Source organism: Crinia signifera, chromosome 12 (genome assembly GCF_055691185.1).
Source record: "Crinia signifera chromosome 12, ASM5569118v1, whole genome shotgun sequence".
Taxonomy (NCBI): domain Eukaryota; kingdom Metazoa; phylum Chordata; class Amphibia; order Anura; family Myobatrachidae; genus Crinia; species Crinia signifera.
In genome coordinates, this window is record NC_139228.1 from 19,890,772 (window position 1) to 20,034,950 (window position 144,179).

General features: G+C 46.2%; 3 protein-coding genes and 1 pseudogene across 11 annotated transcripts; 2 read left to right on the forward strand and 2 right to left on the reverse strand.

Moving 5' to 3' along the window:
• Window positions 1-32,480: 32,480 nt before the first annotated feature.
• On the reverse strand, window positions 32,481-91,617 carry RPAP1 (RNA polymerase II associated protein 1). 2 transcript variants are annotated; one of them, XM_083167516.1, is made up of 25 exons: window positions 91,057-91,617; window positions 80,999-81,209; window positions 78,116-78,264; window positions 76,376-76,468; window positions 73,210-73,378; window positions 71,641-71,805; window positions 64,036-64,218; window positions 62,140-62,255; window positions 60,763-60,861; window positions 60,090-60,191; window positions 59,007-59,174; window positions 57,428-57,619; window positions 55,334-55,468; window positions 53,450-53,629; window positions 52,036-52,193; window positions 49,197-49,379; window positions 47,204-47,405; window positions 45,611-45,720; window positions 44,634-44,829; window positions 41,715-41,864; window positions 39,346-39,488; window positions 35,870-36,674; window positions 34,795-34,971; window positions 33,657-33,713; window positions 32,481-33,242 (listed from the first exon to the last, which is right to left on the reverse strand). In XM_083167516.1, exons 2-25 carry the CDS (start codon window positions 81,186-81,188, stop codon window positions 33,096-33,098), a joined length of 4,269 nt encoding a protein of 1,422 aa, XP_083023642.1. In that variant the 5' UTR covers window positions 81,189-81,209; window positions 91,057-91,617; the 3' UTR covers window positions 32,481-33,095. The 2 variants fall into 2 exon arrangements, with proteins under 2 accessions (XP_083023642.1, XP_083023643.1); XM_083167517.1 differs by lacking the exon at window positions 91,057-91,617 and adding an exon at window positions 90,831-90,849.
• On the reverse strand, window positions 67,824-67,942 carry LOC146051476 (5S ribosomal RNA; annotated as a pseudogene).
• On the forward strand, window positions 91,381-103,336 carry SPC25 (SPC25 component of NDC80 kinetochore complex). 4 transcript variants are annotated; one of them, XM_083167525.1, is made up of 7 exons: window positions 91,381-91,531; window positions 94,409-94,585; window positions 96,745-96,810; window positions 99,235-99,381; window positions 99,458-99,562; window positions 100,253-100,351; window positions 103,128-103,336. In XM_083167525.1, the coding sequence occupies exons 2-7, from the start codon at window positions 94,438-94,440 to the stop codon at window positions 103,256-103,258; spliced, it is 696 nt and encodes a 231-aa protein (XP_083023651.1). In that variant the 5' UTR covers window positions 91,381-91,531; window positions 94,409-94,437; the 3' UTR covers window positions 103,259-103,336. The 4 variants fall into 4 exon arrangements, with proteins under 4 accessions (XP_083023651.1, XP_083023652.1, XP_083023650.1 ...); XM_083167526.1 differs by having other exon boundaries at window positions 91,388-91,531; window positions 94,414-94,585; XM_083167524.1 differs by having other exon boundaries at window positions 91,521-91,619; window positions 94,414-94,585.
• A 4,978-nt stretch (window positions 103,337-108,314) lies between these two features.
• LOC146050483 (transmembrane protein 151B) lies at window positions 108,315-125,842 on the forward strand. Of its 5 annotated transcripts, none has more exons than XM_083167519.1 (3): window positions 108,315-108,939; window positions 109,386-109,522; window positions 123,199-125,842. In XM_083167519.1, the coding sequence occupies exons 2-3, from the start codon at window positions 109,427-109,429 to the stop codon at window positions 124,630-124,632; spliced, it is 1,530 nt and encodes a 509-aa protein (XP_083023645.1). In that variant the 5' UTR covers window positions 108,315-108,939; window positions 109,386-109,426; the 3' UTR covers window positions 124,633-125,842. The 5 variants fall into 5 exon arrangements, with proteins under 5 accessions (XP_083023645.1, XP_083023649.1, XP_083023646.1 ...); XM_083167523.1 differs by having other exon boundaries at window positions 109,386-109,481; XM_083167520.1 differs by lacking the exon at window positions 108,315-108,939 and having other exon boundaries at window positions 109,006-109,522.
• Window positions 125,843-144,179: the final 18,337 nt, after the last annotated feature.

Here is a 144,179-nt window from a genome sequence, read left to right on the forward strand (position 1 = left end):
TTTGTCAATAAATGTGTAAAAATTGCTAACTAAACATTTATATCATAACGACCTGTAATGGTTACCGTATATAGCAAATATCTTTTTTTACACAATTTTTTATTTGAATTTATATAACAAATGTGAGCACCTTTGAATTTATATAACAAATGTGAGCACCGCTGGCATTTTTAGCGGACATTTTAAACATCTATCACAGAGATGTTGGCACTCAAAGGGTTAAAGAAAACCCTATTTGCCGTAATATTTGCCTTATTTTACCTACACAAAATCTATATAAAACAATTGCACAATAATGACCGATACAATAAAAGAGACTTTTTCAAAAACTCGGGAAAAAAAGGGTTGTGTTACTGCTGTATAAACCCTATGCTTGTTCTGTATGACTTTTTGACCACTGGTTTGCAGGAAACTATACCATGTCTGACACCACACTGAATTCAAATTGGAATGGGCACTTTCGCTCCCAAATTTCTCAAATCTGCCTTAGGCAAATGTCTTGAACTCAGACGTTGTATTTCACCCTAATTATACAAGCTCAATATTCCTCTTGTTTTTTTAATGCACCAAATAACGGCACGAGACAGTGATAAACCCTTTGGCAAAGAATTAGCTATATCTCCTCCTAATTAAGTGGCCATACAACTGTCTATTCTTCTTTCAAGACAAAATTTTAAAGTATTTTTTTTCTGCAATAATCAGTCAACAAGGCCTAAGTTATTGATAGCCTGGGGACAGTGTTTGTAATACATCCATTGATTCGAGGATAAAGAGTTTTGGGCAAATTGGTTAACTGAAGCAGAAATTTGAAAAAAGGGGCATCGCTATTAAGCGTGTTTGCAGGAATCTGCTTAAAAAATTGTTCTGGTCAGATGTGAAAGCTATAACGGTTGTCATTCTGCACCTTACTGATTACAGAATGATAAACTGTTTTCAACATATAAACTATAGATACAAGAAACAAGAATTCATTAGCGTTCATTATTTCATCTTAAAGGCTACTGTATTTATGCAAGATAATCAAATTTTCAAAATAATCAAAAACATTTAACAACATTTTTAAGGCAAATTTTTTCTCACTTCCAAATAGTGGTTTTAAAAGTGGTGGAAATGGGTAAAACTATTAAATTCCATCGTGCATGCCAGTATTTTTAAAGCGGCAATCATTTGCAAAGCAAAACCAGTATAAGTTTTACCTTGTAAGTGATTGCTGCTTAAAAATAAATAAAAATAATGCCTAAGCCCTATGTGTAAGTTCTATCTGAGCTGGGTACTAAAAATATTACGCAAGCTTGTTAGAGGGGCGCAGGTTAGCTGGTAAGGGGTTTCATTATGCCAGTTGGGGAACATATATTTAATTTAAAAATAATTTGATGGAGTGCTGAAACGCCTCCCCGAATTTGGCCACACCTCCCAGTACCCGGGCCCATGGCTGTTCCTCTTAGTAGTCCTATCTTACGTAACAAAATTTTAACTCCTCCTACTTTTCATAGGTGTGATCAGATATTGCATACATGATATATGTAAAAGGAAACTCACACAGTATATAGTTTATGATCGCTATAAAACATCGCAGCAGCGAGTATGGGCTTACCACGCTGCGGGACAGTCGCGCTTGTTACCACTCATCTGTGTTCCAGCATCGCAAGTGTTTCAGAAGCTTTCATCGAGGTGACCATTTGTACTACATACTGTAGTTAATCCTGTTATGGAAAAGACATTTGTTACAGGACAACAGTTAAAAAATAAGTATATAGAAAAGTTATGAAAACTAATTAAAAAAAATGACCAAAAAAAAAAAAAAGCACAAGATATTGTACTGGAAGTTGAAAAACGTGTTTTTTCCACATATATATTATCCAAGTTTCATTTCACACTTTCTTCATTATAATCAAAAAAGTTTGGCATGTTCCAAAAAAGTCGCCTAAAGGTGGTAAAAGGTCAAAACTCGGATGCATAATGGCAAATTACAAACCATGGAGGTCTGCCATGTAGGGGATTACATTCTATGTTCTCATTAAAAATTCAGTGGTAGATTTGGAAATTATGGAATCATACAGAAGAGCATCTTGGATTTATGTCATTGAAACAAACAATTAAGGTGACCACACACTAGAAAGATCTGCGATGGTAAGATGTGGGCATAAATTAGCCTTGAACTCTTTTGTCTGTCCTGGACAAAAGATTTCAGGCAAGCGCACATCTTTACCAAAGATTTATCTTAAGATCCCATGTGCGTTCCTGTGGATTTTTTGCTGTATCTTTTGATCGTTCATGCAGCATGTAATATCAGAAGATTGAGCAAAAGAACCGCGGGAGTGCGCATCGATATCGGCCGATTTGCGGTCGGAAATCGGTCAATCGGCAAAGAATCGTTCTAGTGTGTGGGCACCTTTTACAGTACCAGTGTTCAGAGATAGCCTCTGGTTCTGTAGAGGCATTCAGGGATGTTGCTTTATTGTTTGGGTTAATAAAGCTTTAGTGAAGGGAAACATATGCACAGAGGCAAAGGTAAACTATGTTGAAAACATTATGTGGTCCCTGTGAAAATGCCCAATTTACAAAGTACAGAAAATCCTAGCCAAAATCATCTCTACTCATGTCACATCATATCCCAGGGTATAAAAAACCTGTGTTGATACAAATACGAGCTCTATAACGAATCAATAATGGATACATAAACTGTACATCAAATCAAATGAATAAAGGATGAGCTGGAACAGTAGGAAGTCTCCCTGCCGCAACCATTAACAATGCTGCATGCGTGCCTATACATGCAAATCCCTTATTCATGGGAACCTTAGAAGCACGGATCGAGGGACTCAAACCTAAAAGGTTAATAAAAATAAAAAGTGATATAACTTTTTGTCCATTACATAAATATAAGTGATGGTGTCAAAGCCAGGGGTTAATCTCATCCAAGTCTGGGAACACATGTAGAGCGTATTACAATTCATTAATCCACAGAACAGACACATCAAATTGGGTTTAATTGATTCCATCGCTTTGTTGTGTTTGGATATGATGGAAAGCTCTCATGGCGATTTCCTGCGATACGTTTGCAGATGTTTTCTGGCTTGTGTAGAAGTAGTTTGTTCAGCGGTTACAAGACAATACATCACACACCGTGCAGCACAAATGGATAGTAAGACTGAATTCAGGAATTCACCAACAGATATGGCCCCGCTCGTACATTTATTGGCAATTGAAAGCTGATCTAGATTTCTTATTTTTCTAGCATTTGTTTTACTCAACGGATATTATGTGGATTTGGTTGTTGCTCTAGTCATGTAGGCAGGGGTAAATATACTAAAACGACATTGTACTTATTTATTTAGCACCTTCTAGAAGATAATAGATAGAAACTTATGGGTTGCTATAGGCATTATCCCATCTTCAATAGAACTCCAATCTGAGTAAATTTACCCAGTAGCCTGTTTGAGTGTATTCTGCCTCCTCTCCACTTCTCTAATTGCCACGTCTCTCCCGTCTTCAGAAGTTTTCCCTTGCTACTTCCAACCTCTGTGATGCCCCCACACTCACACATTTGCCTAACCTCCCAGCCTTTACCCTTGCAATTAGCACACCTTTTCACTAAACAGTCTTCCTAACTGTCCTACTGTATCTCTGCTCCTCATTGCTCCGTTCCCCTCTCCTTCTTTGCATCCACCTATATACCTTTTAGAATTTAAGGTCTCTGAGATGGACCTTCACTTCTGTGTTCCCTTCTCCTTCCTTGCGTCCACCCATATACCTTTTAGAATTTAAGGTCTCATGTTATGTACCTTTGCTTCTCCATTCCCCTCTCCTTCTTTATGTCCACCCATATCCCTTTTAGAATTTAAGGTCTCATGTTATGTACCTTCAATTCTCCGTTGCCCTCTCCTTCCTTGCATCCACCCATATACATTTTAGAATTTAAGGTCTCGGAGATGGATCTTTACTTCTCTGTTCCCCTCTCCTTCTTTGCATTCACCAACTCAACGGAACCCTTGTTGCACCATGTCCTAAAATAATAATCTCTTGTATATCATCTAGTTATGAACCTGCTCCTCACCTACAGGATTGTTCTTGCACACCAAATGGCTAGGGCCAGATTAAACCTTGGAGGAAGGGAGCCGGTAAAGAGGGGTGTGCATTAGATTGTGCGCGCCTCCCAACATGATCCATTCCAGGAGGGACAAAATGCTCCGTATCTGGACATCCCTCTTAACTAATAGTTTAACAATTCCTGAGTACTGTTTATAGTCCCATCTATTTGAATGACAATCATTTTATCAAGTTTCGTTGTAGTGGAACAAAGACAACGTAAACAACCTTAAAATACACATAGAAAAATAAAATCTACTGTATCATCTACAGTATCTTTTCACATTCATGAATAGCAGCAGCCTCTGTATTACTTAGTGGGACAGGAATCAGGAGAGCTAGTGATGTCACTGTGCTCTGGACGGGGGCCCTTGAAAAAAAAGAGGGCCAGGAGTATGGAATCCCCAAGCCCCCACCACCACCTTAATCTGTCACAAGATTCCCGGGGAGACTGGTCCGCTTCATACGTTTACCATCTCTATATTTGCATTTTGTTTATTATTTGCAAACACCACACAGATTATACTAGAGATGCTGGGCTGGGATTTTGCCCGCACAGAAATTTGTTTTAGACAAAGTATCAGAACTTGTCACAGCACTTGCACCGATTTAGGCTCTGTTGACAAAAAAGTTATATTTAAAAAAAAAAAAAATGTAATCTATTTTTCAAAAATTATTGATAGAAGATCTTACAGTAAACAAAAAAAAGTTGTCAATTTTTGTGGTGTCAGTTTCTGTGTCTCATTAGTTATTTTTAATTTTTGCAGGTGGATACCTTCACGGACTTGCTGCACTATGCCACAGGTTACTATTCCCAAAAGTAATCCACGTGAAAGGTCAATTCAAACAATAGTCGAAAATATTTTTAAAAACTCCACCCCAAAAAAACATGTCAACCATATGTGCGTCAGCCACTGTCATATCAACCCTTTATACCTGTCGGCCTTAAGCACGGTCTACCTTTTTACCTGTCAAAATTTTAACCAGGTCATCCATGTGGAGTCGACCAACTGACTGCCCACTATAAGGGGACAATTTGAATAATTTCAATCATTTGAATGCATCCTGCTGGGCATCTCTATGAATAGGCTATGAATTCAATTGCTGCTCTGTCTGGGTGCCCATTAGCATCGGCACGTGCCCAAAAGTATCCGGTTTAGCCATCTAATTCAGTGGCCAGAGCACCCAAACCAGGGAATGTGCACACTTATCTTCTTACACCTCAGGGGGCTACAAATATAAATGTGGCTAACAGGCATCTAAACAGAGCAACAATTGAATTGCTCCGTTTAGCACCCTCTAGTGGCAGCCACGGGAGAAAACAATTGGCCCATGAAAATAAGAGTCAGCATTCTGTTTTCCAATTTTAACGAGCAGCGTAAGGCATTCTCTCATGATTAATTCAATTATTTTACAAATGCAATTCTTGGTGTGGTTCAGTTTTTGGCGGAAACTTTTCCGAAAGCTTCAAATATTCAGGACAACCTTGAAATATGGTTTCGATGCATCACAAATTATAATCCAAAGCAAACGCTTCTCACCACGTTCTACATCTCTCAGGTCAATGGGAAATGTCTACAGGGAACCTGGCCCCAAGGAAATCCGTTCCGGCTCATTTGTTAAAGGAAACTGCTCACAAATTTCAGCCAAAATACGGCGGCTCCTCCTGTGAATGGCATAAGGGGGGCAGTATTGAAGCTGGAGGAGACTGGTCTTAGACCAGCAGTAAACAAAAGTCCAGATTTTATTATGTGAGGCTCAACTGACATAGCCTATTTTTATCTGGCGTGGAACAGTAAGTCTTTTGATGCACATGGAGAATACACCACGAGTACTGAAATCTAATCAGCTGTACCAGCACGCAAAGCATTTTCTAAGAACATCTTCTTGTTCATATAAAATAAGTAGCTCCTGATTCTAATTTCACCTCTTCCGTTAGCAGAATGCAGATATCCCAATCATCTAATTAGCTCGTTAGGACCATTTTGACTTTGATATGTAGGACAAAACAGACCCGCCATGCAAGACAGTCTTTTTTAACCCATTGTGGATGAGTTAGAGCATCGATCGTGTATGGAAAACCGAGGATTGCATATATTTAGTCTAAATAAAAACCTATACTGTATACTGAAAGGGATTTTCCACCTTCGGACAACTTTAACTGCCATGGATATTCCGCCCCGCAACTTTTCACTTCTTTCTGTTTTTTTTTTCTTTCCAGAAACACTTGTATACAGTATATAGGGGTTATTCTGGTTCACTCGCAAAGGCACAATTACTCTCTAATGGACAAAACCATATGCACTGCAGGTGGGGCTGATGTAACATGTGCAGAGAGAGTTAGTGTTTTATTGTTTGTGTGCAGGGTAAATACTGGCGGCTTTATTTTTACCCTGCAATATAGATCTCAGTTTGAAGTACAATCCCCACCCAAATCTAACTCTCTCTGCACAGGTTACATCAGTTTCACCTGCAGTGCGCATGGTTTTGTCCATTAGAGAGTGATTGTGCCTTTGCGAGTGAACCAGAATAATCCCCATAATGCAGTAGCTAAGCTTTTTTGGAGTGGGTAATAATTACCTGGGCTTATTTCAGAGGGCCAGCTGTTAAGGGGATAAATGTCCCTGCCACCACTATCTTCTTCTTGGCACATTCTAATAGTTCTAATTCAAATTTGTTTTTTTATCAGGTGGGAGTGCCAGTTCCCCTAGGCCACCAACACCCAGACCCGTCATAACTTCTGCGGCCCTGATTCATTTGGTTTCCATAAAGCAATTTCTAAAGCATTCAAATACATAAAAAAAGCACCATAGAATAACCTGGAATATAAGGAATTTCTATGGATTTTAAAACAATCTTCTCATGCAATCTGTCAGTGGCTAGTTTTATCACGCAGAACATAAAACAAAGCATAAATGTAAGTACTAGCACATCTGATCAATAACTAAACTAAATAAATAAACTAAATAAATGACACGCACTCTTTCAGGGTGGTAAAACCTAATGCCCCTACCACAAACACGGGCATGTGTATACTACTTGCAGTAAGTAAATCAGAGTGTCTTAATGCTGCCCATACACTTGTGAGATATTGCATGCAATCATTCGATTTCGACCACATCTGGCCGATAAATCGAATTATTGTATGCATTTTTAAAGGGGACATTGGACGCGATGCGCGGGTACGGCGGTCGAATGTCGGGTCTCAAGATCTTATGTGTTGCACATAATATTTATCATATTGCAGGAGCAAAAACCACATGCGGTGCTCGAATGTAATCCCCAGGTGGGGGTGGAGGGAACGCTTTTTCATCGGTGTGGGGATGGGGAGATAGCTCAGCCAATCAGAGGGATTCGGCATGAAAATCCGGCGGTCGGGATCCCGGGATCCCGGTGTTCAAAATCCCGACGCCGAAATCCCGACAAGGGGGGGGGGGGGGGGGGAGTGGATCGCCCCCCCTTGCGGGCTCGCTGCGCTTGCCACGCAGCGGGCCCGGTGCCTCGCTACGCTCGGCACACTAATTCATTCTCTCTCCGAGGGTGTCATGGACACCCACGGGGGGGGGGGGGGGGGGAGAAAGTGTCGGGATTTCGGCGTTCGGGATTCCGGCGTCGGGATTTTGAACTCCGAGAGGGCTACCCAGTGTTTAAACACTTCTGCCGCCACCGCTGACCTCCGCCGCCTGCTAGCGCTACTGTGGTGGCAAAATTGTTTAAACACTAGGCAGCCCTCTGATTGGCTGAGCTATCTCAGCCAATCAGAGGGTTGCTCAGTGTTTAAACAATTCTGCCACCACCGCTGACTGACCCCTGCCGCCTGTTTGCGCTAGCGCTTCTTGCGCTACATAACGCCGCCGTCTTCCAGCACCCAATGTGCCATCTCAAGATGGCATGCGACATTGGGTGCTGCAAAGGGGGCACTTTAGCACCAGAAGATGCGATCGGGTTCATTGGACATCGCACTGCAATGTCGCATCGAATCCGATCGCACAAGTGTATGGGCTGCCCGTTACCCCAGGTATTGAGACGAGACCCTGAGCCAAGTCAGTACATGGCTTTTATTGTCCTCTTACGGGTGCAAGCATTAATTCTCCTGCTTAGAGACTGAAATGGGAGGATGGGGCCCTTCCTTCTGTCTTACATCCACACCCCATGAACTCTTATCCGGCTTTTACAAGAATCCCAAAAGTTCTCAGCAGAGTAATCACAAACATCTTCCTGGGGGTATTTAAAACGCATAGGATAAACATCTCTGCACGTTACATCAGCCCCACCTGCAGTGCATAGGGTTGTGTCCATTAGAGAGAGAGATTGTGCCTTTCCGAGTGAATCAGAATAACCCCCAAATCCCTTCACTATCTAATAGAGATTGATTGCCTGAACATGTAAAATCCGTGCTAAGGTTCATTGCTGCCCAAGGCAGATGCACGCAGTTCCCATTGGCTCCTTTCAGGGATATTGGGAGGAGGTCATGCATGTGGTTATGTCCTGGCTAGAAGCTGTTGATTGCATAGGAAAAAGCACACAGGCAGCGCAGAGCCTTTCTCCGGTGTAAAATCACAGGTGGACTGCCGCTGCTTTTCTTAGTATCAGGGAGAAGGTTGTGAAGCTCTGAAATTATTAAAGTTTGATATAAGATGTGTAACCTACAGAACCCTACTGTTATGGCCAGAGTAAAGGTGTACAGCGAAGCCATGTGTTTTATTAAGATCCAGTAGAGTGCGAGATTGCTACAACACGGTAACCGTATTGTGACCAACTGGCCATCGATTGGTCTTTTATCTATACATACTGCAATAGTGCAGGGCAGGTACAGCGATTTCAAAATATCTGCGCCAAGGCTGCATGGTATTGTGTGCTTAAAAAGTTAATGCATTTAATACTTAAGGGTTAGGGATGGCCATCGATTATTCAAAATCATCAATGGTTTATAATGTTGAATACTTTTGCCAGATGGTTTCTCGCCATCGATGGCACAGCAGAACAGATTTTTTTTTTCCAAGGTGCCGGGACACAGCGTAGCTTCACCCCTCCCGACAACCCTTAAGCCCCGCCCCCATGTTCTATTTGGTCCAAGGGTTAAGTCAGTCAGAGAAAATGGATGCCCATTGACAGCTAAAACTATTGTCTGTCATCCATCACATAGTTTATTACCATCAATGGCTGGTTGTAGTATCAACATCGATGGCAACCATCGATGCTGACTGAACTGATGGCCATCCCTATTAACAGTTCCTCCAATAAGGCACAGAGCAGGTATAAGATTCCAAAAGGGACCAGAGCAGTGGAGCTGTGATTTGTGATTTGTGAATCTGCGGCTACAAGTGCCTGAACATTCCCTTCTACTGCGGCAGCTTTAAGGTATGTTGTATGCACCACTGTGAGTGTCCTGGGACGCCAGCCTCCGGTGACATCTTCATACCATATTGCATTGTGGACAGTTATCGGGACTGTTTTTTCTCCTCCTCCCCCTGTTTTTTCACCCACCGCAGGACAGAGACATTCCTTTCCTGCGCCCCCCCTCCCCCACACCTGGCCGTCAGCGGACACCACTCCAACGGAGTGGAAGCTACACGGCTCATCACCCCATCCCCACTTGTCATTTCTATCCATAAGTTTATTAATAAATATTTTATCACCCATATTCATTGTCCTCACAATCAGTTCATACCTCACCTAGGGTTGTATTTAAGGTCATACTTAGAAGTGCTCCCAGTCCACATCGGCTGTGCGAGCACCTCAGAAGGTGAGCGCAGCACCCCCCTGCCTGCATACTTCATTTCTAGAGTTTGGACCACTCTGGGTCTGCAGCCCCTTCGAACAGCAGTACTTGAGCGCTATACCTACCTTCTGTACGCATTTGCTCATCTGGTCTATCTGGTTAGCAGCTTGGTACTACACACATATGGGTCTTTTGGACATAAGAAACAATAGGTTGCAGAGGGCGGAGGTGGAGGGTCAGAACATCTTAAACTTCAACCAGTCACTACCTCCATCAGAATTCTTCAGCAATTACAGACACTTAGAAAAACTTATTCAGAAAGAAACAAAAACTTGGTGGGATACCCATTTTCTCAGATGGTACCTCCAACACAACATAATCCCAAAAGGTCTAAAAATTAAAAAACAGTCTACACATTATTTAGATGACTTAGATTTCCAACAGAAGTGGGACGCAGTACTACACAACTGCTCGACAGATCTAATCAAATTACTTGTACAGAGAAATGATTCCCACCTACAAGACTTATCCACACAAATCAACGACACATACGCCCTCATAGAACCATTCACCAAAGAACCTGGCTATGACAAGATAGAGACTATCTCCAAACAGAGACTGCCAAAGCAGAAAATGACATCATTAGTATCAAAATAAACAAAGTTCGCCGTGACACTAGACCCAAACTGCAAAAAACTCCAAAACATATGACTAAACAAAAACAAAGCAATAAACATACATATGGTCCACGAAAAACACTACTGCAACATTCACATAACAATCACAAACCCGCACTGTACAAAAACACAGGACTCACCTATCAACAATACATGTCAAAATTTCACGAGACAGTTGACACACAGGCAGCGAACATCACAATCGACGAGTCAGAACAGAACGACACTCTAGACACAATCAAACATCCTTTTCTGTGCATGAAATTGATGACGAAACTGAGTATGATAACCTAGCAAGACTCTCATTCGACCAGGGGTGGGTCACCACACAAAGACAATACCACACAGGACTGATCGACCATACGGTAGAGACCAACCCTTTACCCACAGCTCAAGACACACAAACCCCCGAAACACCGGCTATCTCATGGGGGGAGAATTTTTTAGATACGGAGGCAGGCCGCAAAGCCTGCCTACTGACCACATCAAAAGACCAGACACAGAACATCAGCAAAAAAAAGACATATAGAACTAGGAGAGGTTGCAGAGGAGGCGACTCCCAAAAAAACAAAAAAACACAACCACCAACAGACAACAAGACATAGGATCACCTGAAAAACCCACACAGGTCTTCAACCTTAGTGACACAACCCTCACAAAAGAACAGGAAGATGTACTATCTAAAGGTCTGAAATTCGCACCACATAACAAACCAGACAAGTTCCAGACAGATTGCGACTTACAATCCTTTACACGTAAACTATGCCTCAAAAAATACTTCATGTCAAACCCCATAGTGCGAAACAACAGTGAATCACCACCCATGTACCAGCATACGGGTCTGAGACCCAAATCCACGTTTAACCCAACACACGTCAAGAGTCACCACATAAAAACATTTGAGACATCAGTAATTGCAGATCTAGACCAACTCACCATGAAGCAAAATTCACACCACAAACAGAACAATATGACAAACAAAGAAACACAGGCCCTACGTTCACTGGAGAACAATAGCAACATAATCATCAAACCAGCAGATAAAGGGGGGGGGGGGGTATTGTCATTCAAAACAAATCAGACTACATCAATGAATCACTAAGGTTACTTAGGCCCTTATTCTGATCGGTGCGGCCGGATCCGAATATGCGGCCAGCACCGTGCGTCCTAAACCCCGCCTTCCATACGGATCGCCAACTCCGTCCGTACGCGGTAAGAAGTTGTCCGAACGGACCGCACGTGTATTTCTCATGAATACACCCCCTCCATCTCAGGGAACCTCCCCCATCATTCGATGGTCGCAGAACATCGAATGCAGGGCCGAGTGGTCCGCCAGCTCCCGCAACCTCAGACCACACGGGCATTTCTCCGTGCAAAAGCAGGGATCTGGGCGGGCAGCTGACATCCGGCAATGTCATATGTCCGCCCCCTACACGTGCGTCACGGCCGCATTACCATACATACGCCCAGCGTTTTCATGGGAACGCCCATGAAACGCGGGGTGTAAACATATGGTAATGTGCCCAAACAGCCCTTCACACCCCTCTCCACCCCCTGTTCGTAGTGTACACATTTCATGCGGAATGTTGCCGTGCGTCCGGCTCGCACATGCGCAGAGACGCCTCTGCACATGCGCAGACACAAAACATCGGCGGCACGAACGCACGCGGATATTACCGCACCAACCAGAATAAGGGCCTTAGTGACCACACCACTTACAAAATACTACCAGGAGACCCAACAGTAGACTACAAAAAACAGCTAGATGCACTACTACACACAGGCTACAACCAAGGCATACTAGATAAATCCGAACACACTTTTCTCAAACAACAACACCCAGTCATACCGGTCTTCTATTACCTCCCAAAAATCCACAAAAACATACAAAATCCTCCAGGCAGACCTATCATATCAGGTATCAATTCTATCTCATCTAATCTTGCACAATACACAGACACTTTTCTGCAAAACTTAGTCAAAGATCTACCCTCATATATCAGAGACACCACGGACATCATAAACACCCTAAAAACAATAGACTGGCAGGAAGACTACTGGATCGCAACTAGCGATGTCACATCTCTTTATACAGTAATTGATCACAACCAAGGTTTAAACAGTACCAGACATTTTCTAGAAAAAGCACAACTACTCAAACAGGAACAAATACAATTCATTATAGACTCCATAGACTTTATCCTACACCATAACTATACTTGGTTTAACGTCACTTTCTACCTGCAGACCACCGGGACCGCCATGGGATCGAAGGTGGCGCCCAGCTACGCTAACCTGTTCATGGGCAAATGGGAGGAGGATTACATTTGGGGTGAGCGTAGCTGGTCGCCTAATTTGATCCTATGGCGGCGTTACATTGACGACTGTATCTTCATCTGGAAGGGCTCCCACAATTCACTTACACTATTCATGGACTGTCTTAATGACAATGACAGAAACTTACAGTTTACCACTCAGATTAGTCGACTATCAGTACAATTCCTAGACCTTGAGGTATTCATTGAGGACAACACCATACAGACAAAAACATTTAGAAAGGACGTAGACGTTAACAGTTATATTCTCTATACCAGTGGTCACTACAAACCCTGGCTGGACGGGGTACTAAAAGGACAGTTTCGCCGTTTAAAACGCAACTGTTCCAGAACACAAGATTTTGAGACACAAGCAGGGGACATGAAGTTGCAATTTCTAGCGAAACAATGCGACGAAAATCTGGTGAACAATGCATACCAAGAAATAACCACACTAGATAGAGACAAAACACTCATCAAGACCAACACTGACACCAAACTAGGTCCACAGAATGTATTATTCATCACACAATTCAATCAATCTTCGCAACAACTCCGACATATACTCCAAAAACACTGGTATATACTAAGACAAGATCACGAATTACAGAAACACATTTCAGACAAACCCACACTGATATTTAAGAAAGCACCGGACTTGAGACAGCGACTAGTAAAAAACCACATCAAACCAAAACAGATCATACAGACCAGACTTACCGACACAAAGGGCTTCTTCCATTGTGGAAGATGCGCAGGTTGCAAGAACCTCACCACCAAATCAACAAAATGCCATACCACCTGGACATCAGTGACCATCAATAGCACGTTTCAATTCAAACAACACATTTCCTGTGAGTCCAAAGGGGTAATCTACCTTCTAAAATGCCCCTGCGGACTAGAATATGTGGGCAGGACAATCAGGACTTTGAAAGTGAGAATCTACGAACACATACGTAACATAAAAATAGGTTATGAGAAACACAGTGTATCCATGCACTTCAAGCAGGTACATGGATCCAGTCCTACGGGCCTCACATTTACAGCCATTGAATCCCCCATTCAGAATTGGAGAGGAGGTGATCACACTGAGGTCCTCAACAGAAGAGAACTCTTTTGGATTTTTACTCTAAAAACCCTACACCCTGGGGGCTTAAACATAGACTTCCACAATGGGCATCTATGATTCACCATATGGCACCCTTTACTGCAGGGCCACAATGTGGTCCTTTCTACATAGTAGACACCCAGTTCTATAACTAGCACAGTACCCTATTATAATGACCTTGCCTTACTTGGTCTGCTTGTATAATAGTCGACACCATCATCATTAGGTCGTCACCTTACATAGTATACGTCTATCCCCGAGTGCAAGCATCATATGGGCATTGATGTAACACCCCTTTTTCATTTTTTCATTTTCCAACATTGATATTGCCCGACCAGCTGACCAATCGACATCAGCTAGGTTTCTACATATAAGTCGACACCAACTTGTCAGTTTCTGACACACTGTACTATCGCAACCCCACAGGAAGCTCTAACATCTCTTGACCAATCAGAGGAGAGGGGTGGAGCTAACCACCTCTTAAATCCGAGACAAAACCACTGACTGACACCCTTGAAAAAGGCCGAACCCCGGCTGAAATGCGTTGGGACACACATCAACTACCTCCAGACAGCACATCAAAGTCTCCTCCACAGCGAGTCGAGCGCACGCCACTCCAGTGCGCCGTGCAGGAACACGTCAGCCCGCATCATCCGGCATTCGCCGGCACACTGTTGAAGCAGCGTGGAACAACGACCGGCGTCCCCACCTGCACCCAGCAGGACGCCTGGGGAATCTGCGGCTACAAGTGCCTGAACACTCCCTTCTACTGCGGCAGCTTTAAGGTATGTTGTATGCACCACTGTGAGTGTCCTGGGACGCCAGCCTCCGGTGACATCTTCATACCATATTGCATTGTGGACAGTTATCGGGACTGTTTTTTCTCCTCCTCCCCCTGTTTTTTCACCCACCGCAGGACAGAGACATTCCTTACCTGCGCCTCCCCCCCCTCCCCCACACCTGGCCGTCAGCGGACACCACTCCAACAGAGTGGAAGCTACACGGCTCATCACCCCATCCCCACTTGTCATTTCTATCCATAAGTTTATTAATAAATATTTTATCACCCATATTCATTGTCCTCACAATCAGTTCATACCTCACCTAGGGTTGTATTTAAGGTCATACTTAGAAGTGCTCCCAGTCCACATCGGCTGTGCGAGCACCTCAGAAGGTGAGCACAGCACCCCCCTGCCTGCATACTTCATTTCTAGAGTTTGGACCACTCTGGGTCTGCAGCCCCTTCGAACAGCAGTACTTGAGCGCTATACCTACCTTCTGTACGCAAGGGTTAAGTCAGTCAGAGAAAATGGATGCCCATTGACAGCTAAAACTATTGTCTGTCATCCATCACATAGTTTATTACCATCAATGGCTGGTTGTAGTATCACCATCGATGGCAACTATCGATGCTGACTGAACTGATGGCCATCCCTATTAACAGTTCCTCCAATAAGGCACAGAGCAGGTATAAGATTCCAAAAGGGACCAGAGCAGTGGAGCTATGATTTGGGCGTGGATTATGGTGCGGGTTATCACTTGCTGGAAATCACCCAGTACATTGGCGTTCTGTCTGATTGCTCTGTAAACGCACTTGTTCAAGTGGCCACAAATTGGGTCAAGCTTGCCAGATCGTTTGTGTGTTAGGATTGTGGCTGATGGGCAACTTGTGTGCAGGCCAACTAAATAATATAATAGTATATACCTTTAAAGGTATAATCAGGAGCACATTTTTTGTATAATTACATTTAATTTATTAAGTATCAACCACAGCTTTAATGCTGCTCCCAAAAAAACAGAAAAATCTGAACCTTAGAAAATATTTTTTTTTAGCTTACCTACTATAAAAGGTACTGAGACAAAAAATAGATATATATTTATTAATAATCAAATCTAAGGTGGCAAAGGAAGGATGGGTGGTTATCAGAGCAAGCCTTAACAACCAACAAGTGCCCTGAGGACAGAGACCACCATGGGTGCTTTTATAAACAAATATGGGTATCCAACTCTACCCATCCTCTGTGCTGTCCTCTGTAAGGTGACACAGCCTCTAGGTCCCATGATTGGATCCCCAATGACCAGTTTGTGGGGATCCCTACTGCAATGCATGGTCCATGGTCCAATCTGCAACAGGGGTCCCATATGCGGCGAGGGTCTGTGGTCCCATTTGTGGTGGAGGTCAGGGACCCTATTTATTTATTACATTTCAAAATGGCCGCCCCCAGTTGAAGATTTCAAATAAAGATGCCGGAGGAAGGAGCAACACTAAATAACTTAAAGTCCACCGTCTCCAGGTGAAGATCACAGATGGAGATGCTGAAGGTCACCCTGGGGAGGAAGCGGCCATACTAAAGACATACCTCCCAACAGTCCCGATTTTATCAGGACAGTCCCGATTGTCAGGGCCTGTCCTGCTGTCCCACCTGCGGGCGGCAGTGTCCCACGGTGTGGGGGGGCTGTTGGGAGTCTCCCCTGTCAGCTGCTAAGCAGCGGGGAATGAACGCTGTGCGCATGCGCACAGCGTCTATTCCCGCAGCCAGGGGGCTGGGGGCATGGCTAGAGGCTCACAGATCCTCTGGGTCATGCCCCCATAGCGGCAAAATGGGGGCGTGGCCTCACGGGAGAGCCGCGAGTATAGGCCACGCCCCAAATTAGGCCACACCCCCCATCCCGCCTGCTGAACTACAAAAGTTGGGAGGTATGTAAAGAGCTTAAAAAGCGCTGCTCCCAGGTGAAGGTTCAGAAAACGTAAATATTTAAACAATAGGGTGTTGTGTGGTTATTTTAATATTGCCTTTGCAAGGGGGACTATAAGTACCTGTTGGCCCTTAATGCACCACATGCTGATGTTTGTGGTTCTCTAAGTATGAGCGGTACTACTATACTATAATATGTAATGGCATGCGATGCGATTTTACCGGGTTTTTAATGCATTTGTGAAAAAAATCGCATGCGATGCCATTTTTCACAGAAATCATGGACATGTGTTCAAATCATGTAAAATGCACCCCAAATGTCATTTTTCACACTGTATCACCCCCACTATCAACACCAACCCGAAGCGTGGCGAGCGCAGCAAGCCCGCGAGGGTCGGCGGTACGCGTCCTACGACCTGTTCATACCCCCACTATCCACGTCGGCGTGGAGTTGAGAACGGAAAATGTGGCGAGCGCAGCGAGCCACCGAGCCCAAAGCGTGGCGAGCGCAGTGAGCCCCGCGAGGGGACGCGGATACCTTAACAGGTATCCGTGTCCCCTCGCGGGTTTCACAGGTATCCGCGTCCGCTTGCCATGCTTCGGGCTCGGTGGCTCGCTGCGCTCGCCGCACTTTCTATTCTCCACGCCGACGTGGATAGTGGGGGTATGAAAAGGTCGTAGGACGCGTACCGCCGCCGCTCGCCACGCTTCGGGTTGGCATTGATAGTGGGGGTGATAGTGTGAAAAATGACATTTGGGGTGCATTTTACATGATTTGAACACATGTCCATGATTTCTGTGAAAAATGGCATTGGATCGCATCGCATGCGATCACATGCGATGCGATTTTTCCCTGTACGAAGCCCATCGTGGGAGCCGTGATAGTATACAAGTACCGTATGAGCATGCGGGGCAGGCTTGCTGGGACCTGTAGTCCCACTGTAAAGGACAATATTGCTCCCAGCAGTGCGCTCAACCACCAATGTATATTATGGGACCCACAAACAGTGGAGTAGGACCCCAATTTTTTAAAGTGTAGGGTCTCCGGGACCCCCAAATCTTTTCACTCAGCGTGATCACTGGTGAATGTAAACTTGTCATAACTTTTCCAACACTTTCCTTCAGCCAGGTGAGTGCTTGATGACAAGGCATAAAATGAGAACATCTGAGAAGCCAACTCCACACTTCCCCAACTTGAAACCAAGTCAATGGGCGGTATTCAATGAGGCTGATTCGCCATGTTTTTTATGGCGATTTTGTGCTGTAAGGCAAATTTTTGACTAAAACGGTGAATCACCCTATTCAATGACCAGATGGCGAATACATTTCAAGGTTTTTTTTCGCCATGATTCACCGAGTAGCAATCGCTATCTTTTTATGGTGAAGTGGAAGGTGAACTTTTAAAATAAAGTGTTTTGTTTTTTACATTTGGTGTCAAAAAATCAGGAATTTTATTCTGAGGAGGGGCATGCTATTTTTATTCATGTGCTGTAAGCACATGAATATATATTTAATTTAATTTTTTTTATTGGTTTTACACAGACCAGCCAGCAGGGCGCCGGAGCCGAGCCGCTCATTAGATATTCATATATTCACTGCACCCGATCATTACATATGCATGATCGGGTGTAGTGAATATACACGGTCCCCTGCTGGCACCCCCGGGGGGCAGCCTGTGCTGCCTGGCACCCGGGGAGCCCACCTCCCCCCCACAAACGTTCTGGGGCAGGCAGGGAGACTTCCATCTCCCTGCCTGCCGCCGTCCTCAGGCTCCCTGCGGCATTGCCGCAGGAGTTAAAATTTGCCGGTCAGGGGCAGCGAGCCCCTGACTCGTTGAATACTGGAGCCGGCGAGGCTCCGGAACGCGGCGAGCAGTGGCGAATGTGCAGCGAATCGCTAAAATGCTCATTGAATACTGCCCAATGAGTTTTCCCATTGACAGTTGCCCTACTTGTGGCTAATTTAAGATTATTAATCCAAAATTTAGGTATATACTGAAAAAAAGGTTTCTAAAAAAATTGTCTGTGGTAAAAAAACACTGTGGAATCTTGTGTGTGTCATGTTTGATCACTCTCTGTGACAGCAGATAGACATTTTATGGGGTTTAGTTACTAAGACATGAGTGCTATTGAAGATGGGATGTTGTCATGGGCAGCCAATTAGATTATATTTCTTATTTATTTAGCACCTTCTAGAAGATAATTGATCAAATCTGATTGGTTGCCCATAGCAATGTCCCATCTTGGTAAATACATCCCCATGACTGCACCATTATTTCTTATCTGCAGAGCAGAGAACATGCTCACATTGGGTGAGATGTACTAACCCTTGAAAAGTGACAAAATGGAGAGCGATAAGCCACCAGCCTATCAGCTCTTCCCTGTCATTTTTCAAACACAGCCTGTGACATGGCAGGTAGGAGCTGATTGGTTGGTGGTTTATCACTCTCCATTTTGTCACTTTTCATGCTAAGTGCATCTGGCCCATTGTACATGTGGTCCTGGAACATGAAGCAGAGCATGACTGTCCTTCCTCAATATGTGCTACTGTGATGTTCCAAGGAGGGCAATGGCACAGAGACCTGAAAACATTATGGGTGGGATGCTTTAAACCAAAAATGTGGTAAACACCCAGTTATCTGGATTTTTACTGGATTTTTGTATGCACTAAAGCCCCTCCGTCAGGGCACTGCTGCTGAGGGAATTGACACGGATCCCTCCCAGCATGCCCTGGGGCCGGGTCTCAGATGCTGCATCGCAAAGGACAGCTCTTAACACTCTGTATGAAATTCAGCTCTGTATGAAACACAGTTTAGCAATAAACATTCCACACAGAGAATATTTTTTTGGTGTGGAAAAGGCACAGGGGACAAAAACACAAACATTACAGTTCCCTTTTCTTCTTGTCACGCTGTAACCTTTAGGTATCAGGGATTTCTATCTAAGCGCGAGTCTCGCCACCTGTACACAGCGACGCTACCCGTACACTGCAAAGGTTTAGCTCTCCTGGGGAAACCTTCCCTGGTCAAACAGCAAACTGGTAAATGTCAAGATTTTGCTGCTCCACTTCAATACACTCTGAAAGTCCTTGATGCAGAAAACGAGCGGTGATTTGCTGGAGTGGGACACGGAGGAGCGAAACTACTAAGTGCTCAGGTTTAGAAGAGAACACTGCGAATGGCATTTTGTGGTGCAGAAACTTTACTTAAAATGTGTACCCAGCAATAGGACCCGGTGCTTGTGCCGGCATCAGCAAGTGCATACACACCTGCCAATGTCAGGCTTGATGAGCGAAGGCATGGGGGTGGCGTTCTGCAGCATGGCTCTTGCAACATCCTCCATCATCCTGCATGTACACAGATGGTGTAATGGTTAGCATTACTGCCTTACACCATGGCTCCAATTGTGTGGAGTTTGTATATTCTCTCAGTGCTTCCGTGGGTTTCCTCCAGGTACTCCGGTTTACTTCCACAAATTAGGTTCATTGGTGCCCAATAAAATTAACACTAGAATGTCTGTGTGCATGTACATATGGGAATATACTGTAGATTGTAAGCTCCGCTGGGGCAGGGACTGATGTGAATGTTCAACTATTCTTTGTGAAGAGGACTTCGTTAATGACCCACAGAAGCGCACATCATTAACGATCTGCTTCGTAAGCTGCGAAGCTGACAGACACAGAAATGTGAAGGAAGGAAGGAAGGAAGGAAGGAAGGAAGGAAGGAAGGAAGGAAGGAAGGAAGGAAGGAAGGAAGGAAGGAAGGAAGGAAGGAAGGAAGGAAGGAAGGAAGGAAGGAAGGAAGGAAGGAAGGAAGGAAGGAAGGAAGGAAGGAAGGAAGGAAGGAAGGAAGGGGATTTCCATCAAATCCAGCATATGGCACCTGGTACACCAAAAAGATGCACACATAGGTGTAATTATACAGGGTGCGCAGTGTACCTAAGTCCGTGGTTCCATAGTACTCAGCGGAACTACCAGGCGAGTGCAAATCATCTGGTTCGTACTTTATTACGCCTCTCCCTGATGTCATCGATGACATCATCATACCTCCGCTTCTTTCTAGGTCGATAAGCTATACAATTTCGAAAACGAGATCCAAATTCCTCCAGCAGTTCTTGCGCGAGGCCGGAACAAAAAAACAAAAATGACATTTCTGTTTCTACTCCATAGTTTCCCCAAACTATGGGGGTGATTCAGGCCCACTCGCTGCTGGCCGAATATGCTACCCCGTCACATTGTTGGGGTTTGCAAATGTGCAAACTCCCGGAGGGAATGCCTTTGGTGAGTTTTTCAGTCGCCCAAGGGGGCGTTCGCTCCAGGATTGATGTGCCAGGGGGGCGGATGCAGGGAACACCAGCACCCGCCTGGAATTCTGCCATCTTCGGCCAGAATAAAAGTCTATACTTACTTTTATTTGCAGGGGGTAAAAAAAATAAAAAAATCATTCGATTGCGAGTGACCATCGAATGATTTCCTCTTCGGTGCGGCCACATGCGAGCGGATGTATATGTGAATGCATCCGCTCGTATGATAGCGAGGGGAGCGGATATTTGCAGCCTAGCGCGCAGGCCCTGTATGTACAGACACAACACTTGCTGTTTTATGATACATATGCTGTAGATCGTGGTAAACCGTGCAGAAAGGAAACTGGCAGGACTTTACAGACAGTAGTAATCGCTCCCTCATGTCCCATAAACTACAGGGGTGGCCAATCGCATTGCATCACTTGTGTTGACAGCATTTTTTGTGCACTCAAACATTGACTTCAGAATATAATGTTACATAGAACATTGTAAAGAATTTCCTTAGCTAGTAATTAATGGGCCAGTTGTGTTTATGTGTAAAGCAGTATACAAACACACACACACACACACACGTACAAATTTTGTAAGTTTACTAAGATGTTGACTAGAGTTCTATTGCAGATGGGATCTTGCCCATAGCAGCCAATCAGATTTGATCTATTATCTTCTAGAAGGTGCTAAATAAATAAGTGGACTCTGATTGGTTGCTAAGGGCAACATCCCATCTTTGATAGAACTGTGCTGCCGCTTCCTCTTGCATCCTTTCGACTGTCGACTTTGCCATTGTCGACCTAATTCTTGTGTCGACCTACCGACCCTGCGGCATATTACCACCCAGGACCGCATCGCAATATGCAATCCTATCGGAGAGATGTAATCCATCCCGCGCAGGGACAGGGCTCCGAAGCGCTCAGCCGAGTGCCTAGGCATGCTTGGTTAGCGCTGACCGTACTGCCCCAGCGACAATACTGTCTGTAGCCAATGGGCTACAATGGGCTACCGTCATCTCAGAATGGCGGTAGCACAGGAACGCAAAGCCATGCTCTCTGATGTTGATACATTGGCCAGCATTGCATCCCCCATAGGATGTGGTTGGCGGCGGTGCAGGAGGGATCGCAGTAGGGACCGGAGAATCCTGTCTTGCTCCTACATACATTACGGTGATACTTATTTTTTTGCACCCATATGTAAGGTGCAGCCGAGGGAATGAACCAGAATAACCCAGTTTAAATGAAAGAAAAGTTATAATACCAGTCATGGTGACCAGTGGCGTAACTATAGTCCCGCAGCCCCCGCGGTGGTGGGGAGGCGCTAGGCAGGTGTGGGCGCCTGGGGGGTCTGCGGGACTATAGTTACCACCTGGTCCCGGCTCCCGACTCCTGCGCTCCCCCTCCTTACCCCATTGCCGCCGGCGCCGCTGCCTCTAACCCGACACGCAGATCTGTGTCGGGTGACGGGCGGTCCCCGGCTCCGGCTGCAGTGCTAATATAATGAGAGACACTCGGAAAATGGCTGCCCCCATAATGCTGTATGGGGGCAGCCATTTTCCGAGTGTCTGTTATTATATTAGCACTGCAGCCGGAGCCGGGGACCGCCCGTCACCAGACACAGATCTGCGTGTCGGGTTAGAGGCAGAAGCGCCGGCGGCAATGGGGACGGGTAAGGAGGGGGTTAATATTTCGGGGGGCGCCCGAAATGTCCGGCGGGGGGGCGCAAAAAAAGTAGTTACGCCTCTGATGGTGACGCTCGGCAACAGCGCCTCTTTGGAGAAGACTTTCCTCATAGGTATCTCAGGGTGGTGCTTCACTAAACTGCAACAAAATATGTAAAAGCAGGAAAGGGGGAAAAAACCTCCTGTGGGGACCCTTATAATAAGATAATTATTGTGCAATTAATAAAACAATAACCTTGGCAAAAACACACAACCATGAACAAACTAAAAACATGAAATTCCTGGTACCCGTATATAATCAAATCATATTGTAGATATAATTAAAAGGGGGGAAAAAATCACTATAAACCGAATAATACTGATGTCTGAATAGTGACAGGCTGGTGGCAGATACAAATCGAAAAGATCATCACAATCTATCTGGTAATGAAAAGGATATTTGAAAAGTTATGTTTAAACATTTTACATACAGAATAGAACGACTATAGCGCCACCTAGTGTTTCTCATTACACCCCCCAAAAAAATGAAAATTTCATAGTAGCAACCTCACTTTGAGGACAGTTATGGTACATACTATTATGGGCTAAAATAAGATCTATGAACTTGCTTGGCTCTGGTGGTCTCAAATACTATATCATTTGAGCGTTTGCAGTTCAATTGGAAAGAACTTTGCGGAAGAGACAGGATTCTGCATTTTACACTTAAACAGGTCGGTTATACCAAAAACAGTTAAAGCCATCTAAACTATTGGGTATGGCAAGGAAAATGTGTAAAATGCTGGACTTTTCACACATTTCTACTAGCTCCCTCGGGAGGGCGAGATCAAAAATAATGGGTGCCCACTGTATTCACCCCTGATCTGGGCAACAACTGAATTGCGTCCCACCCATATACCACCAACTTAAACGCATACGTGCCGGAAAGAAAATATAATTTTTGAAGAGTGGATCAAGCGTCTCATTTATTAGGTTTTGGAACTGATAATTATGTCTTATTGATGCTATTCCGAGCAATAAGAAATTATCTATTTGTTATAGAGCAGGGACAGGGAAAAATATAGCGATCACATTAGCTTTCACTTGACAGGGCCCAAGTGGCAAGTGCCAGGGGTCTGTATCCTAAAGGCCTCAGCTTTCAACAAAATCTTCACATGGCGTCAGCTACCAGGGCCAAGCTTGGTAAATTCAGCAAGAAAACTGCTCCCATAGCAGGTCGGGATACAGTCAAAATGTCAACACAGGAAACGGTGACATAATTAACCCCTGCGGTGCCGCAGCGGGCAGTCCTGGAAAATTTCCAGCCATGCCACAAATCTACAGGTGTGCACCACTGGTGCATCACCTCACCAGCGACCCCACTCGGGATCGCTCGGGTGTTTGGGCATCTGAGTCCTCCCGAGCCGCCCCGAACATCCCAGAGCCTGCTGTCTGCTGCCGGTCAGTGTGCTGCTATGATTGGCAGTGGCCACAGCGGCAGGGGAGCTCCGCTGAAGACCGCTGGAGCGGAGGGACTGGGGGGGGGGTGTCACAGGAGGGGAGCGCTGGGACTCATCTACTGACACATTTTAAAAGATACACAGATGGAGCTAATTAGCTCACTTGTGATTCTGTGAGGAGACCTGCAAAACATGCACTGTTGGTAGCTCTCGAGGACTAGGGTTGGCTACCCCAGATCTAACCAAATGTGCTGAAGCATGGATATCACAAAAAGCTGAAGCAACCATGCTGCAAATATACACTATACCCTCATTGGCTAATTTACACCAGCTCATTAATTCAAATCTCATCAGCCCCTCTGTACATAGAAGCAAGCGTACATGGTGACGAGCTACCCTTGTCTCTGACATCAGATGTGTTCCGAGTTACTTTGACCATACAATGACTGTTGGCACTATAAAGGGGTGATTCAATTAGTTTTCTCCTCAGTTACCACTGGAGGGTGCAAAAAGGAGCAATTTAATTGTTGCTACATTTAAATGCCTGTTCTCTGCGGGAGGAGAGTGGAGACCTCTTCTATCAGTCTCCCATACCTCCCAACGGAATCGGTACATCTGTCAGACCAGACTTAGGTCTACAGGCATTAGGTCGACTGGCCCCAAGGTCGACATGGGTCAAGGTCGACATTAGTTTTTCACTGAATGTCGACACAGTCGACATGGACACCGTTGGAGTTCAACCGCAGCCCCTCGCATAGCTCGCTTCGCTCGCCATGCTTCGGGCACACTATTTTGTTCTCCCACCACACCCTAGTGGATGGTAGGGCATGAAATACTGCCTGTCGGCACATGTCGGCTCAAAAAACAGTGAAAAACTCATGTCGACCTAATGACTGTCAACCTAAACCCATGTCGACATTGGCCCATGTCGACATTTAACCCTGTCGACCTTGGGGCCAGTCGACCTTCCGGGGCCTAATTGTGGTCTGACAGATGACCGTTTCCCCTCCCAACATTACCCTCTCCAAGAGGGACACTGCCTGCACTAGCTGGCCTGTCAGTAACCTTTGGGGCCCGGCCGTTACTGTTCACCATCTGTTTTTTTCTGAGTCTGACTGACTCACTGTGAGCCACTGCCATCTACTGTGTGTGCGCACGGCCTGGGGCTGCAGGCGTACAGCCATACCCCCCGCAGGTGCTGTGGCCTCAGTCTCTGGCTCCTGTACTTTTACTGTGCATGTTCGTCTGTTCCGCACTCTGTGAAAGACCTGCCCTGCCTGCTCGTAGTGCTCAGCATTCTTTTGTGAAAGTGACAGGTCAGCAGGAGCCAGGAGCCAAACCAGCATTACTGAGAATGAGAGAAGTCCGCACCTGAAAACAGGATCTGAAGCAGCGAAAGGTTAAATGAGAATGCAGAATAGCGTTGTGTGGATTTAGGATTAGGTCGGGGGCCCCAGAAATATCATTGTACAGGGCCCCATGATTTCTGTTGCCGGCCCTAGCTATCACCTGTGGTGGAACACCTTTCTCATCAATTATCAATTACTCCCCACAGGTGAATCCTACATTACCAGGGAAGTCCAGGAACAGAGCATTGTGTCCCTCCTGGAGAGGGTCATGTTGGGAGGTATGGTCTGCGGAGGAGCAAGAGGAGATGTGCCCGTGGTTTGGCTCATGTCGACCTTTTGGGGGTTATTCTGATTCACTCGGAAAGGCACAATCACTCTCTAATGAACAAAACCATGTGCACTGCAGGTGGGGCAGATGTAACATGTGCCGAGAGAGTTAGATTTGGGTGTTATATTGTTTCTGTGCAAGGTAAATACTGGCTGCTTTATTTTTACACTGCAATATAGGGTACTTGTTTCCTAGCACAGCGCCCATCACATCGCATACCATAAGGCATACGATGGTATGCGATGCAATGTTAGCCAATGTTATACAATTTTAAATTGTATACCATAGAATTGTATGCCATTGTATGGCATATAGAATGGTATATGATTTTAAATTGTATAAGCACCCTAATGGGTGTTTTCAATGTTAAATGTGCCCCCCTATAAGATAAATAATTGTATAAGCACCGTAATAGGTGCTTACAATGTTAAAAGCACCCCCACTATCAACGCCAACCTGAAGCGTGGCGAGCACAGCGAGCCCGCGAGGGGCAGCGGTACGCGTCCTCCGACCTTTTCATATCCCCACTTTCCACGTCAGCGTGGGGTTGACTTTATATAGTGTGGCGAGCGCAGCGAGGGGACGCGGAATACATGTGAAGTAATGCGCGTCCGCTCGCCACACTATATAAAATCAACTCCACGCCGACCTGGATGCTGCGCTCGCCACGCTTCGGGTTAACGTCAATACTGGGGGTGCATTTAACATTTTAAGCACCCATTAGGGTGCTTATACAATTAAAAATCGTATAGGGGCTTATACAATTTAAAATCGCATCGCATGCCATACGGCCACATGCGATGCGATGCCATACAACTTAATATCGTGTGCACCGTGCTAGGAAACAAGTACCCAATATAGATATGAACTTGAAGTACACCCCCCACCCAAATCTAAAGCTGGCCATACACACAAAGATTTATCTTCAGATCTGGCTGGTTGGAACAAAAACATGGTTATGGATGAGAGCAAATGACAGTTGACCATTTGCTTGGAAATGCTGGAAAACTGACAAACTGTCACTCATCCATAACCATGTTTTTGTTCCAACCAGCCAGATCTGCAGATAAATCTTACTAGTGTATGGGCACCTTAACTCTCTCTGCACATGTTACATCAGCCCCACCTGCAGTGTATATGGTTTTGCCCATTAGAGAGTGATTGCGCCTTTCCGAATGAATCAGAATAACCCCCTTTGTCTGTCAACCAATTGACTTTCTCCCTATACACTGTAGACCAGGTATTGCCAACCACGGTTCTCAGGGCACTGCAACAGTGCAGGTTTTAGTGATATCCAGGTTTCATCACAGATGGTTAAATCAAAAACACTCAGGTACTAATTAAGACACCTCTGCTCAAGCCTGGATATCACTAAAACCTGCTCTGTCAATGTGACTTGAGGACCGAGTTTGGGAATGCCTGCCCCAGACCTTTCAATCCACACCCGATATACAGATGATAGGGACAGACAGTATATAATAATGAAGACATGAATACACAATGCCACCGTAGTGTCAGGGATACAGGCTGGCTGGGGCTGTGATACTGGGGAATGCTGACCCATACCATGTTGCAGCACACGAAAGAGGGACGCCCGTGTGCGCGCGCAAAATGTGGGGGCATGGCATGAGACCCAGGGGGACTGTCCCACAAAAATCAGCAGGACTGTTGGGAGGTAATCTGACTTGGCACCCATCGGATCACAACCATGTAAGCAGTATGCAAATGTCACACAGCAGGTAAGGACATCGCTGCCTGTACACAGATGGTACACTATAAGCAGGCTGTCTGATGTACTAATGTGCCTATTGGCTTGGATAGAATTAGAAACTGATCTAGCTGGGTACACACACAAAGATTTATCTGTCCAATCTGTCTGGTGGGAACAAAGATCTGCCAATGTATGGGAGCAAATGACAATCCGCTATTTACCCCCAATGCTGGAAAGCAGACACTGGTCATTTACATTGGTTAAAACCATTTCATTTTACAAATGTATCCAAACAATCATTTTTATCTATTTTCCAATGTTTGGGATCAAATGCTTGACTGTCATATGCTCCCATACAGGCAGATCTTTGCTCCCACCAGGCAGATTGGACAGATACATCTGTAGTTGTGCCCCCAGCAAGTGCCTTGAGGACCTAGAAACTGTGTTCTACAGGCTACATGTTACAGCTCATGTCACACACAGCAAATCATCACCCCAAGCTGGTGCCCAGAACATCCACCTAACAGCATAGTCATACCTTCCAGTGCCCAGGTGTGTTTCAGGGGCCGCAGGGCTGGCACAGGGGACACTCAGCAGTGCTGCAGGACAGACAGCCTTTGCTGATCACTCCCATGAGGATGCAAGGGGTTAGTGAATCATGTGATCAGCTCTTCCAATCACAGCTCAGCAAAGCTCCTCTGCTGCAGACTCACATGTAATTAACTGTGAGAGCTGCAAACCTGCCACTTGCTGTTATTTCTACACAAGCAGCCCCCAAGCAACGTCCACTGTATGTAACAGCTTGACACACGGGCTAGTATAGTGTGTGTCAGTGCAAATGCAGTGTGACAGCCACATGCTTCTAACATACAGCGGCCTGTTCCTGTCCCCTAAGGGGTGTGGATTGAAAAGACTACTGTATCTAGGTAGACAGTTAATAGGTCGACAACAAAAGGTCGACATGCAATAGATGTTCACAGGCAAAAGGTCAACGTGTAAAAGTTTGACACAAACAAAACATCCACATGCAACAACTCAATAGGGTAAACATGGACCCCCAATAAGTGTAGTGCTGGGGTAGCCAACTCCAGTCCTCGAGAGCTACCAACAGTTAATGTTTTCCAGATCTCCTCACAGAATCACAAGTGAAGTAAAGAGCTACCAACAGTTCACATTTTCCAGACAACCTAGCTGCTGCACAGCTGCACTCATTAATCACTGACACATTTTAAAAGCTACACAGATGGAGCTAATTAGCTCACTTGTGATTCTGTGAGGAGACCTGCAAAACATGCACTGTTGGTAGCTCTCGAGGACTAGGGTTGGCTACCCCAGCTGTAGACCTTCCAACCTCTTCCCCTGCTAAATACTGTCATTGAGATACGGTCATTGTGTCTACAGCAAGTAGGTCAACAAGCATTGGGTCATACTTGCCTACCTGACCCTCTCCATGAGGGAGAAAATGCTCTGTTTCTGGACTTCCCTGGTAATGTAGAATTGCCATCACCTGCAGGGAGCTAGGTAATTAATAAGAAAGGTGTTTCACCACAGGTGATGGCAATCATACATTACCAGGGAAGTCCAGTAACAGAGCATTTTGGGCTGTTTCACACAGTACGGTTCCTGCCGCACGGTGAAATCCCGTACGGTCAGGGAGCCGCGCCGCACTCAGAATTTTATAATGGCAGGGATGGCCACAGCCCGGCAGCCGTCCCTTCCAGTGGGGGGATCCGGCTGCAGCCGTGCGGCCGGGCCGTGGCCGTCCCGTGTGAATGGACACAATAGTGTCCATTCACAACTGCTGAGTGCGGCACGGCTCCCTGGCCGTACGGGATTTCACCGTGCGGCAGGAACCGTACTGTGTGAAACAGCCCTTTCTCCCTCATGGAGAGGGTTAGGTAGGCAAGTATGCATTGGGTAGAAAGGCAGCAAGGTCGACATGGGCAAGGCCAACAGTCAAAATGTCGACATGGGGTTTTTCACAGTTTTTTGAGCCGACAGGCGGTATTTCATGCCCTACCATCCACTAGGGCGTGGTGGGAGAATAAAATCTCTGGTTGGGATGGGACGTGGGCTTCGGTGGAGACTGACAGTGGGATCCTCTGCTGACGGGCAGACGCTTCAACAGCAAGCCGGGTTGGTTGCGGGAGCAACCCTGCTTGCTAGCAGGGTTGAAATCATGGAAAATTTACCCGATAATTTGGCCCGAGAACCTTTCACACCAGCGCTAGTCCCGGGAATTTAGGCTGGTGTAAAAGGGGCATTACTCCACACGGACCTGATCTCAAATGTATCTGTCTGGTGGGAACAAAAACCTGGAAATGTATGGCAGCAAAAGGACAATCAAAAATTTGCTCCCAAACCCTGGAAAAAAAGACAATGGTCGGTCAGTAAGTTTATATCAATCTGCTATAGCAAATTTTTCCAAGTTCCATTGTTTTTGTCTGTTCTTCAGCATTTGGGTACAAATGTTGACTGTAATTTGCTCATACACATTTCCAGATTTTTGCTCCCACCAGACAGATTGGGCAGATTTGTGTGTATACTCAGCGTAAAGGTAGATGAGCGGCTTTCCCGGCGATGTTGCAGGAGTGCGCAGCAGCGCTCACCGCTAATCGCCGGGCCATACACACTGGGCGGCTTTCAGCTAAAACCTTCTGTTTTGAGCGACTTTCAGCTCAAAGTCACCCAGTGTGTATGGGCCTTTACGCCCCACATCTTGTGTCTGCCTATACTAATAAGATGCAGTCAAAGTACAAACATGGTCAAAATGCAGGCCTACATTTTAATGTCAAACACAAATTTTTCCTTGATTTTTTTTACTTTGAACCCGACTTACTTTACGATCCAAGTGCACATAGAGTTAGATTATAATAGTGTGCCGAGTGCAGCTGGGCACTGTGCCCGAAGCATGGCGAGCACAGCAAGCCATGCGAGGTGCCGCAGTACAATGATACAGTGCCCATGTCGACACACATACAAGACTATTACCGTGTCTGCCAATGTTTGTCTGCAATTTGAATGTGGGGAAATCCTGCTGTACAAGATGAGAAGAAAAGCTACAGTATGAACCTCAGGTACAGCTACAGCTGCTGTATAAAGGAGTGTGTAAAGCTCCTTATATGATTAGAGACAAAAAAAAAACAGAGGAATACAGCGCTTGGGTTTGTCCTGAAAAATGATTACCTACAATAGGCTATATAAAAACATTTATTACATTCAAAGCAATACATACAATAACATTTAGAGAATTCTCTAAAAAAAGTATAAGTATAAAAATGAAAAATGGGTAAAAATAGTGGATTAAAAATTGGTCATTATGTGCAAAGTTGCTCCAGTGTGAGAATAAATGGTTCGTGAGTAGTCACGTGGTTGTTATAGTTACCAACGATGATGGTCCACGTGATTAGAGGTAACTATAACAACCACGTGACTACTCACGAACCATTTATTTTCACACTGGAGCAACTTTGCACATAATGACCAATTTTTAATCCACTATTTTTACCCATTTTTCATTTTTATACTCCCTTTTTTTTAGAGAATTCTCTAAATGTTATTGTATGTTTTGCTTTGAATGTAATAAATGTTTTTATATAGCCTATTGTAGGTAATCATTTTTCAGGACAAACCCAAGCGCTGTATTCCTCTGTTTTTTTTTTTAAAATCCTGCTGTACCCATGCTAATAAGGCGAAAAAGTATAGCTGCGTTTATAACAACTGATTAAAAATGTCATATGTAAATATTCAGTTTTAATAATAATAATAAGCAAATTTACATAAATAAAAAGTGTACATACTAAATGAATCAATTAAAATATCTATAATTAGGTGCATTGGATTATTGCACGGATTGACGGGTGACTATATTGCAGTGCACCTAATTATAGACTTTTTAATTGATTCATTTTGTTATCAATACCCTCGCTGACCCATACTAATAGCAGGTAGACAGGGGAATATCTCTGGTATCAGACACTCATGTGTAGATGTATGAAGCAGGGAGGAGAAGTGAACCAGAGGACAAGTGGCCCATGGCAACCAATCAGCTGCTCTGTATAATTTTATATTATGTAAATTATAGATGTTACTTCAGTGCTGATTGGTTGCCATGGGCCACTTCTTCTAGGGCTCACTTCTCCTCCCTCTTGCTTGCCTACCTGACACTCTCCATGAGGGAGAAAATGCCCTGCTCCTGGGCTTCCCTGGTAATGTATGATTGCCATCACCTGTGGTGAAACACCTTTTTATCAATTACCTAGCTCCCGACAGGTGCTGGCAATCATACATTACCAGGGAAGTCCAGGAACAGAGCATTTTCTCCCTGAAGGAGAGGGTCAGGTAGGCAAGTATGCATCCCTTATCACTGCTTCATACATCTACCCCGTGTCTCCAAACGGCTGTTACTAAAGTGACATCACCGTGTCGCTGCCTCCTCGCTCTTCTGCATCCTACAGTATTAATATTTTGTTTGTAACGAGAAGGCGTATTCTTACGGGGTCGGGCTGTGGGAGGTTTAGGCACTGCAAGGAGGGTGTTAGGCTACGGGCAGACTACAGAATAGAAGTAGGCTGCTGTATTGGGGGGGGGGGGGGGGGGTATGGAATCACGACTGTGGATGCCGCCAATACCATGTATGTGCCGGCAACCAAGTGTGCTGCATTATGGGAGGTGTATCTGTATAGTGCGGCGCTTCTGCTGTTCCTTGTAAGCAGCGATGACGCTGTAGTCATGCTATCAGGTGCAAGTACTATAGAGTCATTTATGCAGTTTTTCACCATTTCCTGCACCCTGGGTAGCTCTTTATCCATAGTGGATTTTTCTCCAAAAACCTTAATTATATAAATATGTCTGTTTATTTTTTCCCTCACTATTTTATGATTTCACCCATTGGTCATATGTCTTGTGTTTTGTGGAATCATACCCCCCACCCCCCTTTTTACCAGCATGATAACTTGATGTATACCACAGGAGGAAATGGGTAACATACAGTACAGTACAGAAAGTGCAATAATATGCATTTGGTTTTAGGATGGATTTATCCTGATCCAGGAGAGAAAGAAATGACAAACAACGTAAAAATATATTTTTATTTTACATTAATTTTTGAGGCAAAAATATAGTTGCTGAAAGTACTAAACAAAATCATTCCCTAAAGTTTCCTGTACTCATTGCCAGCGAGCACACAGTGTAGGCATTGGATCTGTGGGCTGAAACATTGAGAGACTGCATCTGACAATAAAGTTATGAACCACTACCCTTACAGGCTGCATACTAGATCCCACAAAATGGCCGCCCCGTGACTAACTGACATAGTTGATTTCAGGTGAATTCTCTTGAATTGGAACTCTGTTTTCTGGGACTGGCCAGGCCAAGGACTGCGCCGTGAGGTACCGTTTCCTTGGCCTTGCAAGCCGCCCTGTGGCAGACAGCCTTAGTAAGGGTTAGACAGAGGAGCATCATGACCATTAAATTGCAATCACATCGCAGTTTAATGCAAACACACATGCAGGCAGGGGGTGGTATGCAGGCGGCGGCACCTAAGAATCCATAAGGATATAAAGATATTGTGGTCAGCGCTTCGGCCGCAGGAGCATCAGCACACAGGACAAAGTTCTCATCTTCTGCTCTACGTGCCTGAAACTAAGCAAGAAGCTGCGATGTCCTAGATCATGGTTCTAGGACATTTTGTTAGGACGCTCCTTCTGTCTGATGTTGCTTCTCCGTTACACTCTTCAGATACTTTAGCCTTAGAGGTGGGAGCACTTCATACAACTCAAAGCCCACCGGACTGTCACTTGATAGTTGTTTAAAGTATAGGAGATGTTTCTTCAAACCCTAAGAAGATAAAATGGAATCAGTATATATGTAAAAGCCTAATGACTCCTCACCTTTTAGAGGTGAAGTACCACCAGTGACCACCAGCAGCCACTCGACGTCCAAATTACTCCTTAACAGAAAGTGAAAGCAAAATGATGTTACAAAATTGCTGTGAAGGAGCTGTGAAGACAGAGCTTGGAGGTGGGAGCAGATAGGGACTAAGCTGTAATTTTGATGGGATTTTAACTAGTAAAAGATTAAATGTGACCAAAAATAATGCTATATCTGTGCTCCAGTAAATATAATCATCGTTACGTTATCGGTATCAAATTCTACAGGGATACAGTACTTGATATTAGCTCTAGGTTGGACCAACAGGTAATAATTGAGCTACAGAACACAGCATTGGGATATGTAGGGTCAGGAACATACCTCATCCACCAGGAAATGAGTCTTCCGGAGCATGCTCTTTCTTGCAGCGTCCACTTCCTACAAGAGAATAAAGTTGTGTCAAGTTAGCAACTGCTGAACCTTTAATAAAAGTCCTGTAAGATTTTAAAAGCAAACTAAAGATCCCATAATTGCACCAGCACTTTAAGACTTGTCAAATCAAAAATAGCATAGATAGTAAATATGGCATGGAAATATCCATATAAAATGCATCCGTCCCCTTGATCCCTGAAGAAAGCTTCACCCCGGAAAGAAATACGTGGAGCATTCTATCCCATCGAACCATACCACATACAGATGTATTCTGATTCATAGAGTGAACAATCCTGGCATCGGGATCCAGGGATTTGACCCCAAAATTGCCGGATTTAAATCCCGGGATTGGAGTTTCCACTCTTGTGATTTCAAGATTAGACCAAACATGCGCTGTCTAATGCCGGGAGGTGGCTGAGCACCGCCCACCTCCTGACCGTACCGCCCATCTCCCAGCCGCACCACCCATGTAAGCAAATATGCGGAGCAGCTCTGGGCGTTTTTTTTATTATTATTATTATTGGGGAATCCAATCCCGGGATCGAGTGGCACGGGGGCGGATGGCGGTGGGCACTGGGAACGCCCAGTATTTTATGGACATTCCCATGAAAACACTGGGTATTCCCATGGGTACACTGGCTGCCCGACGACTGCCGGTGGTGCACAGCTGACATCACATGACGTCATGTCAGTGTTCATTCTAGCACCCGCTATCTTTGAAAATCCATGCAGTTCCTGTTCCCTGCCTGGGGTGTCGCTGTCTGCTGTGGTGTTTCTAGCACAGGTCTGGTTTGCATATCAGTGCTGATATACAGACAACACTGTGCTAGAAGCACTATAGCAGACAGCGACACCTCAGGCAGGGAAGAGGAACTGCGTGGATTTTCTAGCGGGTGCTAGAATGAACACTACATAAGGAGATCAATTTTAAAGCACATTTTCTAAAGCACTCGCTTTTAAGTCTAAATTAATAATGTTTTCTGTATGGTTCCAATACATAACGCTACAAGGTTTCAATTGGCCTGTATAACAAATCATGTGGCGGAGCACTGCATTACAGCCAGTCACTTTATTACTTCTGTCCTACCTGAGCCACGCGGTCTTGGGAAAAGATGAAGCTGTTGACATGTGCCACGGCCACCACATAGAGAACCGGGCACCAGGTCTGACGCAGCGCTCCGGTTACTAACGTGCGGAAATAGAGGCGCAGGAGTTTCACGTTATCTTCAGGAGGGGTTGTGTACAGTGTGAGCGGGACGGGAAACTGGGAGGAGAAAGGAAACTCATGTAAACCAAACCTAACACATGATCACACAAAAACCATCCAGTGCAGATTATAGACATGGACTTGGACTTCAGATCCTCCACAGAGCGGCAGATGTACTAAACCTTGCAGAATAATAGTAAAAGAAGATAAAATACCAACCAATCAGCTCCTGTCGTTGTTCAAACGCAGTTAGCAGCTGATTGGCTGGCGCTTTTATCACTCTCCAAAGCCAAGTTGGTCTCCCACTCTTTATCTAGTTTAACAGGTTGGGGGGTAAGGTGTCTGTATTCTACTGTCCCTGCTTAAGGCCCCCATACACTAGTACGATATTGGCCATTTTCATCCAATTTTGAAGTATCGGGCTGAGAAATCGGGTGTAAAATGTGGTTTATCTCCGATCCGAAGCGCGGTCCTGTGTGCATCAGATCAGAGATCTCAAGGGCTGCACAAAAGATCTGTCGGATCCCACAGCCTTTGCCGCGATCGCATAAAATACTTTGGGGTGTATGCAGTCCCGGATCACGGCTGTCGGTCCCTCGCGACAGACGTGATCCTGGCCCGTTTGCGGATTGCTCAACAGCAAGTCGTCAGCCGATCGGCCAAAATAGAGCGTGTCTGCGTAAACGGCCACGGTTTGCCAATATACTGCCGGGATCACGACAATCCACGGCCGTTAGCGGCAGAACGGGCCCAACAGCTTTTAAAGGCGGGCTCCTTCTGCCTCTACAATGCTGTCGGTAAAGACAACATTGAATAGGGCCCCCGACGCTATTTTCCCCCATCATATAATACCGCATGCAAAAGCATGCGGTATTATAGGTCAACCCCAATATGGAGAGCTAATGTGTGTTGTATATTTGGGAAAAGTTACTGATCAATTCCTTTGAGACATTACCTCTTTCAGGGGCACAGAGAGGGATCTCAGACTGCTAACGTGTTCTCCAAATACAACCAGCCTCAGTTGGACGCTGAAACGTCTCTGTAGTGGGAGAAGAACGAATGTTCCAAATAAGGGATCGCCGAATGAAACAGCCTCAAACTGCTCCATAAGGTCCATGTAGAAGTCATAGAAAGAAGCAAGTCCAGGCAGAGGGACATCTAGATTTAGTGACTCCATGTATTTGGGCCTAGAGTACAGAACCACAAGAGCAGATGTGTATGCATGGACATGACCTTCTAAAAAGAGATCGCAGCCAGTAAGAAACACACAGGCCAAGCGGGTAAGCTTTGCAGCCGTGGGTATCATCTGCAAGGAGTCAGGACGCCAGGTCTCCAAAAGAACGATCCACTGCAGGTTCCGAGCAACCGTGTTCACCATGTCCAGGGGAAGAGAGTTTATGATACTACCCTTTGTCTCGGCATTGGTGACTTTATTGTAGAGGTTGAGGAGTGGAAGGAACGGCCAATCAGAGGGTAGAACTGGGCCTTTGGCTGCAGGTAGCATGGCAGACTGGATAAAACAAGTCCTCTCGTGATATACAAACTTAGACTGATTGAGGGTTTGCAGCATGTAGGCAAAGTGAGCCAAGTAGCAGGCTCGGATGGAAGGTAGATCTTTGAAGGCTTCCTCGAGCAGAGCACCACGGCTGAGGGAAACGGAATTCAGAGCTGCTGAACCAGGGGGTGTTGGTTTGGCTTCAGATGTGATGTTTAACTTGTCAGACAAATCAGCTGCTTGCGGACCACCTGCACTTCCCTCGCTGTGAAAAGGAGAAAGGTGACCAATCAAAACCAGCATGTCACCACTCAAATGCTACTCAAACTGGTACATATGACATCACATATGACATCACAGATTACGTAATGCAATAAGGAACGCTAAGCTTCAATAGCTTTGTTGCAGCTTTGTTAATACTGTTGAGTTACAGCCACTAATAAGACGTTGTGTAAGGTGGAGATAGCCTTTATCTATATGCCTTGGGAATGCAATAAAGTTACCAGCAAGGAATAAGATAAAAAAAATTACTTAAACTAAGTGGGTACACTAAGCAATATTACAAATGATATCGCTCATTTTGGCATTTCTGATTGATATCATTTGTAATATCTTCCAGTGTGTACACTCAATATCGTTAAATAATGCACGCTCCTGCAGGTTGTTAACAATGTCTTCCGTTGTCTGTACAGCCAGCAGGTTCAGTATTCAACCGACCCTCCTGCAACAGCTCACCAGGTTTTTGTAGCGACAGGGAAACAGCGTGTGCGGCTGCTAAAATAGCGAGGCTTGCAGCTAAATGCAGCGGGCTCCCTGCATTAGCCACGAGCCTCACTGTTTGGGGGAATCCTCTGACACCGAGGGTTCCCCCGGAACGTTGAATACGGTGAGCGCCGGTGCGGGGTTAAACAGCGAGGGATGCTTGTTTTCGCCAATCCCCGCCGTTTAACCACCTCACAGGCCGCATTGAATACCAATGCCTGGTGTTATGGTTCTGCTGTACTAGGCAGTAACGGGCGCAGTAGACACCACTTTATTTAAGGAATGTGCCATCTCCAGCCTGCACAGGTATAACTGACATGCACATAGCCAGACAGAGTATATATCAGCTGGGCTCAGAGATCCAGCCAAGATGTCAGAGTAGTGAACTCACTTCTGCGTTGACATTTCACAAACATTCTCTCTAATACGCTAAAAGACGACAGAGGAAACCTGCAGTAACGCAACACAATAACAGAAGACCTGGTGACATAGAATGCACTGAACATTTGCTGAAATGGAGAAAGTACAAGACGACGCTTAACAAAATAAACTGCATTAGAGTAACACTTTAATAGCACTGGACAGGAATCTGACATCATATATGGGATAATTACCCCCTTACTGTTAATTTCAATGTTAAAGGTCCATGATGAGCGTGGTTATTCAGGTGAGGCACACCTGGGAGGATTCCTAACACCATAGTAAGTAACAGTATTGGGGTGTGATTCTTTTTTCAATACTGAAGGATCCCTAAGAAATATAGATGGAACCGCACTCGTTAATTGCTGTTGCCCACGCGCCAATCACCTTGGCCCGCCGGTGACTCTGGCGCGCGTGCATCTCCGACACTTAAGTGCCCCATTCCCGGCAATGGATGCGCGAGTGTGTGAGATGCTCGCACGTCCACGTGCGCCATCCACCGGATAAGAGCGGCAATAAAGAGTGTGGCCTTCATCTGTACGGGGGTGCAGGCATTAGCACTTATGGTTAGTAATGATGACATCAGAAGTAAGGGAGAGATTTATCAAATCTTGGAGAGAGATTAAGGGGGCGATTCAGGTTGGTTTGCAAAGCACATTTATACCCCTTTAACACCAGCCTAAATTCCCGGATTGAGTCCGGGAACAACCCGGTACTAGCGCTGGTGTGAAAGGTTCCCGGGACAAATTACCGGGCTAATTTGCCGGCAATCCAACCCTGCTATGTAGCAGGGTTGTTCCCGGGTTCAACCCGGGGACCTGGCTGGTGTGAATGGGGTAGGGTATATTTACCCGGGTTGGTGGTCCTCGGTGTCCTGTCCTGCCGAGAATCCATGCAGGCGGCGGTGCAAATGACGGGACAGGCGGTGGATGATGATGACGCAGCTCTCTGGCGGCAGTGAGGGCACCGGAGAGCTGCGTCATCTTCATTTGCTGCCTGTCCCGTCATTTGTACCACCGCCTGTGTGGATCCCGGCCTGCACAGAGGACAAGCAACCGGGGTGAGTATTCTCCCCACCTCCGCCGCCATCCCGCCAACTGCCCGACGCCATCCCGCCGACTGCCCCCCTCCTCCCCACCTCTTGCCGGCTTCCTTCCCACCCCCTTAACACACCAGAAAATTCAGGGACTTTTCTGGTGTGAAAGGGTCCCAACCCGGGAATGTCCCTGCTTGTCCCGGGAATGTAATTCCCGGGTTTGTCTCTGCATTTCTGGTGTGAAAGGGGTATAAGTTTGCTAAAGGACAAAAACATTGATGCAATGCAGGTAGGGCAGATGTAACAGGTGCAGAGAGAGTTACATTTGGGTGGGGAGTGTACTTCAAACGGATATCTATATTGCAGTGTAAAAATAAAGCAGCCAGTATTTACCCTGCACAGAAACAAAATAACTCATCCAAATCTACCTCTATCTCTCTGCACAGGTTACATCTGCCCCACCTGCAGTGCAGCATGGTTATGTCCATTAGCAAACCAAATGTGTTTTGCGAATGAACCTGAATCCTAAGTACCAGTCATCTTCTTAGTGTCATTTTTCTATCTTCGCTTCTAAAATGACAGTTATTGGTTTCTCTCTCTCCGTGATTTGATAAATCTCCCCCTGCTTATTTACATGAGCAATTCCATATACTAGCCTCACGAGGTAGTACAACAAGGTAGCAAAAGTATAAACCAACATTACGCAGCAAGGACTTACGGCATAAAAGCAGGATTGAAAGTAAATGTAGAAATCATTTTATGAGCCAGATGCTCGCTGCCTGGGAGGAGTCTGCTCAGTAACGCCAGGGAGACCGCGTGGTAGAGTGATGCATGCTGGGAACGCTCTGGATACATCATTACCTACATGGGGTAAAAACAGTAGGAAAATCATAATAAAAGTTATGTGACTTTAGTTCTCCTTTCCCAAAGCAAAACAGTTATCCTGACACAATAATCATTCTTCATTGCATTTCTTGTGGCGATAACATTAGTGCAGCTAGGAATTAACTACATGGGTGAAATGTAATAGGATGAGAGATTCAGAAAGTGAGAGATTTGGTAAGACATCTCCAGTTTTGTTAAAGCAGCAATCATTTACACTGCAAAACCAGTGTGATTTTGCAGTGTAAATGATTGCCGCTTTTAAAAAACTGGAGATTTCTTAGCAAATCTCTCACTTTCTGAATCTCTCATCCTATTAAATCTCACCCACGCCTTACTATAACCTCAATGTTCCAGGTGTCTATAGGTTTGGGTAAAGTTAAGTCAGGCAAAACAAAATCCCAGCTAAGCCACGGCACGCACCGGTTTACTACGGGCTAATTGGATAGCCCCCTGACAAGCCAAGTACCCGCAGTCAGAAATCATGTGTAAAAGGATAGCTACCAACAAAAAAAGCATCCAAGCAGGTCTGTAAAATTAGTTTCAATCGCTACTCACATCATTTTGGCCTTTCGCATATAAAATACTGTATTTTACTTTTAGCTGATTTATATTCTGTAAACCACAGGTTCTCAAAGTCGGTCCTCAGAACCCCACACAGTGCATGATTTGCATGTCTCCCCACAGATTTAAGTGAAATAAATTAACGCCACTGTGGATCTTTTCAAATGTGTCACCTGTGCACCTGACGGGTGACCCGGAAAACGTGAACTGTGAGGGGCCCTGAGTACTGAGTACTGAGTTTACGAACCACTGCTGTAAACCATATTCGTGTTCATTCTAGCACCCTGCATCTTTTAGAACCTGTTCAATTATTATTCCCTGCTGTGGTGTTTCTGGCACAGTGAGGTCTGTATTTCAGCACTTATATACAGACCACACTGTGCTAGAAACACCGCAGCGTGTGACGCCCCAGGCTATAACGAGATTTGCATTTCCCATGATTCCATATGTGAGGATATCATCCCTATTTTTGGGTTGGAGAAGCAATGCTAGTCTTATAGCAGATTGTTCCTATGGAAAGATTCCTAGCCCACATCATCCTAACCTTATTGGCTGCTTTGTATGAATACTATATTACAGGGAACACACGTGTAATGTTTTCATGTCCACCACTGGAAAAATATAGGGTACTTCTTTACTTTCACGGCGCCACTAGATTAGGACAGATAGAAAATCGCGGTTATCGCGGGCATTGAATGCACTAAAAAATCGGGTGCGACGCGATGCCCGCGATTTCCCATAGGGACCAATGTTAAATTTCTCAATGGACACGATTTTCTGTTCAATGCCTCAATTGACACGATTTTTCCATAGGAAACAATGTTAAATGGCCCACAGAGGCCAAATAGGCACCCTCAAGTTGTTAACGCCACCCCACGATCAACGTCAACCCGAAGCGTGGCGAGCGCAGCGAGCCCGCGAGGGGCGGCGGTACGCGTCCTCCGACCTTTTCATGCCCTACTATCCACTAGGGCGTGGAGTGAGAATAGAATAGTGTGGCGAGCGCAGCGAGCCCGCAGCGTGGCGAGCGCAGCGAGCCCCGCGAGGGGACGCGGTTACCTGTGAAGCCCGCGAAGGGACGCGTTTACCTGTGAAGGTATCCGCGTCCCCTCGCGGGGCTCGCTGCGCTCGCCACACTTCGGGCTCGGTGGCTCGCTGCGCTCGCCACACTATTCTATTCTCACTCCACGCCCTAGTGGATAGTAGGGCATGAAAAGGTCGGAGGACGCGTACCGCCGCCCCTCGCGGGCTCGCTGCGCTCGCCACGCTTCGGGTTGACGTTGATCGTGGGGTGGCGTTAACAATTGTGGGGGCCATTTCACACTTGAGGGTGCCTATTTGGCCTCTGTGGGCCATTTAACATTGTTTCCTATGGAAAAATCGTGTCAATTGAGGCATTGAACAGAAAATCGTGTCCATTGAGAAATTTAACATTGGTCCCTATGGGAAATCGCGGGCATCGCGTCGCACCCGATTTTTTAGTGCATTCAATGCCCGCGATGACCGCGATTTCTAGTGGCGCCGTGAAAGTAAAGAAGTACCAAATATAGCATGCAGAAGAAACTGGGGCAGTAAAAGAAGTCACAGATAATAATTGCGTACAGAAAATCATTTATGAGCGAATGATAGGAAGATATTTACCAGTTTATATACCAGAGATAATACAAAATACTGAAAGTGATACTCGTGGCGCAGGAGCCAGCTGGAAGACGGAGTCGCCGGTGGAGTTGGACATTCACAAACCTTCAGTAAGTAATTCTGAAGACCTTTGTATTCCAGGATAAAGGAGAACTACACAGGAAGCACAAAGGACAGACGTGGTTATTCTAACACTAGAAACTGTCGTTCCCTGCTTCATGATGTAACCATTGCTGCACAGAGACCATGTGACCAGGGATCCGATATGTAATGCCGGCGGTCGGAATCCCGACCGCCGAAATCCCGACATGGGGGGGACGTGGAGCGTCGCCACGCAGCGGGCCCGGTGCCTCGCTACGCTCGGCACGCTATTTTATTCTCCCTCTATGGGTGTCGTGGACACCCACAGAGGGAGAAAGTTTCGGGATTTCGGCGGTCGGGATTCCAGTGTCGGGATTCCGACCGCCGGGATCCCGACCGCCGGCAAATTGACTGCATCCCGTGACCAGTCCCTGTCCTATTGCACCAGGCATTCCCAACAATGGTCCTCGCGGCAAATCAACAGGGCAGGTGTTAGTGATATCCAGGCTTCAGCACAGATAGTTACATCAAAATAAGTCATGTACTAATATAAGTCACCTGTGTTCAAGCCTGGATATCACTCAAATCTGCACTGTTGGTGCGCCTTGAGGGCCGAGGTAGGTCAACACAAGCATTAGGTCCACAATCAAAAGGTCGACATGGGTTTTTCACCTTTTTTGTCCTGAATGTCGACATTTACATCGTATCGGTGCACTGCGTCCACTCGCATGACTCGCTATGCTCGACACACTATTCCAGGGGTGTCCAAACTTTTCGCGACGAGGGCCAGATTTGATGAGGTAAAAATGTGGGGGGCCGACCATTCAGCCTGACATTCTTTGAATCATTAATCACATCAGAATGATCCCCCACTCTGCCCCCATTTACTCTATGTCCCCCAGCCTGCCCCTCCTTCACTGTATGTCCCCCATTCACTGTATGTTCCCCACTCTGCACCCATTCACTCTGTCCCACCGCCTGACCACCTTCTCTTAATGTCCATCAGTGCCGCCATTCATTGTATGTCCCCAAGCCCGACCCTCCTTCACTGTATGACTCCCATTCACTATGTACTCCACTCTGCCCCCATTCACTGTATGTCCCCCAGCCTGCCCCTGCTCCCCCTTCTCTGAATGGCCATCATGGCCCAATTCTCTGAATGGCCATCATGGCCCAATTCACTGTATGTCCCCCAGCCTGACCCTCCTTCACTGTATGTCCCAACCCTGCCCCCTCCCTTCTCTGTATTTTTCCCAGCCCCTTGTGTGAGTCAGAGGACAGAGAGGCAAAGCAGGCACTGCAAGGACAGGAGATGCTTGGGCTTCCGCCGCTGCCCTCCTCCACTCTGCATGTTACGGGAGCAAGCTTCCCCCTTGCTGCACCCCCCCCCCCCCCCAAACACTGCTGTTACTGTTATTGTGGAGTAGGGTGATATACGATTGCAGCAGCAGGGGTAGGACGCCAAACACATCTGACTGTGGCAGCTGGCACCTCCTCACTGCAGCAGACAGCAAGGTAAAGGCGCGCTCGCCAGGGCCCCACCTTTAGTGTCCTGTGCTGTGCTTCCCACATCTAATGCTCTGCCCGCTTCCAGTTGGAGGCTGCGGGCCACTTGAAATGACAGCACGGGCCGCAATTGGCCCCCGGGCCTGACTTTGGGCATGCCTGCACTATTCTATTCACCCTTCATGCCCTAGTGGATGGTAGGGCATGAAATACCGCATGTCGGCTTACGTCAGCTCACACACACAAAAAAAAAAACTTAGACCTTGCCGTTGTCGACCTTCCATCCATTTCGACCTTCAGTGGTCGAACCAATGATCGTATACATTGCACATTACAGTATAAATTCTGCACCAACATACAGCACACACACATCCAGGGCTATTTTTCAGCAGGCTCCAGCAGGAACTGAGGCCCTTATTCTAGTTCACTTTTTCTGACAAAATATTTCTTAGATGGACAAAACCATGTGCACTGCAGGTGAGGCAGGTGTTACTTGTGCAGAGATAATTAGATTTGGGTGGGGTTTTACACCAGGACGATGGTACACACCAGGACGACCCGCTCACGATGCACATCGTGAGCGGGTCGTCAGTGTCTCGTCCGACCCGCTCACGGTGACGCGGGGGGGCACGACCCGCTCACGATGTGCACCGTGAGCGGGTCCGATCCGATGGCGACCCGCACCCGGCTGTATGGTCGTCATTGAGATCCTACCTGCAGCAGGTAGGATCTCACTAACGACCGACCGACCCGCGGGACCACGCATCGGATCGGTATCGGTCCACAGCAGGTCAGAAAAGGGCCCAATCAGCACACAATCTACATCCAATTGATCGGAATTGGATCAAGATTGTGGGGATCAGGCCCTAGTTGTCCTGGTGTGTACCCAGCATTAGACTTGCACTATATGGCTTGTGAGAATTCTATTCTTATGATCTCCTCAGCCACTGTCAGTGTTGGAAAGCATTTCTAAACACGTCAAGACCCCCGGACAACATTGCTGTGTGACCAAGGGTCCTCTTTATGATACAATGCGACCTGGGCGGGATCTTACCACCCAGAATCCCATTGTAATATGCGATCCTATCGGTGGCATGCATGAATCTGCAGACTGTACTGCCAGCTGCCGGGGGAGCTGTACGTGGCTTCCAAGGGAACCCTCTGCCCGGCCAGCAGTGCGATGTGTATGAGTTATCACCATTTTAAGATGGCGGTAGCTGTGGTGACCAATATCTGCAATGCGATGCATTGATGTGAAGTATTTTATCTTCGTGTTCCTGCAGCAGAATCATTATCCCCATGTGTCTCTCGCACCGTAGTGCTGGCAGAACTCACCTTGCTGACCAGCCCCTTGTGGAGGTGACTGATGTTGCAGATAAGGTTCAGCACAGCGGTCAAGAAGGGAAAAGGAGACTGTTTGCCAGCTAGGCTGAGAGCAGGTTTCCCCCCTGCACAGCCCAGAGTCACAATACTGTGGACAGACTCAGGTAGCGGGGAGCAGGAAAGCGGGTTACACACCGCGGAGCAGGATCTGCCGGCACAAGATTCGGACAAGGAGAATCAGATAAGGACAATTCTATTTGATAAAGGCACATTATTACATGACAGATGTGTGACAGCAGGTACAAACACAGGAGGGAAATGCACAAATACAGTGCTAGTGAAACAAGACACTAGAAAATCTGATGCTGTATAAATAGATTTGTATTTGCAACTTACGAAATCCATCTATGACCAGGCCCTGCTTACTTGCTAAACAAGAGTATCTACAGATGTGTCCACATACAGCTATCCTCCATGCGATATGAGTCATCTTACACATGAGCACTGTGAGACTGACACCTGGCGGGTTTGTTTTTTTTAGATTTTTTTCCATTAAAAAAAGCATCTTATTTGCAAAATGGAGTGAATCGGACACACAAGCAGCTTCTGCCGACTCAAATATGTGGCACACCTACACCTGTGGGCAACTGCGACTGCATCGATATAAGAAACGGAATGTTACAGAGTTTTCCTGGAAAACACTGTAACATAGCATTACGTATTCAGATAAAGCCTCAGTCACACGCTGAATATAATTTTAATCAGCAGAAGCTGCGTGTGCGTCCCATTCACTTCGCTTTGCAAATAAGATGCTATGAAAAAAAGAAGCACAGCGCTAACATTTCCCACCATGCTGGGCTTTTTAATATTAAAGATTGGTGTTGTGTATAGAGACGGAGGACACTGATGACACAAGAGTTGATCACCGACCACACCCCGTCTTATCTTACCTTACATATTAATATAAACCAAACACAGGGAAGTTATACCTGAGCAGGTCCCACATGGGCTGTACAGCGGTATGGTGCAAGAACGGCAGGAGAACACTGTCTGTCAGTCTCTCCGCTTCCTCATTACATAGCACAGCATTCAGCGAGGGCTACAGAGAAAGGAACACATGGTTATTGTGCTGGGCAGCTTGTTGAACTGGAGCACTGCGATTGCAGGCGTCCTGCTACATCAAGTCAGGAAAGGTCTCCTAGTAAACGGCAACTCATATGAATTGCAATACACTTTCATCCGCAAAGTGACGGCAGACAAATGGTTATACTCTATTCTGCCATTAAAAAAGTGTATGTTGGTTTCTGCCAAGAAATTGTTAATGCTGCATTTTCATTTATTAAAAAAGATAGAAAAGGATTGTACTGTTGACAGCTACTGTTGACAGCTATCAAACTAAATCGTTACCCATGTGTGCGCTCCTGTGAGTTGCTATTGACCCCCTCTTTTCATCTGTAAAATCATGACTACCTGGGGTATTTAATCCCGGCATCTATTTCCGCCCAACGGAAATAGTGGCACTCGCCTATTCAATGCTGCCGTTACAGACAGTATTGAAGGCAGTTTTCAGACAAAACAGATCCGACTTTAAAACAAGTCGGATCTGTTTGGTCGGAAACGGCTGTGGAGTGTGGTATTCACGGTCGTTTTTCGACAATCCTCTGACATTCCGACACTCGACAGCCAGATCACTGAATTCCGGCTGCCGAGTTACAGTCGAGTGGAATGAAAACGGGGCTTTCACCGCAGAAGTGGTGAAGACAGATGGATTGGCAGCTAGTTCGATGACGCAGCTTGTTTTCCCAAAAAGTCAGCCCTCCAATTGAATTTGAAAAGCGTTGAAAAATACCGAATTGAATGCCCCCTCGGCTTTTACACTGACACTGACACTCTGCTAAGATAATGCTCAGAATTATGGAGGATAACTTTAACTTTACTTTCGATTAAACATTGTTCTACCATATGGGATGGATGTATTCTGCACATTATTTCTATGTGTATTTGCAATTACAAAGCCAGAGAACTAGGAAAGTGTTCCGACATACAGATGCCAAAGTGACAATGGTATCAACCTGTTCAATGTAGATTCCGTTCTTCTGACTGGCAGAACATATTGCTAAAGATGAAAAAAAAAAAGACGGGCGCCGATAGTCGGAAACTGCAGCGGATTCTACAATCCAGTGGCTGTTTCCGACAATACAGATTTTCCTCCATAGGCAGGCAAACCTATTGCAGGCGAGTGCCAACCGAGATTGAATATGGTCGTCCGCTATTTCCGCCCGGGGAAAATAGCGGCCAGGATTGAATACCCCCCCCCCATAATAACAAACATTAACAAAGAGAAACTGGTACGTTAAAACTAGAAAATAATTTTTTCTCCCTGATCGGTCATGCCAAAAACAAGTAGAAAGCAGAACAAGCTTGGACAATGTGAACAATATGCGCCCTGGACTGCAGACATTAGAGCCCATTCTTACAGATCATAAACTAGACCTAAGAAGAACAATTACTTGGGAAATATATGTACTGAAATAAAACAGTCTGAAAGCTAATTTATGATAAAACTAAATCTTTAGGCTCACCTGATGGCCGGCAGCCCGGTAGTAAGATGCCACAAAGTTGATGCATGTAGTGGTGAGCGGTAGTAGAAGGTCCCACGTGCTGGGTTGGGAGACCTCTTGTAGACATGTTCTCAGGGATCCTTCCACTAAAGGCAGCAGTCCCGCGACATTAGCCCAGGAGACTGGAGGTGGGGGCACCTGAGGTTCTGCGTCTACAGGTGTGCTGTAACCCACACAAGAGGTGCGATCATTATCATCAGGCACCTACCATATTGCTACATGGTGTTGTGACAATCAACATTTCTGTTCATTTTACTTGTAGTGAGTTGTTTTGATCATCTTGCAGTTCTCCCTACTTGTAGAAGCCTTTGTGTGTGATCGGCATATAATCTATACACCATCAGCTGCCAGAGGTGGGTGCACACTTGAGGAGGTGTGTAACCAGCAGCTGTAAGTGCATACACACTAGACGATGCCAGCCGTGTGCCACTTTTTGAAATTAACAGCTTGGTGTGTTGTACTATGTTCTTATCCACATCACTACTTCCGTTTCAGCGGATCTGATTTTGGTGTTAGATTTCCAGCCTTTTAAACACTACATTTACTGACTAACAGTCACTAACATACATCCAACCTGATTCAGGCTTGCTTGGAAGTTTCGATGGTGGGAGGGTCTGCGCATGCGCGTATTTGAACACGTGGGACCCCTGTGTGAACGCCTTTGGCGAGTATCACACTCAGCAAGGCATTGCCACAGGTAGGGGAGGTAGGAGGGCGCACAGGGGGCGGTAGCGTTCCCCTGGGTATGCAGGTGGGTCAATGCCTACTGGGGGCGGGCGGCTGACGTCGATCTGCAGAGGAAATAAATGTTAGTTCAGACTTACTTTTATTTCCGAAAGCATGCGCCGGCATGCAAGTGGATGTGTTCTCAGACACATCCCCTGGCATGTTACCAAGGGGATGCAGGTGGCGAGTGGTGGGGGGGTATGGGGGGAGCATCGTCGGGACAGCAGCTTTGTCCTGCCCCCCTGGGGCTGCTGGTCTTGGCTGTTTGCGGTAGCTCAGGAGCGCTCGAGTGTTTGGGCATTCCTGTGTTTGGATGCCTGAACACACAAACAGCCGAGCACGGCCCAACCTCCCCGAATGGCCCTGATACTACCTGAGCGGCTCTGATCCTCCTCCAGCGGCGATGGGGAGGATAGGCAATGGGGGATGTGACAGGGGGAGGATCCAGGGGTTGTGACGGGGGGGGAATCAGCGACAGGGAGTATGGTGGTGCGCCAGTGGTTCACTGCTGGAGGCTGGCGCACCTTTCTTTCTATTTCTCCATTTCGGGAGAGCCCACTCCTGCAAGGTAGTTCAGCCCATTTCTGGCCGTACCATCAAAGGGGTTAAAGGTCTATAAGGGCCATTGGGGCAGATGTATTAAGCTTTAACAAGAGATAAATCCAAGGGTGATAAGGAGAGCTAAACGTCCAGCCAATCACCTGCTAACTGCCATGTTATAGGCTGTGTTTGAAAAAAGTCAGTAAGGAGCTGATTGGCTGGATGTTTATCTCTCCTTATCACCCTTGCATTTATCTCTTGTTAAGGCTTAATACATCTGCCCCATTAAATGTAAAACATTTTCACTTTACAAAACTGTTGAGAATTGCATAAGCATAAACTTTCGCCCGTCCGTCAGACAGGCATTAAGACTAGTGGATAATAAAAGGAAGCAGATTAAACATAAGTTGACAGACTAAGGGGTCAATCCTATTAGATGCAATGAGTTTGGGAGTGCGAATCATGGCGGCAGTTGGAGCACTTTGCAGTGGCTGTAAGTACCACAAAAGCAATTCGCAAATTCGCGAAGGATTCGAGATCAGGCATCAGTGCCGGCCTTTAAATGCCGTGGCAACGGCACATGGAACTCTACACATTTAATAGCACTGACCCTTAGTGTAAGGGATATTTAAACAGTGTACAGAGGTCACATAGCTGTAGATACTGTGTATCATACTTATTACAGTACCTGTGGAGCTGGGCCTCTAGCTCTGCAGTGCAGCCTGCGGTCTGAGTCACATGACTAAGCAGAGTGATCACCGCGGACGCTCGCTGGATGGAGAGAGCTGCAGGGGGACCACTTCCTTCTCCACAGGAGGCAATCAGCGTGGGTAGGGACTGTAGGATTCCCACAAGGACAGGGTACAGATCACTGTGTGTAAAACAAAAACACTAACCACATAAGATCCACATCTTATACATCTGAATAATTGTAACAGAAAATAAAGAATTCATTATATATATATACACTTTATGGGGTTATATTAAAGATGGGATATTGCCCATAGCAACCAATCAGATTCTATCTATTATCTTCTAGAAGGTGCTAAATAAGAAGTAGAATCTAATTGGTTGGTATGGGCAACATCTCATCGTCAGCAGAACTCCCATCTCAGTAAATGTATCCCTATAGGTGGTCTAACATGACGGGAGATTGTTGGGTGATATTCAATTGATCTATTTCTTCTATCACATCGCCCTTACTATGGTCAGATTTAGCCGCGCACTTGGGCATTTCGGCTCACCACCCCAGGGGATAGCGGACTGAATGCTGGTGAAAAACTATTGAATACCGCCCAGAAAATAATAATGCTTAACAATTTTATTCTAGGTTTGGACACAAAGGGTGCAATGTAATGCACCCCTGTGCTTGATGCCAGCCGACCGCAGGCATTTTTTAAAGGGCCAATCACGTACAAGGCAAAACCATGCCTTTTAAGTTATTGCCCCTTTAAAAAAAAAACCTGCACTGCCACCGAACTCCGGCAGCATGCACATAAAATAATTTGTCTTTATGCAGCGCGAGTCAGACCACAACAAGGGATGCTACAGTTTGATGGTGTAGAAAAATAAAACCTCAATCTTTTTGCTTCCGCAAGGGGCTGCCCATGTATTCAGACAGATTTCCATCCAATTATTTCAAGATAAGACAATACTTCAGTATTATAAACAATGTGACTAACAACAGTGTTTTACCCGCACTCACTTTGTGCAAAAATATATATTTTCTTTGTTTTATTTTTTTTCTTATTTATATATCGGTGACGTAAAGTACAACACCTGGTTTCCTTTTGTTCGTTTTTAGAAGATCGTTTAAAGAAACAGCTGTAGTACAATGTTATAGTTTATCACAAAGGTGCTTGATGGGTTGAGGTCAGGGCTCTGTGTGGTCTGGTCAAGTTCTTCCACACTGAATTCACCAAACCATGTTTTTATAGTCCTTGCTTTGTGCACTGGGGCATAGTTTCCACAAAGTTGGAAGCAGATCATTGTCCAAATGTCTTGGTATGCTGAAGCATTAAGACAGTCCTTCATAAGGGGTCTAGCCCAAACCCTGAAAAACAGCCCCATACCATTATCCCTCCTCCACCAAACTACACAGTTGGCATAATGCAGTCAGGCCGGTAATATTCTCCCTGCATCAGTCAAACCCAGACCATCTGGCTGCCAGACAGAGGGCGGTATTCAATGTGAAGACCGGCGAGGTGCAGCGAATCCTGTTTAGGATTCGCTGCACATTCGCCACGTTCCGGAGCCTCGCCGGCTCCGGTATTCAACGAGTCAGGGGCTCGCTTCCCCTGACCGGCGAATATGAGCTCCTGCGGCGAACGCCGCAGGGAGCCTGAGGACGGTGGCAGGCAGGGAGATGGAAGTCTCTCTGCCTGCCCCAGAGCGTATGTGGGGGGAGGTGGGCTCCCCGGGTGCCAGGCAGCACAGGCTGCCCCCCGGGGGTGCCAGCAGGGGACCGGGTATATTCACTACACCTGATCATGCATATGTAACGATCGGGTGCAGTGAATATATGAATATCTAATGAGCGGCTCGGCTCCGGCGCCCCCTGCTGGCTGGTCAGTGTAAAAATAAATAAAAATAAAAATATTTTTTTTAAATTAAATATATATTCATGTGCTTACAGCACATGAATAAAAATAGCATGCCCCTCCTCAGAATAAAATTCCTGATTTTTTTACACCAAATGTAAAAAACCAAACACTTTATTTTAAAAGTTCACATTCCACTTCACCATAAAAAGATAGCGATTGCTACTCGGTGAATCATGGCGAAAAAAACCTTGAAATGTATTCGCCATGTGGTCATTGAATAGGGTGATTCACCGTTTTAGTCAGAAATTCGCCAAACAGCACAAATTCGCCATAAAAACCTGGCGAATCAGCCTCATTGAATACCGCCCATAGAAGCGCGATTCATCACTCCACAGTCCAGTGTCAGTGCTTTCCATCTGACGCCGGGCATTGGACTTGGTGATGTGGGGCTTGCATGCAGCTGCTCAGCCATGGCACCCCATTCCATTAAGCCCCCGCCGAACAGTCTTTGTGCTTCCAATAATACCAGTGGAATTTCAGAACTTGTCAGATATGGAATCAGCAGAGAGTTGGCGATTTTTACACACCATGCGCGTAAGGTAAACAGAAATAACATATTGTGGAGTTTTGCGCTACTAACGAGAACAGTCAGTTTTAAGACACAATGGGGCAGATGTATTAAGCCTTAACAAGAGATAAATGCAAGGGTGATAAGGAGAGATAAACGTCCAGCCAATCACCTGCTAACTGCCATGTTACAGGCTGTGTTTGAAAAAAGTCAGTAAGGAGCTGATTGGCTGGACGTTTATCTCTCTTTATCACCCTTGCATTTATCTCTTGTTAAGGCTTAATACATCTGCTCCATTATTACTGGCAATGACAACTTATAATTCAGGCCCAGATACAAGTCGGTTAGACCTGGAATAAAAGATTTTTGGGACATGGAATAGAAGCCAGTGATCAGTGCAGCCCATAATGACATACCTGTACACATCGCAGGCCTGGCCATAGCCGGCAGCCATCGCCCACAGGCGGAACGTCTCTGTGCTCAGCCTCTCTGCCTCTTCCCTCGACAGAAGAAGATCTTGTGGCTCCTGAACCACAAATCTGCTCAGGCGGCTCTTCATGTCAAACGTGTTCATCTGGGGAGGGGGGGGGAATGTCATTATGTCACTGGGAAACGAAGATGGAATATTATTTCCTTAGTATAAAAGTAGTCACCCTGTAATTAGCAGCTCTTTACTAAGATATGACATGTACATAGGCACGTGCACAATATACAATTTGCTGCTAGTTACAGTGACGCTTGGAGAATGTTTGAGCTGCCTTATTCTGATAGGGACATATCTAGAGATCACATGTTGTTGACCCTCTAGAACCTCTCCTGTGATCACTCCGCACAATGGGGGCTATTCAGACCAGCTCATTGCGGGACAGATTCCCTATACCGGCTGATGTTTGGGGTTTGCGCATGCACAATTATGCATGTGCCACCCTCCGAAGCGAACGCCTTCGGAGAGTTTTACACTCGCTTGGGGCGTTTGCTCAATAGTGAGCGGGCAGGGGGCGGAAGCAGGGGACGCCCAGTGTTTTATGGGCACACCCACAGAAATGCCTGCTTGGGGCAGGTGACTGATGTCACATGACGCTAACGCCCACCCGGAAGTAGTCGGGAAGCGTACGCTTGGTAGTCAGTCCAGGCTGATTTTTCTTTACGAAAAGTGGAAAAAAAATCATTTGATGGTGAGCGACCACATCCGCTCGCATGCAAGTGAGGGGACTCGGCTGGTCCCGGGTGGTGGCGGACATTCGCCGTGGCAGCGTTTACCCACAGGTCTGAATCAGGCCCAATGGGCAGAATATTGTAGAAGCTCAAATGAATACCGCAAACACAAATCAATCTAGTCTACAGCAAAAATAGGACTAATATAATGAACATATTTATTATTATTTATTACCAGGCATATAGCGCACACATATTCCGCAGTGCTGTACAGAGAATACTTGAACATTCACAATTAACCTACCAGTATATTTTTTGGATTGGGGGAGGAAACCCACGCAAGCACGGGGAGATTACACAAACTCTACTCTATTAGAGCCATGGTGGGAATGGAACCCATGACCTCAGTGCTGTGAGGCAGTAACCCTAACCCAGGGGTGGCCAAACCGGTCCTCGAGATCTACCAACGGTCCACGTTTTCCACATCACCTAACTGGTGCACAGCTGTAGTCATTACTAACTGTCACATTTTAAAACCTGCTGCATTCATTCCTACTATAGATCCACAGGTTGGCTGGAAAACATGCACCGTTGGTAGATCTTGAGGACAGGTTTGGCCACCCCTGCCCTAACCATTACACCCTCCGTACTGCCCAGATAATTCAATCTACTTACCAGTCTGGCAGCTGAATGTCGCCCTGCGGACGCCAGCACCCGTAGAAGTTTCATCGCAACTGAACATGGCACGCCATGGAGGCTAGAAGGCCCGGGATCACCAGTTTCCATTGCAATACTCCACTGCATAGGCAGGAACTCACGTACTATGGTTTCCATCAACCGAGGGCAATCTAGGAGCTGCGGAGGACACAGTCAGAGGTGAGAGAAGTATAGGAATGGCCCAAAATGAAATACTGCTCATCTAAATAATGGTGGAACTATACAATATACATTCCAGGAACATGTCAGACTAATCTCAGATGAGCGGATATTATATCACTAGAAACAGGAACTGTCTAGGGCATTGGCACCAGCCAATCAGCTGTGTTTGAAATATGACAGTTGGGAGTTGATTGGCTGGTGCATTATCTCTTTCCAATTGATCTCCACTTTATCTCTTCGTCAGGCTTAATACATCTGCACCATAGTGCCAGGGACAGACCTGGTCACTAGGCTGCGTACAATCGCAACTAGGGTGGCCAATCCCGGGATCGTGAGGATCCCGGGATTTGGTCCCCAAAATGCCGGGATTTCAATCCCGGTATTGGAGTCTCCAATCCCAGGATTTTGGGATTAGACTGCGCAGTCTAATTCCAGGCAGCGTTTGCGCATAGCTCAGACGCTGCCCGGCTTCTCCCATACCCGGCGTGCGGCCTGCGCAGCGTGACGAGGTCAGAGGTCACGCTGCGCAGGGCACAGCCCGCCTCAGCCGTCCGCCCGCCAAACCAGCCTTCCCGAGTCCCCAGCCAGCAGCCCTCCCTCCCGCCCATTCAGCATACCTGGCTCCCGGCTGCCGGCCACCCAATCAGCCCGGCCGCCCACTCAGCAACCTCCGCAAATGTAAGTAAATAGTGGGCGGCCAGGGCGTTTTTCAGACGTTTTTCAGGGCGGGATCCCGGGATTGAGCATTTTTCAATCCAGAATCCCGGGATTGAAAAAATGCCCCGGGATTGGCATCCTTACTCGCAACATGACTGTGCATCGGATCGCAAAGGTTCACAAATCGCAAACAGTTTGCAGGAAAATCAGCCAATCGGTCCAAAAATCACTGCACCTTCACTAATTGTGCTTTCTAGAGACAAGCCCTGTGCCTGTGAATACGAGTTCTCCAGTGTTGTTAAGAAAGCTCTGCACCTTCTTATATTGGTTGTTGTACTGTGCTTAAGTATTACTAGACAGGTGCGGTTACCTGCGCACTGAGGATTTCGTACAGTGTGCCGGGCATGCTGCTAGTCGACATGGTTGTCCTATATTGCAACACTAGTGTGACTGCATGTACGTGAAGACTGCACAAACCCCCTACGTGTGCGCGATGGTGGGATGTTTGGAGTTTCGTAAGACTGAGTACAGTATACTGACTTTCCACCGTGCACAAAACATTTCTATACAAGGGGTAATCTGTTTGCAGATGCATTTATTCTGCTATGGGGAGTATAAACTAATACACATATCAAAGTAATGGTATGGACAACAGGTAGATATATCAACGACTGGTTATTGTAATCATAACCTTGCAGAACATATACACAGATGACATTAACTGTGTGATAAAGGTGCAAATATGGATAACAATGTGTTAATGGTGGAAAAAAATTGCAATAATATATTGCACCTCAATGTAATAGTTAATATATTGTCCGTGCAGAGTGAGGCGTCCCGGTAATCTGCACAGGTAGCAAGGTGGATATAAGTGTATATGAGATCAGTATATACACAGTAAAGTATGTATGTGTGTGTGTATTATATATATATATATATACACACATACACACACGGTCAGTGCTTCTTTATCATGTGATTACTAAGTGCAGGATGCAGTGATCTATTATAAGTGACTCTCACCTGGCCGCAGGCTGCCGCCGAGTGTCGGGCCACCCTTATCAGAATATCAAAAATGTTCAGAACCACAGAGGGCGGCGGCCTCACGATCTCCAAGATATACCGCAGCCTGTGCAGAAGCTTGGTCTTCAGAAGACCCTGCAGGATACAAAATGAGTGGGTGACGGACACATTCCATATGCAATAAAAACGTATGGGCCCTACACACAGGGCGACATTCAGGCAATTACTGAGCAATTTTACTAAATCACCCAGAAAATGCCTGAAAATCGCTGTGTGGACTTTACCTGTGCAGCCCCGCCGGTCTGAATACGGCGGTGATTAATTACCTGCACGCAGGTTATTAATCAGCTGGGGCCGGTGTTCTCAATGGAGAACCATGACTCCCGACACCTCGCTCAGCACACAATGCGCTGTATTGCTGTGTGCTGAGAGAGACGAGCGTTCTGTGTGAAGGAGCGTCGCTCAGACCGCTCGGCGGCCCCTGTGTAGGGCCCTTTAGAAATAGACGGTACTTGTTTCCTATCTGGGCACCCACGATTTTGATCGTGGGCATCGCAAGCAAAAAAATTGCGTCGGTCGCGTCGCGTGCTGACAAAAAAACGCATACGATGCGACCGACGCGATTACCGCGATTTTACATAGGGAACAATGTTAAATGTCCCAATTGACCCGATTTCACATAGGGAACAATGTTAAATGTCCCAATTGACCCGATTTCACATAGGGAACAATGTTAAATGGCCCCCCCCCCCCAATTGTTAACGCCACTCCACGATCAACGTCAACCCGAAGCGTGGCGAGCGCAGCGAGCCCGCGAGGGGCGGCGGTACGCGTCCTCCGACCTTTTCATACCCCTACTATCCACTAGGGCGTGGAGTGAGAATAGAATAGTGTGGCGAGCGCAGCGAGCCACCGAGCCCGAAGCGCAGCGAGCCCCGCGAGGGGACGCGGACACCTGTGAAGCCCGCAAGGGGATGTGGATACCTGTGAAGGTATCCGTGTCCCCTCGCTGCGCTCGCCACGCTTCGGGCTCGGTGGCTCGCTGCGCTCGCCACACTATTCTATTCTCACTCCACGCCCTAGTGGATAGTAGGGGTATGAAAAGGTCGGAGGACGCGTACCGCCGCCCCTCGCGGGCTCGCTGCGCTCGCCTCGCTTCGGGTTGACGTTGATCGTGGAGTGGCGTTAACAATTGGGGGGGGGGGGGGGGGCCATTTAACATTGTTCCCTATGTGAAATCGGGTCAATTGGGACATTTAACATTGTTCCCTATGTGAAATCGGGTCAATTGGGACATTTAACATTGTTCCCTATGTAAAATCGCGGTAATCGCGTCGGTCGCATCGCATGTCATTATAATGGCATGCGATGTACACGCGATGCCCGCGATGGGCGCCCAGATAGGAAACAAGTACCAAATAGACCATTGCCAGGAGACTGTTAGTGACACGTGGTGGCCAAACCCAACATCTAAGAGGAAAGGCAATGGATGAAAACCAAGGGCGTGGATTATTAGATAGATAGTCATTAGGTCGACACAGTCAAAAAGTGGACATGGCAAATGTTGACAGGGTCAAAATGTCAACATGAAAAAAGGTAGACACATGAAAAGGTCGACATGTTTTGGATATCAATGTTGAGCTTGGCACAATTTTAAGTTCCCCCCTGTGTGCCGACATGGTGGTGAAGTAAGAACAAACCAGTTACCTTTTTCATGACGACATTCTGACTCTGTCAACATATTGCATGTCGATCTTTCGACTGTCTATCTAGACACTGTGGGTGAAATTTACTAAGATGTGAAATACACGTCACAGGTCATGTTGCTATGGGAAACCAATCACATCCTGTCTACTATCTTCTAGTGGGTGGTAAATAAGGAGTAGCTTCTGATTGGTTGCCCAAAACAACATGACCTGTGACGTGTATTTCACATCTTAGTAAATTTCACCCTGTATATGTCCAAGCTTCTATATGCTGGGCATTTAGTAGACAGTATAGTCCAGGCACAGGTGACCTAGGGAGGGGAGGTCTTTGCCAGTGACCCGCTTCCTAGGAGGAGGAGCTTCCGGCATCTGCATCTCCCCTACTCACCTTTACAGCATCATAACGAGCCACGTCTGGGTCCGCTTTCTTATCTTCTTTAGACTTTTTCTGATTTTCTTTTCCCAGTGCCTTATCCTCTAGCTCGTCATCTTCATCGTCGCTTTCCTCCTCCTCGTCATTGGGTAAGAAAGGGAAGACTTTTGTGCCTTGGTACCATGAAAAGGTCATGTCCAGATATTCCTGCCAGAGGAAAAGGAGAAAACATAACCACACAAATGTAGGACTTTTTTAGCATTCAAGAACGGTCAAAACACAAGAAGGAAAGTGCCGGCCCCATCAGCTACAATCCATTAGATTACGGGCTTGATTTTGTCACATGGAAACGTTGTCAATGTCTTCAAAACCGAGACAAAGACTTACAGCGCGTTGCTCCGGTGGAAATCTCTCTGGTTGCGTCTGTAGACACCATTGAATCTAGCGCCATCTCTATGACAGGTGCATTTTCTCCATCTGAACTTGGCATACTTCCGAAGTCTAAACATGCAGCCCCGGTCAACAACAACGCCAGCGTCCGTCTAGTCACCCTGTTACACCCAAGGAATGCCCACTAAAATCCCCACTTCCTGCACCCAAATTTGTTCTACGTCTCTGTAAGGTAACAATCATGATGCATGTGCAGTGTTTAAAACATTGGCCTGCGCTCACTGCGGCGTGCGACTCTGTATCACACCCAGAGGAAGTGATGTAATGCATGCGAGTTTGCTGCCAAGCAGGATGCCAGCTAAACGTGGATGTTTTTTTTAAAAGGGGCAATCACTTAGAATGCATGGTTTTGCCTTGCAGAGGGAACCACTCCAAACATTCATCCATGTTAGTGGTTCCCAACCACGGTTCTTAAGAACCACTAACAGTTCATGTTTTCCAAGGCACCCAGCCAATCTAATGTGTATCACCAACTGTCCCATTTTAAAAATCCACAGGTGACCTGGAAGACGTGACCTGTTGGGGGTACTTGAGGACCAGTGCTGGGAACCACTGATTCATGTGCAAGAGACAAAAAGTAACTTAATTTAAAAATTGTGATCCCAAAATATAACCCTACGGATTTCTGCCTGGGATTGCCTGCTTAAAACATGAACTATGGGTAAATGCAGGTACAAAAATGAAGGTGCCTATAAACCAAATACTGTATATTCTTAAAGTAACTGTCATGAGGTCACTTGGGCGGAAGTAAAGTATACTACTAGATATGAACCACCTAGAAATAACCACCTTAAGGACATGCAATAGGAGAAGGTGTTCTCTAGCTAATAGGAAACACTTGCTGAAAGTGGGACAGTTAGGGTTAGGGTTAAAGTGGATTTAAAGTGCCAGGCTCCACCCTCTACTCACTATGCCCCAGTGTAAGCCCAGTATCCACCATTGGAGCAGGAGAAAGGTCATTAACATGGAAGGTCATCTTGGAATGTAACATATCAATGTAAATAAAACAATTAAGATGGTCAAATAAGAAGTGTCATTAAAGTTTAACTTTAAATGTATTATGTTCATAATATTTATTATATCAAACACTTCTCAAAGAGTGCATTTAAGACAAAATTGACACTTTTTCATTATTTTTTTTTACCTCGTCGTCTGGTGACACCAGTAAGGAATGCAAAGCGCCAACTGCTGCAGCAATAACATTTTCTATGGCATCATCCAAAGAGTATCGCAGGAGAAAGAGGAACCCTGCATCCAACAGCAACTGTAGGACACTTCCCTTTAGGACAGAGACAAACTCTCCTTGTTTGGCCTGTAAGAGAGACCGGTCCAGACATCAGCCAATAAGCAACACTAAAGACTTCTAGCTCACACGTCATATACTAGTATAGAGGACTGACGATGTTTAGATAAGGGGTGGGCAGTAAGTGCCCCCCCACCAGTTGAAGTTGAACTACACAACCCAGTTTTAGCACGCTCTGATAGCAAAACTATGGCAGGGCAGGCTGAGATGTGTAGTCCCACAGCAGCTGGAGGGACACTTATTGCCACCCCTGGTCTAGATAGACAGTCTAGAACTCAAGAAACAATATTCAGACCTTCAGTAGTTCCAAAGGGTCATTCGTTCGAGAGTCAATAGGTACATAGTAACTTAGGTCGACGGGATTACACGGCCGACACAGTGAGAAGAAAGACACACAAAAAGGTTGACAGATGATTTTTATGGGTTATGTTGAGGGCTAGGTACATTGGAGATGGTGAGGCTATGGGAGGGAAGATTAAGGTTCGGAACTAGGGTGAGGGTTAAGGTTAGACTACAGTATCGGGGGTGTTGGCCATTTGGGTGATGGTTGGGGTTAGCCTACAATCAAAAAAATCATGAAAAACCACGTCACCATCTACCAATTGACCGTTGATTTAATGACTCTGTTGACGTATTGAGTGACAACTTACTGACTATCTATCCAGACCAGGCACAGGAACCTATGGCCCTCCAGCTCTTATTGAACTACCCATCCCAGCATTCCAAATAGCAAAACTGTAGCAGGGCATGCTGGTATGTGTAGTTCAACAACAGCCGGAGGGCCAAAGGCTCCCCATCCCTGATCCAGACAATGTATATCTCTTAATCCACACCTGACACAATTTTATCCAAGACTAACTTCTTGTAACCCCACGTGCGCCTGGTGCACCGCTATAAACCCATAGGAATCCTTCTCTCCTCTACCTTCTTCACAATGCGCCCCAGAACCTGCAGCGACAGAGTCCGTTGCTGAATGAACTGGCTCCGTGACAGATGGAAGAGCTCCTGGAGGGAGTAACCGGCTCTCTGTAAAACAAAAGAGAAACAGATAGGCAGATCATCGTAAATCGTAAGACTAAGATTTCGGCTGATCGGATTAGCAATGTTAAGCCCCATACACACTAGGCGAACCTGCCGACGCCAATATCGGTGGGGACCAAACAGGGTCGGAGTGAGCCGATGCCGGCTGTGTGCTGTCCCTGGCCAGAGTGCGAGGAAGGGTCCCCACCATCGCACCCCACCACAGCTAGTCTCCGACATGTCCATATGGCTATAGTGACTTGAGTTTTGGGGGGAATTTTTTCGGTTTTTCATGCCTCTTCCATCCGCGCAGACTGCCATTGGGAACGGTAACGGGCCACGGTACACTAACTGGGAGTCGACATTGACACCAAAATACGTGAAAAATGACTTTTCATGCTTCGACCTTTTGGGGTCAATTATACATTGTGGACCGGCTATACCACAACGATTTCATCAGAGGCATCTATTGCCCGACACAAGGAGGCACAATTATTAGAAATGGAGAAATGATTAATTTGGAACTATATACACTGGTGTCAGACACAAGAACGTAGCGCACACAGCCTCCGGTTACCTCTGCTTCCTCCCCATGGTGGTGCAGCCCCAGATGAACAGGAATCTCAGAATGTGGAGGTATCAGGTCTCCCTTCAGGCTGAAACGTGCTTGCATTCCCTGTAATTACACAGACCATACTTATTCTGTATTATCTTCTAGGAGGTGCTAAATAAGGAAGATGTAGATTTGATTGGTTGCCCATAGAAACATCCCATCTTCAATAGAACTCCCATCTTAAAGGTGACCATACATGGTACAATAATTGAATGCATTATGGACTAGATCGCATTGCATCACATGCGATTTTTGTTTGATGCGATCTAGTTCACAAAGTATATGCAGCACATACTTTTTAAGCCGCGCAATGGGATGTGCGCGGGAGCGTGCTTCTCATCGCACATGGCAATTGTACCGTGTATGGGCAACTTTAGTAATTAAACCCCTGATTATTTAAAAATTAGATTTAGGTTCTAAAGCTGTCCATATATCTACAGGTATATAGTCCGATCTGGCTGGTTAGAACAAAATCCTGGTAATGGATGAGAGCAAATGACAGTTGACCATTTGCTTCAAAATGCTGGATAACTGCCAAACTGTCATTCAGAGATTTCCAGGTTTTTGTTACAACCAGTCAGATCCGACAATAAATTTGTAAGGACGGTATTCAACCCAGGATTCAAACTGTTGGAATGTCCCAACAGTCGGAATCCCGGGTCATTTTCGCTCGACAGACAGAATTCAATGTTCCACCTGTTGAGTGTCGAAAAGTGGGCGTGTCGGTGAAAACGGCCATGGATTCGGTGAAAAACAGCTGTGAATTGACAAAACAGATACAACTTGATTTAAAGACAGATCTGTTTTGTCAGAATCTGCCTTCAAAGCTTTCGGAAACGGCAGCAGTGAAGAGGTTGGGGCCAAGATTAAATACCCCACATGTATCTTTCTTCAAGATCCATTGGTGCCAGCAGTAGCTCAATGCCACTGAAACTGGCTGTCTGGGCTGGGGACTGTGTATAGGGGAAGGAGGAGCCTGGGCTGCCCAGAGGCAAAAGTTTTAACTGTTTGGTGCCCAGTCCTACATCCAACCTATACCCAGCGTCAAACTCTGTCTCCTGTGGAGCGAAGAATAAAAAGTCCTTTCCCTTCTCCACAGGCGATGCCAACTTCACCCTCCTTAGCAATCACTTTCCATATGATGACAGCCCTTACACCCTCCCCCCCCCCCCCCCCCCCAAATCCATCTCACTGTATTTTTCAGACCTAAGCTGTACAGTAATGGGATCAGCCATCTACAAAGCATTAAGCAAAGAGATTGATAGCTGCAATATACAGATGGCAGTAAAAGGTAACGCTAGGAATAACCATATCATCAATTACTGCCAGATATAAAAATACCTTCTTGTTTTTTTGCTGCTTTCTCTGGGGAAGAGCCTTCGTCCATTCCAGCTTCTCAAATTCTATATCGTCCATGTGAACCCATTCCTTCTGCGGCTTCAGCGGGAGGTCTTCAGCTATCCAGAAAAGCTGCTGTTAGTACAACACACTTTTAACAATAACATGCTGTAACAGAAGCTTCTAGAGCAGGCTTGTCCAACCTGCGGCCCTCCAGATGTGCTAAAACTACACATCCCAGCATGCATTGCCATCATTCTAGCATTCCCTAATAGCCAAATTGTGGCAAGGCATGCTGGGATGTGTAGTTTTAGCACATCTGGAGGGCCGCAGGTTGGACATGCCTGTTCTAGAACATAGGACGTTCCCGCTGCTGTATCCGAACACGCACGATCGGATCACAAGCGTGAACATTGCTCGTCTGCAGGATGGTCGGACTGTTCACTCTGCTGGAGCCAGGAATCCTGCATCAGAAGACACAGCCCTTGGCCTTGCCACTCTCAGACAACGCCACCCTGCTTCACCCACACCAGCCACCGAATGAATGACAGGCTGTGTCTCAGGGGCACTGTGCGTGCCTGTTCTGCGCATGTACAGTGGGCCCCACTACCCGAGATGTATGTATATCACTGAGCTTACATACATTTCCAAATCAAGTAGTTGTACACAACTACATGCAGCCATTCCTCCAGACATGGGTCATGTATATATCTCTATCTGGCTTGGTGGGGAGGGGGTGCATCATGTCTTGTAAAGGGTACAAGTAATGTTGCATATACCAACCAATGAGCTTCCAGCTATTATATTAAGAATGTACTAGATGAATGATTATTAGAATCTTATGAAGTGATAAAGTGGAACTGTAATCGTTAGTTAGGAGCTGATTGGCTGGTGTGTTATGACCTGCCTCTTTTTCACCACTTTATCACTTCCCCAGCCTCAAAACATCTGCTCGCTGACCATCAAACTATTTCTCCTGGCTTTGCTAATAGAAGTCAGTGGGAATTGACTTTTGATTGCGAGCGCCAGGATGAAGACGGGGTGAGCGGCGGTAGTCCAGTGACGTCCTTGCGAACGGCTTTGCGACCAGGCGAATCGCCGAAGCCGCTTCGGAGTGCTGCAATGCTGCAGCTTTATCCAATGGGAGTTCCTTTGTGACTCAGTCACATCAAAGCATACAAACGTCACATATTCAATTATTCAGCACAGTCTCCTGGTGGGTCCTAGATGCATGTTCAGCAACAATAAAATAATAAAACACGCCCAAGCACAGCAGATGTGTACAACTCCTGACAGCTCACTAGCACCAGGCATCTCGCGCTGAACGCAGTCCTAACGTCAGGCCCTTGTAAATGAATCTACACTCCAAAATATGATTGACATTTCCCATGAAAACGATAAGTGGTAAAGGGGCAGATGTAATAAGCCTTAACAAGAGATAAATGCGAGGGTGATAAGGAGAGATAAACGTCCAGCCAATCACATCCTAACTGCCATGTTACAGACTGTGTATGAAAAAAGTCAGTAATGAGCTGATTGGCTGGACGTTTATCTCTCCTTATCACCCTCGCAAGGCTTAATACATCTGCCCCAATGTTTGCTGATGTAGATACTGTGTGATCTGGGATAAAAGTAATGTCCTAGCAGTAAACCTCGGACTCTCTGCCGCTGACTGATGTACAGGACGCCGTCTGTTCTTGAGGCTGCGTATTGATATTTTGCACTCACCTTTTATGTGTGTAATATGGATTGTGAAATAATTCTGATAGAAGTGAATAAACTGAGGAATGAGACGGATTACTCACGAGCGTGAGTCCGCTTCCTATGCTGAACTCATCCCCGGTGTTTAGTGCTATTGATCTGCTCTGCAGAGGTCCTGTCTCTGGGCTCATTGATTACCTGATACTGCACTTTGATTTTCTTCGTTGCTTGGAGACTGCCCAGATGCATTTGTATCGGATGGAGAATAAGATCTTTCCGGGCTGACCGTCTGGGGTTCTCCCGCTGGACTTTTGGTGCCCGAATTCTCTACTTTTGTCTGGTCCTCTCTTTTTGATCTCAAGAAGGCAACCAGTTTCGGATCTTATATAAGGAAACAAAGTAATTTATTACAATTTATTAACAAAGTAAAGGCAGAACCCTCATATATTTGTCTAATCAATAGCTTTGTAGCTAAAATCTAGGAAATAAGAAGCAAACTTTGTGATGAAGGTCTGAAAAAAACAAAACAATTTTTTTAAATTATTACTTTAGGAGGATGTTATCTACCTGGGTCGACCTGATGTCCTCTACACAAAGACATTGCACGTTCTCCAGGCCTCCACACAGAATCACAAGTGGGATAATTAGCTACAGCTGGGGAACTTTTAAAATGTGTCAGTGAGTAATGAGTGCAGCTGTGCACCTGCTGGGCGACCTGGGAAATATGTCATTGAGTAATGAGTGCACCTGTTGCTAGGTGACCTGAGAAATGTGTCAGTGAGTAATGAGCGCACCTGTGCATCTGCTAGGTGACCTGAGAAATGTGTCCGTGAGTAATGAGTACACCGGTGCACCTGCTGGGTAACCTGAGAAATGTGTCAGTGCGTAATGAGTACACCTGTGAGGTGACCTGAGAAATGTGTCAGTGAGTAATGAGTGCACCTGTGGGGTTACCTGGACAATGTGTCAGTGAGTAATGAGTGCACTTGTGCTCCTGCTGGGTGACCTGAGAAATGTGTCAGTGAGTAATGAGTACACCTGCTGGGTGGCCTGAGAAATGTGTCAGTTAGTAATGAGTACACCTGTGAGGTGACCTGAGAAATGTGTCAGTGAGTAATGAGTACACCTGTGAGGTGACCTGAGAAATGTGTCAGTGAGTAATGAGTACACCTGCTGGGTGGCCTGAGAAATGTGTCAGTGAGTAATGAGTGCACCTGTGCTCCTGCTGAGTGACCTGAGAAATGTGTCAGTGAGTAATGAGTGCACCTGCTGGGTGGCCTGAGAAATGAGTCAGTTAGTAATGAGTGCACCTGTGGGGTTACCTGGACAATGTGTCAGTGAGTAATGATTGCACCTGTGCTCCTGCTGGGTGACCTGAGAAATGTGTCAGTGAGTAATGAGTACACCTGTGAGGTGACCTGAGAAATGTGTCACTAAGTAATGAGTGCACCTGCTGGGTGAACTGGAAAATGTGAACTGCTGGGGGTAGTTGAGGACCGAGGTTTATGAACCACTGGGTTAGCAGATTACATGTAAACTAGATGTAATAGTGATAAGGATTCGGACCATCCTCACACTGCAAAGGCACAGACCTATATAAAGTTATAGGGAAGCCGTCTGCCCTCTAAGCAACTGATTCACTGAGGGCCTGATTCAGTTATGCGAAGCCGGCGCATATATTTATTCCTACAAATGAATGGGGCTTGTTAGAAATTAACAGACAGGTGCCTCAGAGACATCTCTGTTTCTTACTTTTATCAGAGATGGTCGCTGATGAAAAAGTAACTGCCGGGGGAGCCCGGCAGTGGAAATCAGCTGGTCGCAGGAGCATGTTCCTGCGACCAGCGATCACTACGGGGAAAAAACGGTGATATATCGCCGATGCACACTCCCATCGCGATATTAGCAAAAATCGCCCCCATGTGTACACACCATTAGATGGACAAAACCATGTGCACTGCAGGTGGGGCAGATGTAACATGTGCAGAGAGAATTATATTTGGGTGAGTTATTTTGTTTCTGTGCAGAGAAAATACTGACTGCTTTATTTTTACACTGCAATATAGATCTCACTTTGAAGTAAAACGCCACCCAAATCTAATTCTCTCTGTACAAGTAACATCTGCCCCCCTGCAGTGCACCTAAGAAGGATTTTGTCAGAAAGAGTGAACCCAAATAACGAGATTTATGTCTTACCTGTTAAATCTCTTTCTTCGAGGACGTCAGGGGCCACAGGGATTACATTGGGTAGAGTGTGAGGTCACGACCTTTCCAGCACCAGAAAGGATAAAACTTCTGGACTGCCCAGAGACAGCCCTGGCTCCTCCCTCCTCTACCCCGCCTCCTAGGCTAGCTTACTTTCAGTTTTTCCCAAAGCCAGGCAGGAGACAAGATAGAAGGAAGAGAAACCCATACAGTAACACATTTAACAAATATATGTGTGTGTGGTTGCTCAACAGAGAAACCATAACTGTGACATGTATAAGTACCTCAACAAAGGAACTTTTAACTAAGTTCACTCAACGGAGGAACTATGAACTTCAATACCATGAAGCAGGCGCGGCAGGGAGGGATCCCTGTGGCCCCTGACGTCCTCGAAGAAAGAGATTTAACAGGTAAGACATAAATCTCGTTTTCTTCTGCGGCAGACGTCAGGGGCCAGAGGGATTACATTGGGATGTCCTAAAGCAGCCACCTAAGGGTGGGGACGCGCCTGTGCCGCGGCCAATATATTGTGGCTGAATGCCGAGTTCTGAGAGGCAAACATAACAAACGCAAAAAAGCGTAAGAAATCGTTGGCAGACGACCAAGTTGCCGCCTTGCCAAGTTGCTCTGCCGTTGCACCACCTGTAAAAGCCCGAAACACACCCACAGATGTAGTGGAATGAGCCCGTACCCCTGCAAGAACGGGGAGTGAGGTGAACAAGGAATCCTGCTTGATAAACGACCGCAGATATCGGCTGGCAATAGTCTGCATGGTAGCAGACCAGCCCCTCTTATAAATTCTCTAGTGGATAAAGAGAGAGTCAGATGGCCAAAGTATTACAGACGTGCAAAGCACAGACCATCTCCAGTTGATGCCCAGGAGAGACCGCCGGCCTACAAAGGGCAGGGATCACTATCTCCTGGATGACCTGAAATTCAGGAACCACCTTGTGAGGTGTAAAGTAACGTTTCAAAGAATCCGTTCTATGAGAATGAAAGACTATGAAAGGCGATTGACCTAACAGAGCCTACCGGGCAGACACCCAGCAGCAACGGTCAACAAGAAAACCGTTGTCCCAGTTAGCCTGTAAAGAGCCCTAAAGGGCCCAAAGAATCAGAGAAAGATTTTATCAAACCACCATGTTTGTAACAACCAGAGGTTGGATCTGCAGGACCCCCTGCAAGAATGAGCGGAGATCATACCACAGAGCTCATAGGCTGTGGAATACAAAGGAGAGAGCCGAGCCCTGTTGCTTTAAAGAAACAGGCGGAGGCCAGCCCCCACTACTTCTACCGAAAGGACAAAACCCTAGACAAACGGTAAATTCTGGGATTGAATTCAATCCCGTGGCTCTTAATAAGGTTGTCTTAACAGCCCTGTGAGCAGTTCTGGCCCCAGAGGCAGACAGATAAGAGAGACCCCTAACAGGGTTCACAGATCCGAGAACCAGATTCTCCTGGATTAAGGTGCCCCCACCTCCACTTTTAATGTACAAATTACTTTGAGGAGGAGCAAAAATGGGGAAAAGCCTACCTCCGAACGAATAGCCACTGGACTGACATAACAGAGCGTGGACTCTGTAACCTGCAGGGTCTCGAGACCTGGACACATACAGGGTGACCTGGTAAATGTGACGCAAAGCCATCAATCCACCATTGGTCCACCCCAATGGCCTACCAACCACAGGAACACCTCCGAAGGGAGGGTCCATCTGCCGGTATAGTTTTGCCAACAAGGCCGGGATCTTGCGCTGCACCCATTGGAAGAAGCGGGAGGCCTAAACCTACAGCACCTGGTATTCCCAGACGGCCTCCCATCCAAGTACTAACCAGGCCTGACCCTGCTTGGCTTCCAAGATCAGACGAGATCAGGCGTGTTCAGGGTGGTGTGGCCGTAGGCTCATAGCCGGCCCACTCAGAGTGTCGCCCTAGTGGTTGATAACAAACCACCCTTTTTGCATCACCCGACTGGACCTGCACAGGGTGACCTAGAAACCAAGGTTCTACCTTGCAGAAATCCCACAGGACAGTCTTTTTCACTTCGGTTTCAAGACAGAAGCATCTTTTCCATAATAGCATTATCCAGTCTATGCCTTAAGATGTACTGTTGCATGTATAAAACACGGATTTACCAAAAGGATCAGTTTTGGTCATAATGTATGTGTATGTAGATACATTAGAAAACAAACAAACAGGAAACTATATCGAACCGCTGTTTGAATGTAAGAAGCGAGAATGCTGACCTAGCACCGCTATATATATCCACATATATATATATATATATATATATATATATATATATATATATATTGTGTATGTACATGTACTGTATATATATATACACACATGTACATACACAAATGCCTACAAGCATAAACATATGCATTCATGTACCCCTATAAAATAGGTCGTACAGATTAAGAGGCAACATATTGGTATATAGCATATGGTGGCGCTGATATGAACAAGGCCGTCAACATTGGCAACCAGTAAAACTTCTACCAAAGTGAAATTGCGTCCCTGAAGAGATGCGTAGTCAAGGCCATATTAGCTTTTAATTATAAAAGCTACAGCCAGTGTTACTCCGCTAACATAACTTAAAGGAGAACCATAAGAAATGACAAACCGAATTGTTTGTGGGAGAAAACGGGAGTACCTGGAGTAATCCCACGCAATTACGGGGAGAATACACATAAACTCCACACCGTTAGGGTAATGGCATTGTCTGAATGGAACCCATGTTATCTACAACAGCTGGTGTTCCCATGTGATCTCAAACAAGATTGGGCATATCCAATGTGGTATGAATATAGATTGACATCAGTGCCGTGATGTAGTAATGTTAACCATTACACAGTTCGTACTGCACCTCCACAGCTGCATCTCCCAAAAAATGCTACCCCGCTGGGGTGCAAGGCTACAAGAGGCCTGGAGGAATACTAAGTCAAATTATCTCAAATGTGCGATCTGCATGCTACATGCATGTGATCCTAATGTAAATCCGACTTCATAGTCAGATCCCACACTGGATTGTATTGTGCGTACACACCACAAACAGCTCTGTATGTGACAGTGCAATGTTCCAACTCCAATGACCAGGAATACCGAAGGTTATCCTGTGGAGAAATTACACTTCAGAGTCCACCGTTGGTGACGTTTGCCATAGTGCCCTGTCAGAACATGAAATAACCCCTGGTATTGTGGGGACTGAATCCTTATAGCCGTGCGCCTTGTCTACTTAAGAGACGGGAGCGTTGCTGATTGAGCTATTGCTCTATTAGGGTAAAACAGGCCTGGACTATGTTCCGACAGGGTTTAAAAGTTAGCAGAGGTGTCTTACACTAAGTGTCTGGACCAGAACTGTAATGGCTGCACACACTGTGATTTCTAATTGACTTGCTATGGAAAACTTTGCTAACTCATGAGTTAGTAACATACAAGTCATGCTATCTGCATTAGACATTGCTGCCCTTGCCTTTGATTAATGGAGTGACCTCTGTGTCACTCTGATAGCAGGGTATAAGACTTCCTGCTGTCCTCTGTATGACCTAGCTGGCAGCAAACTGTCCCCCCCATAAACTGTAATCTGAGAACACAGTATCTTTCTGGAAGAAAGCAAGAAGGGGTTTTTATTTTGTCAGCCAGCAGATACACATTGCACATTTAGAGGCTTATTGCAGAATCTAACGATCTCTATGTCACAGAGGAAAAATACATCAGGGAAGGCAGCAGAGACCTGCCTCAGATGACAATGTAAACTGAGTTATACACTTTCCACCTGACAATATATACACTACACACACAGAGAGAGAGAGAGAGAGAGAGAGAGAGAGTAGGTATTAGGTAACCAGAGATAGAATCACTGGATAAGAGAGACAGTATAAGGAGATGAGCTGCCACAGGCCAATCAACAACACCATGGTATATAACACAGGAGTGCTATGACCTAATTTACATACAGCCCAATACTGTCCCACTATGCTCTAAACCCCACTGTCTGATCACAGAACCCGGGGGAGCTACTGCATTCAATATGCAGTTAACCAGGACAAGCTTGAGCACAGCCCTGGCATTAGTAGTCAGGAGCCTCCAGCAGCGTGCAATGGCGGCAAGTATGTTAAAATGACCGCCAGAACCGCGTGATAGCTGGGGAAGTGTCATGGTCTCTGGGAGCAAACCCTGCGGTAAGCTTCCCTCCTGACCAGCTCCGTCCTTACAATGGCGTCCCTTTTTGAAAGGGTAGCTGCGCCATCAGGCTATACTCATATGCCCAGGCTGGCCGGTGGTACACGGGCCAGCCTTGCAATGTGTGCAGGACACCAATATAGGAGTCCCTGTGTCACTATCGCTGTCCTCTAAGATTGTACAAGAGGCAGCTAAACTGGTACAGCTAACACCTATACTTCTGACATGCAGTGATGGTGTTAACACAGTTATGAGACATAGCACAATGCAAATAATAAAAGTGGCACTGAGCTCCGCAAAGCACAAAGGCCGGCAGGAGCATAAAGTACTGTACCCTGTGCTCCAGTAGGAGAGGTACAGGTGGGATTTGCCCATATGGCCCGGCAGTGAAGAGATGGAACTCCAGACTGGCAGAGAGCTCTCTGTGTCCTTCTTACACTTGCAGCAGGCAGGCAGGAAGAGATCAGGGCTGGAAACCCCATGGGTACATCCTAGCTCCTGTCTCCGGGAGAGGGGCTGTGTGAGGAGAGGCTCCCTTCCCCCTACTAGCAAATGGCCACCGGGATTTCATGACTCATGCAGCGTCGGTAAAATGGCGGGGATCCGGCGCTTGCCGGGCGGCCCCGCATACCGACGCCGCTGCCCACACTCAAAGTCTCCCTGGTGGTCCAGCGGGTCAGGGTGCACACCTAGTGAAAGGCGGCGTTCTGGCCGCTTGCTAGTGCAGCCCGGCGATCCCCCCCACCGGGCTGCTCAGCCGCTATAACTGCGTGCGCATTCGCACTCCCGGCGGGGAGCGCGTTACCTGAAAGCGGTTGTCACCGCTGATGTCCCGGTCCCCGTCGCGGCTGTGCTCTCCAGTGCTTCAGAGCCAGCCGAACACCCCCGCTTGTGGAAGCCACGTGGGTGGTGTTGGGCTGCCGGGTCCCGGGTGATGGAGCGCAGTGCAGGGGTCTAACAGACCCCCAGCGCTGCTGCTCTGTCACTGACCAATAGTCAGTGTAAAAACAAGAATAAAATAAAATTAAAAACGAAGTTTAAGCTGCTTTAACAGCAGCCCTTTCAAAATGCGTGTTGGCTCCTGCCAGCACAATCCAAACTGAAAGTAAGCTAGCCTAGGAGGCGGGGTAGAGGAGGGAGGAGCCAGGGCTGTCTCTGGGCAGTCCAGAAGTTTTATCCTTTCTGGTGCTGGAAAGGTCGTGACCTCACTCTCTACCCAATGTAATCCCTCTGGCCCCTGACGTCTGCCGCAGAAGAAAACCCCCTTTATTAACAGACTTGCCTCTATTGATAGAGGACCATCCACATTATTTTGGTGAGTCACAGAGTTTCATTCTGTTATTTCTTGTGTCAATCTATATAACTGTCCCCATTCATCATTGTATGCAGAGATGGATATAGCTCTGCTCTTACCAAGCTGTGACAGCAAACGGTTTTGTTCCTGTTTTATCTGTTCCTCGGACAGAGCCTTCAGCTTCTCCACATTCTCATGATGGATCTTCTGAGCCTCTTCCCGACCTCCTGAAGTTTGAAGACCCTTTCCTGTTATCAGACAGGACCTGGGCAAATGCGGATCACCTGAAATGGAATGACAGTCTCGTACGTTACCTCGGACTATAGGAAAATAGCCCCAATATAAAATATATACTGTATTTTTCTATACAATAATGGGGCCTACACATGTAGCGATGAAGAAAATGCCCCTACATTGCTCCGTGTGTAAGGGTATATCGATGCGCGGCGCTATCGCCTGGCGATTAATATCTAATATGCTTGATAAATCTATAATCGCCAGTGTCAAAGACAGTTTTCTCAGCGGAGAACACTGGCCCTGACAGATCACTCAGCTCACAGCGCTGTGTGCGGAGCGATGCTGAGCGATCTGAGAGATCTAACATCGCTCAAACGCTCATCAGCACATCTCCCTGTGTGTAGGCCCCATAACATATACAAACCAGAACATAAATTGATGTAACCAGAATCTACTTATTAATGGCAGCAATCTGAAAGCAATGCACAAAAGAAACAGCTTCCGACCTTTGTTTTAACACCAAATGCAGGTGCAGCTCCAAGTGTACTCTAGTTGTTGTCTAGCCGGTAGTCAGTATATAGTGCCCTAACAACCTATCCAACTTCTGCTGCGTTCAGGTCTGATCGGCTGTCAATGCCTTTGGGGGGGCTGAAATGAGCCAAAATTGACCCTTCACTCTGCGATCATTCCTTTGGTTGGGTTTAGCTACATTCTGCGGCTAAATGGACCACTCTGGGTGTGACAAGTGCAATAGAAAAGAGAAAAGCAACGGAATATCGTACCCCGCCCCCTCCCCACCCCTCTTTAGATGGGAGATCAGGAGCAGGAGCAATAAACAATTGAATTTTGTGCCAATGGTGCGGTTGATTCCAGAGGCTGTACTAGAACCGATGCGTCTTGTGATGTCACTTGTAGCGGCTATCTCTTGACCATTGATAGTTGAACCCAAATACTTAAAAGGTATCCTCTTGTGCAAAGATATTTCCATCTAAGTTCAGCTGCACAGGTGTGGTTACAGTACAAATGTACTGCATTTATACAGAGCATATTTAGGATGTTTTGAGCACCATGCATATTTTCAGCTAGGGAGACGATATCACCGGCATAGACTAAATCTGTAAAGGCTGTTAGTTTGCCAGTAATGGTGCCCAATTGATTTAGTATCCAGCCCATAGCTAGTTTGAAGAGCATGGGGGCGATACTATACAACCTGAGATTGTGAATGATTGGGGACTGGGGCGGTGTTCCGTCCTCCTGCCTAGCTACTGACGTGAGAATGTATATAAAAATAATGCACAGATATTACTATAGAGCTGTGGCTCTGGGTAAGCCTACCCCCCCCCCCTCCCCCTCCCCCTCCCCCTCCTCCTCCTCCTCTACATCCTCCAAGGGGACAGTACAGTTCGCCCTGTGAGCCACTGGCATGGAGACTGAAAATGCTGGCAACCTACCTGGTAACTGGTACGGTTGGTTCTCATCAGATGACAGGCTGGCCATAGGAACAGGGGGAACGTTCTGTGGATGCACCGTAGAACTTCCTGTCATCTTCCTTGCTTCAGAAATTCTTTTGGCAGCCATTTTTTGAGCAAAGATGCTTATATTCCCGGTTCCAGGTATATCCTAAAGATAGATCCATACAGACATGACAGGTTTCGCTTACGTCGTTCATATACAGATGTTTCCTATGGTGTAAGCCAATAATATAATTTCACAATGCTACATGTCAAATGGGGGGGGGGGGGGGGGGGGGGTTCATACAGACATGGTTGACATAGAATCATTGCACAGGCAAAAACACATGGGGGCATTCAATCCTGCCCAATATTTTCGATAATCGGAAATATCGTCCAGGACATATTCAATCCTGGACATTTTTCGTCCGGGACTCAGTGCTGCAGATTCACCTTTGATAAAATTCTGCATTGTCGGAAAAAGCAGCTAAACTGTCAAATTAGCAGTCGTGTTCTCCCCCCCCTCCCCCAAAATGGAGGGATGGACATTGACGATCTGAAATCATTGCTGGTTTATGACCGATAGCGAATACTTTTGCCATCGATGAGGAGAACCAGATGGTTTCCCTCCTTCGATGTCACAGCAAAACTGATTTTTTTTCCACCCCCAACGTGCTAGGACACGGAGTGTAGCTCCGCCCCCCATAACCACCACATAGTTCATTACCATCTATGGCTGGTTGCAGTATCATCATCGATGGCAATCATCGATGGCGAATGCACTGATGGCCGTTCCCTACATGGATCTGGCAATCTATGTAGTTTCCAACAATCGGAAAAATGTGCAACACATTAAATAGGTTGAATGTTAATACGAGCTATTCTAAGCGATAGTTATTTCCTCCGTGAGCGTACAGGTGCCAGGAGAGTTCTGTTCTATAGAAAACTCACCACTGTGCTACACACGGCCAGGAAAATGTGATCGAGCCGCTCACCAGATAAACTAGGTTGTTGTTTTTACTTTCAAAATAAATGTTCTTACATCTAATGATGTGTAGTTAATCAGCGGAGACCAAAATGAAAGCAAGCAATGTGTTTGATAAGCTATTTGCATCACAATGAGAACACCAGATGTGATAACATTGTTCTGAGAAACAAACCTCAAAAACAATGCAACAACCCCATGCATCACAGAGGGAGCCCAGAACACATCAGAAACACCACAAATAATTTTCATGTATTTAAAAATTTAAATGAAAGAAACGGACACGTTATGTATGGATTCAGAATGTACCTAGTCATATTTTAAACCTAACTTACACTTAAGGTCCATACGCACTGATTGATTTTTGCCCTTCTGAGCGATATTCCTGGGGGGTGGACGAGTTTCCATAGCAGGATGCTATGGAAAGCCATCCACCCTATCGCTCATCTGCTGGTAATACCAGCCAATGAATGGCGTCTGCCGACGATGATGTGAGAGAGCGATTTATCGCTCACCGCTGCCCCGTACACACTGGGAGGCTTTCAAGCTGACAGGCTGGCCATAGGAACAAGTCTTTTAGCTAAAAGTCGCCCAGTGTGTATGGACCTTTACTCTTTTCTATAATTATATTCAGAAATTTAAAACTGGTATGCTAATTTTCCATTTCCCTTTTAAAACCAATCTGTTATACGGAGATAGTAAATGTGTGGACAGCAGGCTCTCCTCCAATGACTCCCTCTCTAATGAGCTGTCCTTGCTGGGCATACAACGTAATCCATCAGCTTTTATAGTTACCACGGAAACTATGACACTGGATCATGTACTCTCAGGTAATGGCACTAATGTCTGGAAAGGGCTTAAAATGGTAACAAGTAAGATGGAAAAGATCAGGCAGAGAAACGAGGAGCCGTGTGCTCAGAGTACGCATTCATTCCGCCGTTCAAGTTCTAGGTTCTACAAGCAGAAGAAGTGTGTGACCTTCATGTAATATTCAGGGGTGTCTGACAATCCACAGGCATCTGTGTGACAGGAGCCGGGCTTCTTTATCTCATTTAATAGCAGGTACATCACTCTGTGACCTACACAATCACACGACTGTGCAGTGAATAGTAAAATGATCGGACTGATCGATAAATCGGCATAAATAAAAGACACAACAGACAAGCAATTGATGGAAAAACAACATACAGTAGGGGTGATTCTGACTGCCTCCCTATATAACGAGTTCGTCCCCGTCCTCATGTTTTGGAGACTCTGTGCATGGTCTATTATGCGTAGGGATGGCCATCGTTTCCATTGCCATCGATGGTTGCCATCGATGGCAATTCTGCAACTGGCCATCGATAGTGCTAAACTATGCAATGGATGACCATCGATATTTTTACATATCGATGCTCATCCATTGAGTTTGATTGATTGGCCTGTGGGCCAATCAAAACACGAGGGGCGGGGCTATGCTACGTGTCCCGGCACTTTGAAAAAAATAAAAAATAGCAAAACATTGTTTTGCTGTTCCATCGATGGTTCTCCCCCATCGATGGCAAAAGTATTCGACATCGGCCATGAACCATCGATGATTTTGAATGGCTTTGACAACTTGCATAGTCGTAAAGCCATACACAGGCATCGGGGCGGACGGAGGCGGGAATGGGGATCACCCCTGGCGTTCCCATGGGTACACAGGTCTCCACTGACTTATATTTGTGAGCCCTGGCGAAATCATTAGATAGTCATCGACCATTGAATGTTTTCTTTGGCTGCGAGCACTTCGCGACACATCCCCTCGCATGGTGGTTGCTAGGGGAGACGGCAGCAGAGGGGGGGGGGTGTAATCGCCGGGGTGGCATTACAAGGACTCGGTAAGCTGCAAGCTTAGAATTAGAATCAGGGCCTCGGTCTCATCTCTGTCCTGTCATCGTCTCTCTCTCATCTGTTCCCCCTCCCTAATTTGTATGTCTCATTGGTGGTCACCACCCCCTCTATCTCATCTCAGCCTCCCATCTGTCTCTATCTTACCTCCGCCACCATGCTCACATTAGTTTCTCTTTCCTCTCTGCCCCCTTTTTTTCCCGATCAATGGGATTTCGATGTTGAGAGGTATGCCCCAAGCCTGTCCCCCTCCCCCTTCTCTCTCTCTCAGTACGAATCAGCCTAAAAAAATACAGCACAGAAAACACTTACCACGCTGGGTATCTCAGATCTGTGGAAGACTCGAGGAAACGGCACTGTGGTAGGAACAGGTGCTGTAATGGTGGCAGTACTTGTGTCACGCTCCTGTAATCATTGGTAGAACAATTAAGGGTCCCAAAATAAGACATTTAAAAAAAGCACGTACTGTACTACAAAAAGAAAAGACAGTAATCAACCAGCAATGCAAACCCAACCGGTGTGTTGTTAAAACATCTCTATATGCAGATTGTGTGTCATATGTAAGATGCACCCACCAGACATGACTGAAGATATAGAAGCTTATTCAAATACGGGTAGAACTCAAAATTCTGGGCCCTACACGAATACTCACACACAATTAAACATCATTTTAATTAAATGGAGACAAGACCCGGAAAACATTCTACTGACAGCTAACTTTGGGGGTTCTTTGAACTACGTGGAGATTAATCTTCTCTGGCTACAAAATGATCAACCTTAATCCCCGTACAAACACTGGGCGACTTGACCTCCGTGCTGTGCGATGGGCTTAAGCACGATCGCTCAGCACACATCGTGGTACACCCGGGATGCACAGTGCGATGTGTGCTGAGCGATCGGGGCTTTACCTATGCCCTGTGATCTAGCAATGCAAATTCGCCCCAAGCAGGCAGGGGAACGTCTGCATTCGCAGGGACCCGCCCACCATTACGTCTGCGTTCGCAGGGGCCCGCCCACCGTTTCTATGGGCACATCCACTGTTTTTGTGGGCACGCCCATGAAACACCTGGGGTCCACCTCAGAACACCCACTGCTTGTCAATCAGTCTGCTAGCTCCTCGGCGAAGGGAACATTTGTTGAAGGCACTCGCAGCGGGGTCCTGCACATTGCACACACGTGCAGTTCAGGCACCATCGATAGAGGGGCCAAATTCGGACTTGTGCTGACAGGTATAGAACGGTCCATTAGTGTGACCCTGTCTAATGTCAGCATAGCAAAGTCCTCCTCTACATGAGGCCAGACCCTAAGGGGTTTATTCTGACCCCATCGCTCCTATGCATATATGCAGGGCCCTGCGATCAGATAGCCGCTGCCCAGGGCAATAGGGGGATTCCCGTGACACTCTCAGTAACCGGATGGTTACCACCCACAAACACTGGCTTCATGTCAATCAGCTAGCGAACAGCTAGTGATCAGAAAAGACGCTGGATTGTTTATCAGGATGGCCTTGCACGTGTGCGCTTTGAACCATACGCATGTGCAGTCGGTCATTAACCGGCCGTCCAGTGAAATTACAAGGCTACGATCAGGTTCTGAATAACCCCCTAAGCCCGGAGAGGTAGGACCGGACCATAGGAGCGAATGTTTCCCCAAACGCTGAAATAATTCCAGCTGCACAAAGGCTGAACTGCGCGACTAGCCGGGATTATTCTGCTATCATACAACACACAGGGCCTTATTCTAGTTCACTCTTTCTGACAAAATCCTTCTTAGATGGACAAAACCATGTGCACTGCAGCTGGGGCAGATGTTACTTGTGCAGAGAGAATTAAATTTGGGTGGGGTTTTTCTTCAAAGTGAGATCTATATTGCAGTTTAAAAATAAAGCAGCCAGTATTTACCCTGCACAGAAACAAAATAACTCACCTAAATCTAATTCTCTCTGCACATGTTACATCTGCCCCCCTGCAGTGCACATGGTTTTGTCCATCTAAGAAGGATTTTCTCAGAAAGAGGGAACCAGAATAAGGCCCACAGTGAGAGGAAACTCACAATGATCTGTGAGAGGACAGCTGTGATGTGGTGGTCGTGCCGGTCCAAAACCTCTTCTGGGTCATCTTCAGCGAAATGGACCCGTGCTCCTGCAACTTTGGATTTCTTGGTCGGCCCTGGTGTCAGCATTGGCGGCAGGTCAGGGAAATCTGAAAGACGAGATATTGTATTAACACCATATAACATACAGGGCGGTATTCAATGTGCACCGTCACTGCTTCGCATGGCGATAATGAAATGTTATCGGTTGTTTCGCATTGCGTTACTGTATCGCTTAATACCTTTTTCCCGCTATTCAAAAGTTGTGTGACGCGTAACGCGTAATTGCGATAAAACACCTATGAGGCGAACGGTGGGAGTTGCTATTTCGCTTTCCCGCCATCGACAAAAGGTATATATTGGCATGCACGTGCGGATTTTAGTCATTGTGGACACGTGCGTCGTAGATGCAGTTAGCTCGCAGTCACCTGTTTCATTTTTTTACTGCGACATCATCAGGAATTTGGATTCAATATTAATGGTTTATATATATATATATATATATATATATATATATATATATATATATATATATGCAAAAAACCAGAGAAGAGACGCAACCATGAGCATATAATTCAAGACAAATTTACTGCACAATAAAGCTCACGTACATTGAAAGTTTAAATGAATATGCTTGCCAGCCTAGTAGAAGCCTAATCTCGGTGGACCTCCTCGAATTGTGCCAAAGCACCGCCACTCAGCCGCAGACCCAGGGATCCTTGAACCAAGCCTCAGGACTTCGCCGCACACGATCGGGAGCACCGGGACCACAGGTGGAAGACAGGACGTCACTCCGTCAGCAAGAATAAGCCACGCCCTGTTATCGGTTGTTTCGCATTGCGTTACTGTATCGCTTAATACCTTTTTCCCGCTATTCAAAAGTTGTGTGACGCGTAACGCGTAATTGCGATAAAACACCTATGAGGCGAACGGTGGGAGTTGCTATTTCGCTTTCCCGCCATCGACAAAAGGTATATATTGGCATGCACGTGCGGATTTTAGTCATTGTGGACACGTGCGTCGTAGATGCAGTTAGCTCGCAGTCACCTGTTTCATTTTTTTACTGCGACATCATCAGGAATTTGGATTCAATATTAATGGTTTATATATATATATATATATATATATATATATATGTATAAAAATGGTATATGCACCCGAGCATCATGGGTAAAAGTTAATGTAGAAATATATTACCGAATAAATTAAATATATATTTATTTACAAGTGTTACAGCTTTAAAAATTATTTATATAACATTCGGAGAAAAAAAAGCATTATTTCAGTTATGCTATTATTTATAAAATAGTTATTTTACTTTCATTGCGCATGTAAATAAAATCGATAAGAGGTGGCGATAATTACACCGTGAAATGTACAGAAGGCTGCATAAAGTAAACATCGAATAGGTGATAAATTAACAAGCTCTTTCTAAAGCGATAAATGAAAGATATCACTTGAACAATGCAAATTTATCACTGAAAACTAAGCGAAACAAACGAACATTAAAAAACTAGCGAAAACGTATCGACGTTCCATAATTCCCACTTTGAATAGGTAATAAGTATCGAACATAGAAAAAGAGCAAAAAAATAAGAAACTGCGGAACAAAAACCAACTATCGGAGAACATTGAATACCGCCCACAGAGCTTATGTAAGGAGAACTTCAGTCATACTACTGCTCCATAAACTGGACAGCAAGAGTATTTGAAATAGAGAGATAGAGATATATATATATATATAGATATAGATATGAAAACGGTCAGACAGCAGCAATCTTCTTGATAATTATCTAAACTATTTTAATAAGATAATCAGGCGTCACCCACATTTTGTGACCATACACTTATACCCATTTATCATAAACTTATAACCCGGGTTATTGCTGGGCAACATCGGTCCAGGTTTGGTGTGGAGAAAGTCTATCCGATTGTGTAACCCAGGAATCTGACCCTGGAAGGGGTTCAACAGGTACGGGTTATAGAGTTGACTCAATGAAGGTCAACAGGGCTCGGGTGGACACCTGAAATAGGCCGACACAAGCATTAGGTCAACAATGGGAAGCAAGCCTCTCGAAACGCGTTGGGAGCCGGGGAACGCACAAGTCCGCACACCGCAGATTCCGGAAGTCATCATACCCGAACGGCGTGGAGGAAGAATGAAAAGCCAGAAGACCTAGGTAAGCTTAGGGACAGTTGCCTGGGATCTTCACAACTAGTGCTACACCTTCAACCACAGCCGGGACCCGCTAAACCTTTCTCCCCCAAAAAAGCCGATAAGGGCTGTAAACATTTTATCACTAACCTTTTTCTTTCTTTCAGCGGCTAAGCACATTTATCATTATTATTGTATCATTATTGTATTTTATGCCACATAACCAAGACACAGAAGCGCTTTTTCTCCCAGTGAACCAACAATGGGAAGGTCAACAGTCAAAAGGACAAACAGTTTTTCACCTTTTTAACCGGAATGTCGACATAGTTTACATGGACACCATCTAACTGTACCGCTGCACTCGCCATACTTCGGGCACAGTGCCTTGCTAGTGGATGGTAGGGTATGAAATACCACCTGTCAACACAAATATCATTTAAAAAAAAAACGTGAAAAACTCAGGTCGACCTTTTGACTGTTGACCTAATGTTTGTGTCGACCGTCTGACCCTATCGACCAATTTAATGTGTCTACCTTCATAGGGTTAACCTAGTGATGGTATCTCGGTTCAATATGGCAAAGGTGAACACATGAAAAGGTGAAAGTGAAGTTTTTTTGAGGGGGGATTTTTTTTCACCAATTTCTCCACTCTGTTATGCTCATACTGCGTGCTACATATCCATGGTTACCCTGAAGGGACACAACATCTCTTTGCTCCGCTCCTCCCGCTGTCTGCTTGTCCGCTCCATCAGACGCTCCCTTTCTCTTATCGGCTTTCCTAACAACCGTTGCCGCTGCAGAGGCCCGTGCAGCAAGAAACTGATTCTGGAAGTTTAAGATGTCTTCTTCAGACTCCCCAGGCTTCGGCCGTGACAGCATCTTGGCTTGCTATATGGACATCTAGCGAGAGGGAAAAAACAAGAAATAAGGGAAATAGTGGAGTGACAGCACAGAAGATCAATTTCAACATGGCAGGCTAGATGGAAAGAGTACAGCTGGGACTGCTAAGCCTGTTCAAGTGCATATTGGTGTGGCATTTTCTTTTTCTTTTTTGATACCACACACACACACACTGCAATGTTACAGATTGCAACACATTGAGGGGGTTGTTCCGGTTGATTCTCAAGGCTGCGAATCCGAGTTGCGAGTCATTCCAGCATCCTGCATCTTTCAAAACCTGTGCAGTTCCAAACCACCAATTAAAGAAAAATAAACCATAAAACATACTTGCCGGTACTTGTTTCCTAGAACGGCACCCAGATTTCCTACGTACGTCGGGAAATCGCATCACATGGGCCATTTTAGTGCCATGCGATTTGTTAATGTAATTTATTCACTGCTCTGTGTGCCCCAGGGGATCGCATCGCATCCCACCTCCCGAAAAATCGCATGTTATCACATGCGATTTTATAGGGTGTGCGATGCCATTACATTAGCTATACAATAATATGATTGTATGCCCAAAAAAGAGGTTTTACGCACCCCCCCCCCCATCACGAAGCGTGGCGAGCGGCGGCGGAACGCGTCCTCCGACTTTTTCATACCCCCACTATCCACGTTGGCGTGGAGCTGATTTTATATAGTGTGGCGAGCCACCGAGCCACCGAGCCCCGCGAGGGGACGCGGAATACATGTAAAGTAATCCACGTCCACTCGCCACGCTTCGGGGCTTGGTGGCTTGCTGCGCTCGCTTCGGAGTGGCATGGATAGTGGGGGGGTGCGTAAAACCTCTTTTTAGGACATACAATCATATTATTGTATAGCTAATGTAATGTTATTGCACACCCTATAAAATCGCATGCGATTTTGAGGGAGGTCCGATGCGATATCCTGGGGCAACCAGAGCAATGAATATATGACATTAAAAAAATCAGATCGCACGGCACTAAAATGGCCCATGCGATGCGATTTCCCTACGCAGAATAGCCCACTAAGCAAATAGCTTTGCCTACCTGGCCCTCTCCATGAGGGAGAAAATGCTCTATTCCTGGACTTCCCTGGTAATGTATGATTGGCAGGTTACATCAGCCCCATCTGCAGTGCACATGGTTTTGTCCATTAGAGAGTGATTGTACCTTTGCGAGTGAACCAGAATAATCCCCCATGTCCCAGTATTCAACCACTTCCTCAGGCAGTATGACTTCTGTAATTATTATCTGCCAACAGCCTAGTCCAGTGGTAGCCAACTCCAGTCCTCGAGAGCTACCAGCCGTTCACATTTTCCAGACAACCTAACTGCAGCACAACCATTACTCACTAACACCTTTTAAAAGATCCACGGGTGGAGCTAATTACTTCACTTGTGATTCTGTGAAGAGATCTGGAAGGATTCAGTATTGAATGCCGGCGGTCGGGATCCCGGCGTTCAGAATCCCGACGCCGGAATCCCGACAGCCGAAATGCCGACAAGGGGGGGACGTGGATCGCCGCCCCTTGCGGCGTCGGGATTCTGAACGCCGGGATCCCGACCGCCAGGATTGTAACTGCATCCCATCTGGAAAACCTTAACTGTTGGTAGCTCTTGAGGACTGGAGTTGGCTACCCCAGGCCTAGTCAAATGGCAATTATAGGAACAGATGATGTCCAATCTTATATATCCAATCTTATTTATTGTATCATTTAAAATAAGACTTTTTTTCTGTAGTGGTCAATTCTTATAAACAAGGCTCACGTAAAGCGAATAAAGAATGAGGTTGTTCATTTGACAAATTTAGAATTAGAATCCGAGAAGTGAAATCCCAACAGTGAGCATTGGGCTAGGGATAGAGTTAGAGTAAAGGTGCCCATAAACGTTGCGATTATCGCATGCGTTTTGTACTTTTAACCCCTTCCTGACACAGCCAGTTTTTGCCTTCCTGACAGAGCCCTTTTTTTCAAATCTGACATGTATCACTTAAGTGGGGATAACTTTTTTTTGCTTTTACTTATCCCAGTGATTTTGAGATTGTTTTCTCGTGACACATTGTACTTCAAATTAGTGGTAAATTTGGGTCGATACAGTCTGTGTTTTTTGTGAAAAATACCAAAATGTCATAAAAAAAATGGAAAATTTAGCAATTTGCAAAATGTTAAATTTTCTGCTTGTGAGACAAATAATCATACCACTCAAAATAGTTAATAACTAACATAGACCATATGTCTACTTCATGTTTCCATCATTATTTCAACTTCCTTTTAATTTTTTTGGACACTAGGAGGCTTACAATATGAATAGCAAATTCTCAAATTTTCAAGAAAATTTCAAACACTGATTTTTTTAGGGACCAGTTCAGTTCTGATGTGACTTTGAGGGACTTGTATGTGAGACACCCCCATAAATGATGCCATTTCAAAAACTGCACCCCTCACAGTATTCAAAACAGCATTTTGGAAGTTTGTTAACCCTTTAGGTGTTTCACAGGAATTAAAACAAAGTGTAGGTGAAATTTCTAAATTTCATTTTTTTTGCAGATTTGCAATTTTAATACATTTTTCTAAGGAACACAGTAGATTTTACTAGAGAAATGTGACTAAAAATTGATTCCCCCAATTCTTTTGTTTTCATAAATATCCTATATGTGGCCCTAGTGTGCACGTTGACCAAACCACAGGCTTCATAATAGAAGGAGCACCTACTTGATTTTGGAGCCTCCTTTTTATGAGATTATTTTTTAGGCACCATGTAGGTTTCTAGGCACCATAAGATGCTAAAATTTAGGAACCCCCCCACAAGTGACCCCATTTTGCAAACTACACCCCTCAGGGAATTCATCTAGGGGTATAGTGTACATTTCAAACCCCCAGGGGTTTCACCAATTGTGGTACAACTGGGCAGTGAAAATGAAAAATTAAATTTTTTACACAAAAATGCAGTTCTGGCTCAAAATTTTTCATTTTCAGAAGGTATGAAGGAGAAAAAGCACCCCAAAATCTGTGTCCCAATTTCTCCCGAGTACGGCAATGCCTCACATGTGACCAAAAAATACCATTTGGGTGCATGGCAGGACTCAGAAGGGAAGGAGTGATTTTTGGATTTTGCAGCTCAGATTCTGGTGGAATGTTGGTGGGTGCTATGTCGCATTAGCAAGACCCCCCAAGCACCAATACAGTGGAACCCCCCCACAAGTGACCCCATTTTGCAAACTACACCCCTCAGGGAATTCATCTAGGGGTATAGTGTACATTTCAAACCCCCAGGGGTTTCACCAATTTTGATACAACTGGGCTGTGCAAATGAAAAATTAAATTTTTTACACAAAAATGCAGTTCTGGCTCAAAATATTTCATTTTCACAAGGAATGAAGGAGACAAAGCACTCCAAAATCTGTGCCCCAATTTCTCCCGAGTACGGCAATGCCTCACATGTGACCAAAAAATACCATTTGGGTGCATGGCAGGACTCAGAAGGGAAGGAGTGATTTTTGGATTTTGCAGCACAGATTCTGGTGGAATGTTGGTGGGTGCTATGTCGCATTAGCAAGACCCCCAAAGCACCAATACAGTGGAAGCCCCCCACAAGTGACCCCATTTTGCAAACTACACCCCTCAGGGAATTCATCTAGGGGTATAGTGTACATTTCAAACCCCCAGGGGTTTCACCAATTTTGATACAACTGGGCAGTGAAAATGAAAAATTACATTTTTTTACACAAAAATGCAGTTCTGGCTCAAAATTTTTCATTTTCAGAAGGTATGAAGGAGAAAAAGCACCCCAAAATCTGTGCCCCAATTTCTCCCGAGTACGGCAATGCCTCACATGTGACCAAATAATACCATTTGGGTGCATGGCAGGACTCAGAAGGGAAGGAGTGATTTTTGGATTTTGCAGCTCAGATTCTGGTGGAATGTTGGTGGGTGCTATGTCGCATTAGCAAGACCCCCCAAGCACCAATACAGTGGAACCCCCCCACAAGTGACCCCATTTTGCAAACTACACCCCTCAGGGAATTCATCTAGGGGTATAGTGTACATTTCAAACCCCCAGGGGTTTCACCAATTTTGATACAACTGGGCAGTGAAAATGAAAAATTACATTTTTTACACAAAAATGCAGTTCTGGCTCAAAATTTTTCATTTTCAGAAGGTATGAAGGAGAAAAAGCACCCCAAAATCTGTGCCCCAATTTCTCCCGAGTACGGCAATGCCTCATGTGTGACCAAAAAGTGGCAGGACTCAGAAGGGAAGGAGTGATATTTGGATTTTGCAGCACAGATTCTGGTGGAATGTTGGTGGGTGCAATGTCGCATTAGCAAGACCCCCAAAGCACCAATACAGTGGAACCCCCCCACAAGTGACCCCATTTTGCAAACTACACCCCTCAGGGAATTCATCTAGGGGTATAGTGTACATTTCAAACCCCCAGGGGTTTCACCAATTTTGATACAACTGGGCAGTGAAAATGAAAAATTAAATTTTTTTACACAAAAATGCAGTTCTGGCTCAAAATTTTTTCATTTTCAGAAGGTATGAAGGAGAAAAAGCACCCCAAAATCTGTGCCCCAATTTCTCCCGAGTATGGCAATGCCTCATATGTGACCAAAAAATACCAGTTGGGTGCATGGCAGGACTCAGAAGGGAAGGAGTGATTTTTGGATTTTGCAGCTCAGATTCTGGTGGAATGAATGGTGGGTGCTATGTGGCATTAGCAAGACCCCCGAAGCACGGGGAAATGATGAACCTAATAATCCATAGATGTGTGGTATATTTTAAAACACTCCTTTATACATAGGCCGGGTTTGTCGGGGCAAGTTTCTCAGTGGAAAATAGTTTCCTTTCTTATTCCCTTTTTATAGCAAACTTTGCACCTTTTTTGTGTCCTGCCCTTTCTTGCAGTGGAGGGGATTTCGTTAGGAAAATGCTGCCCTGGTACAATACGGGGGCCAGTACTAGAAGTACTGGGGCCCTCTGCCTGCTGGTTCCCAAATATTAGGCCCTTTATGACTTCCTCTTGAAAGTGCATAAATGTCCCCCTCTGGCTGGTAGAACGGAATAGCACGTAAGCGTTATACAGTGCCATCTGGATGATATACACGGCCAGCTTCTTGTACCAGATTTTTGTTTTCCGCAGGGCACTGTACGGCTTCAGTACCTGATCTGAAAGATCCACTCCGCCCATGTACCTATTGTAATCTAGGATACAATTAGGTTTTGAGGTGTGGGTACTGGTACCTCGTACAGGGATGGAGGTGGTACTGTCTCCATGAATTGTTGTCAGTATAAGGACATCCCTCTTGTCCTTATATTTGACCAACAACATATTTTCGGTGCATATTCCCCTGCTTTCACCCCTTCTCATTACTTGGGCAATGTGCGTTTTTGGGAGGCCTCTTTGGTTCTTACGCACAGTACCGCAAGCTGCTGTACCTCTTGAACCAAGGGCCTTAAACAGGGGGATGCTGGTGTAAAAGTTATCCACATAGAGGTGATAACCTTTATCCAGGAAGGGGTGCACTAAATCCCAGACAATTTTTCCACTAACACCTACGAGGGAGGGGGGGCATTCTGGCGGTTCAATTCTTGAATCCTTCCCTTCATATACCCTAAACCTGTGGGTGTACCCTGAGGTGCTTTCACACAGCTTATACATTTTTATGCCATACCTTGCCCTCTTACTGGGAAGGTACTGGCGGAATTTAAACCTTCCTTTAAAATGTATAAGGGACTCGTCAATACAAATAAATTTTTCAGGGATGTACATCTCTGCAAATTTGGCACTGAAATGATCAATGACCGGCCTGACTTTGAATAGCCGGTCAAAGGTGGGATAATCTCTGGGTGGGCACAGTGTATTATCGGTGTAATGTAAAAATTTAAGGATTATCTCAAAACGAGTCCGAGTCATGGCCATACGGTAAAATGGGGTGCTGTACAGAACATCTGTACTCCAATATTGCCTAATTTCTGGCTTTTTTACTATGCCCATATGTAACACCAGACCCCAAAACGTCATCATCTCTACTGCATCTACAGGGGTCCACCTAGCAAATGATGACGTGGGGTTTTGAGCAATAAACTGCTGGGCATATAAATTACTTTGGTCCACCATTAAATTTATAAAATCATCAGAGAAAAATAATTTGAAAAAGTCAATTTCTCTGAGACCTGCTGAATCAAATTGGATTCCTGGGATGGCCAAAAACTCAGGAACCTGGGGCTCAAAATTGTCTGGTGGTGGGGTCCATACGGGATCAATCATTTGGGGGGGGGGGTCTCAGCTGCTCTACGGGGGCGTCTTTGAGGGGGTCCCTCATCAGCAGAGGAGGAAGAGGAGCTTAAGGCGAATCCTTCAAATTCCCCGCTTGCATCACTGGCTGTGTCAGAGTCAGAGTCAGAGGCAAGCATGGCATATGCCTCCTCCGCTGAATACATTCTTCTGGATGACTGGGATGACATTTGGGATGACATTTGGGATGCCATTTTTATTTTTGTGTTTCTGTAAGTGTAATGTTTCAACACGTGTATAGTGTAGGGGGGGTACAAACTTTATTTCAACACGGGGGGTATGTAGTGTGTAGTGTGTATGTAGTGCAGAAAAAAAAAATACTTTATACAGGAATTTGATCCCAATAAAAAAAAAAAAAAAATTGAAGGGGTTAAAAAAAAAAAAAAAAAAGTACCTGCGCCAAAAATTGAGCACAGATGTTGGTCAGTAACGTCCGTCACTGAACAGCGCTCAAAGGCAACAGGACACCCACAAAAACCATGTGGGTGTAAAAACAAAAAAAAAAAACAATTTAAAAAAAACTGCAGAAAAAAAATGATATCAACCTGTGCCAAAAATGCTGTTCAGTGATTGTACGTCACTGATCAGCGGCCACAGGACACCCACAAAAGCAACGTGGGTGTAAAAACAATTTAAAAAAAATTTCCACAGCACTCTCCAAAAAAAAAAAACAATTTAAAAAAACTGCAGAAAAAAAAATGATATCAACCCTGTGCCAAAAATGCTGTTCAGTGATTGTACGTCACTGATCAGCGCTCAGCGGCCACAGGACACCCACACAAGCAACGTGGGTGTAAAAACAAAACCCCACTGCACTCTCCAAAAAAAAAAAAACTGCAGATCAGTGATGCAGTGATGCACCACTGATTAGCAGTAAGGGGCAGCAGACACACAACCTGACAGGTTTTATATATATAAAAAAAAAACCCTGGACCCCCAAAAAGTTGCTGATTAATTAATTAAAACTGACCAGCACAAAAGGGGGGGCAGCAGGGGGGGCAGCAGTCAGTTGCACACGCAGCACAACCTTTGGTGCAACTGACAGGTATATATATATATATATAAAAAAAAAAAAACCTGGACCCCCAAAAAGTTGCTGATCAGTTAATTAATCAGCACAATCAGCACAAAAGGGGGGGGGGGGCAGCAGGGGGGGGCAGCAGTAAGTTGCACAGGCAGCACAACCTTTGCTGCAACTGACAGGTATATATATAAAAAAAAAACCTCTGCACCCCCAAAAAGTTGCTGATCACCTCAGATATAGTGATCAGCACAAAAGGGGGTGCAGCAGACACAAAATATAGCACTCTCTATCACTCTCTATCACTCTCTGTCCCTATCTCTCACGATCTGTGACTCTATGACACTGCTGCAGCAGCACACACAGAAGTCACAAGATCCAGGAAGTATCCAGCTGCTGGCAGCACGCTACCAGCGGTGATCAGCGGTGATCAGGTAAGTTTCAGGCAAGGATCAGGTATGTATCACGACAGATTGGCACGGTGACCGCTCTGCACGCAATTCCAGACCGGAATGGCGTCTGCAGTGCAGTCACCGTTAGTTTAAATCACGCGCCTTGGCTGTGATTGGTCCGTGGGTCCCACGGACCAATCACAGCCTTGGGGGCAGGTGGGGTGAGGTGTCGTCGTCACCGATGACCCCCTCATGCCCCCTGACGCCCGGCGGTGATTGACACCTGTGTTACCGAGCGTCTGATTCGCCGGTAACACAGGAAAACGCTGTGAATGGCTGTTCACACTGAACAGCCAATCACAGCGATCGCCGACGGGGGGGCGGCATCGCAGCCCCCCCTGGGCATGCAGGGACATGTCTGCTGTCAGGGACAGCAGACATCGTCCCTCTGTCCCCGCGTCTATAGACGTGGGGACAGTTTAAAGTCATGACGTATATATACGTCATGTGTCGGGAAGTACATCCCGGCCATGACGTATATATACGTCAAATGTCGGGAAGGGGTTAAAGTACAAAACGCATCTCATGCGATAATCGCACCAAGAACCTGCGGGGATGCGATGCATGTCCCCGCAGGTACAATATTGTAAAGCACAAAAAGTACCTGCAAGCAGTACTTTTTGTGCTTCATTGCATCGCATCGGTACATGTGCACATGCGATGCGATGTCCATTAGAAGGTATTGTCTTTAAAAAAATAAAATAAAATTGGCTAAAATTGCATCACATCCCATTACAAGTGCCAAAATCGAACGGCACATTTTAAAGCACAAAACGCACAGCCCATATCTCAATGTGTATGGGCACCTTTAGGCTATTTGAAAGGGACAGGTACTGTAGGGTTAGGCTATGGGAGGGGTGGATTAGGGATGGGTTACAGGAGAGGTGGGTTTGGGTTGGGCTACAGGAGGGGTGGATTAGTCTACTGGATGGGTGGGTTAGGGTTGGGCTAAGGGAGGGATGGGTTAGGGTTGGGCTAAGGGAGGGGTGGGTTAGGGTTGGGCTAAGGGAGGGGTGGGTTAGGGTTGGGCTAAGGGAGGGGTGGGTTAGGGTTGGGCTAAGGGAGGGGTGGGTTAGGGTTGGGCTAAGGGAGGGGTGGGTTAGGGTTGGGCTAAGGGAGGGGTGGGTTAAGGTTGGGCTAAGGGAGGGGTGGGTTAGGGTTGGGCTAAGGGAGGGGTGGGTTAGGGTTGGGCTAAGGGAGGGATGGGTTAGGGTTGCGCTAAGGGAGGGGTGGGTTAGGGTTGGGCTAAGGGAGGGGTGGGTTAGGGTTGGGCTAAGGGAGGGGTGGGTTAGGGTTGGGCTAAGGGAGGGGTTAGGGTTGGGCTAAGGGAGGGAGGGGTTGGGGATAGAACAGTGGTTCCCAACCCTGGTCCTCAAGTACCCCCAACAGTGCACGTTTTCCAGGTCACCCAGCAGGTGCACTTATTATTCAGACACATTTTAAAAGATCACAGGTGTAGATAATTATTTCACGGTTCTTGTGTAGTTTCACGGCGCCGTGCTACTTCCGGGTTGTACGCTCGCCAAACTATCTAAAATAAAGTAACTTAACTCCATGCCAACGTGGATAGTTCATACCCCCACTATCCACGTTGGCATGGAGTTGCTTTTAGATAGCGTGGCGAGCCCCCCCAAGGGGACTCAGACGTGAAACTACACAAGTACCTATTTCACCTGTGATTCTGTGTGGAGACCTGGAAAACATGCACTGTTGGGGTACTTGAGGACCAGGGTTGGGAACCAATGGGTTAGAACACTAACTGGAAATCTCTTCCTATACCCTGAAGCTGGGTGCAACCTATTCTTCCACTCATGTACAGATGTGAACTATTATTCAGGGTTGCCTACCTGACCCTCTCCTTCAGGGAGAAAATGCTCTTTTCCTGGTAATGTATGCTTGCCATCACCTGTGGTGAAACACCTTACTTCTCAATTACCTAGCTCACCACAGGTGATGGCAATCATACATTACAAGGGAAGGCAAGGAAAAGAGCATTTTCTCCCTGAAGGAAAGGGTCAGGTAGGCAACTCTGATATTATTACGCGTCTCTGTTCCACATTGTAAGGCACTCACCAACAATGAATACACCAGACGTTCAGTCAGCCAGGCAGTCTAGGACAGCACATTGGGCACACTTCCGCCCTACCTCGGGAACGTAATTTCCTCTCTTTGGTACGCAAACGTCGCTGTCAGAGTAGCGTGGATAGGGACCTGGATGGCGCATGCGTGCTGCCAGTCTTTTTGAGTCAACTATATTTTGGTTACTCGGTCCTGAAGGTCCGTTATCTATACACAAGCACATGTGCAATCTTATTTACACACCGTTATTCCGCATTAAATTTAATCAAATAGCTTTGAATAGCGTGATGCGCACCATGCCAGTAACAAAGATGGCAGATGCGTTTCTGCATCCTGAATTCGGCAATCCGCATGATCTTGGATTGCAGATAGGTGTTTGATCTACTCTACTGGTCTGAAAGTTGAGTGCGCGGCAACGTTTAAAATTGGGAGATCAGGCAGGGGCGGCTGACTGCACAGGAAATTAGACGTGAGTAACGGGAGAAGGACCTGGGTAGAATGTTTTCCCATGAGATCACATTAAGAGGTGGGAGAGTCCGTGCTGCGTCAGTAACTGGGTGAGCGTTTCTCTGTCCTGTGTCAGTAACTGACTGGAGGGGTGTCTGCCTGTGTTAAGGTGGGGGGTCTCTCTGTCCTGCGTCAGTAACTGACTGGAGGGGGTCTCTCTGTCCTGCGTCAGTAGCTGACTGGAGGGGGTCTCTCTGTCCTGCGCCAGTTGCTGGCTGGAGGAGGGGTCTCTCTGTCCTGCGCCAGTCGCTGGCTGGAGGAGGGGTCTCTCTGTTCTGCGCCAGTTGCTGGCTGGAGGAGGGGTCTCTCTGTCCCGCGCTAGTCGCTGGCTGGAGGAGGGGTCTTTCTGTCCCGCGCCAGTCGCTGGCTGGAGGAGGGGTCTCTCTGTCCCGCGCCAGTCGCTGGCTGGAGGAGGGGTCTCTCTGTCCCGTGCCAGTCGCTGGCTGGAGGAGGGGTCTCTCTGTCCCGCGCCAGTCGCTGGCTGGAGGAGGGGTCTCTCTGTCCCGTGCCAGTCGCTGGCTGTAGGAGGGGTCTCTCTGTCCCGCGCCAGTCGCTGGCTGGAGGAGGGGTCTCTCTGTCCCGCGCCAGTCGCTGGCTGGAGGAGGGGTCTCTCTGTCCCGCGCCAGTCGCTGGCTGGAGGAGGGGTCTCTCTGTCCCGCGCCAGTCGCTGGCTGGAGGAGGGGTCTCTCTGTCCCGCGCCAGTCGCTGGCTGGAGGAGGGGTCTCTCTGTCCCGCGCCAGTCGCTGGCTGGAGGAGGGGTCTCTCTGTCCCGCGCCAGTCGCTGGCTGGAGGAGGGGTCTCTCTGTCCCGCGCCAGTCGCTGGCTGGAGGGATTTATATGTTTCTGCTGCATTTGACACTGTGGACCACCCTCTCCTCTGAATCCTTCACTCCCTTGGTCTGCGTGATACTGCTCTCTTCTGGCTGTCCTCCTACCTCTCTGATCGTTCCTTCTCTGTATCCTCTCATAACACTACCCCCCCCCCCCCCCCCCACCACACACACACACACACACACACACACACACACACACACACACTTCCACTAACCATTGGTGTCCCACAAGGTTCTGTTCTTGGTCCTCTCCTTTTCTCTCTCCTCATTAGGTGACAAATCTACCTTTAATCCCCTGACGTTTCCCCCACTCTTCTCACTCGTATCTCCAACTGTCTCTCTGCTATCTCTTCCTGGATGTCCCAGCGCTTTATCAAGCATGTCCAAGACTGAGATCATCTTCCCACCCTCCCTCACATCCCACAATCTCATTATCTATTGATGGCACGACTATCACCTCTAGCCCCCAAGTACGCTGTCTTGGAGTAATCCTTGACTCCTCTCTCTCCTTCATACCACATATTCAGCACCTCTCACAAACCTGCCATTTTCATCTCAAAAATATTTCAAGAATTAGACCTTTTCTCACTCAGGATGCCACTAAGACCATTATCCACTCACTGATCATATCCAGACTGGACTACTGCAATCTCCTCCTAACTGGTATCCCTGACAAATGCCTGTCTCCACTACAATCTATCCTCAATGCTGCAGCCCGGCTCATATTCCTCCCCAATCGCACTACCTCCACCTCCCCTCTTCTGCAAGCCCTTCACTGGTTTCCCTTCCCTTTCAGAATTCAATTCAAACTTCTCACTCGCTTACAAAGCCATCACCCACTCCTCTCCCATTTACATCTCTGACCTTATATCCCTTTACACTCCCACTTGTTCCCTTCGCTCAGCATACACCCGTTGGCTCTCCTGCTGACTTATTACCTCCTCCCACTCCTACCTCCAAGATTTTCCACGTGCTGCTCCCTTACTCTGGAATTCTCTACCTCTTCCCCTCAGACTCTCCACTTCTATACAGAACTTCAAACGAGCTCTTTAGAACCACTTCTTCACCAAACCCAGCAAACTGTCCTTCTAACCTTCTGTTCCTTGCCCTATCTAACCCTCCTGTGTCACCCCTGTCTGTCTGCCCCCCTCTTTAGAATGTAAGCTCTCACGAGCAGGGACCTCTTACCTCATGTGCTTATCCTTTCTTACTTCAGCAGTCTTTGACTGCACCAAAGCAAGTTTGCTGCCACCTTGATACTTATGTGGTAGCGATCGGCTGATATTCCTATAATCATTTATCCTGCATTTGTCCCGTATTGTCTTCAGCTGTAAGTTACTGTTTTCCAGTTTGATTATGTGTACTCTGTAACTGGGCGCTGCGGAACCCTTGTGGTGCCATATAATTAAAGGATATTAATAATGTTCTGCATCAGTCCCTGGGTGGGGGTCCCTCTGTCCTGCATCAATACCTTGGTGGGTGTCTCTCTGTCCTGCATCAGTAACTTGTGAAGGGTTCTATGTCCTGCGTCAGTAATTGGGCAGGGGTTTCTCTGTTGTAACTGTGTGTGAGGGGGTTCTATGTCCTGCATCAGTAACTGGATGGAGATCTGTCTTGCATCAGTAACTGGGGGGCTATTAGACTGCACACTTACATCCTCCCTATACCATACTGACAGTGCAACTGACCTACCCACAATGCATAGGTCATCTGATGCATTTACAGGCCCTTTCCCAGCTACCAGCTTGCCTACATAATCCTGCTTCAGCTTCCAGGTCGCCAGCAGCTGTACTTCGTTAATACTGTCCTGCCGTATCGAAGCAGCTGCGATAAACAGGCCACCTGCAAACAAGACTCAGCAGCCGGGAACATATTAAGCCCTGCACACTGAATTTTGGCCATCCATGCTCTAGAGAACCGATATTGATGCATCTGAATACTTTGCGTTTCTATTGTAATAATAGCTATAGTGGATAAGAAAGTGTGACAATAAGCTTCTGTTTCAGAGCAGATAACCCCAGTCAGTGGAGCCAGCATGTCCACTGTAAAGTTGGATGACGAGCAGGGCCTATACACCTGCATGCAGGATTTCCGAACGCGCTTCTTCAGTCAGGGCATCGAGGAGACCAGCTCTTTACAGGAAATTAAGGATTTATACAAGGAGTCTATGAAAGTTCGTGTGGGTAAGGATACACAGCTGTGTGTGCTCGCTCTCTGTAATATGTTTGTAGAATTAGACTGCTTTATTTTTACACTGCAATATAGATCTCACTTTGAAGTAAAACCCCACCCAAATCTAACTCTCTGCACAAGTTACATCTGATTCCCCCCCACCCCCTGCAGTGCACGAACATTTGTCCATTTAAAAAGGAATTTGGCCTTTTCGAGTGAACCAGAATAAGGGCCATGGCCTCTGTGGGATTTTACCAGTACAAACCATTGCTTGTTCTTCTCGTCCTTCTTTCCCGTAATAAACGCGTGTGTGTGCAAATCATGGGCCAAATGGGAAAACTCTCCCAATATCTTTCACTTTCTGATTCTCACACCCTATTATAACATTTGGCCTCATGTCTCCAGAAGAATATAAATACATTATAGATGGTACAAAGAAGGGCGACTAAAATGGTGCATGGCCTATAGCAGTGACGGCTAACCTTGACACTCCAGCTGTTGTTGAACTACACATCCCAGCATGCTCTGCATCAGTTTTAGCATGGCCAAATAGTAAAACTGTAGCAGGGCATGCTGGGATGTGTAGTTCAACAACAGCTGGAGTGTCAAGGTTAGCCATCACTGGTCTATACCACAAAACTTATCCAGAAAGATGTCAATATGTATAGTTTGGGGAAGGGAAGGGGGGACATTATAGAAACTTTCTAATATACCAAGAGTTTTACTGAGGTCCAGGAGGGAAACATTCTTCAAATGAAGAGAAGCATGAGAACACAAGGACGTGCACAGACTCTAGAGGGAGGGAGGGAGGTTCAGGGAAAATCTGAGAAAACATTACCTCACAGAAACTAGTGTTCATTCTAGCACCCGCCATATTTGAAAATCCATGCAGTTCCTCTTCCCTGCCAGGGGTGTCACTGTCTGCTGTAGTGCTTCTAGCAGTGTGGTCTGTCTGTATATCAGCACTGATATGCAAACCAGACATGTGCTAGATACCCCACAGCAGACAGCGACACCAGAGGCAGGGAAGAGGAACTGCATGGGTTTTCAAATATGGCGGGTGCTAGAATGAACACTAGAAATGGTAGTGGATAAGTTGAATAGCCTCGCATCAGAGGTTGTAGAGCCTAAGACAGTATGACAATGTAAACATGCATGGGATAGACCTAAGGACATCCATGCAAAGAAATAATGATCAAATAGGGTTTAAGGGTAACAATAGGGGCAGAATATATAGTCCAAATGGTTTTATCTGTTGCTATATTCTTTGTATCCGCTGCTTCTTAATGGAATTGCCACCTCAAACCCCTCTCCCCACCCTGCAGTTAAGTGCATGCCTGTGCTCGCTACCCCTGAAGGCAGCCATCTTCTAGTATCAAAGGCCGTGTTTGTCTTCCAGTTCACTTCTTGATCTTTATGGTTGTACAGTGTTGCGGGTCATTAAAAACAAAGTCTCAAATGTCCCCTACCTGACTTCATGGTGTGGATTCATTTTTTATTTTTTTTCCATGGCTAAAGTCCTCGTCGAAACAGGCACGAGTGGTGTGGATGCCTGTTATATCTGCTCGCACCCTCCTGAGGTGGCAAACAGAAATGCGCCCCAATGTTGAGCTTTTGGGCATCCAAACACAGATCACCCGGTAGTTGCCTCAAGGTTACCTTCTTTTGGCATCTAAATCCAGTCCATGTGGGTGCGATAAGTAACGTGTGCCCAGTGGTGCAAATGGTTGTGGATCGCCCAATTACTGGGGATGGCAGAAAACCATTGCACAGCTGCTTCCTTCTGTGCAGTTCTTCACAAAGCTGAATCAGTCCCTTAGTGCATGAGTCTTCAACCTATGGCCCTCCAGATATTGTGAAACTACATGTTCCAGCATGCATTGCCACACTTTTTCCTATAAGAGCATGCCAAAACTTTCAGGGCATGCTGGGAAATGTAGTTCCACAACATCTGGAGGGCCACAGGTTGAAGACCTGTGCCTTAGTGCATAGGCAGCACACTGTACTAATGGGTGCACAGGATCGTAGATGTTGTAGTGTGCAAGGAGATATGAACTAAATTACCAGGGTGAAACATACTGTGCATTTGCCTAGCAGCTCTGATGTCTCTGCAAACTTTTTATCTACTGTGTAAAAGTAATTTTATGGTATTAAAATCTATAATTTGCAGATGCTTGGAAGAGAAAATACAGAGATGGGGAACTAATGTTGGAGGGAGTTGCAGAATCCAGCAATGGTAAGTGAGTCATTCTTGGTGTAGTGATGCCTCTGGTCTACCTCTAGGTGAGGAACCGAAGGCTGAACTAGGTGGTAGTAGATTTATGTCAGTAACCAATATAGGTAAGCAGATAATCAGGTTAGCAGAACAACTGAGGACACTCACCGATAAATGTGAGGAGTACAGTGGCCGTTCTGGCTTATCTCCACAATGCACATTATTGTCAGCAGTTTGTGAGTGTAACAGCACCAGGTACAGGGAGAATCACACAGTACACTGAGACTGTCCTATTCCCCACAGCACCAGGTACAGGGAGAATCACACAGTAAACCAAGACTCTGCCCTATTCCCCACAAGGCACATTATTATCAGCACTGTGTGAGTGTAACAGCAGCATGGGTACAGGGACAATCACACAGTACACCAATACTCTGCCCTATTCCCCACAAGGCACATTATTATCAGCACTTTGTGAGTGTAACAGCAGCACGGATATAAGGAGAATCACACATCACACATTACACTGAGACTTTGCCCTATTCCCCACAGCACCAGGTACAGGGAGAATCACACAGTACACTGAGACTGTCCTATTCCCCACAGCACCAGGTACAGGGAGAATCACACAGTACACTGACTGTCCTATTCCCCGCAGCACCAGGTACAGGGAGAATCACACCGTACACTGAGACTGTCCTACTCCCCCACAAGGCACATTATTATCAGCAATGTGTGAGTGTAACAGCAGCACAGGTATAAGGAGAATCACACAGTATACTGAGACTGTCCTATTCCCCCACAGCACCAGGTACAGGGAGAATCACACAGTTCACTGAGACTGTCCTATTCCCCGCAGCACCAGGTACAGGGAGAATCACACCGTACACTGAGACTGTCCTATTCCCCCACAAGGCACATTATTATCAGCAATGTGTGAGTGTAACAGCAGCACAGGTATAAGGAGAATCACACAGTATACTGAGACTGTCCTATTCCCCACAGCACCAGGTACACAGTACACTGAGACTGTCCTATTCCCCGCAGCACCAGGTACAGGGAGAATCACACCGTACACTGAGACTGTCCTATTCCCCCACAAGGCACATTATTATCAGCAATGTGTGAGTGTAACAGCAGCACAGGTATAAGGAGAATCACACAGTATACTGAGACTGTCCTATTCCCCACAGCACCAGGTACACAGTACACTGAGACTGTCCTATTCCCCGCAGCACCAGGTACAGGGAGAATCACACCGTACACTGAGACTGTCCTATTCCCCACAAGGCACATTATTATCAGCAATGTGTGAGTGTAACAGCAGCACAGGTATAAGGAGAATCACACAGTATACTGAGACTGTCCTATTCCCCACAGCACCAGGTACAGGGAGAATCACACAGTTCACTGAGACTCTGCACTATTTCCCACAAGGCACATTATTATCAGCAATGTGTGAGTGTAACAGCAGCACAGGTATAAGGAGAATCACACAGTATACTGAGACTGTCCTATTCCCCACAGCACCAGGTACACAGTACACTGAGACTGTCCTATTCCCCGCAGCACCAGGTACAGGGAGAATCACACCGTACACTGAGACTGTCCTATTCCCCACAAGGCACATTATTATCAGCAATGTGTGAGTGTAACAGCAGCACGGGTATAAGGAGAATCACACAGTATACTGAGACTGTCCTATTCCCCACAGCACCAGGTACAGGGAGAATCACACAGTTCACTGAGACTCTGCACTATTTCCCACAAGGCACATTATTAGCAGTGTGACTGTAAAGGCAGCAGCTTAACTTAAGGTGGACCCCACCACCTTCCTTTTGGTCTTTGGGTCCTCCCTCTCAAGGGGTCTATGCTTAAAATGATCAACACTGAAGGAGTCTATTGTTGGGAACTCACTAGGATTAAATGTCAGTGGACTGCCCATACACACAGGCAGATGCGCCGATATATCGACCGGCCATCGGTTGTGCCAAATGACTTCATTCACAGACATATCGCTAGTAAACACCCACCGATCCGCTCACGATGTATTGGTTGGTCAACAGATCGGTGTATTAACCAGCTTTATAGAGACATATCTCTCATTAGGTGGACCAGCAATGCCCCCTGGGACAGCTGAGGTAAGATGCTGTCTCTGTCATGGGTCCCCAGTCCCAGATCATTCAGTGGGTGATGGAGAGCTTCAGCTGAACGCCGTGACACGTGTATATAGTGTGATTAATTAATAAACTTTGCAGGAGAAAATCAGACCCAAAACTAAGAGCTGAACAAGCATTGAGGGGGGAAATAGTCTGAGCCCATCACATTTTGTAGTGTAGATGTGATCTGTCTCTGCAGTAGCGCCCTGTATACTGAACAACAAGGAACATTAGTATCCGCGATATGGATGAAAGAGAATTGTACTAACGCCACTTGTCCATCTAGAAATAGCCGCCGTGAACAAGTGCATTGAGGAGAAGAAGGAAGATATTCTAAAGGAGATTAATAACATCAAGGAGAATGAGAAGCTGCATACAGAGCTATTGGAGAACATCCAGGAATTACGTGAAAAACTGAACCATAAGAGGGAACGTAAGAGCTGTGTCTTCTCCTACACCCCATACTGTGTATAACTTCATATGGATAATGGGATTTACATCTCTTTTAGTTGCCTTAGCGAATAAGAAAGCCAACAAGGACAAACTGAAGGAACTGCACAAATCTGCAGCTTTATTTAAGGAGCGCCTGGGACTTGATATCCGGAAACTGTCAGGTAAATATCCATGTAGAAAAGCGTGTGACACTGACCACCGCCCCCGCACACAGTGGGTGCGGCCATTGTTGACATCTGTATAAATTCACTAGGAACTATTGAGGGCACCGAGGCCATTTTGTGTCCGTCACTAATTCTCATGAGAGTTGCCTTTGTCATCTCCTCAGACGTTCAGTGTACAGGCACAAGTTATATACCTTTAAAAAAAAAAAAAGGGCAGAACATGGGATAGCTGCTATATAAGGAAGTGTGTGTGTGTATATGTGTCTATATCTGTGTGTGTGTGTGTGTGTGTGTGTGTGTGTGTGTATATAGTTGAGGTCCATACACACTGGACGATTATACCCAGCGTGTATGGACAGTGATGACCGCTGTCATCTCTGGGGGGAAAGCCGCTCAGTGCATACACACTGAGCGGCTTTCCCCCTGCCCGGCGCCGCCAGCAGGGGGCGGACAGCTTTTGCATAGCGCAGAGCTATGCAAAGGCGCCGGCGATGATGCGGGAGCGCTGCCGCGCGCTCCCGCATCAACCGCCGGGCTGTACACACTAGGCAGCTTTGAGCTGAAAGCCGCTCGAACTTGCTGTTTTGAGCGGCTTTCAGCTTAAATTCGCTCCTTTCTTTGTTCACGTCACGTTTCAGACTGTCCATGTATGTAGTAGATGCACTTATTGGGACTTTCACTTCTTAGGTGATCGATTGCAGTTCGTCTTCAGGTGCATTAACCCAAAGGACGTGGATGAACCGTACTCCTGCATCATTTACTTTAATGAAGAGGGAGAGTATCAACGTAAGTTACGTATAGTTCTAATGAAGGAACTGCAGTCAGCGTGATCATTTCACCCACAGCTCTATATCCCTCCCATTACTAGAGCTAAGCATATAGCTATAGCTCACAGACAATGTCTAGTCAGACAGCCAATAGGTCAACACCAAAAGTGAGACCTGCCTTAAGGTGCCCATACACATTACAATTCTATATATGTAATATACTTTTTGTACTAGATCTCATCTCATAGCAAAACGAGATGCGATATTGTATAAAGTAATTGTAACGTGTATGGGCACCTTTGGTGAGACATTGACAAAAGTTATACCCCTTTTACACCAAAAACCCTGGTCTTTGAACACAGGAGTTTCCAGGGTTAGACCCAGCTTCATACCCCATTTACACAGCACTGTGACCCAGGTCTGCGCCGTTTACACTGAACCTGGGTCAGCACTGCTTTTCCCTATGGATCAACTGCATCCAACCTTCCCTCAATGGTTTAAAATAAAAAAGATATGACCAGTTAGCATTGAAAAATGTTGGTTTGTTTATTTTGTAAAATGTTTTTTCAAAAAGTTATATTCAGTGCTCAAGCACACATACAGATGGGTCTTCTCCCATCTTGGCAGGGGATGGCGCTGGCGTCGCCAGCCGCCATCCCCCGCCAGCGCCATGGCGATGGTGAGAAGGGGACGCGCGCGCACGAGAGGCGCGTGCGTCCCCTTCCAACGGCGCTTCCATCCGTTCCCCCGGGTCCCCGCCGCCTGTCCGCACCCCCCCCTAACCCCCCCTAACCCTGTCCGTCTCCCTGAGGCGGAGACGGACAGGGTTTCCGTCGCGCTAGCGACGGAGACTGAGACGCGCGTGCGCGTGAGACGCACGCGCGTCTCAGTCTCCTCGCTGGCGTGGCTGCTGGCGGGTCGCCAGCGCGTACGTTCTGGCGACCCGCCAGCAAGGATGGCAATAGTAACATACTGTAGCAGTTAAAAAAAAAAGTACGACATCTCCCATGTGCTCCTCCCCCCCCCCCCTACCTGTATGCTTCCTGGCTGCTGTCTTCACTTCTGCTATCCTTTCAGCACTACCCGGATGTCCCAACCTGGGTTGGGACCATTTACACCGCCCACGACCCAGGTCCAACCAGTGTTCAACCGTGGTCAGGACCTGGGTAGGAAACCAGTGTTACTGGATCTGGGTTGGCCCCTTTTACACCAAAGCTGACCTGGGTCCGACCTAGGTTTTTGCCTCGGTGTAAAAGGGGTATAAGACATGCATTAGTGAGGTATGTACCTCATTACCTACGCATAATAGAGGCCCTCAGGTATGTCCATGCAGTCGGTGCGATATTGGAATATCAAGAAACCTGACTCCTGTCTTTTTTAAAGAGCCATTAACTTAAGCAGATTATTGGGCGTTGCAGCTCACAACCCTGTCCTGAGGCCAAGTTCCTGTAGATCCCAGCATGCACTACCACAGTTTTTCTATTGTGGAATGCTAGAACTGTGGCAAAGCATGCTGGGATGTGCAGTTTCCCAACATCTGTAGGACCATTGATTGGCCAGGTGTGCTGTAGATCATTCCCACAGGTTACCATGAGGACATGTCCTATTATACCTGGTTCAGCTTTGTTAGCAAAGCAAAAAAGCACACACAACTGGGCAAAACCTTATGCACTGCAGGTGGGGCAGATGTAACATGTGCAGAGTGTTAGATTTGGGTGAGTAATTTTGTTTTTGTGCAGGCTAAATACTGACTGCTTTATTTTACACTGCAATTTTTAGATTTTTTTTATTTTTTTGTATCCTCCATACTTCAGTAACTTTCACACACAAAGAAAAAAAAATATTGGTCACTAGTCTGTTATAAAAGTTGATGCACTTGAATTGATCTGTTTTCTGGGTGTCAAGTAATGCCCCTTTCAGACCGCACTTTAAAAACGGTATATTGCCGTTTTTTTACCGTTTTAAAACGGTAATGTGTGCGGTCTGAAAGGTGCAGGACCACTTAACCGGTTAGAAAAAAACGTTTTTTCTAACCGGTTAAAATGCAGGGTCCTACCCGTTTCAGAACCGGTATTTTAGGCTCAAAATCGGTTCTGAAACGGTATTTAGGACCCAGCCAATGAGCTGGGTTCCCCCCCCCCCCCCCCCCCCCCCTTTCAGAAAATGGCTGCCCCCATACGAAAGACAGTTTTTTTAAACAGGGTTTCCTATGGGGCAGCCATTTTCTGGAAGACACTTTTTTCATAAGTGCTTTCCGAGCATACTGAGCTGCAGTGCCGGGATCCACAATGGAGGTACCGGCACGGGGTAAGTCGACACGGGGGGGTGTCGACATGCGCGGGGGGCGTCGACACGCGCGAGGAGGAGGGAGGAGCTGCACGGAGGGGAGGGCTGAAGGCTGCACTGGCTTTGACCCTGTATTTGGAAAGTTTCCAAAAACGGGTCTGCCAGTGTCAAAAAATCGGCACTTAAACGGTAATATACCGTTTAAGTGCTGCGGTGTGAAAGGGGTTTTATCTGGCAGACCCGTTTTTGAAAACGTTTCCAAATACAGGGTCAAAGCCAGAGATGCGGTCTGAAAGCAGCATAAGTGAAGTCCCTACTATAACTGTTCTGCTGTAGGCAATGCCAAACACAAGCATACATTCGCATGTAAAATTTGCAGGAAAAACTATCCAGATGTTACTGTGACCATTTTCGTTCACCCTGAATAAAGTGTTTTTTATTTTTTTTATTTTTTTTTTATAATGAGACTGAATGTAATCCCCATTGACCAGCATGAACTTTGATTGCAGTAACAGGGTGTGATCCGCCATTGGAGTGCATTAAGGAGTACGAGATGAAAGTGCGGGAGACTAGGAACTTCTCAGCTCTTCTTGCCAATCTGCGCAAGTCCTTTGTTGCGTTATGTAATCAGGTGAAATGACTTGGAGTGTTCGCAGTTTGTGTCCCGTTTTGTTCTCGTTGTATATAGTTATACTAATAAAGCATTTATATCTGAGAATGGATTTGGTTTATGTTGAAAGAGCAAATAATGATGTATAACCCTGAACAGTAGAAATGTGGAGCAAATAATCTGACATCTGTTTGCATTAAATCAGTGTTTCTAATACTCTGTCCAGAAAACATGCGAGCAGTCCAAGTTTTAAGGATATCCATGCTTGAGCACAGATGGTTAAATCAATAACAGGCACTAATTAAGTGAGTTGCACTTAAGTAAAGTTATCCTTAAAACCGGCACTTTTTGTGGGGCTTGACATTGAAATGCTGAATTGAGTGGCAATACTGCACAGAGTAATAGTGGGCCTGATTCCACCTGCAAATCCGTACGCAACTCCCGAAATATCAAATGATTATTTCAGTCTGTGCTAATGTCAGGGTATGCGGTCACTAGGTTGGCCACTGAAGGTTGATATGCATCAAGTTCGACAGGGTCATTAGTTGACGGTCAAAACGTCAACATGAGGTTTTTCGCTTTGCCGGGAGTCAAGTACAGGGGAATTCTCGCTGGAGGTCGGTAGTTCTCGCGAGATTCCTCTTGATCAACAGCAGCCGGAGACTGTCAGTCCTATTCAGCAGCAGCCGCCGGAGCGTGGGACGGCTGCAGCAGGACAATTTGTAAGAATTTTTTTTTTACATATGGCCCCCGAAGGATTTTTTTTTTTTTTTTCCCCCATACAAACAGCCCTTGGCACAAAAAAGGTTCCCCACCCCTGCACTAGAGTGTGGTGGGAGAATAAAAGTGTGCCGAGCCATGCGAGGGGACGCGGTGCACTCTTTTTCTGTCCATGTCGACATTCTTAAGAAAGTGAAAAACCCCATGTCGACCTTTTGACTGTCGACCTAATGCATGTCTCGACCTTCAGACATGTCGACCTTTCTCTTGTCTATCTAGTGACCGTGTACCCAATGTAAGTAGTTCTGAGCCTTCCACAACTCTGAGACTGACTGATCGAGGCCGGTGATGACATCACATACCCTCCCCTAAAAGGCTTGGCCATGCCTGTGGTTTTTTGGGATACCCACAGAAAACTGATAGTTACCACCCCAAAATGCCTGTGTCCTGTCAATCAACCTCTGGCTGCTTTGCGTTAACAGTCCATACACATATTCTGTTGCTACTTCTCCTCGCGCATGAGCATTGCATACGGTACACACGCGGGCACAATATCTGCTCCTGCACATGGATGTCTTCACGCTAGTTGGGTGACTTGCTGGGAGTGCTAGGGACACACATTGGAGACAGCCCTTACAGATCGGTCACTCCTGGAGAATCACTGCAGTTTCTTACAGTAACATCACCATTCTATCCTGTCCATCCACACTCTGGTAACCTGAATAAACAACTATAATAACTTATGTCCTAGTGTGAGGTCTCCGCCTTATTATGCCTCTTACCAATGTAGAGTGCTGCAGATTATGCTGGTGTCATAGACCTAAAACAAGGAACGCGCCCCCTGACCTTTCGGAGATTTTTTTTTTTTTTTTTAAATGAGGTTCCCCCATAACAGCGATCAGGGGGACCAGCCACAGGTGCACAATATCTGAGGCCCCCCAGTGTGACTAAAGTCTCCAACAGTGTGAGGGAAACTGGCTGCTGCTTAGCTCATTGAAGCAGGGGTGTGGCTAGACTGTGGGCAGGGTTAGGCAATAGGCACCTAGAAGCGGGGAGAGGGTTAGGCCTAGGGCAGTTATGACTAGCTTTAGGCAGCGGGGGTGAGGGTGTGGCACTAGTGGGGAGGTTTAGGGTCATGCCCCCCTTGGGGGGGTGTTATGGTCAGGCTGTAGGAAGGTAAATATAATTAGAATTCCTTCCATCAGGAATCTATGTATCCCAAGGCAGTAGGGAGGTTACAGATGGAGGCACAGACAGGTCACCCTCTCCTATCACATACCCTCCAACATGACCCATTCCATTAGGTACAAAATGCTCTGCTTCTGGACTTCTTCCTTAATTTAGGATTGCCTTCACCAGTGGTGGAACTCCGTTATCATCACTGAACTAGTTCAACACAGGTGACTGCAATTATCAATTTACAGGGAAGTCCAGAAACAGAGCATTTTGTACCTAATAGAATGGGTCATGTTGAAGGGTATGTAATCACCCTCTGCCTCTTTCCATCATCCACTTCCTTCCCCTGTCGCCCATTCCTGGCATTACCCACTGCATCCCATGTCACCCACAGTCTCCAATTTTCTCTCCCCGTCGCCCACTGTATCCCCTGTCGCCCACTGCCTCGGTCACCCATTACCTGTCCATGTCACCCACTTTCTCTCCCCATCGCCCACTGCATCTCCGCTGCCTCCCCCCCTGTGTCACTGTCTCCCCATCACCTTCAGTCTACTGCCTCTCCTTGATATACAGATTTGACATTCCCTTTGAGGCCACGCCCTTATTGTGCAACCACACCCACTGCAAGCATAATACTGCTCCCTCCACCCCTCTGTCGTTTTGCTCTGGATCTGCCACCGGCTAATGGTATGTGTCTGTATCCCTCTGGAAATAATCCCCTTCAGAGATCACAGTAGTCCAGGCAGTATGTCTTTTAAGATGGGTACACACTATAGGTTATGCTCCTTAAGTGATATCGTTTGCGGACGCACTTAACGATAATCATTCATATTACAATGCAATCCTGGGCGATAAGATTCTGCATGGTATATGCGATCCTTGTGTAATGGGCCCCATAGCTGTCTCCTGTTCACAGATTGGACAGGAGCTGAGTCTCCAGAAGGCCTACTAATGCAAATGCATTACATCCACCAAACTAAGCCAAACATTGGGTGGTATTCAATTGTTATATTGCGTCTAAAATGACGGGGGGATCTTGAACGTTATTCAATTTGTATTTTTTTGCACATATTGCGCTCATATGGTCAGGTTTAGCCACGCATTTGCGCATTTCCGCTCACCACCCCCAGGGATAGAGAGCTAAAATGCTGGAGAAAAACAATTGAATACCGCCCATTGTCTTCAAATGGAATCGGTACATCTGTCAGAATGAACTTAGGTCTACAGTCATTAGGTCGACCCCACTAGGTCGACTGGCAGGAAGGTCGACCTGACTTAAGGTCGACATGGGCCAAGGTCGACATGACTTAAGGTCGAATTTGCATAAAGGGCGACATGAGGAAGGTCGACTGGTCATAAGGTCGATATGGGTTTTTCACTGTTTTTCATCCGAATGTCGACACAGTCGACATGGACACAGTTGGCAATGAGAATCGGACCCTCGCATCGCTAGCTTCGCTCGCAATGCTTCGGTCACGGTGGCTCGCTTCGCTCGCCACAGCTTTAATAACCTCCTCCACGCCCTAGTGGATGGTAGGGCATGAAATACCGCCTGTCGGCACATGTCGGCTCAAAAAACAGTAAAAAACCCCATGTCGACCTTATGACCAGTCGACCTTCCTCATGTCGACCTTTATGCAAATTCGACCTTAAGTCATGTCGACCTTGGCCCATGTCGACCTTAAGTCAGGTCGACCTTCCTGCCAGTCGACCTAGTGGGGTCGACCTAATGACTGTAGACCTAAGTTCATTCTAATAGATGACCACTTCCCCTTCAAATAGTAGTGACAATAGTGTTGTACCTATTTCTGTATTCAAATCAGGGTCTCGGTCAACAGTCAATCGGTTAATCACTATTGGTCGACATGGTCTAGATTTACATTGACAAAAGGTTGACGCAAGGAAAAGGTCTGCTTGGAAATGGATGGCACAGGGACAGGTCGAAAATAGTTTTTTGCATTTTTAGTCTACATGCACACCGTATTAGTGTACCGCAACCCCTCGCATGGCTCACTATTATATTCTCTGTCTATGACCACTCTGATCATGAAGTAAGAACAAATTGGTTTAAAAAAATAAATCAAATTAAAAACAACAATTGACCCTTCACCTGTGTTGACCTTTTTCATGTGTCGATCTACAGCCAGTCAACCAATAGTGCTCGACCTATTGACTGTCAATCTAGACACTGCCGAACTATCAACTGGAAGCAGATAATTATACCCCTTAAACTGTGTCGCTGACATCATAAAGGGGGTGGAGCGGCAGAACATCATCCGGGGCGGGGGAGGAGGCAGCACCTGGAGCTGACACTGCCTCCTCCCTATTGTGTAAACGGGACCTGGGTTGCTTGACCCGGATTATCCGTTCACACTGCACAGCAACCCGGGCCCAACCCAGTATTAACCGTTCTTTTAACCTGAGACAGAATGCCAGGTTGCTGGAGCCGGGTCATTTGAAAAGGCCCTTTCACACCGCATGTCTGACCTGGGTTATTTGTGCGATGTGAAAGGGGTATTAGTGTGTCAGTCTTTTCATAGATGCCATACATTGGGGGTTATTCTAGTTCATTCTTTCTGACAAAATCCTTCTTAGATGGACAAAACCATGTGCACTGCGGGTGGGGCAGATGTAACTTGTGCAGAGAGAATTAGATTTGGGTGGGGTTTTTCTTCAAAGTGAGATCTATATTGCAGTGTAAAATCATGCAGTCAGTATTTTCCCTGCACAGAAACAAAAAAACTCACCCAAATCTAATTCTCTCTGCACATGTTACATCTGCCCCCCTGCAGTGCACATGGTTTTGTCCATCTAAGAAGGATTTTGTCAGAAAGAATGAACTAGAATAAACCCCATTGTAATCAGTGAAATGCTATGTCGTGTCATATATAGCATTGTAGAATAACCTATAATTCATACAATCGCCACGACCCAAGTATTCATTATGACCATAGACCTCAGTGATCCCTGGTCCTATAACTGTACTATGTATGATAATTGCAGCAGTGTGGGGGGACCTGTTGTGTGACGCTACTCCCGTGTTCTGCCATCCACATGTTCTGGGCACTGTGTAATACAGTATATATGTCCTCAATAGCAGCAGTGTCATATATTGTACACCAATATGTGTGGTCTTCAGTGCTGCTGGTACTGGGATCTGATAAGTGATATATGTCTTGCAGAAAAGCTGGAATATGTTTCTGCATGTTGCATATCAGAAACCAAGACGGAATATCTGCCACAGCCTATAATAATTATAAGCAGTGACTTTCTTCTCCCGAAGGACATGTAGCAATGATCGTTCTTCATCTCACCTTCAATGCTCAACACTTCTCCGTCCCTCCTGATATTTCTGTTGTGATCTCCAATAATGCTCCTGGTTGATTTTAACACTACGGGGAGCTCTCCTCCCTCCTCGCCCATCATCTCCACTGATCTCACATAAAACATCTATTCCTCCCTAGCTGTGACCTCCTGTTAGCAAGTGCAGCTCTTCAGTGGAAGCCCCTGATTCCCACCTGCAACTCATTGCTTAATACATCATCACAGCCAGAAATAGAACCATCTGCACACCCCATCATTGGTGGGGACTAATGCAGACCAGAGAAGTTAGAGTTTTCAGCACCAATGGGAGCAAGAGGCATACTGTACATCATATAAATGGATAACGACCACCGTAATCGTGCTCCCACTAACGTTGCAGCTAAAGGGCTGTTTGCAGCAGTCAATGGACCTCACAGTGAAGCAGATCTCTTTGCAAGGGGAGGTGTATTCCTATGAAGTCACCGCTGGTGCAGCATGTTTTTCTCCAGCAGGTAAACACTAAGCTATAAGGAATCCTGGCAATGCAGCGTGCCTATGTGTGCTGAGAATGGAAAGGGGGGGGGGGGGGTTTGCACACAAGTGAGACATCAGAAGCAGAGATCCTCTCTCCAGTTACATCTTCAGCAGCCTGGCAGCATTTCTCAAGTTACCTCCAGCCCTGCAGCAAACAGCAGGGTGCCAGCTAGTTGGCTTCTGTGCCATTTCTGGTCCTGCAGATAGGGTGACCCTTAGATCCCAAATGAAGGGGCTGTAGCCGGTGGGGGTTTAGCATCCCCCCCCCCTCCTGTGTTCTACATATTGGCTGCAGAAGAAGGTGACATAGGGAGGAGAGATGATGCTTGATGTGTGGGACTGTATTAGGAATGGGGTGCAGTCTGCAGCACCGGCTGATTGATGTGTACTCCCAATGATGCTGGCTTCTTCTCCTGGCCAACAGGACTACCGTACCACACTGCAGCAGGGTGACAATGGCCAAGGATGTCTTCTGAAGTAGAAAGTGAAGCGGCTGCTGACACCCCAGCAGATACTCCAGGTGCGGATACAACTACACAAGAGGTGGATGTGAGAGAGGAGGTGAGAAGTGAAGGTCATTGCTAGCAGAGGGTAACTACAACCTTACATACAAGTATCGCTGTGTTGTGTCTCACTGGTGTAACCGTACCGAATGTCCCCTTTATTTTGTTCGCTGTTTGTTAGAGTAACGAAACATTCGTAGATATCTCATCGGTTCCATAACTTCTTAGATCCAAACAGCAGCCCTCTACGAGACTCTGTCAGATTCCAGCAGATCAGGGGTTAAGTTGCCCGTGTTCCATGCTTAGCACCCTTGTGAGCACCGGTGGGAGATGTTCAGCATCAATGGGAGATGTTCAGCACCAATGTGTTGCTCAGTAACACCCAGGGGGAAACTACACAGCTGCAGAGGACACACACACACACAGGCTTCCAGCACACATTCAATGCAGAATCTTGCAGGTCCTATTATGTTACTGCAGGCAGGCTGGCTCCCACCCTTCTGTGCCCAGCACAATGCGCCGGGCAAAGTCTGATTAGCGACAACAATTGTTATCTCTGTGTCAGTGTTGCATTGAAGCAGGACGATGAAAACACTGCAGTCCTTCCCAGCTCTCTGCTTGTTTATTCATTCACTGTCAGTGCCTCTTTGGGGATCGGTGCTGCTGCGCTGTGCAGGGGGTGACAATGCTCGCAGCATCGCTATTAACCTGTACAATCTCCGAGTGGTGCCTGTCACTTCCTTTACTGGACTGGAATAATGATCAAAAATAATAATAATAAAGAAAGAAAAAAAGTTAACTTTTTCATCAGTAACGCAGCATTGTACAGAAGTATTTTTGGGTACTAGCCGCGGACATTTGCTGTCATATCACAACATTGTTAATATTAAATAATAGAAAAACATTACTGGGGTCTCTGATGCAAGATTATATCATAGATCAGCTTGTATCGTTTTATATATGTACTGTATATATTATGTACATGGTGATGTCATGCCGTATCAGTTATAACTACAGCTTCCACTAGAGATTCTCAGGCGGGCGTTTGGGTGGGCGGAGTTTACCTACGTCTGAATCAGACCCTGATCCGTGATATAGCAGATATGTCACTATGGGGGTTATTCGGAGCTGATCGCAAATTCACAAGGCGATCAATTATCGAACGACTGCACATGTGTACCGATCGTAGCGTGTATGCGCGAGGCCAAACAGCCGCAAAAATCAGTGATTACTTTTTTATAGCAATCCAGCTCCAGTTTGACTGACAGGAAGCCTGCGTTTGGGGGGTTGTAACCGGCCGTTTTTGGGAGTGTCAAGGAAAAAGCATGCGTGCCCAGGCATTTTCAGGGAGGGCGCGTGATGTCAGTCTGTCTCTGTCGCACAGTTGTGGAAGGGTCAGAGTTAAGCACACTTGCACAGACTGGGACAATCGGTGGTGAGTGAGTTGCGTATGGGTTTGTAGATCATCAAACTATGTACAAGTCATTTGCAGACTTGCACAGGGCGGGATTTCACTACGTCTGCCAACTATCTGATTGCAGGCCACTGCATACTCGCACAGCAGCGATCAGATCTGAATCAGGCACTAAGCGCAATCTTTTATTAATGATTATTTAACACTTGGAAATACAAGGGTATTCATGTACAGCCTTAATGTGCCAGGAACCTACAGAGAATTGTGAGATATGATTGTTACACATATAGACATCTCTGCACAAATGTGATCCTTAAATGTCATGGCAGCACCCTGCTATAAGTACTACTAGTAAACATAGGGATTCTGATAACCAGGGAATGATAAGGTAAAGCAGTATAAGCATACCTTAACTTCTACAAGTTCTATTGAGTGTGGTGATAGCGCCCTTGTATCTGTTCTACAACAAATTGCTTACTCATTTTAAGGCAGGTATCAATTATTGTTGAAAACTCATCGGGGGGAGCAAAACTAAAGTTTTTTTGTGATTTTACTCGATATTTTGCAGATACAGCAGGAACAAAATCCATTCATTTGTGAAAAAAAAACAGTTATTCAGTGAAACCTCTAAAAAGCCGGCGCTTAGCAGGTATTTTGTTTCACCTGCCTAAGGCAAGTGAAACAAAATATTAATAATCCACGACTGGTGCCCCCTTTTCAGGGACAATAGAAAAGGTACAGTAAATAGAAACAAACAATTTGATGGCATCTAACAACCGTTTGGTCCATCTAGTCTGCCCCTTTTTTTTAACCATATTGTTACTTCAAACCCTATTTGATCCTTATTTCTTTGTAAGGATGTCCATATGTCTATCCCATGCATGTTTAAATTGTTCTACTGTCTTAGCCATTACCACCTCTGATGGGAGGCTATTCCACTTATCCACTACCCTTTCTGTGAAATAACGTTTTCTCAGATGTCCCCTGAACCTCCCTCCGGTGTCAGTGCATGTGCTTGTGTTCTAATTCTTCCCTTCATTTGAAGAATCTTTCCCTCGTAGACCTTGGTAAACCCTTCAAACTATATTGAGATTTTTTTTTCTTTCCAGGTAAGTTTTTTGTGATATACAGACCATGCACCATTTTAGTTGCCCTTCTTTGTACCATTGTGACTTTGGTGGTTATTCTGGTTGATTCGCTCATATGCAAATTTGCATTTTCCTTGCGAGTCAACCAGATCCACCCGTTGCGAATAGTGGTATGCCAGCCCACTGTTTGCAAGGAATGTACGTTCGCAGTTGCTGACCATTGAATGTTGTGGAACGTGCACGCAGATCTAAGAGCAACCTGAGATCTGCATGCACATTCTGAGGTAAGTGGGCGGGCAGCTGATATCTGGTGATGTCAGATGCCCCCACCCACATCATTGGCCCATTAGCATGTGAACGGCCATAAAACCCACATGCTAATGGAACACCCCCCATGCCCTCTGCTCGCAAGGATGGGTGCTTGCACCCAGGGAACAGTTTGTTCACCACACACACCCAGCGCAAGCACAAATAGAAAACATCGGCCCCGTGTGAACGCACAAGGCCGTGCAAACGGACCAGAATAAGGTCCTTTGAGTAATTGCATACCCCCGAAATCATTCATAAACTAGAATATAGCCTACAGTTACTGTTAGCAAGCTTCGGGCACTGAAAAGCTGGTTAATATCAGGTGTAAGATCTTCTAAGCATTTTCGGATTTTAAATAACTTTATGGATCACTTCCCTTTGACGTTACTAAATACAAATTGCTGTATATTTCTTCCCTGTTGTTGTGATTTTTTTTTTTACCAACCGTTTGCCCACAAACAAGAATCAGAATAATTTTACAGACATACATAAAAGCTTCACTAACACTTGTACAAAGGCCAAAGCCCCACAGGCTGGGACATAACGTGATGCAGATGGGTTCATTTTGTTGAGCATTGAAAAAAAAAAAAAAAAACATTTTTGGACCAGGCCCTTGTAGCCCGGAGGACAATGTCCTACATTGAGGCAAATAAACAGGATGATGGCAGAGATTGTCGTTTTACCTCAGACATAGCCACATAATTCCATTCATACTATGCAAAACGTTCTACCCTGAAAACTCCTTCAGAGTTGGACAGTTCTCTAGCTGCCTCCTGAAGGTAAACTTCCCCACCATCTCGGATAAGGATAAGGTCTAGCTGGACCACCCAATCACCTTAGAAGATGCTTTGAAGACCACGCCTACAAGTAAGAGTCCAGGCCTGGACACATTGCAAAACATTTTGGCCTGTTCTTCCTAGGTTTCTGATGACCTTTCAATGGAATCTCCGACAAGGTGGTCTTGAGGGCCCATATCACTGTCATCCACAAGCAGGGTAAGGGTCAAGTTATAAGCCGGTTTCACTCCTAAACACTGATGTCAAACGATTTGCCAGACTCTCCTGCCTGTTATAATCCATTCTGACCAGGTCACCAGGTTGATTTTGTCCTGAGCCGTGAGTCATGTGACATCACCACCATACTGTACAGCTCTGTAGGTTTTAATTAAAACTGATTGGTTGTCCATGAGAGGGCTGCTGGGACACATGGGGCTGTATCCGACTTCCTTCTATAGAAATCTGTCCCTCTATGACTTGCCAACAGCACACATAAATATTCATACCCCCACCCCACCCTCCACAGGTGATCTTTGCTAATGGCATTAGGCAAGACTTGCCCCTTGGCCCCTCTCATATTTGTTCTTTGTATGTTGGCCCTCGGTGGACCTGACTATAAATCGGCTTTGTTTGAAGATGACCTTCTGACTATGCTGACCAGAATGTTTCAATACCCCATTTAGTATGTGCATTTCACGCATTTGGTTCCCTTTAGAACTTTCAAATGATCAACTCCAAATTAGTAGTGATCAACCTTCTGCAGTGGATGGTCTGAGGTCTTCACGAAACAAAAAAGTCCTAAAGTACCCACCCACTTATGATGTCACTTGTAAAATAGGGACCACTAAAATAATGCCTTCCAAAACGAAGTCCGTTTAGCTCCAACTAAGATGTTCTGTATATATTCTCCAGTTCATTTACGGTCAGGTCCTCCAGAGAATACAGGTGTTTGTATCATTCTTCAATTCCCCAACAAGTTCTCTGCTCAATCCTTCTGTGATTATACACTTTCAGGTATGAAAAGAATTAAGAACATATCATCAGCATAGTCTGTTTATAACTGGTGCCGTTCATACACTATAAAGTCAACAATCCTTGTAATACCTAGGGTTACCAACTGATCCCTTTAATTCGGGACACATATTAATTACACAGGTTCTGTGGCTGGCTTTCACCTGGTTTTAAACTGCCACACTTCAAGACTCCATTTTACCTGGTTTTAAACTGCCACAGAACCTGTGTAATTAATATGTGTCCCGAATTAAAGGGATGAGTTGGTAACCCTAGTGATACCTAAGAGACACCGCTCCAGTTAAAGATGCATTCACTGTGATCTGAAGAGCACAGTGCAGTGTAGATATCTGTAGAAAAATACGTATCCCATTCCTGCTGTAAATATAATTAGCGCCATTTGCTTGTATTTGATCTAAATGTCTGAGGTCTTCCTTCTCCCTCTTCGCCTTTAGCATTAAGTATTTGGGAACCATTTTGAACTGGGATTTGTTCCGCCTCTATCTGGGTAACATTGTTCCCCTATGTCACGGATGGCCGTGGTGAGGCACGGCGGGTCCGGTACTCACCCCTCCGTGCCCGCCGCTGCCTGTCCGTTCTGGGTCTCTGGTGCGGGCGTGCTGCTGCGTCCTGGCCGGCCGGGAGGCACTGTGTGTTGGGGGTGGGTCCCTGTGAGTCCCAAGGGAGTTGTGACTGAGGCGGAGCTGGGAGGCCGGCGCCGCCATCTTGGATGTGGACAAAATGCAGATTGGACGCCAGGTTCAGGTTTCCTGCCTTCCTGCACCATCTAAACCAATGACAGCCGCCCACTATGTATTTAGGGGACCTGTCCTGGTGAACTGGTGTCAGTGCAAAGGTTTCCTAGCCTTGTGCAGTTGGAGACTCCTGGCTACTCCTGTCCACTGCAGCCTTCACCTTAGTCCGCTCTGCTACTGACTCTGGGAATCCTGACCTCTCAGTGCCTTTCTGCTTGTTTGCCGGTGATACCAGTGCTACCTGCCCGTGGGCTCCAGCCGGTACCCCGAAGTCCGCCTGCACCCCACAAAGGGACATCGCCTCCTGGGATATCCTGCAGCCTGGAAAATCACCCATTTACAGTCTTCTCCGTAACTTCTGGATCATCACCCATTTCTTTCCCGTGACCTTGCCTGGACTGTCATTCATTTCCATCATTACCTGTCTTTGCCATAAACCCTCCATTCCATCATCAAAGCCGTATATTGGATCTCCCTCAGTTTCACCGGTCACTTTGTGAGTTATGCAAGCCGTATTGCCTTTTATTATTATTTCCATTTGTTTCTAAAGACTTTGCTCAAAGACGTTATTTGGGACTTTCTTTGTTTTCCTTATGCCAAAGCCGTTATTTGAATAAGTGATTTATTTTCATTTATGAAACCATCTATAATAAAACCAGCTCGCTTTAACCCTACTCCATCTGGTCCTAAAGTGATTCCTGAGCACCACACGATCCAACCCATCCCTCCACCCGTGACACCCTACTTGTTAAAAGTGATACATGACTGGCAGCGGGCCACATTTTCATGTATATACAAGGCAAGTTTTATCAAAATTAATGTATTAACAAATATATTTAACCTGCTTTAGACCCTTCCAGTCCAAGAGCCGGTTAGCTGGTTACCCAGCATCCACGGTCTGATGAGAGATTTGTTTGGGTGGAAGACGATGACGCTTTGGATAGAATATGCTTTATTGATGTAGACAGTGTGAAGTTTCCAACTTCCGCTCTGTTCCTTAGTAGGATACTGTAATATTCCAGGCTGGTGTCAGATAAATATTGGATAGAGATAGAGTATCCTGTGCTTCCTGTACTTCTTGGTTTTGCTGCTTGGCCACCCACTCCCCCTATGTTGTTCATCCTACTGTTGATCCAACACTGACACATCCTTCTATCTCCGGCCATTCTATCCAGACTCCACTCTTAAATGTTTTTTTGACTTTTGGGATACAGGCCATGGTTGCTTGTATTGGTCATTTGGTGTCTTCTTTAGGTCATGTGTCTCCTCCTTTAACTCCTTCCCAAAACTTGGACTTTACCCACTTAAGAGATTTTTTTTTTAACTTTATATAACGTAGCGGTCCCAGAGAGTGTCCTCTATATGCATTTTGACCTGGAAGCTTGAAAAAGATCGTACGGACCAATATGTCATGTTCAGTTATTTACTTGATTATGTCGATCCAGTTTAAGGTTAGTGCCCATTGATACAGGTGCCCTTCAATTCTTGCTGAAATGTTCCCAGCAGTTCTGCTACCTCGGCAGTCAGCTCCCCACTTCATATTTGGTGGGACTGTGCAGCTCTGTGTCCTTTTTGGTATCTTAAAACAGTCAAGGTGCCTGAAAGCTAAACAGACCATTGTTCATAGAATTTATAGGAATAATGATCATGTTAGAGGAAGAAAAGATCAAAATTCCATTGTAAAGGTCACAAGTTTTGTTCATTCAACTCTTCGGGTGAAACAATGGCTGCCCATACTGTGTACATAACAGGACTACCTTAAGGCTTGCAGAAGTCTTAATATGAGTACATGGACCAACATATGGGGTCCCGCCAGAGGTGCTAGAGAGTAAGCTAGCAGAGCAATTTTAAACATGCTTGGGAAATACATATGGATGACCAGCAGATGGGATGTCGGCAGTGATGGTTTTCACCTACGGGCTTTAGCCCTCCCCCCCCCCCCAGGTAAAATCCACCGCTGTGTGAAGCCAGATGCAGTCTGTGACACTGCACTGGCATTACTGTGACTAGCAGTGACTTCCTATTGGAAGTCCGACCTGCCCGTCACCCAAGGCAGTCCCATTGGGAGGTGTTTCCGTCCTCTGAAATGTCTCTATGGGATTCTGCAGTGGCAGCAAATAATAACAGGTTGTGCGCATACGCAGTACTGAGGATGATACTGCGCATGCGTTGGGACCATGAATATGCTTCTATGAACTACTGCAGAAGCAGCCCATAGAGGCTGTGGGCCAGCACATATGCAGTACCGAAGAAGCTACTGTACATTCGCTGGTTCCACAACAGTGGTCGGGACTGGCAGCGGGGACAAGTAGGTACCGGTGGTGGCAGCAAGGGCCAGTGGGCACCGGTGGAGGGGACCAGCAGCAGAGGGGGGGCCTGGCATCGCGGCAGCCCCCCATCTCCACTGAGGTAACAGCTGCCACTGCTCCTAACTGTCCCATTTTGTTTTTTTTGGGGGGGGGGGGCGGCAGCACAGTTGGGAGTCTTACAGCTTAAACAGCTCTGGCCATGTGCCCATAGTGCCAAAAATGGGGGTATGGCTCTGGCCCCCTTTTCGGACGCCCAATTGTCCCATCCTCCAAATTACGAAGTATTCTTGCCTACCCCCTACCCCCACTAGCCCTAAATTGGTGTAATGGTCAAGTGTCCAAATCGTTTTGTCCATATTTCCGCGTGCGTGCGTACACGCGCAATCGGTCACTGTTAGTTCAGCGGTTTGCGTTGGTTATTGAGTTTTTCTCGTTTCCTGTATGTATATCAAAACAATTAAAGCCAATCCAGCAAAACTGATGTCCTATTTGGAATCAGCACCACAAAGTTACCCCAATATCGCTCTAATCTTATTGGAAATAGCATGAGCATTGCTCAGTGTTATATAATACAGAGTGGCCCTTATTCAGATCTGATCACAGTACAAATTTGTTCTCAAAATGGGCAAAACCATGTGCACTACAGGTGGGGAAGATGTAACATGTTCAGAGAGAGTTAGATTTATTGTCATTTATTACCCATACCAGCAGGTGTAATGCGCTATTATTACATTCAGAAGTAACATTGATCTGCCTGCCTATGTGGGAACCACAGCTCTCCTGTGTCTTGTATTCTCATACACCATACATACTATAGTGTTGCAGCGCAAGCACAGGAACCATCAATTAAAAATTGAGTAAGCCATAAAGGGAATTCTAAATCAATACAGCTTTATTTGTTTAACACTGCAGTGTGATGTCTGGGATTGAAACAGGCATTGGATTTAAAAATCCATGAAAAATCAATGGCGCAACACACAGGATTGCTATGTATATATATAGTACGAATCCCATGGCCAGGAAGTATTTCATCATACAGGGAACCCCGTTCATTTCTCCCGAGGGTCATGTGCAAAGCACTTCCTGCAGCATGTATGGTCTTGGCACAGAAGAGGTATTTGTGCTTTTAATGATGACATCATTGCCACAGGAGGCTGATGACCAGTGGCATCAACAGGGGGGGGAGTGGGTACTTTTTAACCGGGTCTGCTGGAGGGACCCTGGTCCCACTCCCCTATACCTCGTAGGGAGCCGGGCAGTGGGGAGAGAGATGACAGGCTGCCACCACAGCACAGCCTCTCTCCCCAGCTCAGCACACGATGCTCAGTGCCGTGTGCTGAGCCGGTGGAGAGAGACAGCTTCTGCAACATTTTCTGATGCTATTTCCCCTCGCGCATGAGTAATGCAAACAGTCTGCATACACAGTGGTTCTGTAATTGCTTGATTTGCAAATTATTTAATTAGCGATCCATACTGAATTAGACCCTAAACCTCAACCCTTGCTATGATACCACCCAGCGCTCCTGAATAATACCTCCACCCATTGCTATATCACCACCCAGCGCTCCTGAGTTATACCTCCACCCATTGCTATATCACCACCCAGTGCATGCCTCTCAGGTTTTGGAGGGGGTGCATGCCTTTCCTGTGCTGCCGAAATCACCCAAAAAAATGGACACGGCACAATTTTTTCGGAGTTCCACACATGTGCAGTAGTAATGAGCCCTCTGTAGCTCAGACTCTGCCACACTGTGCACTACAGCGGCACGGTGGTGCAGCGGCCAGGAGAGGAGGGCGCCCGGGTGGAGAAAGCTGCACACGGGCCTCCTCCTCTATTGAAGCGCCTCTGCCACCCACTGTATCTCTCTTTGGGTATGAGTCATAGGGTCAACAGCAGTAAGGTCAACATGGACCACTAAAGATCGACATGGGCTTAGGTCGACACAAGCATTAGGTCAACGTGAGCTAGGTCGACAGTCAAAAGGTCGACATGGGGTTTTTCACTATTTTATCTCAAACGTTGACACAGTCGACATGGACACTAAAAAAAGTGCAGCGCTGCACTCACCATGCTTTGGGCATGCTGCCTTACTAAGCTCAGCGTGCTATTTTATTCTCCCTCCACGTCCTAGTGGATGGTAGGGCATGAAATACAGCCTGTCAGCACATGTCGGCTTAATAACAGTAAAAATGCTTGTGTCGACCGTATGACCAGTCGACATAAGTCCACGTCCACCTTCCCATTTGTCGACCTTGGCTCATGTTGACCTTCAGTGGTCAACTCATTGCATGTCGACAGTGCTTTCGACCTAATGACCACCCTCTCTTCATAGACAGGCATGACGGCTACTTACATCATGTCTCTTCCCTCCAGGCTCCCTCCCTATATCACTTCATTTGTGTGAGTTGCTTGAGCTGCAAACTAACAGACTGGGTAACGAAATTTGCAGCCTAATGGGAGCATGGCCTAATTGAAAGGCTCTAGGCCTTGACTGCAATCTTATTGACATCACTCAGAAATGCTCGGCAGCCTCCAGGACTAGTGATTGCACTGTTGGCTCCTCCTCTGTGACAGGAGCCAAGTGCTGCAGAAGAATGTCACACTGCAGCAGCCAGCTCCTATCACTGTGGGTATTTTGGTATCACACCCTCCGAGGGTGACACATGTGTGAGGTCTTGTATGTTCTTCCACCTGTTTAGCACCAGCTAGAATTCCTATTTATTGCATACTGCACATGTAACCAAGCTAAACTAACATGTTTTGCTATTTAGTACATTAGTTTACGCAATAGCTTTAATTACTATTTAGTATATACATATGTATCCCTATGATATGCCAATTGTATCAATGTAAAATGTAAACCGACATGAACAATATTCTTTACTGCTGTAATTGCTTTAACATTTACATGACATCTTAGAGATCAGCGCGATGTTAATATGATGCTAAGTGATTTCACTTGTGGATGGAGTTAGCATGCTAATAATTGATTTCTAGGTAACCTCGCTTCATCAGTTTAACTAAATCCACAGAACGGTTTCATTATTTAGTCACGTACATATTAATGAAATAAGTGAGTTTATGGAAGACCAGGGACAGATTTTCCTTTATTCGAGGTGGATGGGTTGCGCACTCAGTCGGGGTTGAAGGTGTGGGTTTGGGTATCCGGACTATTGTTAGACAGCACTTACATAGACAGCCATTACATCGACACCATTAGTTCGACAGCTCAATAGGTCGACATGCTTTTAGGTCGACATACCATTAGGTCGACATGTCATTAGGTCGACAGCTCATTAGATCGACAGCTCATTAGGTTGACAGCTCATTAGGTCGACAGCTCATTAGGTCGACATGTTTTTAGGTCGACACTGCCATTAGGTCGACAGTGTCTATGTCGACAGTCAAAAGGTCGACATGTTTTTTTTTTCACTGTTTTTTTAGCCGACATGTGCCGACAGGTGGTATTTCATGCCCTACTATCCACTAGGGCGTGGAGGGAGAATAAAATAGTGTGCCGAGCGCAGCAAGGCACCGTGCCCGAAGCATTGCGAGCGATGCGAGGGGCTGCGGTTCACTTCAAACTGTGTCCATGTCGACTGTGTCGACATTTCGGCCAAAAAACAGTGAAAAAAACATGTCGACCTTTTGACTGTCGACATAGACACTGTCGACCTAATGACAGTGTCGACCTAATGACATGTCGACCTAATGGTATGTCGACCTAAAAGCATGTCGACCTATTGAGCTGTCTAAATAATGGTGTCGATGTAATGGCTGTCTATGTAAGTGCTGTCTAACATTGGTCCCACATCCGTGGGTTTGTGGGTGAATCAATGGAATGTAATAAATGTAGTCAGGGAGGCGGATGTAATTTGTACAATACTGAGTGATTTTATTAAAAATAATGGGAGTGTGGAATGGCTCCTCAAATGAGGATAGGTGGGGGGTGGGGGTAGTTCCGTGGATTCACAGGTCAGAATCCCCCTTGTGTCTCACTGTGGTGCAGTGCGAGGAGGGGGTCCTAACTAATGGCCCTAGAGTCAAAGGTAAAGTCTCGATACTGTAGGACCTCTGCTGTGTGCAGGGAGAGCATAGCGGTGATCAACAGATCCCCTTCTACCATAAGATGCAAATGTCCTTATGTCTCCCCCTGTGTGCAGCGGGGTCAATGTTCCGATTAGCTGTGCAGGCTACGTGGGTGAGCAATGTCAATGGTGTTGTCAAGAAGGGCAGATTTTCCTTTAGCTAACTTTAGTTAATATACTTGGAAATAAAGATAGAAAAATAAGTTTAGTATCCATTATACACAATGCTCGGGACTGGAAGCATTCTGTATAATGGATTACAATGGATTATTTTTATATTTAGGAACTATCACATCCCATACTCCTCTGATTTTCCTTTCTTTTACTCATGATCCTTTAATGTTTTGAGGAAAAGCATCACGGAAATGTTGTTATACGGGGGAAATGTTATACAGGGGAAATGTCATTCAAGGGAAATGTCATTCAAGGGAAATGTTGTACAAGAGAAATGTTATACGCGGAAATGTTATACAAGAGAAATGTTATACAGGGAAATGTTATGCAGGGGAAATATTATGCAAGGGAAATGTTACACAGGGGAAATGTTGTTATACAGGGGACATGTTATACAGGGGAATGTAGTTATACAGGGGACATGTTACTATACAGTACATTTCAAATCCTGCTGAAAAAAAAATTTTTTCAAACAGGACAATCATTGAGCATCACATCTGTAAATGTGGCTTTCTTAAAAAAGAAAAACATTTCTTGAGGGCAAAGTTACCCTCCGGTGTCAGTAAGAAAGTTCTATAGCAACCAGTCACAGCATTGTCACTCTGCTAATAGATGCTACAGATAACACAGATTACATGAGTGCTGGGAGCTAATATGACGTCTATAATCTGTCTGATCACAGTAGCCAAGCATGCCAGGTATTGTGTAAGTGACATGGAGAATCCTGACTTCTCCCATGTGGATTGATAAGTCAGCAGTGCGCGCTGTATACCAGCTGCGCAGCACCTGCCAGCATAGTCCATGGTGGTTGTGTGTCAGCAATAGCCACAGCCTTTGTCAGCATTTGTGATGGCAAACTGACATGACGAACGCTGTCCTGCAGCTATTACATGTATAATATGTCACTTTAGCTTACAGAGAACACAAATATCAGAGTGTCCCGTATGAGAACAAGAAAAGGATTCTACCAATGAAGCCTGTCTTATTTGTAGTTTTTTTGTCGGCCCGATTCCGATGTTGACAGATAAGCTATCATTGCTGCTGACATGGCTGCCGCAGATGCTACAAAGAGGCCGGCAAATCCTACAGATATGGTGGCCTAGGTCCCTCCCCCACAAAGGTGGCGACATGCCTCCACATTGAGAACTGAAGGCCCGCCCCCAAGTAATATATTTAGTGTAATGTCTAACATAGGGTATAAAACAGGGGGTACATAATTGGTTTATTGTTATATTTAAGATGCTGGAAAGTTTTTACACTCTTGGGGGTAAATGTTCTAAATTGTGAATTTTTAGAAAAGAGAAAATTTGCTAAGATCAACCAACCAGATATGAGGTATTATCCTTTGGGATATGGTCATTGGGTCACCACCAAGTAGGTCGAAAAGCATTAGGTCGACATGGGTTAGGTCGACATGGGTCATTAGGTCGACAGGGTCATTAGGTCGACATGTATTTTTTTTTTTACTGTTTCTTGAGCCGACATGTGCCCACCTTATGACCCTGTTGACCTAGACTCATGTCGACCTTCTTGCATGTCGACCTAGACACATGTTGACCTAAATGCATGTTGACCTATTGGTGTCGACCTAATGACTTGCTGGTGACCAACTGATCCACACCCTATCCTTTAGAAGGTGCTAGATAAATCACAAAGAGAATTTGATTGTTTGCTCTGGGCAACAGCTCTTAGTAAAAGTGTACCCCTTGTTCTCTAGTTTCTGTTTCTATTGTTTGTACTATTGTTATATATCTACATGCTGTCTAGTCACATTCTCATTTGGCTTTTTCTTTCTTTGGCTTCCCGTAGCAACGTCCAGAGAAGCAGTCCTTGAGTTCGTCTATGTGTCGGGAGTCCCATTGGAAATGTCTTCTCCTCTCTATCCTCATGTGTGTATGTCTTTGTTCCGTCACCTGGTGCCAGGTTACAAGCGTTACCAAACTCAGTTTCGACAGCTCTCTTAAGGGCAGGTCCATGATCTACCATGGTAGTCCTTGCTCGGATGGTTATGTCTACATCCCCCTGGCCTTTCTTGCAATGCTGTATGTGGTCTACCTGGTAGAATGTTGGCACTGCCATGCCAAAAGTGAACTTCAGCATAAGGCCGATATTGGCAGTGTTTATGATCAGATACAGCGTATGCGCCAAGCTACGCCTTGCATCTGGTGGAAGGCCATTAGTTACCACTTTGTCAGACGCACTAGACAAGTCACTCGCTATCGTCATGGTGATGCCTACACAACCACTCAGGTCTACCACGAGCGAGTTAACACCCACGTGGCCGAAGCAGAGTTTGAATACTCTAACTGTGGCATAAAAGACATATCCAAAGATTTGTTTGACCTGGATCGCCACCCTGCCACAAAATTAAAGTTCACCAAGTGCTTCAGCTTCGCCAATCTAGAGTCCGAGAACTCTTATCTCACCCAACGTGCTCGCTTCTTCACCGAGATAGAAGGCCTGGATGACTATATGGAGGCAAGGGAAGGAATGCAGTTGAAAAATGTGGATTTCAAAGAGTTGGTCATTTCTTATGTGAACCTAGAACGTCTTCCGTGGTATGTTTCGCACTACGCCTTTTGGGCAGCTTCCTTGCTAATGCTGTCGTGGCCCCTACGGGTCTTCATTGAATATCAGACTGCCCATGTCCATTATCATGTTGAGAAACTGCTGGGGATGGAGTATGTGGCATCAGGAGGGGCAGAAGAACCCATATATCGATTTAGAATGCCACACGTCAGCACCTTTGACAGCACAGAACTGGAATGGCACATTTGTACCAACCGCCAGCTGATCCCCAGTTATTCCGAGGCGGTGTTGATGGACTTAACAGATGCGTCACTAAGCAACGGATACTCTGCCTGTGGGTATGGCAGTGTTTTGCGTGGCTGTGAAGGCTGCAACCGGGCATCCAGCAGCTCTTCTATCTTCTCCCGCCATGCCATGCGCAGCTGTAGCGCTGGACCATCGCGCCTCTCCCTCAGCACGAGCAGATTCTCCCTCTGCCAGCTGCATGGATCCCACAGGACAGGTCTCTGGAGGAGCCGCAGCAGTAGCTTGGCAGAGCGGGTGTGCCAGGAGGACAGATGCTGTTCCTATTCTAGCCAGCTGGCTATTAATGAAAACCCTCCCACGTACCACGATGCCCGCTTTTTCCCTGTGCTTATAGTACATCGCCAGGAAGGCTGCCGGAACAGAAACTTCTGTATACACCGCTCGTCCTGTATGGAGACCTCCTTGTGATAGAATATCCCATGATGCTAGTGGTGCAGTTAAACTGTTCCCCATTGGAGGGAGCGCTGGATGTAGAGTTGCACACATAAGCAATGACACACCGTGCGCTAGGAAACAACATGATTAACTTCAATAATGGAGAATCCAGGAAAATAAGACACAAATCTGCACCTCACCAAAGTTTTCGGGAGCTGACAGCTGAATGTCCATGTTCTCTATGTAAAAAGAACATAGGGGCAGATGCATTAGGCTCGGTGAAGTGATAAAGTGGAAGGTGGTAATGCAGCAGCCAATCAGCTCCTGTCATTTTTCAAACTCAACTGTAGCTTTACAGTTAGTAGCTTATTGGCTGATGCAATACAACTTTATCACTTCAGCAGGCTTCATAAATCTACTCCATACTGCACTATACAAGACTGATTTGCTTCATTCATGTTTAAGCCTCAAAAATTACAAAATGCAATAAATGTTTTGAAGAATGAATGGATGTAAAGGTTCAGGTAGAAGACCATGTAAGACATAAACCTGCGTCAAATGAAGCTATACGGTCCCTGGGTCGACAATGTCTAGGTTGACAGTCACTAGGTCGACCACTAATGGTTGTCAGTGACTAGGTCGACACCTGAAAATGGTTGACAACCCCTAGGTCAACATTGACAGAAGGCCGACACAAGCAAAAGATCGACATTGACACGGTCAACACTGAAAAGGTAGAGTTTTTCATGTTTATTTGTTTAGACCAACTTGGTTCATACTTTACCATTCAAGTGGCCATAGAGTTAGATTATAATAGCCTGCCGAGCACAGCGAGTACACTTATATGGTGCCCTTCTCGACACAGAAATAAAAAAATCTTGTGTCGACTTTTTTCTATCAGCCATGCCAATGTTGACCTTTTGCTTGTGTCGACATTCTGTCAATGTCGACATGAGGTATGTTGATCATTTATAGGTGTCGACCTAGACCACAGGTTATCAAAGTCGTCCTCAGGACCCCACACAGTGCATGTTTTGTATGGGGCACTCGTTCATCAGAGTAGTAGGTGGCTATGTACAATGTAAAACCTCCATATCAAAGTACTTTAGCTGTGACGCACATGTGACCAGGACGCTGGTGTTTCCAGTGCTGGGCAATTGCAGAACACTGAATTTGCCTACTGACCTGGCAATATCGTACCTCTGTTAGGCCCAGATGTATCAAGCATCAAAAAGTGATCAAATGGAGAGTGATTAACAGCCAGCCAATCAGCTCCTACCTGCCGTGTCACAGGCTGGGTTTGAAAAATGACAGGTAGGAGCTGATTGGCTGGCTGTTTATCGCTCTCCACTTTATCACTTTTTGAAGCTTGATACATCTGGCCCTCTAACATGACATATCTGTAATACATATGAATAGGTGCTAGGGTGTATGTTTACTAATTACAATATGCAAAGTTCATGTGAACTGTATTTCAGATCATCACCTTCATTGTACGCATATATACTACACAGTGCAGAAACATCCTCGCTTATTAGTGGTAATGGCCTTAAAGTGGAATTATTAACATGTATTTGTATGTGGTATCAGTTTATATATTGGAGAATGATATGTGGCACAGGTTTTTAAACTCAGTCCTCAGGACCCCACACAGTGCATGTTTCGCAGGTCTCCTCACAGAATCACAAGTGAAATAATTTGCTCCACCTGTGGATCTTTAAAAATTGTGTCGATGAGTAATGAGTGCACCTGTGCACCTGCCGGGTGACCTGGAAAACGTGCACTGAGGACCGAGTTTGAGAAGCCCTGATATATGGCATAAAGTACTCCCAGCTGTAAGTCACCAATACATGTCCCCTCCGTATGACCTCTCTGAGGTGAAGTACCACCAGTGACCACTAGTGGACCTCTCTGAGGTGAAGTACCGCCAGTGACCACTAGTGGACCTCTCTGAGGTGAAGTACCGCCAGTGACCACTAGTGGACCTCTCTGAGGTGAAGTACCGCCAGTGACCACTAGTGGACCTCTCTGAGGTGAAGTACCGCCAGTGACCACTAGAGGACCTCTCTAAAGGTGAAGTACCGCCAGTGACCACTAGTGGACCTCTCCGAGGTGAAGTACCGCCAGTGACCACTAGAATACCTCTCTTAGGTGAAGTACCGCCAGTGACCACTAGTGGACCTCTCTGAGGTGAAGTACCGCCAGTGACCACTAGTGGACCTCTCTGAGGTGAAGTACCACCAGTGACCACTAGAGGACCACTCTGAGGTGAAGTACCGCCAGTGACCACTAGTGGACCTCTCTGAGGTGAAGTACCGCCAGTGACCACTAGAGGACCTCTCTGAGGTGAAGTACCGCCAGTGACCACTAGTGGAACTCTGTGAGGTGAAGGACCACCAGTGACCACTAGTGGACCTCTCTGAGGTGAAGTACCGCCAGTGACCACTAGTGGACCTCTGTGAGGTGAAGTACCGCCAGTGACCACTAGTGGACCTCTCTGAGGTGAAGTACCGCCAGTGACCACTAGTGGACCTCTCTGAGGTGAAGTACCGCCAGTGACCACTAGAGGACCTCTCTGAGGTGAAGTACCGCCAGTGACCACTAGAGTACCTCTGTGAGGTGAAGTACCGCCAGTGACCACTAGTGGACCTCTCTGAGGTGAAGTACCGCCAGTGACCACTAGAGGACCTCTCTAAAGGTGAAGTACCGCCAGTGACCACTAGTGGACCTCTCCGAGGTGAAGTACCACCAGTGACCACTAGTGGACCTCTCTAAAGGTGAAGTACCGCCAGTGACCACTAGTGGACCTCTCTGAGGTGAAGTACCGCCAGTGACCACTAGTGGACCTCTCTGAGGTGAAGTACCGCCAGTGACCACTAGTGGACCTCTCTGAGGTGAAGTACCGCCAGTGACCACTAGAGGACCTCTCTAAAGGTGAAGTACCGCCAGTGACCACTAGTGGACCTCTCCGAGGTGAAGTACCGCCAGTGACCACTAGAATACCTCTCTTAGGTGAAGTACCGCCAGTGACCACTAGTGGACCTCTCTGAGGTGAAGTACCGCCAGTGACCACTAGTGGACCTCTCTGAGGTGAAGTACCACCAGTGACCACTAGAGGACCTCTCTGAGGTGAAGTACCGCCAGTGACCACTAGTGGACCTCTCTGAGGTGAAGTACCGCCAGTGACCACTAGAGGACCTCTCTGAGGTGAAGTACCGCCAGTGACCACTAGTGGAACTCTGTGAGGTGAAGGACCACCAGTGACCACTAGTGGACCTCTCTGAGGTGAAGTACCGCCAGTGACCACTAGTGGACCTCTCTGAGGTGAAGTACCGCCAGTGACCACTAGTGGACCTCTCTGAGGTGAAGTACCGCCAGTGACCACTAGAGGACCTCTCTGAGGTGAAGTACCGCCAGTGACCACTAGAGTACCTCTGTGAGGTGAAGTACCGCCAGTGACCACTAGTGGACCTCTCTGAGGTGAAGTACCGCCAGTGACCACTAGAGTACCTCTGTGAGGTGAAGTACCGCCAGTGACCACTAGAGGACCTCTCTGAGGTGAAGTACCACCAGTGACCACTAGTGGACCTCGCTGAGGTGAAGTACCGCCAGTGACCACTAGAGAACCTCTCTGAGGTGAAGTACCGCCAGTGACCACTAGAGAACCTGTCTGAGGTGAAGTACTGCCAGTGACCACTAGTGGACCTCGCTGAGGTGAAGTACCGCCAGTGACCACTAGAGAACCTCTCTGAGGTGAAGTACTGCCAGTGACCACTAGAGAACCTCTTTGAGGTGAAGTACCGCCAGTGACCACTAGAGGACCTCTCTGAGGTGAAGTACCACCAGTGATCAGTAGAGAGAAAGTGAAAGAAAAATGATCTGTTTCAAACTGGATATGGAGAGAGGGAGCTGTGAATACAGAGATGGGAGGAAGGAGCAGATAGGGACTAAAGGTGCCCATACACTGTACAATTTAACAGGTGCGATGCGCGCTCCTGAGTACATCACATCACACAGCACAAAACATATGTGCTGCACTTACTTTTTGTACTAGATTGCATCTCATTGTATCTCATTGCATTGCAAAACATATGCGATCTAGTCCAAATTGCATACAATAATTGTACCGTGTATGGGTACCTTTAGCTGTCATTTTGATGGGCTTTTAACTAGTGCTTTTATATGGGATGCATAAAGTGACATCTCATATCAGCTATAAATACTAGTGAGGGGTACGTTATATCTTATAATACACGTCAGTGAAGTGATAACAGCGTATCTTTTACAAGAGATTATATAAATATAATCATCATACTTGTATTATTGTATAACTCTATAGCACGTGTACTATAGTGTAAGTGATATACAGCCTTTTACTTTGCTGACGGGGCTGCTATCAGCTTATTCTATATTAGGTGCAGTGGACTATAACCTCATATATATACAGTTTATAGGCACTCACTTGATCTCCCCTTAGTAATTTCTGTCCACTATATATACAATATATATATATATATATATATATATATATATATATATATATATACACATATGGACACTGTATATCTACTGTACACATATATAGAGATAGATATATATATATATATATATATATATATATATATATATATATATATACACACATCACAGTACCAGAAGAACTGCTATTGAGGGCAGCGGCGTAACTATAGCACCGCAGCCACCACGGGGGGGCACTGTGCATGTGGGGGCGCCGGGGGCTGCGGTGCTATAGTTACACCCCCCCCCCAATCCCCCGCAGACTTGCCTATCTCGCTGGTCCCGGCGGCTCCGTTCTTCTGCTGAGGACCACCACAAAATGGCCGCCCCCATATAGCACACAGTTCTCTGAAACTGTCTGCTGTATGGGGGCGGCCATTCTGTGGTGGTCCTCAGCAGAAGAACGGAGCCGCCAGGGCCAGTGCGATAGGTAAGGCTGCGGGGGATTGGGGGGGTTTGCATGGGCGGCGGGTGCTTGGCGGGGGAGGGGGGCCCCCTAACGGCGGGGGGGCGCCCAAAACTTAGCTACGCCACTGATTGAGGGTCAAAAAGCACGCCTGCTGCAGTCGGAGGAAAGGACCAGAAATGGAGGAGGGGAAATGTGATGTTGCTTCCTGCAATCCCGTGAACTAACCCACGATCTGTGTACTGAGGCTAATAGAAAGAAAAGATGAGACATAACAGAATCTTGAGTAAGCAGCACATTGATGTTTGCGTTTGGTTCGTTTTGAGCAATATCATTGTATATTAGCATAATGATCTATTTTACATTGGTCAGATGGTACTGCATTGCAGACTGGTCAGATGTGCTGCATTGCAGACTGGTCAGATTGTGCTACATTATATACTGTTTAATGGTGCTGCATTGCAGACTACTTAGATGTTGATACATTACATACTGGTCATATTTCAATACCGGTCAGATGGGTCTTCATTGCATACTGGTCAGGTGGGTCTGCAGTGCATACTGGTCAGGTGGGTCTGCAGTGCATACTGGTTGAGTGGGTATGCAGTGCATACTGGTCAGTGGATTTGCAGTGCATGCTGTTTGGGTGGGTCTGCAGTGCATACTGGTTGGTATAGCTGCACTGCATACTGGTTGTATGGGTCAGCAGTGCATACTGGTTGGGAGTTTTGCAGTGCATACTGGTTGAGTGGGTCAGCAGTGCATACTGGTTGGGTGGGTTTGCAGTGCATATTGTTTGGGTGGGTTTGCAGTGCGTACTGGTTGGGTGGGTCTGCAGAGCATACTGGTTGGGTGGGTCTGCAGTGCATACTGGTTGGGTGTGTTTGCAGTGCAAACTAGTTGGTGGGTTTGCAGTTCATACTGGTTGGGTATAGATGCACTGCATACTGGTTGGGAGTTTTGCAGTGCATACTGGTTGGTTATAGCTGAACTGCATACTGGTCGGCTGGGTCTGCAGTGCATACTGGTTGGGTTTAGCTGCAGTGCATACTGGTTGGATGGGTCTGCAGCGCATACTAGTTGGGTGGGTTTTCAGTGTATACTGGTTGGGTATAGCTGCACTGCATACTGGTTGGATGGGTCTGCAGTGCATACTGGTTGGTTGTTTTGCAGTGCATACTGGTCAGGTGGCTCTGCAGTGCCTACTGGTTGGTTGGGTATGCAGTGCATACTGGTTGGGTGGGTTTGCAGTGCATATTGGTCAGATGGTTATGCATTGTACACTATATGCCTCAGATTAGGCTGTATTGTTGCTGACCAGACAAGACTGCATTGAATGCCGGTCAGATGGGACAACACTCTATAGTGTTATTGTGTTGCATTACAATAAGCTTAAGGCTGCATTGTGTACTGGTCAGAATAGACTGAAGTATACACACTTTGTATGGTGCAGGGATTACATATTGAGAAAATGGTGCTGCCCTGTGTTGTAGTGTTGTATGCATACTGTTGAATACAGTCAGACCAGGTCCATGCCGTTTTGTATATTGGCGAGACAGAGCTGCGCTGTAAAAAAACTCCTATGTGGTATATTGCAGATATGAGTACAACAAAACAATACATTCTGCAATGGGAACATTTGCTCTCATATAGCCCAAACCTGACACCAGGGGTGAAATGTAATAGGATGAGAGATTTGGTAAGAAATCTCCAGTTTTTTAAAGCAGTAATCATTTACACTGCAAAATCACACTTTTTGCAGTGTAAATGCTGCTTTAAAAAAATGGAGATTTCCTACCAAATCTCTCACTTTCTGAATCTCTCATCCTATTACATTTCACCCCTGGTCTTTAAATATGTGAATCAAAGGGTGAAAGACTGCTAAACTTAGCAATAGCTAATGACAGAAATCTATATACTCCCAGATACATAGGCCACTACAATGTCAAAGGTGTCAGATCTTTTACATATGTATTTTTGAATGTTATTAGAACCTACCTGTATATTAGGTTCAATGGTCTTTAAAAATAAAAAAAAATAAACGTTAAATGGGAGGTTTATTGTGTGACAGATGTCCGCAGAAGAATGTTCTATCTAGACAATGTTATTCGCATACAATGCTGTGCTGGCAATAAGTACAACACAAGACAATGCATTGGTTTGGGGTGTCTCACATATGGGTTCCAGTGAACGGTAGGATGGATTGTAAAATAATTTACCAAATCTGATCTCCAGGCACAAAACTGAAGAACTGCAGTAAAGGTGCAACTGAGTGGTCAGGGATCTAGAACCCAAAGGGATGAGGCTCTGATGAGGAACTGTCACAGAACATTGTTACATCACCTGGCCTGGAGTGTGCTCATTATCACTGCGTATGAGATAGATTGTGGACAATAATTATAGTTTATTTTTATATAGCAATGTTCAAGTATATGGTGCTGTTGATAATATATTAGAGCCATTGGGTGTGATTCATCCCTATAATGACAAGTCACAGAGTCGCATGATATTGTCTTTGTCTAAATGCCCCTAAATTCCTTACAATTTCTAAGGCTTCTCATTGGTCCTAAAGGCAGTAAGTGTGTTTCATGAATGTTAATACAAACCAGGTACTTGTGCAATCAGCATGGAACGCCTCTCTGTACTGGATGCTTCATTGTCAATACAATATGAATACAAAACTAGACAATTCTCTGTTATCAGGAGTAAAGGAGTACCCTATGGCCGGGGCAGAGATGCTGAGCTGTGTCTATCATGTACATTGTACATGACTCAGAACAATGCATACACAGTTAGGGGCCATGCAGAGTCCTGCACATTGTGAATGTATCTAATGCGGGGTACACACCAGGACAACCCGCTCACGATGCACATTGTGAGCGGGTCGTCACTGTGTTTCTTCAGACCCGCTCACGACGTGCACCGTGAGCGGGTCCGATCCGATGGCGACCCGCACCCGGGAGTATGGTCGTTTCCAGATCCTACCTGCTGCAGGTAGGATCTGAATAACGACCGACCCGTGGGACTGCGCATCGGATCGGTATCGGTCCACACCAGGACAGAAAAGGGCCCAATCACCACACAATGTACATCCAATCAGTCAGAATTGGATCTAGATTAATGGGATCGGACCCTTGTCGTCCTGGTACGAACCCAGCATAAGACTGATGAGGCCGAGCATTTTCACGTAGGCAAAGTTATTACCATTATTAAGTTTTATTTATTTCAGGCACCACAAGTGGTGTTCAGCGCTGTACGTATGGTGATGGGCACGCAGCGGCATTACAGATTATTCAGAATTGGTCGTAAGCACGTACATACCAGGGTTGGCTACTTCCTGGCTGCAGCCAGTTCAGTGAGGTACGGGAGGCCTGGGCCACTGGCAGGATGGGGGCAGGAGGGGCATTGTGACTGTCAGCCAACATGGAAGACTGGGGCAGTATAGCGTCTGTGGAAGGGAAATCTGGAAAAGTTTTGGATTGGGGGAGGGGGGGGGCTGGGCATGATTCAGCATCTAGTTCCCTTTAAAAAAGGGGGGGGGGGGGTGGATAAACCTTCAGTGTTTGGCCGTGCCCTTCCCCCAGTACCCGGGCCCATGTATACTCTCCAAGGAAACTGAGTGTGCTAATTTGGAGAGGGCACACCGCTAGATGTGTACGAATCAGCTTATAAACGAATGTACCCTTCTCCAGTCTGGGAGCACATGCACCTGATTTTCAACAAGCTCAGCCATATGTCCGGTATCTCTTTGATTGTGTCTAGATCCACTTCGATTCTTGTACAAGGATGTGACGTTTTGTGAGGGCGGAAGTAGCATTTGCCCTCACAGCGTTTTTATTTTATCTCTAATTTCCGTAGGATTAGGTTATTACATTTTATTGCAGCTGCATTGGACCCTCGCGGGCTCACTTCACTCGCCACTCTTCGGGTACGGTGGCTTGCTTCGCTCTCCACACTATTATATTCCCCCTCCAAGTATACATGGACCCAGGCATGATGGGAAATGTCACAAAACTGAAGTGGTTCTAGCCGCAACCGTATCTCTGTCCATTAGTGGGAGGTCCAATGTAAAAACTAAGGATTAAGACCAATGAGAGCTGGGTTTACTTAGGCGTAACGGGACAAGTAATGAAAAGGGAAGGTTTATACAATGTGGGGGTTACTGGTGAAGTGGGCGTGGCCTGTTAACATTTAACCATGAGTAAAGTCCATTCCTTATTGGTCACCTAAACTAGTGTCAGACTTGCCGATTTGTAAATTTGGTTGGGTGAATAATTCCACCATGAAACAAGCATGCCTGTGAATGTATGTAATATATAGTATGTTCCAAAAGAGTTTTTTTATGGCTTTGACTGTTGCACCATAAAATACACCTTTCTTTTATTAGTTGTGCTGTGTGTGTGTTTTTTATCCAATTAGGCCAGATTTGCATTTCTTTATCTGACAATTTTACCAGTTTAGCAAGTCATAAAAATACAAATCATACAATAAAACAGAGCACGTGTAGTTGGCAGAGGGACAGATCTCTACAATTGAAAATATTACAAGGAGAGTGGGGTTAGGGTATGGTAACGTGATGTCCAAGGCTTAGGAGGGATAGAGGAGGTGGGACGTATACAGGTGATGTGCAGTACTGTAGCCCATTCCATCTTATGTACCATACTCATTAATACCAGGAGGAGAGGATCGTTACCAGTCTGCGCCAATGTGACAAGTAGCTGCAGGGATGATACGGCAAAGTGTTTTATTCTGGTGCATGACGTGATGTATAGGGGAGGCGGGAAGACCCTGGGAGACAATTACATCTCTCATTTCAGGACGGAATAGGGGCATTGTCTTATCCCAGAATGATTATTAGCAATGGGATCATTGGATAGACAGTAACTAGGTCAACAAGCTTTAGGTTGACACCACTAGGTCAACATGCATGAATATCGACATAGGTTATGTCAACACAATCATTAGGTCGGCATGGGGATGGTCGACAGTCAAAAGCTCGACATGGGGGTTTTCACTTTTCTTTTCGACATGGACACTGAAATGTAGCACCGCGTCCCCTGGCATGGCTCGCTGTGCCCGGCACACTATTGTATTCTCCCACCACGCCCTAGTGGATAGTAGGGCATGAAATACCACCTGTCGGCTCAAAGAAAAAGCATAAGTCCCGCTTGTTCCTGTGTAGCTCGGTCTCCTCTAGGGACTAGTTGCGGATTATGACTCCATTTATTAACTCAGTACAAAGGATGATACAGTTCAATGCATCACCACTGAATGAGCAAGCCAAACATTGGAAGGTTGATCACTGATGGAGGGTTTGTGATTTTCCGTGCTGGAAGTAGACGACCTCACTAGATGGCGGTATTCCTGGTATGGCGGTGGTATCTGTGAGTAGGAGTCCCAATGTAGATGAATAGGGGGAGATCCTGAGCTGGTCCAAGCAGGTGCCAGGCAAGATGTTATAGCCCACTTGTTCAGCCAATATTATGCACCACCACCTATATGAATATTTATACGGGGACGCGCATCGCACCGCACCTCTTGTCATGTACTTGCAATCTGGGCACTGTACCCTGGGGTTAAAGTGAGGGGGAGCAGGGTGGAACGGAGTTCCACCACCTCTAATAGTGAGGTGGAACATTTTAACCTTCACATTGGCCCTGCACAATAATTCTCACAGAAAAGCATTCTAGTTTGCAGGAGGATGCCAAAAACCCTACCACTGGCCCTGTCTCTGCCTAATGGGGGTAAGGGAGGGGGGTAAATGGGTGGCATAGAGAAATTAGTTCCCCCACTTCTGCATGACCATTTTAAGCCCTACCTGTACCCCTCACTCTCACCCCTTCCCCCATTCCAGGCTTGCCTACCCTCCCAGAATGGGTGGGAGGCTCCCGAAAATCGGGTCCACCTCCCGGTCCCTCGGGAAGGTGGGCAAGTCTCCCGTCTGATGCCCAGAAGCCCCACACACCCATACCCGCTGGATCAATTTCTGCAAATCGCAGGACCGTGGATAGGGGGCAGGGCTAAAATGATGTGTTACAGTCAGCCATTTTGCATTATTTAAGCCCCTATCCGCGGCCCTCGAATCACAGTTTTATGGCATGTGGGGGGGGGGGCAAGCTTTTTCCCTGCCCCCCTGACGTGTTGCCTCTCCGGGCATCTCTCAGAGAAGGGAAAATCAAGGTAGGCAAGTATGCCCCATTCCTTCCCTCCAGTTTTACCTCAGAAGATAATGAAGAAACAGCATAGTTGCTGGACAGTATTTATTGCATATTGTGTACATGTGTTTATTCGATAGTTCCACACTGCGCTGCTGAGGTAGATGGTGCCTTGTGACGTGCGGGGCTGCCGGGAGCACAATACTGATGTCCCATTGTCTGGTCTGCGTCCTTGCTGGTGTCACCGTCCTCCTCAGCTCCTCCTCATACTGAAAGCCAGCACACTGGAAGCTGGATGTGGCCGATGGCTTCATTGGGGATATATAAAGCAAAAAAAATAATTATAAAAAAAAAACACTTTTTTCTTTTTTTTAACCTGTCTGCAGAGACAACCAATCCATATTGCATTGTGGTCCTGAGTGGTAGAGGACCCGCCCAGATCACATTGCATATGTGATCCCATAATAAATGGGCCCCAAATGATTCCCAGCCATTCTCTATGTGATAACATAGTATCCTTGTAAGGTCATTTGGGTATGGATCATTGGATAGATAGCAACTAGGTCAACAAGCATTAGGTCGACACTACTAGGTTGACATGACTAAAGGTCAACATTCAAAAAAGTTTTTTTTATACTTTTTGTCCCGAATGTCGACACTACAGTTGACAGGGTCATTAGGTCGACATGGGAAAGGTCAACATTCAAAAAAAGGGGTTTTTACTTTTTTTGTCCCGAATGTCGACACTACAATGTAGCACTGCATCCCCTTGCATGGCGCGCTGCTCGCCATGCTTTGGGCACACTCTTTTATTCTCCCAGTACGCCCTAGAGGTTGGTAACAAGCATTATGTCGACATGGGGGGGGGGTTTCAACTTTTTTTACCCGAATGTCGACACAGTTGACATGGACACTAAAAAAGTGCACCGCCCCCCCTTACATGGCTCGCTGTGCTCAACATGCTTTGGGTTCAGTATCTCGCTGCGCCCGGCACACTATTTTATTCTCCTGCCCTAGTGGATGGTAGGGCATGAAAAAGCGCCTGTCGGCACATGTCGGCTCAAAACCCCCATCTCGACATTTTGACTGTCAACCTTCCCCATGTCGACCTAATGCTTGTGTCAACCTAATGGCCCTGTCGACCTAACCCCATGTCGACCTACATGCACGTTGATCTTCCCCTTGTAGACCTAGTGACCGTATACCCATACTAGACAGGAGTGTCCCAAATGCTGCCATTACAGTCCAGGCTTTAAGGATATCCTTAGTGAAATATAGAGCACTCACATGCCCATGTTAGGCACTGTGTCCTTGTACAATGGCCATTATTCTGGTTCCCTTGCAAAGAACAAAATTCCTTCTCAAATGGACAAAACCATGTGCACTGCAGGTGGGGCAGATGTAACTTGTGCAGAGAGATTTAGATTTGGGTGAGTTATTTTGTTTCTGTGCAGGGTAAATACTAACTGCTTTATTTTTTACACTGCAATATAGATCTCACTTTGAAGTAAAACCCCACCCAAATCTAATTCTCTCTGCACATGTTACATCTGCCCCACCTGCAGTGCACATGGTTTTGTCCATTTAAGAAGAATTGTGCCTTTGCGAGTGAACCAGAATAAGGGCCAATGTGTATGGACTGCCATAAACTGCTACATAGCGGGGGAAGAAATATGCAGGAAAAGATGGATGGAGTGTATACTCACCGTCACCTTGCTGGCTGATGGTCCTGTATGGAGATACAATATGACCCCCCCACAGCTAGCCTAACCCTAGTGATGTGCCCACCTCACCTATATACAGTGTTGCAAAGAAGGGGGTATGGCGTGGTACGGAGTACCTGTAAGAAATATGTTGCAGGTACGCAGTACCACTTATTCCCTGACCCACTGTCAATTCTATTTTTATTTTAAGTCTAAATATAATGCATACGCAGCCCGCCCACCCAGCGTTATGATTGGTGCTGTATGCAGCTACCGGCTACTGCTGATTTAGCCTGTCACACTGACAGGCATCAGCGGTGCCGACAGCATGAAGAGCAGGCTCCACAATTGTAAGTACAAGCTGCTCGGCTCTCCCCAAAGCAAGAGCCAACCCACCCCCAGTCATTCCGTTTCTCATTCCCTGTCTCCCGATGCCATGCTACTATTGTCATTAATACCCCTTTTCCACCAAGTCAGAACCCCAGGTTGGACACAGGTCAGTGTTGGTGTAAAAGGGGCCACCCTGGTCCAGTAACACTGGTTTCCTTCCCAAGTCCTGACCAGAGTTAAACACTGGTTGGACCTGGGTCGCGGGTGGTGTAAATGGTCCCAACCCAGGTTCCACAGGGGAGCTCACATGGTTGATGCTGTACTTTTATACCGCTATGTGTCCTTGAGCACTGAATAAAACTTTTTGAAAAAATATTTAACAAAATAAACAAACCAACATTTTTCAATGCTAATTTTTCATGTCTTTTAATTTAATTTTTTTTTTTAAATCAATGACGGAAGGTTGACTGGCAGTTTATCAGTCCTAAAATGGACATTTTTTTATGTCATCCAAAGGGAAAAGCAGGGCTGACCCAGGTTCAGTATAAACGGCGCAGACCTGGGTCCGACCTGGGACATAGTGCTGTGTAAATGGGGTATAAAGCTGGGTTCAACCCTGGAAACTCCTGTGTTCAAAGACCAGGTCAAACCAAGGATTTTGGTTTAAAAGGGGTATAAGTCACTCCTCTAGCTTTGTGTGACCATGCCCCCTCATGACACATGGCCAAGCCCAATTTTGGTGGAAGCTATCAGTACCACCAAGAAAAAAATTCTACTTGCACCACTGCCTATATAACAATACACTGACCCTACACTAACGACTGGCCTGCTCCGCAGAACAAGTCAGGACCAGATAATGGCACTCAGCCAGCCGCGCTGTATTGTAGCAGAGACCATAATAAAATACTTTAAGAAGTGCAGAATTGTTATTGATTTTCCGATGCAGACAATACACAAAGAACATTATTATAGTGATTACACTTAATAGGGACACCAGTGTTATGGAAGATCAGATGAATGCTAAGAAATCTTATTCTATCAGAATGACAGCGAATGTCTGCAGGTGCATGAGGCCCTCATCTACATAATTTTTTTTTTAAAACATCTTTATTTGTAGCATTAGTTAGGACAGATATACATGAGAACAAAGGGGGAAAAAAACAAATAACTCGGCCTGATACAGGTTCAGTCATAGTTCTGCTTAAAAAGAAAAATTGCAACTGCGATCGTCCCAGGCGATGCAGTCACATTTCTATGGTAGCCCCCTGCCTGCGCAGCCTCACAGGGCCGCCATTTTCCATCTCACAGCGGCATAATGCAGCCAACACAAACCACCCCGAAAAGAGGTCTTGACGTGCCTGCTTTGTACAATACAAGACTCAATACAAGTCAGGTTGATGAGGGGGTGATAACTGCAGCAGGTTTGCAGAATACTGTAGCTTGATTGGGATAGCAGTGGTCACACTTGGATACCACTGAGAACCACATCGGTGCTGCTGTACATGCATGTGCCCATTTGAGGCATGGAGCCCAGAGGCAGGTCACTCCATTGCCTCTGGGAGTTACACCCCTGTATGAGAGGGAATATTTAGATGTGCGAATATAGATGAGTACGGTATTTTTGGTGCAGATGGTTCCATTATTTCTTCTAACCGCCTGTAGGTGGTGCTGTGTGCTTTGCAATATCTATATCACAACCCTGAAACATATCACTCAATGCACAAATACTATCATGCATTCTGTGGCCATTTACCTCCACATACTGAGGTCTGCTACACAATATGTTCTTGATTTTACTATAGTGTCACAGGATGACAGACTGCATGAGTCAGCTATGCTTTCAAAGAAATGATCGGATACCTTATGTTCTATTATTGCTACATAAACCACAGAGATTAATTTAAAATGTGAAGCACGATTCCTTTACCTACTGTAGTGTCCAGGGACTCCAGAGTTTCGGAGCAGGCCCCTGGAATCATTGGAGAGCAGGCCAGGCGCTTGGAATCTGCTCACTGTTGTGATTCACTGCCTCATGCCTCCCTCTACCCCATGCTATGTAACGGATGGCATATTTAATCAGCAACTATGTAGCGTAACATTACCTCTGTAGCGCCATCCTTGGTTTGGCGGAGCTGGTGTCGCAGGGGCGTTGTGTTTTTGCAGATTTGGGCTCCTTAGAAAAAAGGGCCACATCGCTGTTAAAAAAATAACGCCCTGAGTGTTTATGAAACAGACCTACATGTGGACAGATTTTACTTTGTGTGTAATAAACCGTCCAGTCTATTCCTGGGGGTGGGTGACTTTCCATAGCCGCGCACTATGAAGAGCCGTACACTCCGTCGCTCATCTGCTGGCGGGGCTGGCAATGATACGGATGCGCCCATCAGCACTCACCGCTCATTGCTGCCCGTACACACTGGGCGGCTTTCCGGCTGAAATGACAAAACTGAGCGGCTTTCAGCTCAGTCACCCAGCGTGTATAGGCCATAATACAGCATAAACCTACAACATCCTGTATGAGACTTCCTTCTGCCATCAGTCACCCAGCAAGATGCACCTGGAGACCTGGCCCACATGTACTAGTTGACAATTTATGGGCAGCAGTATAATTTGAGCAGGCTAGCCATCAGATTTAAAGCGGAAATACGATTTAAGGTAAAACCAGCTTGATGCATCGTGTAGCTAGACTGGGGGCTGCAACCTAGGGGCAACCTAGTTGTGGTGCTAGCACAGAAGACACAGGAGAAGGTAAGTGTTTGGGGCATATAGGGGACTGGATGAAAGGCTGGTGCTGGAGAAACAGAAGGAGGGCCTGCTGGATAGAGAGAAGTTTGGTGACACAGAGGGGAGTCTGGACTGGAGCTAGTGAGAAAGAAGAGGGGCTGGCTCATACTTGCCTACTTTTGAAAACTAGTTTCAGGGAGATTATAGTTGGTAATAGAATTTTGCAAGGTGCCCCATTGAGGAGGCGTGTCATGCTCCACCCAAAAGGCATGTCTAGTTCCATATATGGAGAGATTGTGAAAAGAGATTGTGAACATGGCACCTAGAAGCGTGGGTGTGTACTGCTACATCTGAGAGGAATCTTTTAAATTAACTTATATCCAATGTAGATGAGCCCCAAAGCAGTTAGTAAGAGATACTATACTTGGTCAAGTGCTGGGAATTGGCACTGATGATTCGATGTAAATGTATCTGTCTCTCATTCCTTTTTTCCCCAAAAATGTAACAGTGTAATGTGGGCTAGGTGAAATGAGGGAGATTGCTAGACTTATGAGGGAGAGAGGGAGATTGCTGCTAATTCAGGGAGTCTCCTGCAGAATGCAGGAGGGGAGGTAACTATGATGTAACAGTGTAATGTGAGCTAGGTGACATGAGGGAGATTGGTAGACTACTGAGGGAGAGAGGGAGATTGCTGCTAATTCAGGGAGTCTCCTGCACAATGCAGGAGGGTAGGCAACCGTGGGCTGGCTGCAGGAGAGACCGGAGGGGGGCTGGAGAGACAGAAGGGTTCTGGGTGGAGTAGTAGGGTCTTTCCTATTTTGTTATGCTGGCCACACATCAGAAAGATATCGTTCCAACCAGCCAACTTTTGGCTGGTTGGAATGATAATCTTTCTAGTGTGTGGGAGCAAAAGATTATCAGCCGTTTGCTCCCACACGGGCTGAAACGCAGATAAACGGCCCAAAACGGTTGTTACAACTTGCTGGGAAAAATCAAACCTTTTTGATTTTCCCCAGCTAATCGTTCTGGTGTAGGGGGAAAGTTCCCCCAACCAAACCATATGTAGGCGGACACTGACAAGCAGTGTCCACCTACTTCTGCCGCTGAAAGCCCCATTGTCCCGTCCCCACGATCCCCCACAGAATCCCAGCCCAGTGTACTTACCCCCCGCGATCACCCAGCCCTGGACATGCAGGCGGCAGCAGCAACAGTAACAGTGGTGGGAGGTGAGAGGCCGAGCCAGCGCAGGACATGTGAGAACAGCCCCAGCAGAATCCCCATTGTCCCGTCCCCCTGTGATCCCCGCAGCATCCCCAGTGTACAGTTTGAAACGTCCACTGTCCACAGCGCCGGGTCCCGGGGTCACCTGTCATCAGCGCTGGGTCCCGGGGTCACCTGTCCACAGCGCCGGGTCCCGGGGTCACCTGTCACCAGTGCCGGGTCCCGGGGTCACCTATCATCAACGCCGGGTCCCGGGGTCACCTGTCCACAGCGCCGGGTCCCGGGGTCACCAGTGCCGGTTCCCGGGGTCACCTGTCATCAGTGCCGGGTCCCGGGGTCACCTGTCCACAGCGCCGGGTCCCGCGGGTGTCCTGAGCGCAGCACCGGGTTCCCTGTCATCAGCGCCGGGTCCTGAGGGCAGCGCCGGGTCCCGGGGTCCCCTGTCATCAGCGCCGGGTCCCGGGGTTTCCTGCAGGCAGCGCCGGGTCATCATCACAATCCCCTCCTCATCCTTCTGCCGCCGCGTCCTCCATCTCCAGCCCAGGGAGAGTAACCAGCTATGAGCTATGAGAGTAAAAGTATGGATTCCTTCCACAGGTACCCATATGGATTTTTTTTAGGACCATCAGATGGATGGATGGATGGACAGACACCTACCTACAGTGACAAAATAGGTAAGTATGTATGAATGGGCTCTGAGTGTAATAAATATTTATTTTTCCGCTGTGTGTGTGTGTGTATTTATTTAACTATTGGTTCTGCTGTGGAACGAAGAGTCTCAGCAAGCCCATTAATGGGCCGCATGCAGGGACTTGTGGTTCTCCAAGTCCCAGTATGTGTTCCAGGCTTGCAGGGACTTATAGTTCCACAGCAAAACCCAATGTTTTTTTTCTATTTTTACACAAATAATCAGCTCGATGCCCACCGCCCAGGGCCTGCTCTGTGAGCCTGGGGCTTCATATTATTATTATTTTTTTCTACACACTGAACCCTGCACGGATCAGTCAGATCCATACAGGCTTCTGCCAAATATGCCAGGAAAATGAAGAGTATTTTCCTGGCATATTTGGGCGGCAATTAGTGGCCGTTTACCGCTTATTAGCGCCCATATTGTAATACGGCCGCTTAGTAAATTATGAATCACCATTCATTTTAATGACGATTCCTATTTGTATTTTCCGATGGCATATACATTTGTATTTGTAAATACAAATATGAATTTGCTATAAATACGACTACGAATTGCCATATTTTCGGGATAGTAAATGTCAAAAATAAGTGTATTTCTGGATACAAATACACCCATTTTTTTACAAATTTCCTTTAGTAAATTTCCCCCATAGTGTCTTATGATACTTACCTGTCTGTGTATTTTTGGATGGCACCAAGGTAGTTGCAAGAGAGTTGGAGTGCCAGACCACACACCCACATTATATATATATATATATATATATATATATATATATATATATATATATTTCAGAATGGGATGGCATTAGAGATTGATATAATAAATAAATACACATACAGTACCGCCCATAGCTGTGTTGATTTTTCTTGATTAAAGGGTTTGCTCCTTGAAACATCAACACAGCGTTTGGGCGGTAAGTGTATTTATTTATAAAATCTGTCTCTAGTGCCATCCCATTCTGAACACCTGCACATTTAACATTCAGTTAATTTAGTAGAAAGGCCCATCCTCCTCCCCCCCCCAGCAGTGACAGCAGCACCCCCGTCCCCACCCCCCCCAGCAGTGACAGCAGCACCCCCATCCCCATCCTCCCTCCAGCAGTGACAGCAGCACCGAACCCCTGTCTCCATCCTCCCCCCCAGCACTGACAGCAGCATCTCCTGTCCCCATCATTCCCTCAGCAGTGACAGCAGCACAGCACCCCCATCCTTATCCTTCCCCCAGCAGTGACAGCAGCACAGCACCCCCATGCTTATCCTTCGCTCAGCAGTGACAATATGACCACCCCGACCTCCCCCCAGCACTGAGAGCAGCACCCCATCCTCTCCACAGCAGTGACAATCACAAACATGTGCCTAATGTTATGAGGCTGGACTCCTCTTTTTCATGGTGTGATGCATCCTCAAAATGTCGGGCACATGTTTGTGATATTGAGCATACGCACGGAACAATATTTTTTAAAAGATATCGCTTATAAGGGCTAAAATTACCAATATCTTTTAAAAGGTAATCTAGTGTGTATGGGGCTTATGTTGCAACACTGAATATTGTTACAAAGTATTTGCAATTAACAATTTGAACAGATACATGTACCTTTGAGGAGATTGCCTGGTGTGTGAAGCAGAGTTTCATTTCACTTTTTAATTGCTGTCTACTACATAAAGGTGGAATTAAACCATTTTATTAAAGTAAATGAAAAAAAAAAAAAAATAGGCAGAACCTGCCCGCCCACTTCTGTGACATCAGAAGTTGGACAGAAGTTGGCTGAACTAAAAAAAAAAAAAAAAAATTTACTGGTTGGAAGAAAAGTTGGTTAGATGTGTGGGGAACTG

What these genes read in the sequence shown, in the direction of transcription:
- RPAP1 (XM_083167516.1), bottom strand. Translation starts at nt 81,188, where the DNA reads ATGCTGTCACGGCCGAAGCCTGGGGAGTCTGAAGAAGACATCTTAAAC. An exon ending in AGCAGCAAAAAAACAAGAAG is followed by an intron (nt 60,862 to 62,139) that starts GTATTTTTATAT and finishes GTGTAATTACAG; the next exon opens with GGAATGCAAGCACGTTTCAG. An exon ending in TCTCTGTGCCCCTGAAAGAG is followed by an intron (nt 34,972 to 35,869) that starts GTAATGTCTCAA and finishes TTCTCCTCCCAG; the next exon opens with TTTCCCGTCCCGCTCACACT.
- SPC25 (XM_083167525.1), top strand. Translation starts at nt 94,438, where the DNA reads ATGTCCACTGTAAAGTTGGATGACGAGCAGGGCCTATACACCTGCATG. An exon ending in GTCTATGAAAGTTCGTGTGG is followed by an intron (nt 94,586 to 96,744) that starts GTAAGGATACAC and finishes TATAATTTGCAG; the next exon opens with ATGCTTGGAAGAGAAAATAC. An exon ending in AGTTGCAGAATCCAGCAATG is followed by an intron (nt 96,811 to 99,234) that starts GTAAGTGAGTCA and finishes TTGTCCATCTAG; the next exon opens with AAATAGCCGCCGTGAACAAG.
- LOC146050483 (XM_083167519.1), top strand. Translation starts at nt 109,427, where the DNA reads ATGTCTTCTGAAGTAGAAAGTGAAGCGGCTGCTGACACCCCAGCAGAT. An exon ending in AGGTGGATGTGAGAGAGGAG is followed by an intron (nt 109,523 to 123,198) that starts GTGAGAAGTGAA and finishes GGCTTCCCGTAG; the next exon opens with CAACGTCCAGAGAAGCAGTC.